We start from the raw sequence: 131,099 nt of genomic DNA, 5'->3' as shown, positions 1-131,099 counted from the left end.
CGTCCACCCTGCCCCGGCGTCCAGCAGGCATGTCCAGCTCTTCCTGGCTTCCTGTCTCTGGCATGGGGCCAGTCGGCTGGGCTGGGTTCTGCAGCTGGACCACAGCTGTGGTCTCCGCCTTGTCCTGGAGAATGTCCGACAGCACGCTGTGGAGCAACCTCCCTGCAGAGGGCCGTGTAGAAGGGTGTGTGTGTGTGTGTGTGTGTGTGTGTGTGTGTGTGTGTGTGCGAGTGGGGGGCTGCTGCTGGGTAGGGACTGAGAACCTCCAACTCCCTCACGACTCCCTCCCTGACAGGCACTAATCCCCCCTTCCTGAAGGAAAGACATGATGGGGTGAGGGGAGCTCTGAGCCCAGGCCCGAGCCTATCCCTCTCTTCTACTCCTGGAGATGGGGGTAACTGTGGCGGGTCGCATTTGGTAACTGGAGTTGGATATGTTCTATATGCCAGCCCTTTGCCAGATATTTCTAGATTTGTTGCTTCCTTTAATGCCCACACAGTTATTATCTCCATTTTATAGATGAGGAAACTGAGACAAAGTGAGGTGAAGTGACTTGCCCGGGGCCACACAACTAATAGTGGGTGCCCTGGGACTTGTACCACATTTTCTGAGGCCAAGTGCAGTATCCAGTCCCCCATACAGCCTTTCGCAGGTACAGAGCACGGTGCTATTCTTCCTCATGTGTCCCGCACCTCCAAGCTGGCTGCCGAAGATGGAGGCATGGCCCTCTGCTCCCCTCCTCTGTCTCCCTGGTAATTGGGGTACCAGGAGCTTGGCAGAGGACAGTGGAAAGAGTGGGGCTTGGTTTGGTGTCCTGGTGAGCCAATTTGCATCCTGGCTCAGTCACTTCCACCTAGCTGTGTGATTCTGGGCAAATCATTTGAACACTCTTTGCTCAGTTCTGTGTAAGCCTGGGAGGATAGTTCCCACCTCTCGGTTGGGGTTCAACTGAGTGAGAACCCGGTACAACATCAGGGGCTCTCTGGCCCAGCGCTTCCCTCCTGCCTGCTCACCCAGCAGCCAGTGAGCATCAGAGGGTGTGTCTGTTCCTGGGAACCTGATGTACAAACCCTTAGCCAGTGCTAGCTATGCGGCAGGCGCAGTTCACAGCCCTTCATATGAATTAACCTGTTTAATATTTACAACATTAAAAACCAATTAATATTAAATACCCATATTTCCCCGATTTCACAAAGGAGGAAATCGAAGCACAGAGAGGTCAAGCAACTTGCTCAAGCTCCACAGCTCTCCACAGGCTTCCCTGCAGCACCATCTTGCCTGGTGGGAGGGAGGTGATCCTCCACCCCAGGGTATCTCTTCCCCTTCCTCACCGACATAAGTTAGTGAAATCTGAGCTACTGATCACATATAAATGTCCTCATGCATATCTTCTGGGCGGGGGGGGGGGGGGGGGGAGGGGGAGGCGGGGGGCGGCACAATTCAACCCATAGCACTCCCTATTCCTCCCTCGCTGCAGCCTCTGCTAACCTCTAATCAACATTCTATTTCTGAATTTGCTTATTCTAGATATTCATGTCTGGAAGTGGAATACAGCATTTGTCCTTTTGTGTCTGGCTCATTTCACTCTGTATAATGTTTTCAAGGTTCATACATGTTGTAGCATGAATTGGAACTTCATTCCTTTTTAATCCTCACCTGGAGATATGTTTTTATTGATTTTAGAGAAAGAGGAAGGGAGAGAGAAACATCAATCAGTTGCCCCCTGTACATGACCTGACCTGGGGATCGAGCCCATCACCCTCTGTTGTATGGGTCAACAACTGAGCCATACTGGCCAGGGCCAACTTCATTTCTTTTTATGGTTGAACTAGAGGCCTGGTGCACAGATTCATGCACTGGCCTGCAGGGATTGGGCCGAAACCAGTTCTCCAACATCCCCCGAGGGCTCCCGGATTGCAAGAGGGTCAGCTGGTCAGCCAGTCGCTTAGGCTTTTATATATATACTAGAGGCCTGGTACATGAAATTTGCTGGGGGGGGGTGTCCCCTCAGCCCAGCCTACACCTGGGATTGGGCCAAAACCAGCAGTCGGACATCCCTCTCACAATCCGGGACCGCTGACTCCTAACTGCTCACCTGCCTGCCTGCCTGATCGCCCCTAACTGTGCCCCCTGCCTGGCTGATCACCCCTAACCGGCTCTGCCTGCCAGCCTGATCACCCCTAACTGCCCCCCCCCTGCTGGCCTGGTTGCCCCCAACTGGCCCCCCGTGCTGGCCTGGCCGCCCCTTAGTGGCCCCCTGCTGGCGTGGTTGCCTCCAACTGCCCCCCTCTGCTGGCCTGGTTACCCCTAACTATACCCCCTGCCAGCCTGGTTGCCTCCAACTGCCCCCCTCTGCTGGCCTGGTTACCCCTAACTATACCCCCTGCCAGCCTGGTTGCCTCCAACTGCCCCCCCCCACTGACCTGGTCACCCCCAACTGCCCCCCCTGCCAGACTGGTCACTCCCAACTACCCCCTGCCAGTCTGGTCGCCCCCAACTGCCCTTTTGCCTGGCCTGGTTGCCCCCAACTGCCCCACTGCTGGCCTGGTCGCCCCTCACTGCCCCCCTCTGCTGGCTTGTTCACCCCTCACTGCCCCAACTCCCGGCCTGGTCGCCCCCAACTGTCCCCCCTGCCAGCCTGGTCACCCCTCATGGCCCCCCCCTGCCCGCCTGGTCACCCCTCCTGGCCCCCCTCTGCCAGCCTGGTCGCCCCTCACTGCCCCCCCTACCAGCCTGGTTGCCCCTCACTTCCCCCCTCTGCCAGCCTGGTCGCCCCTCACTGCACCCCCTGCCGGCCTTGTTGCCACCAACTGCCCCCACTGCCGGCCTGGTCACTCCTCACTGTCCCCCTCTGCCTTACTGGTCACCCCTCACTGCCCTCCCTCCCCCCTCCCCGCCGGCCTGGTCGCCCCACACAGCCTGCTGTTCAGACATTTGGTCATCCCTCACTAACCCCCCTGCCAGCCTGGTTGTCCCATGCAGGCTGCTGTTCGGTTGTTACTGTGAGGGCATCATGACCAATTTGCATATTACCTTTTTATTAGTATAGATACTAGAAACCCAGTGCACAAATTCATGCATGGGTGGGGTCCCTCGGCCTGGCTGGCGATCGGGGCCGATCCGGGCCATCTTACCCAGTCCTGGTGGGGGGAGGGACTGTGGGAGGGACTAGAGGCCTGGTGCACAGATTCATGCACTGGTGGGGTCCCTCAGCCTGGCCTGCAGGGATTGGGCCGTCTCACCCAGTCCTGGCCGGGGGAGGGACTGTGAGAGGGACTAGAGGCCTGGTGCACAGATTCATGCACTAGTGGGGTCCCTCAGCCTGGCCTGCAGGGATTGGGCCGAAACCAGTTCTCTAACCAGTGGTTAGAGTATTGGCCTGAGCACCAAAAGGTCACAGGTTTAATTTCTGGTCAGGGCACCTACCTAGATTTCAGGTTCAATCCCCAGTTGGGGAGCATATGGGAGGCAACCGATCAATGTTTCTCTCTCACATCAATATTTCTCTCTCAAAAAAAAAAAAATCAATAAGAACATATTCTTGGGTGAGGATTTTTTAAAAATTGAACATCAATCCCAATATATGTCTATTTACTTATAAATTATATGCCTGTGCTATTGTGTTAAAATATGATGTACATAATAAATATACATCAATGTAAACACGTGAAAAGGTGAGACAAAAGTAAATATGAATAAATCCTACCCTATATAATAAAGAGCTAATACGCAAATGGTTGTCATACCCTCGCGCCCTTGCTCTGGCTGGGGCCAGGGGACCTGAGGCCGTGCCCCCTGCCCCAGCGTTAGGGCAGGGGGGACCTGAGGCCAGGCTGGGGGACCTGAGGCCATGCCCCCACCCTGCGGGGCTTGATGGGGGTGGGGGCCAGCCGGGTCTGGGTCTCGCACAATTTGAGGCGCACGCGGGTGGGCGGAGACTTGACTCTGGGTCCCATGGTGCACCCCAGACTCTGACAGGAGGGAGATTTTCATATACATTTTACTAATTTTCTTTCATCTCTGACACTTCTATTATAGAAAAAGGGCAAATAGCTATATTAAAATATTTGCTCTAATTAATTCCCTTTTAATGTGCACAAATTTCATGCATCGGGCCGCTAGTATAAATAGAAGTTCATATAAATTGGTGTTTCTTTCTTAGCCCCACACTGGAGGCAATGATGTACTGCTCTTCCTGGAGGAATATATATGACTAGAGGCCTGATGCATGAAATTCGTGCAAGAGTAGGTCTTCGCAGCCACGGTGGCTGCCTGGATCCCGCGGTGGATGTCCGGTCTAATCAGCATATTACACTTTTATTATTATAGATGGACAGACAGCTTTGCTTTAACCTACTGGTTATAGCCTTTCCTGGATCCCATATTTCTTTGACCATCTAATGGGAGAAATGATCACTTTCCCCAAACCCTCCCTCAAATAAACATAGTTTTTCCAATTCAAGTTTTGGAGATTTACGGACTGCCAGGAAGCCTCATTTAAGATTATTTGCCTTAATCTGAAATTCCAGGGGTGGAAGTTCAGGCATTTGCATGGAGTGGCATTTGGAGGTGGGGAGAGAGACTTTTATCCACCTCTGTGGCCCTGTTCTGAGTCTATAGGTGTGTGTGTTTTAAGTTTATGTGGGCATAACTAGCTGACTTTATTTGCTGAATCTACAGGGTGTTTTTTTTGCTGTTTGTTTTTTAAATATATATTTTTATTGATTTCAGAGAGGAAGGGAGAGGGAGAGAGAATAGAAACATCAATGATGAGAGAGAATCATTGGTTGGCTGCCTCCTGCACGCCCCCTACTGGGGACTGAGCCCACAACCTGGCATGTGCCCTTGACTGGAATCGAACCAGGGACCCTTTAGTCTGCAGGCTGACGCTCTATCCACTGAGCCAAACCAGCTAGGGCGAGTCTACAGGTTTTTTAGGACAATCTGACATTATTGAAGAGAACAAAGTTGGAAAGTACAGAGAGTGGAATTGAGTCGGATATTCAGAAAGTGCTTCTGAATTGCCAAGAGACTAAAACAGGACCGTGGGTGATGAAGATGAGAAGATGGTGGAAATGGGGGAGGATATTGGCTTGTGTGTGTGTGTGTGTGTGTGTGTGTGTGTGTGTGTGTCCTGGTCACTGAAGATGCCTGTGGATTCTTATTAGGATGACAGGTGCTCTGGCCTAAAGCAGTCTCGCTGATGGGTGGATGATGTTAGATTCCCACTGAGGGGGAAAACCACGAGAGCTGAGTTTGGGGTTTCCTTTCTGCTTTGGGTCTTGCAGTAATAAGAAGCGAAGTGGCCCTGGTCGGGTAGCTCAGTGGGTTAGAGCGTCGTCCTGACGAGCCAAGGCTGTGGGTTTGATCCCGGTCAGGGCATATACAAGAATCAACCAACGGCTGAAACCGGTTTGGCTCAGTGGATAGAGCGTCGGCCTGCGGACTCCAGGGTCCCAGGTTCGATTCCGGTCAAGGGCATGTACCTTGGTTGCGGGCACATCCCCAGTAAGGGGTGTGCAAGAGGCAGCTGATCGATGTTTCTCTCTCATCAATGTTTCTAACTCTCTATCCCTCTCTCTTCCTCTCTGTAAAAAATCAATAAAATATATTTTTTAAAAAAAGAATCAACCAACGAATGCATCACTCAGTGTAACAACAAATCGATGTTTCTGTCTCCTTTCCCCTCTCTAAAATTAAATAAGTTTTAGAAAAAGAAGCGAAGCATTTTCACATTTTTCACCTCATTTAATACCATCTGTATCAACTAGTATCCAATCAGGAAAACAGAAACTGTCCTCAGTGCTTCGAGTAGAAGAGGTCTAATACCGGGAACTGGTTACACATGCCTTCGGAGGGAGAAGGTGATGCTCAGAGGCGGGGCAGCAGCTGCCATCCCTGGGCTGGAACCCACAAGCCCACACTGGTGTTGGGCAGCTGGCACAGCTACCACTGAGCAGCAGCCGAGGAACCTGCGCCGCGCCCCCCCCCCCCCGCCCCCAGGCTGTGAAAGGACCTAGCCCAGGGGCAGGGGCCCACCGCTGCTGCTGCGGCCGCCGCTCAGAAGTCAGCTGCAGAAGCAGATAAAGCCCTTTGCTTCTTCCTCCCTCTTGCCTTCCCATCTCTCATCGGCTCCTCCCATTGGCAGGACCGAACTGGAGTTTGGGAAATGTAGTTTTCAGGCTTCCAGCACCTGCTGAACACACAAGGGACATGTGGCTGAGCCAGCAGGCAGAGGACCAGCCGGCCACAGGAGCCACCGCAGAGCCCACGAGAAACAGTCACTGTTGACCAGAGTATTTTCTGTCTCCTCTCACCAGCAGACAGGGTGCTGTCTGTCCAGCACCAGGAACCGGGGCCTGAGTCAGCACTCAATAAAAATGTTCTGACTGACTGCCTTGTCCTCTTGCAAATAGAGTGTTCTCTACGTTTGATGTACAAAGAAACCAAGGTCCAGAAAGCCCTGACTTGCCCGAAGGAGCCCAGCTGCCTTGACATGCCCATCTGGTAGCTTCAGGAAGGCTTTGGGCAAGGACAGGGCTGAGTCGGCAGCCGCCCGCCCCCTGCCACACCTCCCGGTCTGGCTGCCCCAGAGAAGCCACGAGCGTGATGTGGAGGGATGTCTCTTTCATGTCTCATCGCTCATGGAGCTGAGGCCAAGAAGGGATGACTCAGCTGTGACCTTCGCAGGGCTGGTGACTTTGCCTTTTTTTTTTTTTTTTAAAGATTTTTAAAAAAATATTTTTTTCTTAATTTCAGACAGGAAGAGGGAGAAAGAAAAATATCAATGATGAGAGAGAATCATTGATTGGCTGCCTTCTCCATGCTCCCTACTGGGGATAGAGCCCTTGACTGGAATCGAACCTGGGGACCCTTTAGTCTGCAGACTGATGCTCTATCCACTGAGCCACACTGGCTAGGGCAGGGCCGGTCACTGTCTTCTGCCCAGGACATAGGGCAGCCTAGTGGCTCTGCCAAAAGGTCGCAATGGGGGTCAGGTAGTCTAGGCGACCGAGGCAGGGCTGGAAGAGATAGGAGGGAGGCCGCCCTCCCTCCTCTGTTCCCTGGGGTGGAGTTTCCACCGCGGAGTCACTGCTATACTTATGGTGACCATAATTCCCAAACCCCAAATTGGTACACATGGCTAGACACACATGACTGTCCTCATGAGAAAAACGGGAGAGTGTTAGAAACAGGCTCTATCCCAGGGTTTCTCAACCTGGGCACGATTGGCATTTTGAGGGCCGGATCATTATTTGTTTGGGGGGCTTTCCTGAGCTTTGTAGGATGCCAGTAGCATCCCCCGAGTTGTGACAACCAAAAATGTCTCCAGACATTGCTGAGTGTCCCCTGGGTGGGTGAGTAGGGGAGGCAAAAGCCTCCTGGTTGGAAAGCGCGGATCCAGCCACAAAATGCAGAATATCTCTTTACACTGACCAGGGACCCGGAGACGGCGCCCAGTCTGGCAGAAAGTACAGCCCTTACCCCTCAAGGGAGAGAGACACAATCCGGCCCCCGGTCTGAGGGGGGGAGGCAGGTCCTGCCCGGGGGGCATTTGGACCTCCCTGGAGGAGAAAAAAGCGAGTTGGTGAAGAACATGGCCTTTCCGCCAGAGTCCTGGATTCAAGTCCTGCTCCACCATTTACAGGACAAGCTCCACCTTGTGCCTCGTTCCCTTGTCTGTGAAACGGAGAACGACAGCACCTATTTGTAGAGTTTTATTACATTGCTTATTATTTTATTTATTTTTATAATAGACTTTATTTCTTAGAAAGGTTTTGAATTTACAGAAAATTTGACAAGGTTTCCCATATATGTCATGACCAGTCTTCCCTATTATTAACATTTGTTGTAATCAGTGAACCAATATTGATCCATTATTACTAACTAAAGCCCACAGTTCATCCAGATTTCCTTGGTTTTTACCTAAGTTCGTTTTCTGTGCCAGAATCCCACCCAGGATAGCACATTACATTTAGTGCATGTCCCCTTAGTCTCCTCTTTTTTTCTTTTTTTTCCCCGTTAATCCTCACCAGAGGACATTTTTTCCATTGCTTTTCAGAGAGAGAGTGAGGGGGAGAGAAACATCAGTGTGAGAGAGACACATCGACTGGTTGCCTCCCGCACGTGCCCCAACCCGGGGGAGGGGAGTGAACTCACAACCCAGGTATGTGCCTTTGACCGGAAATCGAACCGCAATCCTTCCGTGCGCAGGCCGGTGCTCTAACCACTGAACCCACTGGCCAGAGCCTCTTAGTCTCCTCTCAATGACCTTGACAGTTCTGAGGAGTACTGGTCAGGTATATGGTAGGATGCCCCTTTGTTGGAATGTGTCTGATGTTTTCCTCAGGTTTGGACGGGGGTTATGGATTTTGGGGAGGAGGGTCATAGGGTAACGTGCCCTTCACAGCACATCCTGTCACTAGTACATCCCATCAACATGAGTTATGACTGTCGATGTTGACCTTGACCACCTGGCGGCATTTGCCAGGCTTCTCGAGTGTGAACTTACCCCCTCGTTCTGACTGTGCTCTTCGGAACGAGTGGGAGCCGCGCGCGGGTTTTGTGAAGACTGAATCCGTGAGAGACGTCACGTCCTTCACCAGTGCCCGGCACGGGGTCAGCCTCCTCCTGATGGTCTGCTGTGCTGATGATGATGGGGACACTCTGCAGGGACGCTGGGGGTCCCACACGGAAGACTTACCTGGTGTACCCTGGGGCAGGCAGGATAACAACGCCACCCCAGTGATGCCCGGCACCTCACGGATGTTCCCTTCCCTGGCAAGTGGGAGCGTGCAGAGGTGATCGAGGGTATGGCCCTGGAGAGCGAAGGTGACTCTGCACCATCCCGGTGGGCCCATCTAATCACGCACGTCCTTACAGGTGGAGGAACTTTCCTGGTTGAAGGCACAGGGAGAAGGTGCAACAGGGCGGACAGGAGAAGGTCAGGGAGATGGCAGCGTGAGGACGCCACCTGCCGGGCAGCTTTGAAGAGGGCGGGAGGGGCCGTGGGCTCCAGAAAGGCCCAGCCCTGCCAGCACCTTGAGGTTAGCCCCGTGAGACCCCTGTGGGACCCTGACCTGCAGAACTATGATCTCATACATTTGCGTTGCTTAAAGTTGCTGGTGGTGTGATTTGTTACAGCAGCCACGGGAAACTAATACATGTACCAGGGCTGGGGGTGGAAATATAGTCCTCAAGCAGAAATTACTGTTTACTAACTGGGGGTGGGGGGCTTACGAGGGTGGATTTAGTCCAGGGGAGGGGAACCTTTTTTCTGCCGAGGGCCATTTGGATATTTATAACATCATTCCAGGGCCATACACAATTATCTACTTAGAAATGAGCCTGCTGTATTTGGTCAAACAGTTAATTAACTCACGCCTAGTGCCTGAGCAGGGCCAGACCAGGTGACTCCCAGGGCCTTCTACGCCTGGGCGGGATGCTCCTCACCCCTGACGTGCACCATGAGAGCAGCGAGTGAGCTTCGCTCCTTCTGTCATTCAGCAGACATTGCTGGAGCCCCAGCGGGTGCCAGCTCTGTGCTCAGGAAACCAAGGGGACTGGGCGGCTCTCTCAGAGGGAGGTCAGAGGTCCTGCAGGTCAGGGGTCCAACGCAGGTCTCACGGGCTAGACTCAAGGTGCTGGTAGGGCTGGGCCTTTCTGGAACCCACGGCCCCTCCCTCCCTCTTCAAAGCTGCCATCTCCCTGGCCTTCTATCGCCATGTTGCACTTTCTCCCTGTGCCTTCAACCAGGGAAGTTTCTCCACGTGTAAGGACGTGCGTGATTGGATGGGCCCACCTGGATGGTCCAGAGTCACCTTCTCATCTCCGGGGCCATACCCGTCATCCCATCCAGAGCAGGAGGCGGATGCGCGGATGCTGCGCTTCCTCCCTGCAAACACAGTGAGTGTCCAGAGAGGCAGGCCCAGAGGAGGGAGGCCGAGCCTGGCTCCTGGGGAGCCTTCCTCAGGAGGAGGGGAGAGAGAGCCCTCCATGAATGAGAGGGAGCCGTCCGTGAAGGAGAAGGAGAAGTGGTCGGAGAGCTGGCAGGGGAGCCAAGAGGGCAGAATCCAGCTCATCATTCACACGCTCGGAGCCGGAAGGACACACCCACGCCCGCTCACAGCCTGCACTCTTGCTTTTCACACTCTCTTGGCTTGTCCTGCAGAGAGAGGAGGCTCCTACGAACGCGCATGCGCATCCCAACCACACGCCTGCGCTCTGTCCACTCTCTCCACCTGCTAACACTGCCCAGCCTGCCCTCGGCCCAGGGTGCACACACACCTCATGCTTCAGCCTCCAGTGCACAAACCAAGGGAAGAAGTCCTGCAGGCCCTGGAATATGCTGTGACTGCCCCGCCCTCAAAGATGGCAGCGCCCACAGCCAATAAGGAGGGAATATGCTAATTGACTGCCCCGCCCTCAAAGATGGCAGCACCCACAGCCAATAAGGAGGGAATATGCTAATTGACTGCCCTGCCCTCAAAGATGGCAGCGCCCACAGCCAATAAGGAGGGAATATGCTAATTGACTGCCCCGCCCTCAAAGATGGCAGCGCCCACAGCCAATAAGGAGGGAATATGCTAATTGCTGCTTGGGCAAAGGATTCCCAAATACTGGGTGCCTGGAGCTTGCTCTAGAAGACAGGCCACGTGCTCCGGGAGGGCGTATTTCTTTGGCCCCATGAGCGTCTGGTTCTGTCAGGGACGCTGCTTGTCCAGGTCTACAGCCCATTTTGGATAGAACCATCGAGGCCCCAACGAGAGGGTTCGTCCAACGTGAGGGACGTTGGGTAGAGCAAGGATTGAGAAGTGGCCCTGGATTTAGACGGTGGCCCCGTGTGAGGGAGCAGGGTGTGAGTGGGGCAGGGCGTGGAGAGGGTGAGCGTGAGGTGAGCGGCGGGAGGCAGAGCACAGAGCCCTCTTTCAGGAAATTTGGCAGGAGAAGGAAATGGAGCCGAGGAGAGGCGCTCCAAGGGGAGGCAGGGGAGAGGGAAGGCTGTGTTTGTTTGTGTTTAGAAGGCAGTAGACAGAAATATGTCTTAGTCTGAGAGGAAAGAGTCTGGGAAAGAGAGAGAAGCTGAAAAATCAGGGGGAAGAAGAGAATGAAGAGAAAATATGACCAAAAAAAAAAAAAAAAAGGAACTCTTTTTGCCTCATCAGCCAGGGGATAGGACAGCTTTAGAAAAAAGGAGACTCCTTCCCTAAGCAAAGGTGGGGAGAGGTTAAGGGAGCCGGAGTTGGGTGGCCTTGATGTGCCCTTTTTGAGCATTTACTGAACACGCACTTACTGTGTGCCGGGCACTGTTAAGTGCTAAGAGTGGTAAATCTTACCCATTTCTCATAGCACGCCTTAGGGTCAGTACTATTATTGTCCCCTCTGATTGACAGCAAGGAAAACAGAGGCAGAGGGGATTAGCAAGTGGCCCAGAGGAACAGGTCTCATTAGTACCGTTAGTACCGCTCTTAGACGTAGGCACAGGGGCCGCCGGCCTGGGGTCTGCATTTCAGAAGGCTCTGAGTGGCACAGCCACACAAAAGTACATTTATTAACAAAGCAAGACTTTAGTTTCTCTCCACAATCAAGTAATAGCGACTAGATGTACTCTGCTGCCTTAAAAAGCCAGGACTCCAGACAAAATATATGAAACAATGATTTTCAGACTTTGGACAAAGGCAGCTCTCGACTATGATCCTTAGAAAAGGGAAACAAATGAGGTGAGCCCTATAATTACCCCAGCTCACTGCCGGAGGCGGATTCCAGGCTTCGGAGCAGGGAGGGAGGAGCCAAACAGGGCTTGGATGTCTTGCTGATTGAGAAGACAGATTTGGAGTTCAAGAGGCCAAGGTGCTAGAATTTGCAGGGCAGAGTTCCAAGGGAGGGGGAGCTGAACATACATCCAGAGATCTGCAGACGCGTCTCCTCGCGCCTTTGGCCGAGCACTGATTTGCACACACATGAAAGGGAGGCGAGCCTGTGAAGCAGAGCAGCGCCTGGAGCTCACACAGGCCTGGGATTAGCTTGTGTTCCCAGCAGGCAGAGTGGAAAGACCTCATAATACATGGGGTATCGGGGACAGTCCCCAGAAGGCTACTGCCTTACGAGAGGTCTAAGTTAACCTTAGACTAACAGCTACTCTGTATCTGTTCTGAACAATCTTTAAAGCAAGCCTCAAAAATACATTTTATTCCAAGTATTTTAACTATGTGTCAGAACAAAGTCCAACACTACTTAAAGGAATGCAACCGACTCCAACACCAAACAATGGAAAATTCACAGTGTCTAGTCTCCCGTCAAACTACAGACCAATATCCCTCATGAACATAGATGCAAAAATTAGAAACGGGATCTTAGCAAATCAAACCCAAAAATTCTATCTAAGAAAGAGGGAATATGCTAAGTGACTGCCCTGCCCTCAAAGATGGCAGCGTCCACAGCCAATAAGGAGGGAATATGCTAATTGACTGCCACACCCTCAAAGATGGCAGCTCCCAGTCCCCTCATCCCCGCCGGGGCAGCAGGTGCGCAGCAAGGCTGGGCCTGCCACCAGGCTGGCCCGGCCACTCCGTGCGCCTGCCTCCGGAGTCCCCCAGTCCTCTCAGCCCCCCAGCCGCCCAGGGCCAGCCCGAGGCTCAGGTAACCAGGGCCAGCCGAGGCTTGTGCTGCTGGCAGTGGCAGCAGCAGAGGTGTCATGGGATGTCGAATTCCCTTGATTGCTGGGTCGCCTCCTTCCCCTGAGGGCTCCTGGACTGTGAGAGGGGGCAGGCTGGGCTGAGGGATCCACCCCTCCAGTGCACGAATTTTAATGCACCGGGCCTCTAGTATATAATAAGGATAATACAACCTGACCATGTGGGTTTTATCTGAGAAATGTAAAGTTGGTTTCATGTTTGAAAACCAATCAATTTAATTTGCCATGTGAACAAACTAAAAAAGAAAAACCATATAACCATTTCAACATGTATTCCTAATAAAAACTTTCACAAAACCAGGAATAGAAGGAAGTTCCTTAATGTGATGAAAAACATCTAAAAATAAATGAACAGCCCTGGCCCATTGCTCAATGGTTAGCACGTTGGCCCATGGACCAAAGGGTTTAGGATTCACTTCCCGGTCAAGGGCACATCCTTGGTTGCAGGTTCCCCAACCCCAGTAGGGTGCATGCAGGAGGCAACCAATCAATGTGTCTCTCTCACATTGATGTTTCTCTGTCTCTCCCCCTCCCATCTACTCTCTCTAAAAAATCAATGGAAAAAATATCATCGCAGTGAGGATTAACAACAAAAACAGAAACAGAACTGGAAATGAATAGATGAAGAAATTAACAGAGGACATTGAAAGGTAATATAAATGTACTCCATTTGCCTCATATATTTAAGAAGGTAGAGAAACACATGAACATTATGAGGAGAGAAATAGAATTTATAAAAAAATCCAAATGTGATTTCCAAAAGTGAAAACTACAACATCTCAAATAAAAAAAACACATGGGATATGATTAAGAGCAAATAAAACAATATAGAAGAAATGATCAGGGAATTTGAAGATATAGCAATAAAAACCATCCAAAATGAAGCCCAGCCCTAGCCAGCTTGGCTCAGTGGATAGAGCGTTGGCCTTCAGACTGAAGGGTCCCGGGTTCAATTCTGGTTAAGGGCACATGCCCAGGTTGCAGGCTCCATCCCCAGTAGAGGGCATGCTGGAGGCAGCTGATCAATGATTCTCTCTCATCATTGATGCTTCTATCTCTCTCTCCCTCTCCCTTCCTCTCTGAAATCAATAAAGATATATTTAAAAAGCAAGACAAAACAAAACAAACAAAATGAAGCCCAGACAGAAAATAAGATGAGGGATAATAAATAGAACATCAGTGACATATGAGATAATATCAAGCAATCTAACTAACAAAAGTAATCAGAGACTCAGGTTGGGGTAGGGGGATAAAAAATTAAATTGAAGAAATAATGGTAAAAATTTTTCCAAATTCAATGAAAGCTAAAAAACAACAGAGTCAGGCTAAATGAACCCAGGCATCAGAAACATAATGAAAACCACATAAAATCACATTATAACCAAATTGTTGAAAACCAGTAATAAAGGGAAAATTGTATAAGCAGCCAGAGAAAAAAGACACATCTCATACAGAGGAACAAATAAACAACAACAACAAAAAAAGTGACAGCATATTTCTCATGAGAAACTATGCAAGCCATCGGACAATGGAGAGGGGGAAAGTACTAAGAGGAAATGATGGAAACATTCAATAGAGGAAAAATTCAATATTTGCTGGAAATATCTTACAGAAAATGAAATCAACCTAGAGACTTCTTCAGACAGAAAAACTGGGATCTAGAATAGACAAAGTAAATTTGAAAAGACGTAGGAAGCAGAAACACTTATGCTACCTGATTTCAAGACTTACTATAAAATGAGCATGCTATTCATGTATAGACAAACAACCAATTGGTATTTATCAGTTATAATTTGTATTTTTACCTCTTAAATTTTAATAGATAATGTTGAGTATTTTAAAAAAGAAAATATAAATGAATCTAAATAATTTAATTCTTTTTTTACTTTACCTTAAAAATGCATTTATAATAAAATATACTAAAATTGTACACTTTTAGCATAATTACATATATTTTAAATATATTTTTTATTGATTTCAGAGAGGAAGGGAGAGAGAGATAGAAAATCAATGATGAGAGAAAAATCATTGATTGGCTGCCTCCTGCATGCTCCCTATTGGGGATGACCCCACAACCCAGGCATATGCCCTAACCAGGAATTGAACTGTGACCTCCTGGTTCATAGGTCCGTGCTCAACCACTGAGCCACGTCAGCCGGGCACATTTTATTTATTTATTTATTTAATTTAATAAATCTTTATTGTTCAGATTATTACTATTGTTCCTCTTTTTTCCCCCATAGCTCCACTCCACCAGGTTCCTACCCCACCCTCTGCTCTTACCTCCCCACCACTGTCTTCATCCATAGGTGTACGCTTTTTGTCCAGTCTCTTCCTGCACCCCCCACTCCCCTTTTCTCCTGAGGATTGTCAGTCCACTCCCTTTCTATGCCCTTGATTCTATTATATTCACCAGTTTATTCTGTTCATCAGATTTTTTTTATTCCCTTGGTTTTTAGATTCACTTTTTGATAGATACTTACTTGTTGTTCATAATTTTTATCTTTATCTTTTTCTTCTTCTTCCTCTTCTTAAAGAATACCTTTCAGCATTTCATATAATTCTGGTTTGGTGGTGATGAACTCCTTTAGCTTTTTCTTATCTGTGAAGCTCTTTATCTGACCTTCAATTCTGAATGATAGCTTTGCTGGGTAAAGTAATCTTGGTTGTAGGTTCTTGCTATTCATCACTTTAAATATTTCTTGCCATTCCCGTCTGGCCTGCATAGTTTCTGTTGAGAAATCAGCTGACAATCATATGGGTGCTCCCTTGTAGGTAACTAACTGTTTTTCTCTTGCTGCTTTTAATATTCTCTCTTTGTCTTTTGCTCTTGGCATTTTAATTATGATGTATCTTGGTGTGGTCCTCTTTGGATTCCTTTTGTTTGGAACGCTGTGTGCTTCCTGGACTTGTAAGTCTATTTCTTTCACCAGGTGGGGGAAGTTTTCAGTCACTATTTCTTCAAATAGATTTTCAGTATCTTGCTCTCTCTCTTCTTCTGGCACCCCCATAATTCTGATGTTGGTACGCTTGAAGTTGTCCCAGAGGCTCCTTACACTATCTTCATATTTTTGGAGTCTTTTTTCTTTTTGCTTTTCCAGAAGAGTGTTTTTTGCTTCTTTGTATTCAAATCTTTGACTTGATTCTTGCTATCCTCTAGTCTGCTTTTAGGTCTCTGTATAATATTTTTTTATTTCAGTCAGTGTATGCTTAATTTCTAGTTGATCTTTTTTCATATCCTTGAGGGTCTCGTTAAATTTATCGGCCTTTTCTAGGAAATTCTTGAAAAACCTTATAACCGTGGTTTTGAACTCTATATCCAGTCGCTTACTTTCCTCCATTTCCTTCATTTGTGACATGCCTTTTTGTCTCCGCATTTTAGCTGCTTCCCTGAGTTGATGGAGTGGCTTTGTGTGCTAGGTGTCCTAGCAGGGCCCAGTGGCTCAGCCTCCCCAGTTACCTGAGGTGGACACTCTTGGTGTGCCCCTTTGTGGGCTGTGTGTGCAGTCTTGTTGTAGTTAAGCCTAGATTGTTGTTAGTATCACTGGGGGAGTTGACCTCCAGGCCAATTGACTGTGAGGATCAGCTGTGTCTCCACTGGGAGGGCTTCTGTGCTCAGCTTGGATGGGGCGTAGTCTCAGGGTGGAGCAAACAGCCTTGGTTTCCCATCAGCCCCGCCCTACGAGGCCCCTGTGTCTCAGTGTCCCTCGGCAATGGCTGCATGCACCTCTGAGAGAAGGCTGCTCTCGAGTTTCGTCCACTGCCAGACAGTCCAGTTTCTCCCCGAATGAGTCTGGGTACCCAAAAGTTTCACCTGGAACTGGAGTTCAGTGCAGTCAGGAGGTTTTGTTTCCCTCCTGAACGAGAAAGCTAGCCGTGCGCTTGCTGCACACCCTGTCTGTGCACCGTGAGTAAGTCAGCCGCGTATTCAGCCACCCGCACTTTCCACATGTGGGTCTCCACACCGCTGTCCTCCACAGTTCCTCTGAGTCTCAGTGTCCTTTTCTCTTTCCTTCTAGTTGTAGAATTTCCACTCAGCCAGCTTCCCGGTGGTTCTGAACGATGTCCGCTCTGTCTTCCAGTTGCAGTTTTGAAATTGTTGTGTGAGGCAGCAGTATAAGTGTTTACCTATGCCGCCATCTTGGTTTCTCCTGGCACATTTTATTTTTAAGCTTTTATATCATTTATTTGTCAATAAGGCAATTACATGGAAATCTTGATTATAAGAACACTAGAGGCCCAGTGCATGGGTTTGTGCATGGGGGGAGGGGTGTCCCTCAGTGTGGCCTGTGCCCTCTCGCAATCCGGGACCCCTCGGAGGATGTTCGACTGCCAGTTTTGGCCCAATCCCTGGGGATCAGGCCTAAACCGGCAGTCGGACATCCCCTGAGGGATGCAGCAGTGTGCCAAGCAGCAGGTGGCCAGGGAGGAGCCTGAGCCAGTGCCCAGCTGGCTGTGCCTGCCTGCCACAGCTCAGTAACACTGCTGTGCTGCAGCAGCTGCACTCACCGGCTGTGACTCTGTCTTCTGGCTGAGTGGCGCTCCCGCTGTGGGAGCGCGCTGACACCAGAGGGCAGCTCATGTATTGAGCGTCTGCCCCCTGGTGGTCAGTGCACGTCATAGTGATTGGTCGAACAGTCGTTCTGGTCATTCCTGTCGTTCCGTTTGGTTGTAGTGGTCGCTTAGGCTTTTATATATAGAGATAGATAATTGGTGATTTTAATGAAATGAGAGCAAGAAAAAGAAATGCTGTAGGATAAATATATAATAATTCATGAATTGTGGATTTTTAAAGTATTTTTATTGGGTTCAGAGAGGAACGGAGAGGGAGAGATAGAAACATCAATGATGAGAGAGAGAATCATTGATTGGCTGCCACCAGCACGTTCCCCAATGGGTATCAAGCCTTCAACCTGGGTATGTGCCCTGACCGGGAATCGAAACTGTGACCTTCTGGTTCATAGATCAATGCTCAACCACGGAGCCACGCCAGTCTGGCAAATTCTGGATTTTTAAAATTAATTATTCATCCAGACATTGACAGACCATCAACAGAACCCCCATACATGTGCAATGTTTATTAAATCCAGTAGTTTTTATATTTTTCTCTTTCATCATAGAAATAGTGTAGCTCTGTGCACATACTCAGCATACACACATACACAAACACATTTTTATTTATTTATTTATTTATTTATTTATTTATTTATTTATTTATTTATTTATTTGTTGGTTATAAGGAAGGTACATTTGTCAGCCTTGGAAGCTGGAACTTACTTTAGGTGATGGTTTGTTAGCTTTATTTGTAACTTTTAACTATCAGGATATGGGATTTGGGGGCCTCCTTTGCACTCTTGCCCTGAGACACAAACAAGAAGCCTGGGGCTGTGTCTGGTAGGTGACAGACCCGAGTCCTACCCAGGTGGTCTGACCCAAGGCCCCAAGCGCTTCCCACTGCACCACACTGCCTGGTTGTAGACAGGGGAACGGTTTGGGGAAGAGTAAAGCACAGAGAAGCTTCTGAAAGAGGCCAGTGAAGATGCCAAGGAGCTCCTGTGGGGAGGGCGTTGGATGCTGAGGAGGAGAGTGGTGGTGAAGGAGGTAAGGAGCACAGATTAAGGGAGTGGGCGTGCTGGGGCACCCGCTTTGCCTCTGGGGCAGCAGACTCACTGAAGTGGGGTCATCAGGAGAGAGCTCGTGGCCTGGGGCTCGGAGTCCCTGGGTTCTGACCCCTCCGTTCAGCTGGCGGAGGGGTCAGCCCACGCCCTATTGCCCTCGGGAATGGAAAGCCAGGGTCACTTGGCAATCTTAAAAATAAATGCAGGGGAGACAAAGCTATCCACTCCATTCTAGCTGGACCTAGTAGGTGGCTAGCTACTTAACGTCATCGGTGGGTTATTGGAAACTGCGACTTTAAGTGAAACGATGTAAGAGGAAACGAGTTTTACCATAGTCCAGTTGATATAAACAAGAGTTAAGTTCCTATGGCATATTTCTGGTCACAAAAATATCACCAAACTTCTAAATAAAGACCCACAACAGTTTTAATATTAAATATTGAAGTAGATGTGAGTATGCATACATTTAAGAAACATTAATATAAACAAACGAGATAATGATTTTCCAACCCGCTTACTCCAGTTCAGGGTCCCAGGTGGCCGGAGCCTCTCCCGGCAGCTCAGGGGCGAGGTGGGGACCCACCCTGGACAGGACGCCCTCCCTCTCAGGGTGCACTCACACACCCACACTCACTCAGACGCGGACAATGTAGACACCCAATTCCCCTCAAATGCCTGTCTTACCCAGTCGGTGTGGCTCAGCGGTTGAGCATCGACCTATGAACCAGGAGGTCATGGTTCGATTCTGGGCCAGGGCACATGCCCAGGTTGCGAGCTTGATCCCCAGTGCGGGGCATGCTGGAGGCAGCCACTTAATGATGCTCTCTCATCATTGATGTTTCTCTCTCTCTCTCTTCCTCTCCCTGCCTCTCTGAATTCTCCCCAGTGCAGACCTGGGGGGAACGTGCCAAGTCCTCATAGATGGTGCCCCTGGCCAGGAATCGGTTCCCCCTCATCCATATGAAAACAAAAGGACCTTGAACAAAAGGCGTTATTTGAATGCCTGCTGCAGGGTTGCCTGCCAGACCCTGCTCGCTGCTGCCAGAGAGAGTGAGTATTAGAGGCAGGCTAGCACTATGACGCGCGCTCTCTATTTGATGATATCAAAGGATTGAAGAAGAATTCAAAACGCAGTTATTTTTTGCCCGAGGTCCATCCCAGGGATGCAGCAGCCTCCCTTGTCTGGGAAACACTGCTCTGGGCCTGACTCCAAGGCGGTCTGCCATTCTCCATCCACCGCTGACCTTCTCCCAGCCATGGGCCCTGTCGCTCCTCCCACCGGACATGGAGGTACTTCCCTGCCCGTGCTCTGGGCCGGCCTTGGACTCGCTTAGACTGGAGAACGCACAGCGGTGGTGCGCTGCCTGTTCCAGTCTCGGCGTTAACGGAGCGCTTCTGCCTGGACTCCCTCCGAGCCCCGGCCTACCGAGCAAGAGGCCCACCCTGCCAGCGCCCACCCCTTCCGGCACCCCAGCTGAACTGCCCGCTGAATGCCGCCAAACGTGTGACCTCAGCCACCGCTCAGGGAGCAGAGGATGCCCAGCGGAGCCCCCCAGAGCGGGGAGACATACTAAGTAGCTGTTGCTTTAAGTCACTAAGTTTTGGGGTGGTTTTTACACGGCCACAGACAACTGAAACACGTGTGAAACATTGCTAAGGGCTTTACACATGTTGTTTATTTAATCCTCACAACGTTCCTGGAAAGGCTACTTTTAGTTCCATTTTACAGATGAGAAAATCCAGGCTCAGAGGGTGACATCACCTTGCCCACCGTCTCACAGCTAGAAAGTCCTGGGGCCTGGATTTAGACCTAAGTCTGTCTGACTCCAAGATGGGTGGGACAAGGGCACCAGCACGTGACCCCGTGATAGGAGGGAGGGGAGAATGGTTCTGCCCACCTCATGCCCTCATGCCCCCAGAGGACCATCCCAGGAGCCTGGCAGGCCAGGAGGGCAAGTGCAAGATGCACGGGGGACCAGGGTCTGCACTGGGGGAGGCTCCAGGAGCAAAGGTCTTGCCGGCCAGGAGCTCTCTGTCCCGGGCAGACCCAGGCCCCACCCTGCCCGAGACTCCACCGGACTCCACGTGGTCCCGTTGGATAATAGGTCTGAAAAGGTCTCCTGGCTCGTCCGCTCGCCAACCTGGGGACCCATGTGGCCAGCCTGCTGCGGCTCAGTGCCCATGCGGTGGTGGTCACAGGGCTGCCCACGTTGGGCATTTATTTCCCTGGCACAGAGCTGGCGTCCGTGGGCTCAGGGGTCACATCAGACTCTCTCGGAGAGAACATCACCTGCTTCTTTCTCTTGAGCTCACTGCTCCCTCCTGCCTGTCCACGTCCGGCGGGGCCTCCGGCCCAACACTCTGCTCCCGGCCCAAGCTGAACCCGAGCTCTCCTCCCTCCGGGATGCTGGGTGCTTCCCCTGGTGGGTGTGAGGGGAGGTCAAGGTGGCCCATTAACAACACTCGTATCCCGCAGGCGTGTGGAGCCGGGCGTCCTTGCTAAGCCCACACTGGATGAGGCCCCTCCAGCCGTCTGCTGGCGTGAGTTTACTGACGCCCAGGTGGGCATTCCTTTGGAGGCCTGGAAAGAGAAGAGACGACCTGGCACAGTTGCCTCGGACAGAGAGAGATGAAATCGATGACGTGAGAATAGCAGAGGAGCCTGGCCACGTGTCACTCGGTGGTTGAGTGTCGACCCAGGAACCAGCAGGTCACCGGTTCGAAGAACCAGCAGGTCACCGGTTCGATTCCCAGTCAGAGCCTGTGCCCTGGTTGCAGGCTCCATCCTCATGGGGGGTGTGCAGGAGGCAGCTGATCGATGATTCTCTCTCATCATTGATGTTTCTATCCCTCTCTCCCTCCCTCTTCCTCTCTGAAATCAATAAAAACATTTTTTTAGAAAAGAAAAGAAAATAGCAGAGGAGTCTGTGGAGTGTCACTTCCGGTCCACCTTTCTTCTCTGGAGACGTCTGAGAGCCGGAAGCCATATTTCTCAAAACTCGCTGGCAATCGGGACCCAGCAGCGGATTAGTTTCCGCTGACTGTGGGCCACTGGCTGGTGTTTGGAAGGCAGCAGTGAGCACCCCTCTGACTGCTTTGCTCACAGACGGTGGTGGAAACGTGCCCCGGAGCGGCCTGTGGGGGGCAGCCCTGGGTGTGCTCTCGTCCTCTGAGCTCCAGTGGGGCCTCTGGTGGGTCCCGCGTGGCCACGTCCTCTCCGGGGAGACCCTATTCTCTCTGCTTGGGCAGCGCCACACCTACCTCTCCAACACCTTCTCCTTCTGAATGGGTTGTCTTGCCTCTGCTTGTTCCCTCTCTATTGTAGATCCTCTCCCCAAGACAGCTGCTCAGCTCCCGTAACTGTCCCTTCTATGCGGCTAAGAAGGCAGCCCGGTGTGCAGGCGCAATGGACAGAGCACCCAGAAGCTGACCGCATAGCCCTGGCGCCGCCACTCACCCCCTGGGCACAGGGAACGTGTCCTTTCTTCTCCGTGGCCTCCGTCTTCTAACCCCTAGAGCAGTGGTTCTCAACCTTCCTAATGCCGCGACCCTTTAATAGAGTTCCTCATGTTGTGGTGACCCCCAACCATAACATTATTTTCGTTGCTACTTCATAACTGTAATTTTGCTACTGTTAATGAATCGTAATGTAAATATCTGTGTTTTCCAATGGTCTTAGGCGACCCTGCTAGGGTTGCGACCCACAGGTTGAGAACCGCTGCTGTAGAGCCTAAGACCATCGGAAAACACAGATATTTACATTACGATTCATTAACAGTAGCAAAATTACAGTTATGAAGTAGCAACGAAAATAATGTTATGGTTGGGGGTCACCACAACATGAGGAACTGTATTAAAGGGTCGCGGCATTAGGAAGGTGGAGAACCACTGCCCTAGAGTGTTGGATGGAAGTTCCCTCCCAGCTTGAAGCTACGATTCAGTCCACAAACACGCAATTGAGGGCCGGCTGTCTGACAGGTGCTGGGCTAGGTGCTGGGGCAACGAGAGGAAAGGGACCGGGTCCCTGCCCTAGGAGTCAGGCGGACGGGTATGCACAGAGCCGTAGCACAGAGGGCTGCCTGCCTGTAGCTGAGGGAGTCACCAAGTTCTACCAGCCTCCGAGGCCCTGCTAGGCTGCCCATCCCCAGGCACAGACGCTCACAATTCTCCTAGATGATTCCTTTGGATGTGAGCGCCATATCTGCAGAAAAGCGACTCGCATCACTCCTTTATTGGGGTTTCAGCTTTATGTGCCATCAATTAAGTTCTCACCTGGTAAGACATAGGTTAAATTCTCTTTAACCTGCCCCCCATCATAACTTTTTCCCAAGCAACTCCTTTGCATCGCCCCAGTCTCCCAATATGGTTACATCATCCTCTTGGTTAGATGGGAATTCAATGTCTTCATTATTATGACTGAATGTTACCTATACTAAACCATGAATGTTTAGTCATTATTATGACTAAATGTTACCTATACTAAACCATATTATTTATTTTCTTTCAGCATTTTATTCTTTTTCCCTCTTTTTTGAATATATATATATATAAGATATATTTTTATTGATTTCAGAGAGGAATGGAAAATGAGAGAGAGAGATAGAAACACCAATGATGAGAGAGAATCATTGATTGGCTGCCTCCTGCACACCCCCTACTGGGGATTGAGCCCGCAACCCAGGAATGTGCCCTTGACCGGAATTGAACCCAGGACCCTTCTGTCTGTAGGCTGACGCTCTATCCACTGAGCCAAATCAGTTAGGGCTCAACATTTTATTCTTTATTTGCTTTTTTTATTTGCTTAGTTTTCCATTTACCCAGTAGTGATTCAACCCCCACATTTTAGTCATTCTACACATTTCATCTCCAGAAATCTCGCCCAGAGCCCTTGACTTCTCCGGGCAGACCTGGCTGCTCTCTACTTGCCGAGAACCAATTCCAGCATGTAATAATTATAAGAGTTTTACCAAAAGGTTGGTGAAGCTTGGGGAGCTCAACAGGGTTGAGTCACATGTAGTTTACCTGTTGGAAACGGCTAAAGGGCACTTCCCCCAAACCTGAATAGGATTGTTAACTACCAGACAGCTCAGGGCATTTTATTGCCTCCTGTTGGCCAAACACCTGAACAGCTGTAGGCTATTCCCCAAACTGACAATGCTTCTGTAAACCCTTTGATACCTTACCCTTTGAAGTGTATATTTCCACCTTGCCTTGGGACAAATTGTGTTTAATAAAAGCACGGGTCCTTGGTCAAGGAGAGAGTCTTCTAGCTCCTTCTGCTGAAGCTCCTCTGACCCCCAATGCCTCTCAAAACAATCTTCTTAATCATCTACTCGCAGCCCTTTCTCCAGAATGCTGAACCCTTTGTAAGGCTGGGAAAAAGAACCCCGACATCTACTCCTGGTGTGGGTCCCTAATCTCTCTCTTACATTGATCTTCTGCTTCCTTTTTCTTGTTTTGGGAGAACACATCTCCACTGTGAGAAATGGTGAATGGCAGTTGCGGTTTTTGGAAAAATTTCATGTCTTAATATGTTTTCATCCTACATGTAATTCATGGTTTGGTAGGGTATGGAATTTTAGTTTGGAAATAATTGTCTCTTAGAACTTCAAAGGCAATGCTCCATTATGTTCTACAATAGTGTTGAACAACCAATGCTATTTTGAGTTATGATCCTTTCCTGTGACTTGTTTTTCTTGCTAGAAGTTTGTAGAATCTTCTCTTTGTCTCCAGGGCTCTGACGTTCCAGGATGGTATGCTTTGGTGAGGGTATTTTTTATGGACTCTTTGGCCCATTCGGTTTGGAAACTTATGTCCATCAGTCCTGGAAAATGCTCTTGAATTACTTTTTTTCTCTTCTCTGCTTTCTCTCTTTCTAGGTCTCCTGTTATTCCGATGTTGGTCCTCCTGAACTGGTCTTCTAGTTCCATTGTCTTCTCAGTTTTCCCTTGTTGTTGCTTTGTTTGCTGTCATTTTGGGAAGATGTCTTTAATTTCCAGTCTTCCTGTTTAATTTTCACGTCTGTTTTATTTTTTATTTCTAAGACCTTATTTTGTTCTCTGAATGTTCACTTTTATAGCATCTTATTCTTATTTCATGGGTGCAATACCATATTTCTCTGTGTATAAATGATTGTTTTAAAGTTTTCTTCTACCTGCATAGCAGTGCCCTCCAAGTTGCTCTTGTCTGTTTGCTTTGATCTCTGTTTTTCATATTAGATGCTGTCGGTGTATGTCTGTCCCTGGCCTTTAGAAACCCTGATGTCAGCCGAAACCGGTTTGGCTCAGTGGATAGAGCGTCGGCCTGCGGACTCAAGGGGTCCCAGGTTCGATTCCGGTCAAGGGCATGTACCTTGGTTGCGGGCACATCCCCAGTAGGGGGTGTGCAAGAGGCAGCTGATCGATGTTTCTCTCTCATCGATGTTTCTAACTCTCTATCCCTCTCTCTTCCTCTCTGTAGAAAATCAATAAAATATATTTAAAAAAAAAAAGAAAAAAAAAGAAACCCTGATGTCAGAGTCTGTCCCCTAAGCCCCTGGGTGTCCCTGCCTCAACTACATCAGATCCCCCAGCCCTAAGTCCCTCTGGCTTACCCCTCCAGGGGAAGGGACCTGCCTGCACAGAGTGGGAGGGGATCTGGAGGGCTAACTGCTCTTTAAACTGACTTTTAGCCAATTTGCTTAAAAAAAACCACAATACTTTATTTTTTAAAGCAGTTTTAGGTTCACAGCAAAACTACAGAAGCAGAAAGTACAGAGTTCTCCTATGCACCCGCCCCCACCCTCACCCTCTCCCACTATCAGCACCCCCCACCAGAGTGTGCGTTGGCTACAGTCAATGAACCCACATTGATGTGCCATTGTCAGGGCTTTAGGAGGGAGATCCGTGAGCTCCACCCGCCACCTTTCATTAGAAGTTGCTCCAGTTGGATCTTCTGTTCCCTCAGATTCGACTTGATGGAGACCAACCCCTCATCTTCGCCCACCACACAGGCTCCTGCTCTTTCCGGCCTGATGCTCCCCTGGCTTCCGGACTCCGTTACTGACGGTGAAAACCAGGGGGTCCCCTGTGCACCTTTGTTTCCCTTGCCTCTGATTGTGGAACCAGCCTCCTTTCTTTCCGGCGCCCCTCCCATTTCCCTTCTCCGTCCTGTTCCCAGCCCCTTCTCACACCCAGGCCCGAGTGAATGGACTGTTAATGATCTGCCAGCTTCCCCCCTTCACTTCTAACCTACAAAACGTCTTGCGAAAAAGAAAACAAAACCGGCCATAGTCATGTCATTCGCTGCTCAAAATATTCTGTCTGGCGTGAAATGTCCAGCATTCTGAGCTGGCAGGCAAGTTTCCAGAGCATGGCTCCAGCCTGCCTCTCCCGTCATTCTCCTGCCACTGCTCCTGGGCACGGGCACTGGGCAACTGCCCTTCCCCACGGTTCCCCCTGCCACGCACCCCCTGCCCTGCTGCCTCTGATGGGAGCTTCCCCGTTACCCCAGGGACCTGCACACACCCTCATCGAATGCTGTGTTGTCACTTTTCTGAGTACATACTTGTCTCTCTTTGGGGTCCTCTGAGAGGAGGGACTGTGTCTTATCAATCTTGTACATTCAGGTGACTTGTATGCAGTGAGTTCTCAATAAATTTTGGGTGTATGAATGATTGACTTTATGCTTATACAGTTGACCCTTGAACAACACGGGCTTGAACTGAGCAGGTCTGGATTTTTTTCAATAAATAGACAGTTGGATCTCTGTATCCTCAGGTTTCACATCCGTGGATTCAACCAACTGCAGATGCAAAGGTCTGACTGTATGCATTGTTATGCCATATTTTATAACTAGAGGCCCAGTGCATGAAATTTGTGCACAGGTAGGGTCCCTAGGCCTGGCCGGCAATCAGGGCTGATCAGGTTCCCCGCCTCCCCGCCTCCTCTTTCCCTCACTCCCTCAGGTCCCTGCTGCTGCTGCTGCTGGTCGCCCCGCCATGTTCCACGCTGCCCCCTGGTGGTCAGCACACGTCATAGGGAGCAGTTGAATTCCTGGTCTCCTGGTCGAACTCCTGAGGGGACACTTTGCATATTAGCCTTTTATATATATAGACTAGAGGCCCGGTACATGAAATTCGTGCACTGGGGAGGGGGTGTCCCTCAGCCCAACCTGCACCCTCTCCAATCTGGGACCCCTCGAGGGATGTTTAGATCGGGATCGGGTCTAAACGGGCAGTCAGACATCCCTCTCACAATCCAGGACTGCTGGCTCCCAACTACTTGCTTGCCTGCCTTCCTGATTGCCCCTAACCGCTTCTGCCTGTCAGCCTGATCACCCCCTAACCACTCCCCTGCCAGCCTGATTGATGTCTAACTGCTCCCCTGCCAGCCTGTTTGCCCCCAACTTCCCTCCTCTGCCGGCCTGGTCACCCCTAACTGTCCTCTCCTGCAGGCTTGATCACCCCGAACTGCCCTCCCTTGCAGGCCTGGTCCCTCCCAAATGCCCTCCCCTGCTGGCCATCTTGTGGTGGCCATCTTGTGTCCACATGGGGGCAGGATCTTTGACCACATGGTGGCAACCATCTTGTGTTTTGGAGTGATGGTCAATATGCATATTACTCTTTTATTAGATAGAATAGAGGCCTGGTGCATGGGTGGGGGCCGGCTGGTTTGCCCTGCAGGGTGTCCCGGATCAGGGTGGGGGTTCCCTTGGGGTGTGGGGCTGCCTGGGCGAGGGGCCTGTGGTGGTTTGCAGGCCAGCCACACCCACCGGTGACCCAAGTGGAGGCCCTGGTATCTGGGATTTATTTATCTTCTACAATTGAAACTTTGTAGCCTGGAGTGGAGCCAAGCCTTCTGCTTGCTCCGCGGCAGCAGCCATTTCTGTTGGAATTTATTTATCTTCTATAATTGAAACTTGGTAGCCTTAAGTGGAGGCCTGGGCTGGCCAGGGTGTGCGGAAAGCTTGGCTTCCTCCATTGCCGGGGAAACCCAAGCCTCCCTCCTGCTCTTTCCATGGCCGCAGCCATCTTGGCTGGGTTAATTTGCATACTCACTCCTGATTGGCTAGTGGGTGTGGCTTGTGGGTTTAGCAGAGTGATGGTTATTTTGCATATTACTCTTTTATTAGATAGGATAGGAAGGGATGGGGCATCCTTAGATTTTGTGTTTGTGAGGGATCCTAGGACCATTCCCCCCACAGATACAGAGGGATGACTGGAGTTGGGTTCTAGGGAGAGTTAAAAGTTGTATGGAGATTTTCAACTGTTCAGAGGGTCAGTGTCCTTAATCCTTGCATTGTTCAAGGGTTGCCTGTACTTCACTATTTGTGGGTGTCTATCCCTTTCCATGCTGCTGCCTTCATGATCACTGTATGGACAAGTTTTATAGGAAGATCTTTTTAATAATTAAAAGCCCTGGGAGTGTCATAAGAGGGACACTGTATCAGGGTGCAGCTAAAGAAGGAGTGTGTTTTTTTGCATGTGGCCTTATCTTGATTTTTTTTTCTTTTTTTTTTACCCATCAGTGTTCTCACTAACTGTCCATATGCCCCTGAGGGCAGGGCCTGTGACTAGCAATTGCTTTCAGCATAATTCCCCATGGCACCCAGCACCAGCCTGGGTGTACAGTAGGTGCTCAATAAAGATTTGAGCTTGACCACATACACTCTGGGGCAGGGGAAGAGAAATGGGCTAGTTTGGGTGACTCTCTGTGATGGAAGCAACATCAGGAATTGCAGCTGGGCCTGGGGTCAGGCCAGGGTGACAATGGTGAAGGTGTGACAGCGAGGACCAGAGTGGCTGTGGGCCAGGGCCTCTGGGACAGCCAACCACAGCCAAGGATTCTTTGGGAAGCGGGAAGCGGGAAGCAGGAAGCAGGAGGAAGAGGACGAAGGAGTTAGACGGAGGGAGCCCATCCTCCGTCCCACTTCTGCCTCCCGCTCACCTCCTGGTCCACCTTGTTCCTGTTCGGAGCCACTGTCTGTGCTGCTGTGATCTGGCCTCCTCCTCCCTGAGGGTCTCTGTTCCTGGATGGGATTCCCACCCCCTCCCTCCTCACTTCCCCAGATGTGCGTTCCATGACCTTCTCCAGACTCCCCCTCCCAGAGGGGGTCCTCACCCCTCTTCCCAAGCAGCTGGGGCCTGAGTCCTGGGGTTGATAAAGAGGAAGAAGGGGTGTGAGAAATGCCTAGTCAGATGGAGGAGGCAGGACATGCTCCCACACATACACATGCCCAAGAGTTTACAGCTTGAGCCTCTTCTGCCCTCTCCCCACTCCCCCCCCCCCCCAATTTATATATTTTTTTTTTTTAAATATTTTTATTGAGGTATTATATGTGTACATATCTTACTATTACCCCCCCCACCCCCCACCCACACATGCCCTCCCCCCCCAGAGTTTTGCGTCCATTGTTTATGCTTATATGCATGCATACAAGTCCTTCGTTTGATTTCATAACTCCCCCACCTTTCCCAAACTTTCCCCCTGTACTTTGAAAGTCTGTTTGATGCTTTACTGTCTCTGTATCTGTCTTTTTGTTCACCACTTTATAATGTTCTTTACTATCCCTAAATGAGTGAGATCATGTGGTATTTTTCTTTCATTGACTGTCTTATTTCACTTAGCATAATGTTCTCCAATTCCATCCAGGTTGCTGCAAATGATGAGAATTCCTTCTTTTTTATGGCAGCATAGTATTCCATTGTGTAGATGTACCACAGTTTTCCGATCCAGTCATCTGCTGACGGGCACCTAGGCTGTTTCCAAATCTTAGCTATTGTAAATTGTGCTGCTATGAACATAGGGGTGCATATATCCTTTCTGATTGGTTTTTCTAGTTTCTTCGGATATATTCCCAGGAGTGGGATTACTGGGTCAAATGGGAGTTCCATTTTCAGTTTTTTGAGGAAACTCCATACTGTTCTCCACAGTGGCTGCACCAGTCTGCATTCCCACCAGCAGTGCACGAGGGTTCCTTTTTCTCCGCATCCTCGCCAACACTTGTTGTTTGTTGATTTGTTGATGATAGCCATTCTGACAGGTGTGAGATGGTACCTCATTGTTGTTTTGATTTGCATCTCTCGGATAATAAGTGACTTTGAACATGTTTTCATGTGTCTCTTGGCCTTCCTTCTGTCTTCTTTTGAAAATATTCTGTTTAGGTCTGTTGCCCATTTTTTTATTGGATCATTTATCTTCCTCTTATTGAGTTGCATAAGCTGCCTGTAGATGTTGGAGATTAAACCTTTATCAGTGATAGCATTTGCAAATATGTTTTCCCATGCAGTGGGCTTTCTTGTTGTTTTGTTGATGGTTTCTTTTGCTGTAAAAAAGCTTTTTATTTTGATGTAGTCCCATTTGTTAATTTTCTCTTTAGCTTCCATTGCCCTAGGGGCAGTGTCAGTGAAGAAGTTCTTGTGGCATATGTCTGAGATTTTGTTGCCTGTGGATTCCTCTAGTATTTTTATGGTTTCCCGTCTTATGTTTAAGTCCTGTATCCATTTTGAGTTTATTTTTGTGTATGGTGTAAGTTGGTGATCTAGTTTCATTTTTTTGCATGTATCTGTCCAGTTTTCCCAACACCATTTATTGAAGAGACTGTCTTGACTCCATTGTATGTTCATGCCTCCTTTGTCAAATATTAATTGAGCATAGTGGTTTGGGTCGATATCTGGGTTCTCTATTCTGTTCCATTGATCAATATGTCTGTTCTTGTGCCAGTACCAGGCTGTTTTGAGAACAGTGGCTTTGTAATACAGCTTGAAATCTGGTATTGAGATCCCACCTACTTTATTCTTCTTTCTGAGGATTGCTGAGGCTAGTCGGGGTCTTTTTTTATTCCAGATGAATTTTTGGAGAGTTCTTTCTAGGTCTGTGAAATATGCTGTTGGTATTTTGATGGGGAGTGCATTGAATCTGTAGATTGCTTTGGGTAGTATGGACATTTTAATGATGTTGATTCTACCAATCCAGGAACATGGTATGTTCTTCCATCTGTTTACGTCTTCCTCTATCTCTTTTTTCAGTGTCCTGTAGTTTTCTGCGTATAGGTCTTTTACCTCCTTAGTTAAGTTTATTCCTAGGTATCTTAATTTTTTTGGTGCGATGGTAAATGGGATTGCTTTTTTAGTCTCTCTTTCTGTAAGTTCATTATTGGTGTATAGAAAAGCCATAGATTTCTTGGCGTTAATTTTGTATCCCGCTACATTGCCGAATTCATTTATTAAGTCTATTAGTTTTTTGATGGAATCTTTTGGGTTTTTTATGTACAATATCATGTCATCTGCAAATAAGGACAGCTTCACTTCTTCTTTTCCAATTTGGATGCCTCTTATTTCTTCTTCTTGCCTAATTGCGATAGCTAATACTTCCAGTACTATGTCAAATAGAAGTGGTGAGAGTGGGCATCCCTGTCTTGTTCCTGTTCTTAGGGGAAATGGTTTTAGTTTTTGCCCATTGAGTATGATGTTTGCTGTGGGTTTATCATAAATAGCTTTTATTATGTTGAGGTATGAGCCTTCTAATCCCACCTTGTTGAGAGTTTTTATCAAGAAAGGGTGTTGGATTTTGTCAAATGCTTTTTCTGCATCTATTGATATGACTATGTGATTTTTATCTCTCAATTTGTTTATGTGATGTATCACGTTTATTGATTTGCGGATATTGTACCATCCTTGCATTCCTGGAATAAATCCTACTTGGTCATGGTGTATGATCTTTCTGATGTACTGCTGGAGCCGATTTGCTAGAATTTTGTTGAGGATTTTGGCATCAATGTTCATGAGGGATATTGGCCTGTAATTCTCTTTCATTGAGTTGTCTTTATCTGGTTTTGGTATTAGGGTGATGCTGGCTTCATAGAAGGAGCCTGGAAGTGTTCCTTCCTCTTGAATTTTTTGGAATAGTCTGAGGAGGATAGGTTTTAGTTCTTCCTTGAAAGTTTGATAAAACTCTCCTGTGAAGCCATCTGGCCCCGGGCTTTTGTTTGCCGGAAGCTTTTTGATGACTGCTTCAATTTCTTCCATAGTTACTGGCATGTTGAGCTGTTTAGAATCTTCCTGATTGAGTTTTGGAAGGTTGTATTTTTCTAGGAATATGTCGATTTCCTCTAGGTTGTCCAGTTTGTTGGAATAGAGTTGTTCGTAGTATTTTGTAACAATCCTTTGTATTTCGTCGGGGTCTGTTGTTATTTCACCTCTTTCATTTCTGATTTTGTTTATTTGGGTCCCCTCTCTTTGCTTCTTGGTGAGCCTGGCTAGAGGTCCATCAATCTTGTTTATCCTTTCAAAGAACCAGCTCTTGGTTTTGTTGATCTTTTGTATTGTTTCTTTGGTCTCTATGTCGTTTATCTCCGCTCTGATCTTTATTATTTCTTTCCTTCTGCTTACACTGGGCTTATCTTGTTGCTCTCTCTCTAACTCTTTGAGTTGTTGGGTTAGGTAATTTATTACCATTGTTTCTTGTTTTTTGAAGTAGGCTTGTAGAGCTATGAACTTCCCTCTCAGGACTGCTTTCATTGTGTCCCATAGATTTTGGATTGTTGTGTTTTCATTGTCGTTTGTTGCCATGATGTTTTTTATTTCTTCCTTGATGTCTTTGGTAACCCAGTCATGGTTTAATAACATGCTGTTTAGTCTCCAAGTGTTTGATTTCTTTGGGTTGTTTTTATTATAGTTGATTTCCAGTTTTATGCCACTGTGATCTGAGAAGATACTTGATATGATTTCTATCTTCTTGAATTTGGAGAGACTTTGCCTATGTCCTAACATATGGTCTATCTTTGAAAATGACCCATGTGCACTTGAGAAGAATGTATATTCTGTGGCTTTGGGGTGAAATGTTCTGAAGATGTCGATTAATTCCATCTGTTCTAGTGAGTCATTTAGGATTGATGTTTCTTTGCTGATTTTTTGTTTAGAGGATTTGTCCAATGGTGATAGTGGGGTATTGAAGTCTCCTACTATGATTGTATTACTGTCAATCTCTCCTTTGATATCTTCCAGGAGTTTTTTAATGTATCTTGGTGCTCCTGTATTGGGTGCATATATGTTTACCAGAGTTATTTCTTCTTGTTGGATTTCTCCCTTTAGTATTATGAAGTGGCCTTCATTATCTCTTGTTATGTCCTTCACTTTGAGATCTAATTTGTCAGATATAAGTATTGCAACCCCAGCTTTTTTTTCATTTCCATTTGCCTGGAAAACCTTTTTCCATCCCTTTACTCTCAGTCTGTATGCATCCTTTTTTTTGAGGTGGGTTTCCTGTAGACAGCAGATATCTGGGTTTTGTTTTCTTATCCAGTCTGTTACCCTGTGTCTTTTGATTGGGGCATTCAATCCATTTACATTTAAAGTTATTATTGATAGGTACTTATTTGACGCCATTTTTATTCTATACCCCTGTGTACCTTCTTTGCTTCCTATTTCTTTCTTTTTTTTATAGCAGACCCTTTAGCATTTCTTTCATTGCTGGTTTGGTGGTGATAAACTCCCTTAGTCCTTTTTTGTCTCTGAAGCTCCTGATTTCACCTTCAATTTTGATTGATAGCCTTGCTGGGTACAGTATTCTTGGATTTAGACCCTTCCTTTGCATGACTTGGTATATTTCATTCCATTCCCTTCTGGCCTGATGAGTTTCTGTTGAGAAATCAGTTGCTAGTCTGATGGGGGTTCCTTTGTATGTAACTGTCTGTCTCTCTCTGGCCGCTTGTAAGATTCTTACTTTGTCGTTGGTGTTTGCCAACTTAACTATAATGTGCCTTGGCGTCGGTCTTTTGGGGTTCATTTTGCTTGGAACTCTGTGAGCTTCTTGGATTTGTGTGGGTTTTTTCTTCCCTATATCAGGGAAGTTTTCTGTTATTATTTCTTCAAACAGGTTTTCTATTCCTTGCTCAGTTTCCTTTCCTTCTGGCACCCCTATTATCCTGATGTTGTTTTGTTTTGTATTATCCTGAAGTTCCCTTACGCTCTCCTCAATCTTTCTAATTTTTGTTTCTAGAAGCTGTTGTAATTGGGTATTTTTTTCCATCTTGTCTTCTAGCTCACTTATGCGGTCCTCTGCTTCATCTAGTCTACTCTTGATGCTTTCTATTGAGTTCTTTACAGCAGCGATGTCACTTTTCATTTCTTCTTGGTTCTTCTTCATTTCTTCTTGGTTCTTACTCATATTGTCGAATTTGTCTTCCATCCTTTTCAGCCACTTTATGACCATTTCTCTGAATTCTTTCTCTGATAGGTTGTTTGCCTCTAAATCGTTTACTTCCTTTTCTGGTGATGCCTGCTTCTCTTTCCTGTGGGGGCTGTTTCTTTGTCTCCCCATGGTCTCTCTTCTCCGGATGTCTGGTTATATAGATTTCTCTCTCTGGCGTTGATTTAAAGGTATAAAATACAACACAACCAGGCTCAACAGACAAGGCACTGAACAGAATTGTATTCACGATATTAATAACCTCCAATAGAGGTAACCACCAGAGAAAGACAAATTAGGGAATAGGAGTGGAAGAGGGAGAGTAAAAAGAAAGAACAACAACGAAGAAAAAAACAACAACAAAGAGTGTGAATCTTTCCGTGGTGCAGTGAAGAGTTTCTTTGAATCCAAATGTTTGCGCTGATAGGGGACCGGTGGTCTGGTGCTCCCAGCAGTTCAGTGTTAGCAGTTGTCGCGGAAAGTCAGGTTTCCTCTAAAATCCTCCTTTCCTTGCAAGATCAGCGGACACGCCTCACGCCAGGTCCGGCTGCCAGGGCGCTAGAGCCGGTCAGCTCCGCAAGGAGAACGCTCCTACACCCTCCACAGCTGACCCGCTGGGCCGGCCCCCCGCCGCTCGCCACCTCTGAGGCGCATGCGCCGCCCGGCCTGGACGGGCCCACTTTGGGGGGAATTGAAGGAGGAGCCAGCCCACAGAGGCACGGTGAAGCCTAACGAGCAAGCTGAGCCAACAAGTCAGATGTCGTGGCTGAGAGTAACTGCATTTAAACAATATTCTCTGCTGAGAAAAACGACGTGAGGGCTCGCCGAGTTTCACTTCTGCCGCTTCCCAATTTATATTAAAAGCACACAAAATCAGCCCTGGCTGGTTTGGCTCAGTGCATAGAGCGTCAGCCTGCGGACTGAAGGGTCCCAGGTTCGATTCCGGTCAAGGGCATGTACCTTGGTTGCAGGCACATCCCCAGTAGGGGGTGTGCAGGAGGCAGCTGATTGATGTTTCTCTCTCATCGATGTTTCTAACTCTATCCCTCTCCCTCCCTCTCTATAAAAAAATCAATAAAATATATATGTTTTTAAAAAGTACACAAAATCATCATAGCTGAGAAAACTAATAATAAAACCTTTCCTTAACATTCCATGGCTGTGTCCCCCTCCCCTCCTCTTCTGGGGTCCTTTCTCTCCCTTTGCTACTAAACTCATTGAAAGTGGGGTCACCGAGCTTCCATTTCCACTCCACACACTGACGCCTCAACTCATCACTCCTTCCCTCTCACTCTCCTTAGAAACCATTCAGTCCTGGGTGCCAGAGGCCTCCTGTTGTCCAGTCCCTGCTGCTGCTGGAGGGGTCTCCCAGGCCTTGAATTCTATGAACCTGCACCCCTGTCACCGCAGACCCCCAGCCTCGACCTTGGGACCATCCTGTCTGCCGGTTCTCCTTCCTCCCTGTCCACTGACCATCTCACAGCCATGGCTCTTGCCCCATGACCAGATGTGGGCCCAGATGTGCTCTCCAGCCCCTCTGCACAGAGAACCTTGATGTCTCCCCTGCAAGCCCAGTCTAACATATGACCTCTTCCTTGGCCCTGTCTTGAACCCCAAAGGACTAGAAGGGTCAGGATGCTTCCTGTGGCCCAGGACCCAAAACCTGGGATCATTCTTTTGTTTCTAAATGAAATATTCCAGCCCCAAACAAGTATAGGGTATAGAATGAACCCCTGTGTTCCCACCACCCGGCACGTGTTCCCACCACCCAGCTAGTGTTCCCACCACCCAGCTCAAGAATGAGCCATTATTGATACACTCAAAGCCCCTTACACTTCCCTATTGTATCTCCTCTTGCCCCAGAGGCAGCCACCATCCTGAGTTTGTTACTGACCACTCCTACAAATTCTTTCAACCTTTGCTACACGTGTTTGTGCCCTTACAAGATATGTGGCATCACTATGCAAGTTTTCAAGCATCATGTAAATGGCAACCCTTCCTATGTATCCTTCTTCCCTTAGCTTCCCCCAAGTTCACCTGCTGATACAAGTAGCTCCTGTGTATTCGTTTTCTCAGCAGTACAACACTCCATTGTAAAAAGGTGCTTCTTGGGGTGCAATTGCAATTGTAATGTAAATGTTTTTTGTAACTCTGTGTTCTCCCAGGAATAGGCATTTAGGATTCTCCAGTTGCTGTCATTCTGGACCCCTCTTCTCTCATGCAGCCACCTAGTCCCATTTTCCACTCAGTTATTCAAAAAAAGCTTCTGATATAATTCTCCAAAGCAAGTTCCCTACCTAGGATTTCATCGTCTGTCACCTGGACGACCCCAGTCGTCACCTAACTGTCCCCCGCAGGCCCAGTGTGCCACGGGGCCTATTCTCCCCACAGCCACCTTCTCTCCCACCCTGCACTCGGCCACTCCTGAGCCCAGGGAGCAGCTGGCGTGAAGGTTCCAGATCCGTGATCAGGAGGGGCACTGAGCCCTCCCGGGGAGGAGCCGTCTAGTCTGGTCCAGGAGATCCAGAGGACTCGCGCCCAGGCCACCTCTACGCGGTCCTGTGAACCCGGCCCATCTTCCAAAGGCTGCCGGCCAGCCCCCCACCCCCACCCCCACCCCACCCAGCCCCTCCGGCCTGGGACAGAGGGCCTTTCAGCCGTGGCTGCCACCAGGATCACCTTCTCAGGAGGGGCTGTTTTTCTAAACTTTTGATCCTGAGGTGGAGACAGACTGCAGGTGTGGAGGGGCCCGGGCCTGCGTGATGGGGTGCACTGTGGCTACGTGTGGTATGGGCCCCTGCCCTGGTGGACCTCTTGGCGTAAACACATCTGAGTAGCAGCCTGTGTGTGCCCGTGTGTCTGCCGGTGCTCAGGTGCATGTGTGTGTGTGTGTGTGTGTGTGCGCGTGCAGTCGCTGTTGAGTCCCCCTCACACAAGAGCCTCTTTGTCTTCCCTGCCCTGACTCCCTTTCCCATCAGCAGGCCCTGTTTGATTATTTTTATAGGGTGTCTCAGCCTTTTTTCTCCAGTTCCCTGTCCCCCACTGACTATCCTAAGCCCCAACTTACCTCCGTCTGCCTGGACAAGAAGGCAGCCGGGGACCTGAAGCCAGGGCCCGACTCCTGGCTCCGAGCCGCTCTGTGCCTCCGTTTCCCCATTGGGAGTCTCCAAAAAAGATGGGGGAAGGCCACAGCGGTGTCCGTAGGACGCTGAGGCTAAGCCACCGAGCCTCCCTCTTCCTTCCCACTGGACACCCATAGCTTCTCAACCTTAAGGCTTCATGGGTGAGCACTTTGATCCGGCCTGCTTCCTCTTCTGTAAAATGGGGATAATAACAGGATCTAACGCAGAGTTGTGAGGATCAGGTGAACTGTAACGCTTCCAGACGAGTGTCTGGTCCATCATAAACGCTCGCTCGTTAAGTGTAATTACTACCATCGCAGATCCTCAGGGGACCCCGCCCTCCTCTCCCCCTCCCCTTTCTGTGTAGGATGCTCCTCAGGTCACCAGGTGGAGAGGTCTGGGAAGCCCCGCCACAGGAGCCATTTCTGCCCTGGGATAGAGGCTGCTTTCTGGGACGTGGGGTCAAAGGACTGCTGTTCTCCAGGGAAGTTGAGCCCCTCCTCCCCCACCCCTACCCAAGGCCTTCCCTTGGGCAAGTTCGTCCAAAGGAGCAGCACTAGGTCGGCTTTGTCTAGAGCGCCCTCTGCTGGCCGTTGGCAGGCCTTGGGCAGGGGTGGGCACCAGTTAGGAGGGAAGAGCTTTCTGAAAGTGAGGGTAAGGGGACTTCTGCCCAATACAGAGCCCAGTGTGCTACCTTCTCACCCTCAGAATGTCGGCTTGGAGTACCCCCCCCCCTTTTTCCCCCCACCAATCTGAGGACAGTTTGTCCCTAAGATAGCTTCCCTCTCCCCGTCAGGGCAGAAATGTTACGGGCAGGACAAGCTGCCAGCCACAGCCTGTGTGCGCCCTGGTGTGTCCCGGTGCAGACTATCCCAATAGCTGCGGATAACAGTAGGAAGGAGGGAGGCTAGACAACATGCAGAACTTCCGGACAGCAAAGCATGAGTGGAGAGCGGGGGAAGTTCTTCTTTAGTAGGTAGTTTGGGGGCCGTGCCCCTCAGAATCTGTCAGATCAGTAAGAAAACTCTGCAGGCCCCCACGCTCAGAATGTGGTCCACAGCAGGCTCCTGTTTCTTATATTGCAAGACCCTCTCTTCTGCCAAAGCCCAGCTCAGACCTCCACCCATGTCCAAATGCACTGACCGGGCATTCGGGAGGAATAAAAAATCAAAACAAAAACTCTAGTTGAAGCAGGAGAAACTGCAGTTAGACTGCTGGGAGAACTGTCCCAAGTGAGGCTGAGGGGAGCCTCATCCCTTAGTCTCTGTGGCCAGCCTGTGGAGCGACCTTTTTCCTCCGGGGTGGAGTACGGGAGCGGGGAGCCTGGATGCTCTGGGGCTTGCCAGGGGGCTGGTGGGTCCAGAGGGGAGCAGCAGTCGAAGTGACATCGGGGTAATTGCTGTATTACATTGTAGAGGATGACCTGTCCAGACTGCACGCAGCCAGTGGTATGTACAGGGCCGCAGAGCACCGCACAGCGGTGCTGCCTTAGTGTTTGGGGGGTGATGGTGGCTGCAGCTCCTTTTAGCCCAGATGTGGGGATGTCAGAGATGTCCTCTCCAGGGAGGGCCAGGGGATTCACCCAGGCTCCAGCCAGTGTCCAGAGGGTCAGGGCTGGGTGGAGGCAGAGTGGATGGGGTGAGGCAGAGAAGAGGGGAGTGAGAGGGACTGGAGGAAGCGGAAGCTGGTGGGAAGGACACAACAGGCCTGGGACAGAGGTCACAGACTCACACTCCAGGCCCTACCTCCCCTTTCCTGCCCCACTGCTCCCTACTTGGACTTCTGGAAAGTTCCAGCAGTTTGGTGATCTGTGGGAAGGGCGAGTGATTCCAGTTCTGCTTTCTCAACACCCTCCCTCTGCCCTCCCCACCTCCCCACCCCCCCAGGCACGGCTGACCCCAGAGGAACACGGGTTTGAACTGGACTCATTCGTGTTTCAGCACCCAGGAGGCCCTCCTGTGCACGTGTGGACTCAGCCAAACCCGGGTGCAGAGGGCCGACTCCCCACTGTGCGCTGTTCTATGTCACCTTACACACGGGACATGAGCATCCATGGGCTTTAACACACGTGATGGTCCTGAACCAATACCTGTGGGCACCTGGGGATGACTGAGGTTTGGGGGTCAAGTCACACATGGATTTTCAACGGTGTGGGGGTCAGCGCCACGAACCCCCACATTTCCCAAGGGTCAGCTGCACACTCCTTCCTGGGCGCTGCTTAAGGAGAGAGGTGCGGGGACCCTACCTTGGGGTGTCAGTACTCACCTTTGGTTTCAGCAGCTTGGACCCAGCTGCCCAGGGTCCCCTTTCCATGGTCAGAATAACCCCTTTTCCGACCCTGCGCCCACCAGCACTGACTCTGCACACACGGGCACGCATGCACCCAACAGCCCCACCCCGCAGCTCAGTGCCACCCCCACACGATGCAGGCAGCCTCCGCGAAGACATGGCTGAAGGGCCCAGGGCACGGGCGGATGGCTCCAGGGCGGTGCCCAGGGGAGGGTGCCGCAGCGGGACTCCCTGCTGAGAACACCTGGCAGTAACCTGGGAAGCCACTGGGGCGAGCGTGACTTTGGGAGAGAAGGAAGGGGAGCATCTGGCTTGAAAGAAAACACTAGGGACGGCCGATGGTGCGTGGAGGGGGCAGGAGGGGCAGGGGAAGGCCCTGCGGTAAGGTGGCTGGCTGGTGCCCGCGCCTGCGCCCCCTCTAGGCCCCTGTTGTCGGCTGGTGCCCTCTGCCCCCCGGAGCAGACACTTCCCACTTCGATGCCCCCCTCACCTGGCGACACACAAGGGCCCGGTGTATAGAGGACGTTTAATATTTCTGTGCTGGTCAAACGAAACACAGGTGGGGAGTACACGGGGCGGGGGCGGCGGGCCCCTGCCTCTCGGGAGGGGTGCTTGTGAAGGGGTGTATGTGGGGGTTTCTTGGGAAATAGTCCAAGGAGTCTTCTTCTCAGCAAAGGGCCTGGCCTGGCTGCTGCGAGCGTCCAGCACGCCCAGTCCTCGGCCTCAGTCGGGGCCCCCATAGGGGGTCTGTGGAGAGTGTCGCTTTTTCCAGCTCCTCGGCTGGAATCCACTCCCAGCGTGACGGGGACTTGGTCCTAAAGAGGGGTCTGGAGAGCCCCAGGAAGCAGTCCAGGGGCGGACCAGGGCTCTGTGCCCGCTGCCCGAGGGGATGCGGGGCTGAGGGCGGCCCTCTCCTCCCGCCCTTTCCTTCTCCCAGGCTGGGCACGAGCAGAGCAGAGGGAGGGGAGCAGGGCCCCAGCCCCTCCCGGGCCCCAGGGTCCTCAGGGGGGTGGGGAAGGGGTGGAGGGAGAGGGTCTTGGCCACCAACAGACACTGTAAACTTTGGTTTAAAACAATAACTTAAGTGGAGGGAGGCTTCCAGCCTGGGGCCGGTGGGTGCAGAGGAGCAGGGGGTGGAGGAGGCGACAAAGGAAAAAGCCAACAAAAAGTTTTGGTTTTTGCTTCTGGCATAAGAAAGGTCTTTGGTCATCCGTTTAACTGGGGGGAGGGAAGGGGTGCGGAGGGCGGGGAGGGAGGGCTGCAGTGGGGCCCTGAGGCTGGGGCGGGGTGACCTGCTGGGTCACAGCAGCTGCCAAACTAACCCCACCAGTCAGTCCCGTGACAGGCGGGCGGCACCCCCTGTGCCCCGACGCCGGCCTCCAGGATGGCTGGGCTCCCTTCCTGGGCCCCGCGTCCAGAAGCCCGCCTGGCACGGACTCTCCGGAGGCGGCACGGGCACGGGGCCTCTTCCTGTGCTCCCTGGATGGCGGGTGGGCGGGCGGCCAGCAAACGGGCGGAGGCCCCGTCAGCCGGGGTCCCAGCTCAGGTCGGGAGGAGGGGTACGGCCAGTGGCCCTGCTCCCAGGGCCCCGCAGGGCCCACCGCCCGTGCTGCCCCAGCTGGGGCTCTGGGTGGGTGCGCGAGGGGCTGGCTTCTCCTGGGGGCGGTTGGCAACTTCGGTTCCTCTGCCCAGGCCAGGGCGGGGTGGGCACGGGGTGGAGAATTCTTTCTTCACAGTATGGAGAAGGTGGGAGGGAGCACAGATGAGGGAAGTGGGGGCCTCTGGCTAGAAAAACACCGCCAGAGCCAGGTGCGAGGGGCCCTGGGTCTGGGGGTGGCTCGCCCCGCCTGCGGGTCTCCGTGGCGCTGCGGCCCCGTCAGGAGAGCTGGTGGGGGGCGGGGAGGGCCCTGCTGCTGCTGCTGGTGGCGGGGAGGGTGTGAGGAGGGGCCTGGGCCCTCCGTGTCCTCTGCGGTCCCAGACCAGGGCTTCTGTTTCCCCTTGGGGGGGGGCGGGACATCCCTGCCCTTTGCGTCTGTCAGTCAGGCCGCATTGGGAGTTGCTGGCCCAGCCCCCATCTGAGTCCTGGAAGTGCCTTGCGGTTTGGGGGGGCTGTGGAGTGGGGGTGAGAGGGGCCTGGGTTCCAGGAGGGGTCTCACCCCGTCCTGCCTGCCCCTCGAGGCCCTTAGGAGAGTTCCTCTCCAGGCAGCTCCTCCTCCAGGTCCCTGTCTTCGGCAGGCCCTGCAGCGCTGGGGTTGGGGGGCCCCAGCGGGGGTCCGGGCCTCCTGTCCTCCTCGGCCTCCGCAGGCTCCTCTTTCACCTGCACCTGGTGGCTGTGGCAGAGGGGCCGTGTGGGCACGTGGTGGCCTCCCCTCCGCCCCCTGAACACTCACCCAGAAGCTCAGGGCACAGCAGGCTGTCCGCAGCTCTTCCCCACCCTTGAGCCATGGGGGTGGATGTCAAGGAAAGGGAAGGAAGAGAGTGAGGAGGAGAGGGGGCGGAGAGAGAGGATGCAGGAGAAGGGGGTAAGGGCAGGAGGAGCGAGGAGGGGAAGGAGAGGCCCAGTGGGGAGAAGACCTGGTCCCACCTGCAGGGAGAAGGCTCCCTCCCTGACATCCATGGGCACTGGGGTGGGGTCCAGGCTGTGTGCTCACCTGTACTGGGGTGGGGAAAGGCGAGGTGGGGTGCTGCTGCCATTGCTGGGGAGCGGCTCCCCGGGGGCACCCACGTCGTCATGGCTGAGGGGCAGGAGGCTGCTGGCGGAGCCGGGGTTCAGCATGCCAGGGCTGTTGAGGAGGGGGAAGCTGCTCTCGGCCAGGGCAGCCTGCAGGGCACAGGGCGGCCCTGTCAGTGGTTTTGTCACTTCCTCACCCCTACGGAGCCTCCTCAGCCTCCGGGTCAGAGCTGGCCCCGCTGGCAGATCTACCCTGGCAGCATCCCGGCCCTCCCCCACCAACCTGTCGAATGCCACATACCGCCCATGGCCGAGCCCTGACCCTGCCCTCCTCCCTCCCAGCTTCCCTGTGGTCTGGGCCTGGCTTGGCCCCTTTCAGGGAGACAGAGGACCTCCTGATTGACAAGCTATGGAGGGAGACCCTGGCGACGCCCCCCACCCTCCCTGCTCTCCCAGGCCCCGTCCTAAAAGCAGAACCCCACCCCCATGCAGCTGAGGGGGGTGGGCAGAGGGTCTGGGTTTTAGCCACTCAGGTGGTCTTCCCCCCTCTCTTCCTCCTCCCCTCCTCCTACAGAGGCCCCTGCAGGGAGGGTGGAGGGAGGTCTCCCTCCAGGCCAGTGTGAGTGGGAGGGAAACCGAGGGGGCAGGAGGGTACAGGGGAGCAGCAGGTGGGCTCTGGGAAGGCCCAGTCACCTGGTAGCTGGCATTAAGTGCTCCGTAACTGAGGCCGGAGATCATGTTCTTCACCAGGGTGGGGCTCCTGCGGAGGGAGAGCAGGGTTTGGTGCCTTCATTCGCCGGCTCCGCCCTCACACCTTGACCCTGACTGAGGTCTATTCACTCTCCTGCAGCGCGGTCTATGGAGCCCGCCCGTGCGCGCCCCATCAGCGTCGTCCTCACGCTGACCTGGCCCGGCAGGTGCCTGCAGCCCCCGCCGCGGGGCGGGCTGGGCTGGGCTTCAGAGGCCTGGAACACGCCCCTGAGCGGGTGAGCGGGAACGGGGACCCCTCCCAGTCCCCATCTTCACACCGTGCCGCCCCGGCCCCTTTTCTCTCTGGTCTAGATGTTCCCGTGTCCGGCAAGATCCAAGCTGTAGCCCCGACAGGCCTGTATTTGTGAAATCCACACCCTCCTGCCACCCCGAGTCTCGGCACATCTCGTCCGGCATGTGCCCAGCCAGGCGCCACACGCTCCAAACCGAAGGCTCTCTGCCCAGCACGGAGCTCGGGAGTTGGTGAGGGAAAGCAACGCCTCGGCCTCGGCGCGGGGCCTCTCCCACGAGGACCACCCCCGTTTACAGAGCGCCTCCGAGAGGTTAGGGACGTGGCCCAGGGTCACAGCCGTGAGAAGTCCTTCGAACCCAGGTCTCCCGACTCCGAGTGGGTACTGAGACACGTGGGGCGCTCCGGAGGGTCTGGCTTCCTTCCCTGTTCCAGGTCCCGACCCTGCCCCAGCCCCCACCACTGCCTGGGGGAGGAGAGGCTCTTGTCCCGGGAGAAGGATTCTTTGAGGGGAACAGGACCCGCGCAGAGACCCATCTAACTTGCCTCAGACTTCTCCCCCTCCCCACCCTGGTCTTGGGGCCAAGAGGCACAGGCAGAAGGGGCCCCTGTGGGGGTGTTTGGGTGGGGAGAAGGCCTCTGGTGCTGGAAGGGAAGCCCAAAGAGGAGTGTGGACCCCCACCTCCCAGGTGCCTGTTTCACTGAAAACGCTGTGCAGTGGAGAAGACCAAAGATGGGCGGTCAGAGACTCGGCTCTGCCATGGATCTGCTGTGTGACCTCCCCCCAGCCCCTTGCCCTCTCTGGGCCCCCTTTCCTGTCAAATGAAGAGGTGGGGCCTGGGGACCTCTGTTGGCTCCTCCTGTCATAAGATGGGGGAGAGTGGCTCCGGGGATGGCAGCCGCCACACCAATGGCCACAGTGACTGGCATCTGCCCATGTCCCAGCTCCGGCCATGCCTCCTGGGCGTCTCTGTCTCCTTCTAGTGCCAGATGCCCCTCGGGTCCCTCTCTCGGTCAGAAGTAAGGGTACAGTAAGACATAAACGTCCTCTTCCTACTCATCAGTCATTTCCAGATTCCGGCCTCCCCTGAGCTCCTGCACCCCTTTCCTCCCCCTCACCCCCTAGGTGGGAAGGATCTGGTGCACTGGGGAGGCAAGGGGGGTGACCACACCCTGGTGGGTGCACCCTGCCCAGGCCCGGCCCACGTACCCCGTCATCTTTGGCGGTCTCCGCTTCTGGTATTCCCGCTCGTCCACGGTCCACACGGCGCCCTTGACGTTCTCCACACGCACGAAGCACTTGTGCAGGCTGAGGTTGTGCCGCACGGCGTTCTGGGGGTGCAGCGACAAGGGGCGGGTGCTCAGGCGGCCTGCTGGGCCCCGCCTCTGCTCCGGTGAGCGCACACAGGCAAGTCCTTGTCCCCCCGGCCCTCGCCCAGGGACCAGCAGGGGAGGGGCGGGCGAGGGGAGACCTGGCCACAGGGGAGGGAAGGCCCCTGTCCTTCGAGCCAGGGGCTCCCAGTGTCTTCCCTGCCCACGGCCCCTTTCAGTATCTGCCGCCCTTCTTCCCGCCAAGTTCTGGAAAACTCTGTCTACCGACTGCAGGCGAGGTAGTCAGTAACACTTTGTTCTCCCGTCATCCGGAACCAGACGCGTGGCTGTTACTGGGGGCTCTGACTGTCCAGAGGATGTGCTCTGGCCTCGGCTCCTCAGAGAGCCCGGACACCTCACCTCAGGTGCCCGCGGAACTCCCATTACGCTGTTACAAGTTTTGGGGATAACCCGGGAACTGTCGCTGCAGCCGCTCCCCGCCTCTGGGCAGGTGGGAGCCAAGGCGTGGGGCTGTATGCACGAGGCATACCGCAGAGGCCTAATCCACACTCGCTGACACAAACAGGGAGAAAGGCGAGTGTGGGCTTAGCTGCTGGGAGGCAGGAGGAGGAGAGAAAAGAGGAAGAGTCACCTTGTCACTCCCACCTCCTCCTGCAGGAATAACTTCTGGAATTGAGGTCATCTGGTTTGTAGGGCATTTGGGTGAAGCTGGGGGTGCTTGGCCCAATTCCCTGTCTCCTCCCCACCCCCCACCCCCGCCGGCCTGGGAGCCTGGGCTAGGGCCCTCATCCACACCCTCCCCAACCCACATCCCTCAGTCCTGTCCCTGCACTCTTCTGTCTCAGCTTCACACCTCGCCCCCTCAGCCGTCCCAGTCCCTGTTACCTGTCCCCCCCCCCCCCCCCCCCCCCCCCGTCCCCATCCTGTCTCCTCTTTACATTTCTAAACGGGGAAGAGCGCAGGCAGGGCGGGCAGCCGTGCCCCTGGAGAGCCCCGCTCCCTCTCTCCCTTCCAACTCTTGCCACTTGCAACTGGCCCGATTTCATTACCAATTTTAATTTGCCTCTAATTAAATCCTGTGTATTTTTCCGACTCGCTTGCTAATCCACGAGGGAGGCGGGCGGCTGGAGTGGAATCTCTTGGAGCGATAATTACAAAGGGCCTAATCACGCCGGGGCTCCTGCCTTGGAATAAATTTGCCCGCATTACGGGGCTCCGATCCTCCGCTTTGCAAATGAGAATGACCCCAATTTCCGAGGATGGCCTCACCGGGGCTTTTTTCCCTCATTTCGAAGCCTGATTCGTGATGAGAGACTAATTCGTTACGCTGAAACATTAACGGCAATTTAAGGGGTCTGGCGGGGGCTGCGTAAACAAAAGGACCAGTCCACAACACGGGCCCTGGAAGGGGACGGACACGGGGGGAGGGCTGGAGGGGACCATCAGCTTGGCAGATGGCAGCTCTGTCCCCGATGGACGGCAGCTGGCCTGGCCAACGCCGGCTCCCGACCCTCCTGCCCTGGTCTGAAGTGGACAGCATCTCAGGAGGGGGCCGGCGGGGGGCAGGAGGAAGGAGGAAAGGAGGCTGAAATAGTTGAGACGAGGAGGGACCTGCAGGGGAGAGAATGGGTGGACGGTGGAGGTGGGAGGGAAAGAGCTGGGTGTAGCAGGGTGCGTTTCCCAGGTAACACGAATGAAGCGGAAGGTCAAAGTGGACCTCACGCGGAGATGAAGTCCGCTGCGCCACGAGGAGGGCACCGGCAGTGCCCAGGCGGCAGGAGCAGCCGCAGAGCCCGGCTAACTGGGAGGGTCACCCAGCCAGCCAGCTCTCTACTGGGACCTGGGCGGGGTGAGGGGAGAAGGAGATGAAGACTCTGGCGAGAGACACGCCACTGAGACGGCCAAGGCCGGGTAACGGGTGGAAGGTGGCATGAAAGGCCAAGGGAGTTGGGGCGTGGGGGAAGGTGGCTGCACGACAATCATCAAGTGGTTTAAGGAAGTCACCTGAACCAGTTCCTCCCGAGCTCCAGAAAGGAGAGTAAAAACTGCAGTGAGGAGGTTCAGTTAAGAGAGAACAGGAAAAGGAGGGGCGGGGTGAGTGGCACTCTGTCCCCAAGGAAGAGACTGTCCCATGGAAGTGAGGCCCTACACTGCGTCACCCCTAAAGGCATAAGGTCAATACGCAGTATTAAAGTAAGCACTAGTGATAATTGTAATGAATCGTATAGGACTCTATCACGGACAAAACCCAATATCCAACCGGCCTGGAGGCTGGAGACTGCCCTGGGAGGGCCCCAGGAAGGCCCTGCTGGCTGAGAGAGAGGGCAGGACTGTGGTTGGCAGGAAATGACATCACTCGCAGCCAATCACAGCCTCATAGCGTCTCACCCAGGCTTTGGGAACTGGGCATGGGGACACGGAAGATCAGTATCTCCTGTGGCACTTAGCACACTCCCAGAGCAGAGAAGGCTGGGCCCGGTGCAGACCCCACCCAGTCCTGGGCACTGGGCGGGAGGGGGCTCAGTGGCACTTGTTGAAACCCGGTGGGATAGGGGGAGGTAACCTGTTTAACTGCAGTTTCTGCACTGGCCAGCAGGGGGACCCAAGAGCCAGGGATCCAAGTAAGGTTATGAGAGGGACTCCTCAGGTGTCTCAACTTCCCCATAGGACCCAACACTCCCCATTCCTTCCTCCCACCCCTCCCACCTCTCTGCTGCAAAGACCTGAATCTTCTCACCCATCAGACACAGACACACAGACACACACACACACACACGGGCTCACAGACACACAGACCACCTTGGCTATAGAGAAACAAATAGCTTAGCAGCTCAGCACACATCCCAGTGTCCTATTTTCCTAGGGTCCCTCCCTTGCCTGCCTCTGGTCCCTCAGGAAAACTCTCATGAGGTGAAGGTGTTGAAATGACTAATTGGATGGAGACAATTATCTCCCCGCAGCTGATGGCAGAGCTGGGGAGAGTGTGTGACTGCCTGTGTTTGTGCCCCAGTGTATATAGCCCACGGGTCTCACTCCACCCACGTGTCCGGGCCAGGCTGGCACCCCTCTCACCCCCACTTCATCCTGAGCTGAAGAGCATGTGCCTTTAGCCACGGTATCCGGACCCTTAGGGTCTCCTGTGAATGTAACCCAGGCCTCCCTACGAGGCTCAGGCACTACCGACTCCTGGGGGCCCCACAGCATGGGCCACGGGGAAGCACTCGAAAGAGGAGGGTTTCTCCCCAGAAAGAAGGCGGCACAAGGCTAGAAGGGAGGCGTCATTAGGAGGCAGTTAAAGAGCATCCATGGCCCTGAAGGGGCGGGTGGAGGGGCACATGGCCCAGCGGAGCCCCTCTCCAACGGGACTGACTGACAGGCAGCCTTAGTCCCAAAGGGTGTGATGTCCAGGGTGACTGGGGCCCCGGGCCAGTGAGGGGCATGGCTCACCTTCCAGGTGGCAGTGTTTCTTCGGAAATAGGCGAACATCCTGGTGAACCAGTTATAGATCTCGTTCAGGGTCAGCTGCCTGTCGGGGGTCTCCAGAATGGCCTGTGGCAAGGAAGGAGCAAAGGGACCCTCAGTCTGGGCTGCTAAGGGTCCCCGGCTGTGTTCTCCGCCCCCAGGATCTCTCTCTCTGCCTGGCCGCTGACTCACTGAGAGGGGAGACTCGCTGCGAAGCCTGTGGGTGGGACGGTGATACTCCTGGGGCCTGAGCAGGGCTGGCTGGTTACAGCCCAGCCACAAAGGGGCACAAGCCTCAAGAGCTATGTAGGCCCTGGTGCGAGGGGCACGTGGGTTTCTCTGCAGGGAAATGGCTGCTAGGCCCCTGCTGGAGGGGGAACGAGAGCAGTATTCTCGGGAGAGACATCTAGGGGTGGGGGCTGTTTGGGATTTATCCGAATTTGGGCAAAGGGCACTCTCTGAGATGGTGTGTGTGTGTGAGAGAGAGAGAGAGAGAGAGAGAGAGAGAAGACAGGAAGCCGGCTAAGAGTGACCATAGTCTATGAGGAATCAGTCTCATGGAGTGTGTGTACATGGAAATGAGAGAATGAACACAGTGAGCATCAGCAGCAAAAAAACACACGTGTGTGCTCCCAGAGAGATGGTCACGTGACCAGCATATATGTGAGACCTGCAGCTGAGAAGGGAAATGTGGGCGAGCAGGAGGGGACAGCCCTGAGGGAGAGTTACGTCCCTGGCCCAGGATCCTCCTGGAGGCTGGGACCCGAGGCCCGGGTGCTGCCTGTGAGCCATTCCCCACCCCCTCTGGCCACCTTCCCTGCTCACCTGGCGGATGAGGGAGGCGTAGGTGAAGGGGGGCCGGACGTCTGCGTTCTTGTAGAACTCATGATTCTGGGCCAGCTCTGGGGGAGACAGGCAGAAGATGAGGTAGCCATTTGGGGGGGGGCCCAGCTTGGAGGAGAATGCTACTCCCACAGCCCTTACCTGAGGAGATGGGGGAGCAGAACTTGTCGCTGCTCCTCCGGCGGGCGGGGCCCCCGCTGTGCAGGGAGGCAGAACCCAGGCCTGGAGGCCTCAGGGGGGTGACAGGGGCAGCAGCTGAGGTGGGGGGGTGCACGAGGCCATCTGGGAACGAGTCCGCTGCAGAGACGGTCACCTTGGAGAATGAGGAGGAGCCGGACACTGGGTTCAGCTGTGAGCAATGGGGCAGGTGCTGAGACCGGCTTGGAGGGTGGGGGTCCAGAGGGCCGGGGGGGGGAGGGCTGGAGGGCTCCGGGGGGCGCGGTAAGGGGGGGGCACTCACTGGTTGACTGAAGGGCTTGGGCTCGGAGGGCCGCATGTGCAGGTGGGCCATCATGGCCTGCAGCCGCTCGCTCTCCTTGGCAAGCTGTGGAGGGTGCAGAGGCCGGGGGTGAGCAGCCAGGCCCTTTTCCGCCTCCATATTCCACCGGACTTCCCAGGAAGCCCCTATTCCCACCTCCACTCGCCTCCCAGCCTCAGCACCCCAGCTCCCTCTGGCCCCTGCCTCTCTGGCCCCTCACACCCTCGAGGCCAGGACAGGGACCGCCTGCTCCACGAAGCCCTCCTCGCGTCTCCTCCAGAGCGCGTGTCCCGGGCTCCGGCTCACCGCCAGGCAGGGGCCCCCTGCCTAACTGCACACGCCTTTTCTCCCCAGCAAGGGCAGAGGCTGTGGCTGAACAACACCCAAGTCCTGTGGCACTTGTGTGTGAGAGGGTCCTCGTGCACTGAATGGAGACACAGGGGTGGATGAATGATTCATTCACCCCCATTCATAAGTTCAATAGATCTTTCGCAACCGCATCTCACGGCAGGGCCCTCTGCTCTGTGCCCGAGGGAGACGGTAAATATTGATCGGCTGCCTGACGGCCGGGCCGGAGGAGCCTCCCCTACTACGGAGCTTAGGCCCGGGAGCCAGGCGGCCTGCCGCGCTGCCGATCCCGGCCGTGCCGCCTGCTGCTGCGTGGCCAGGGGCAAGCTGCTTCCCCTCTCTGCGCCTGCTCCCTGTACAGTGCGGAAAATAATGGTCCCCACCACACAAGGTTGTTTAGGGGACTCCCTGAGTTATACAGGCAACACACTTAGGACCGCACAACGTACGTGCGCAGTGTGCTAGCCAGGAACGTGATTTCCGTTTTCACTAGCACGAGTCTCTTTTCTGGACCTCCCAGCAGAGAGGTCCCTGCCTGACCCTGGTTTACCCCTCAGAATCCAGCTGCCCTCACCTCAGAACCATGGTAACTAGGACCTAGAAAACAAAAGATGCTGACTTGGACCACGTGACCCTTCCCTAAGACTCCCCACACCCCTCCTGGAAAGCCAGTGCTGTGGGTGGGGCGGGGCAGGAGCCCCGCGTCCGTCCGCGTCCCTCGCGGCCTCGGCCACACCTGGATCTCCAGCTGCTGCACCACCTGCATCTGCACCCGGCACTGGGCCGTGCTCCGGTCGTCCAGGGCGTGCTCCGTGTTGAGGTGTCTTCAGGGGGAGGAGGGGGGCGGAGAAGAGAGCGTTGGCCCTGGGCTTCCGGCTATCACCACCCTCCCATCCCATCCTCTAAGCCCGCCCACAGCCTGGAAAGCAGACAGACCCAGAGATACAAAGAAGGGAAAGGGGTGGGGGAAAACGGGGCAGAGGAGGAAGCCGCCTTCTCATCACCCTCCTTTGATGTCTTTGCTAAAATCCCAGCTACAGAGAGATCTAATTGCAAATGAACTAATTAAGTAAACCTCTGACGAAGCGTGAAAACAATTTGTTTGACCCTGATGCTGCAAGGGTCTGGGAGACAGTGGAGTTAATCAGTCAGTGACAGAGCCTGGCACGGCTGTGGCAGCTGGCCGCCTGCTGCCAGCCGCCTGTCTGCCTCCTGCCCTGCCTGTCCACCGGCCAGGCCTGTCACTGGGCCATCACTCTTGGGGGCTGAAGCTGGGGGAGGTAGTGGGGGGAGTCCTCTCCTCCCCCCGCCCCCCTGCTGGGCTGTGCAGCCTGGGACAAGGTGGGGAGGCTGGGGAATTCAGGCTGGGCAGGCAGGCAGGAGAGAAGGAAAGATACGTGATGAGGGCAGAGGAACTAGGTCCCCCTGGGGGAGCACACAGGACAGCTGGTGGCTGAAGGCTGGGGGCAGGGACCCTGTGGAAAGGCTCCTTGGGAGGGGGAGGGCTGGGGGGAAGGAGAGCAGGGTGACAACACCTACTTGATAAACTGGCCCAGGTCTTCACACAGGGTCTCACAGCCAGGCCACTTGCACTCTCCGTGTCCATACAGAGGGTGGGAACCAGGGGTCTCCTCATGGGAGGAGCTAGGGGAGGGGACAAAGGTGGCGGTCAGGGACCCTGAAGACCCCAGCAGCCCAGCCCCAGCTCCCCTGCTGGTGGCGTGTCTATCCTTAACACAGATTCCCCAGAAACCTAGATACACTCCCAGGTCCCCGAGCGCCCCCTCCCTCCCGGCTCCCACAACGTATGCCATCCCCGGGGGCCCGGGTGTGTCCCAGTCTGCAGCACCCCTCCCTAACGTCCCAATACCTGTCTCTCCGAGGTGTGAGCACAGTGGGCTGTCCATTGGGCAAGGTGTGGTGGGAGAGCGGGGGTGAGACTTTGGGGGGGGCGGCAAACGAGGTAGCGGTGGTGGCCGTGCCAGTGAGGTCCAGCCCCTCCTGCTTGACACTGTCCTCAGCGGGCTGCCCGGGGGCACCCTCACCCTTCCACAGCTGCGGCAGGTCTGTGGGGCACACGGCTGCTGTGGGGGAGAGTGGGGAGGGGGCAGGGCCTCAGGGACACAGGAGCCTTCCCATCTCACCCCCGGGAGGAGCAGGTGACGCCAGCCCTCGGGTGCGCTGAGGGCTGTGGGCAGGGCTGGGGGAGGGGGGTGGCCACTCACCTTGTGGAAGGGTCTGGAGGGGCCCCGAGGCTTGGCTGGGCTGCAGGCTGACCAGCCCCTGTCTCTGCAGGTTGAGCAGGTGCTGCTGCTGCAGCTGTTGCATTTGCAGGAGCTGCTGCTGGAAGGCCAGCTGCTTGTTCCCCAGTGCCTGGTGGGGGGCCCGAGGGGGTGTGCAGAGAGGGGCGCCATCAGCCTCTGGTGCACCGTCTGGCCCCCACCCTGCGGTCACCCCCTCCCAGGGCCTCTCAGCCCCTGGGGCTGTGGGTGCAGTGTCCGAGGCCGCGGCGTCTCTGCTCCCGGCCCAGCTTCCATAGGGCTGCATGCCTGCTCGCAGTAAACACACGCATGCACGCACGCACGCAGGCGCGCAAACACAGCCAGACTCAGACGCGCAGCACGACGCCTCCCTGCTCCCGCCTCCCTCCTTCTGCTGCTTAGCGCCTGCTCTAGCTCCCGCACCGCAGCTGTGCGCGCCTGGGGGGGGGGGGGCGCTCTCATCACAATGATCGATGAGCCTGTCAGACTCCAGGGGCCACTCCTGCCTGGCAGGCACCCTTCACACATGCCCGGGGTGCCCCCCTTCTGATCACGAGGAGGGGCCTTCTCCCCTCCACCTCCTCTCTTGCTTCTTAGATACAGAGAATCACAGAGTCTGACGGGACTTGGAAAGATCAGCATCAGCTGGTCAGTAGGACCCAGGCTCAGGGACGTCATATCCCTGCTGCCGGGGGCACACGCAAGTGCTCTCTCGCTCTCTTCCCCCTCAGATTCAGTTTTCACACAGGCACTGACAAGCCAGGCTGTCAGCAAGTGTTCCAAGCCCATCCTGGGTGCTTGGGAGGCAGGGACCTCTCCGCCTGCCTGCCCCCCTGCCCTGGGGTGGGGGCTGGCGGGGCAATAAACCAGCCTGGAGATAATGCAGAGGATGCAGCAATGACAAGACCCCTGAGGGGGAGCTGAAGCCTGGGGGGATGACTGGAGTCAGCAGGGCAGCCTTCCGGGAAGAGGCAGCTCAGAACCTGATTGGGGTGTGGACAGCAAGAGGGAGGCACATGTCTGGGACAGGGAGGACAGGGCAGCAGGGCCCGGTATGGAGGCTCAGAAGGCACTGGGGCCCAGACGGGGCAGGGGTGTAGGCTGGAGAGCTCCAAGGAGAGAGCAGTGCCGGATATTACAAGAAGGAACAGAAGTTGGGGTGGGGTTGGGGGGCAGGGGCAAGTGGTTTGCTGAGCAACTAAAAGATTCTCAGGACCAGAGAGGAGGACTCAGGTTCTGGGTCAAGAAGAGACAAGTGGGCAGGAAGAGGGCATGACAGCCAGGCAACTGGTCATGCGTATGGACCATGTGACACTCTTACACGGGTCTACATGCATGTGCAGAGATGACCCAGGGCTCTGACTTCCTGCTCTGATTAACCAACAACACAAGGCAAGGAGAGGACCCAGTGGGGATGAGGGGCGATGGAGAAATATGAGCCCCCTTCCTTGTCTCCCCCAGGCTTTTCCATTGCGCCCACCAGGCACTTCTCCCGGACCACCTGGGGACTCCCGGCCTCCGGCCAGGAGAGGCGGGGCTGCAGGTGATGGGCAGGCCCTGCCCGAGCCCCTTACCTCTTTGGGTTGCTGCTTCCCAGCCTGCTGTTGGGTGAGGAGCTGCAGGTGAAGCTGCTCTTGCTGCTTCTTGTAATATTCCTGCAGCTGGGGGTGGGGGGGCAGAGTGCGTTAGCCGGGCAGCGGGATGCTGACCCCAGAGCAACCCCAGCCCGGTGGTGGCCCGGCTCCTGCAGGCAGGAGTGGGGAGCCTGCCTGGGGCCATGGGACACGGGGCCTGGCAGGGAGACTTCTGCTGAGAGAGGCTCCGTGAGTGGAGAAGGGAGAGGGGGAGCTTCATCCCGCACCGCCCAGCCCGCCCTGCCTCTGGGTGGGTCCCCTGAAGAGGTCAGGGTGCTAGTAGCCAGGATGTGCCAGCAGTTGGCCCTTCCCAGGGGTTCTGGGGGCAGGTGGGCCAAGGCGCTGCTCGCCGAGAGGCCTGACCTCTGACCCCCCCCCACTGCCCCGGAGGAATGCAGATCAGTCCGGCCTGAGCAGTCTCTCTGGTTTCTGCCACTCCGTGATGTTGGTAGTAAACAGACCTGGGGGGAGGCGTGGCTTCCACTTCTCAGCTGCCCGGGGGCTACACTCACCTGCTGGAGCATGAGCGCCTGCTGCTGCTGGAGCAAGGCCTGCAGCTGTGGGGGCGACAGGATCTGCTGCATCTGTTGGGGGGTGAGCATCTGCGGCGACATCATGGCCACCGACACGGGCACCTGCGGGATTCGGCCCCGTCAGCCTGCTCACCTCCACCCCATCCAGGGAGGACAGGCACCCAAGGCCCCGCCCACAGCACGGCAGAGTGGCTCAGGGGGAGATGGCCTGGGTTCGAACTCTGCCTCTGCCACCTACTGGCTGGGCATCTTCGGACAAGGGACTGGCTCCGTTTCCTCGTTGGTGCGACAGAGGCGGCAGCAGTGCCTGCCCCTTAAGGTTGTCGCCGGCCTAACGCGTTAACACTCAGAGGAAAGCCTGGCGCCCAGACGTGCTGACCAAGGCTGCCGGTTAAGTGCGCTCACTCCGGTGCAGGAAGATGCCACCTGTGACATGGTGGGTAGAACCCACGTGCGGAAGGCCCAGCTTGCCACGCCCGACTCTGCTCTCTCTCCTGCGACACTAGGAGGTGGGCCTGGCCAGGAGGGCAGCTGCAGCCACGGGGTGGATTCAAAAGGTGGCCCGCGTGGCAGGAGCCCTGGGCTCGGGCTCTGGCACATACGTGTCACATCCTCCAGCACACGTGTGCAGAGGGCACACACAGAGTGTGTAGGAGCAGTTTTGTCTTCAGCGGGTGGAAGAACCCCAGGCAGTGGTCAGGAGGCAGCCTCCTCCTCCCAGCTCTGCACTGAACTTGCTGTGTGACCCCCAACAAGCTCCTGGCCCTAAGTTTCCTCAAATGTCAAACAGGGACTGGATTCTAACAGGTGGCTCCCTCCCACTGGAATGTGTCGGATTCTCAGAGTGGAGCAGCTTCCTGTCCCCCACCCTGGGTTTGGCCTCCGGGAAGCCCAGAGGATCTAGCCACAGAGAAAGGTCCAGGGAAAAGCAGTAACGACATTCTCTTCCCGGCCCTACCTGCCCTGCGCCCCCGAGGCTGGCGGAGTCACAGCCACGGAGGCCCAAGTTGTAGCAGCGCCTTCAAGCCTTTCAGCAGGACAGGTGCCCGCCGGGCGACCTGCCACCCCCTCCCTCTGAAAGTGCCAAGACTCTTCCCTATCTCCCACCCCCAGGCCCTAGCAGAGGGCCCAGCACACAGCAGGTCCTCCCTAGGGGTCTGCTCCCTGAGCTGAAATACCTTTCCTGGCAGACTGGGGCCCCTCTGTCAGCCTGTAGCGGGAAGGGAGGGGTACAGGGTGGCCCCGTCAGGGAGAGTCCTTCAGGGACCTGTCTTGGCCCCTGTCACCTCCCCCTAGTCCCATGGGGGGGGGGTCAGGGGAGGAGGAGTCAGCTCCTTTTGGGATCCCTGGGGCAGGGGTAGGACTCAGCCTAAGCCACCTATTAGGGAATCCCCCAGCAGGGGAGCAACCAGGGGGTGCAGTGCATCAGGGGACACGGGAAGTCCCACTGCCCCCAGCTCAAGTGGCTGAGCCCGGCCCTGGGCTTTCCCCCTTCCCCCAGCCATCTCTGCAGACATCCCCAGAGAGGCACCACCTGGCTCTTTGGCCAGGGCCATCCTGTGGGAAGGAAGGCTCCATGGGGCCCCACAAAGGAGCCTTAAGGGGCAGGACGGGATGCAAGCCCAGGTCCGTGCACTCCATGGCTCCCGGGCCCTCCACATCCACACTGCCTGCCCCGCCCCGGAGCAGGGCTTGATCGGCACTGCAGAGACAGTGTGGAAACCGGTGTGGAAACCGAGCGTCCAGGAGCTGAAGGCGGACGGGGCTGAGACGGGGCTGAGATCCCCGAGGCCCGCCTCCATCTTCACACTGTATCACAGGAGACGCCACTGCCAGGCTGCGGGGGTGTCCTGGTCCTCACTCTCAGAGGGGCCTAGGGAGGGGCGGACGGTGGCCCAGGCCCACCCCCTGCAGAGCCAGGCCCTGTGTAACCCCGCGGCAGCCGTGTAACCCCGCGGCAGCTGGCTGCTCACCTGGCCTGTCTTCCCTCCTCCCCTGGGACACGGCGGTATTGGGCTCAGAGCCCGAGAGCTGTGCGTCAGGTGACCTCGGCAGGTTCTTGTCCGACACTGACTGCTCTTTGAAATCGCCAAGCCTCGCCTGCTCCGTCCTCTCCCTGGGATTGGGAACACCTGCCTGCCCGGCCTCACAGGACTGCACAGGAGGCTGTGGTTGACTGTGGATTAGGGGCCAGGCACTTGGCTAAACCCTTAATGAGTGTGATCTCCCTGAATCTTCACAGCAACCCTGCCTGGGAGGAGGGTGTCACTGTCATTACCATTTTACAGATGAGAAAGCTGGGGCCTGGGGAAGTTAAACCACCCGCCCTGCCGCCAGGGACAAGGGCAGAAGGGGTGGGTAAAAGGGGTTTGTATGTCATTAAACTCTATACAACTGCAAAAACAACTACTTAAAGAAAACATTCTGAATTGTCCTTTCCCCTCCTTTCTGGTCTCCTTTACCCCTCCCTTCTCCACTATTGCACCCTAGGCACTCAAGGGGCCCCAGAGGGCACTGGGTGGCCGGGGTCACTTAGGACCAAAGCAGTGAGCCTCCCATTCTCATCGCGGCGAGAGCTGCACCGCAGCAGGGGAGACTGAGAGCAGACACCCGGACCTCTCCGGGCACCAGGAGTGAGTCACGGCGAGCAGCACCCAAGAAGGGATGTGGCCTTTCCCGCCTCGGGGCTTTCCTACACGGAGGCGGGGGAGGGGAAGAGAGACCTCGGAAGGCCTCCCCAGCCCCTGCCGTCCTGCCACGTGGCTGAGCTGCAGCTGGAGAGGTGGCTGCAGAGATAGATCAGGATGGATTACCTTCTGCGTACGTGTCTCTAAGGTGGCCCGAGAGGGCCAAGAAAGGTCAGCAAGGCGGCTGCCACATACGGGCCTCCTGAACTGGCTGACCCATCCACCTCCCGTCACGCCCCTTGGGGCTCTGAGCACTGAGTTGGAGCTCCCCCGGGTCCCCACGGACCACTCACCAGGCGAGGATGTGTCAGATGGCCACTGTGGGCTAGTCAGCTCAGCAAAGCCGTGAGTCACAGGCTGGAGAGTGGCCAGGGTGGCTGCATGCTCACTAAAGCCTGGCAGTGGGACTCCGGGCTGGGCTGACTGCTGACAGCTGCCTCCAGCCCCGCCCCCAGGGGCCTGCTCCCGCCATGATTACAGTGTGCTGGGCTGGACGCGTGATGGAGACACAGGGAAGTGCCTTTGGGGGCTGGGGGTTGGGATGGATGCAGTTTGGTGCCAATCAAGGACCCAAACTCAACCTTTGAAGTATGGGATCTGGGGTCCCTGGGTGATTTCGGAGACTAGGCCAGAGCTTAGTCTAGGCCAGTGGTCGGCAAACTCATTAGGCAACAGAGCCAAATATCAACAGTACAACGATTGAAATTTCTTTTGAGAGCCAAATTTTTTAAACTTAAACTTCTTCTAACGCCACTTCTTCAAAATAGAATTGCCCAGGCAGTGGTATTTTGTGGAAGAGCCACGCTCAAGGGGCCAAAGAGCCGCATGTGGCTCGCGAGCCGCAGTTTGCCGACCACGGGTCTAGGTTAAATTCCCCTGCGTCTGACCAGAAGGAAGCCCTCAGACTAGCTCTGGGCTGCATTGCAACAAAAAAGATCAGATCAGGGTGGGACAGGGGAACTTCTAGAAATGGCAGGAGGGCGAGCCTTAGGGGGGCTGGTGAGCCAAGGCTGGCAGAGCTAGGGGACCTGGCCTTGGCCGCCCGTCTGCCCAAACTCCCAGCTCCCTGTGCTGCCCCCCGAGACTGACCTCTCCCTGCCTGGCGCCCAGGCCCGGGCACACGCTGGAGCTGGAGAACTAAGATGGTTTTGGAAACGTGTCTGAAGCTGGCCTGGGAGAGGGCTGGTGGACGTGGCTGGGAGGGGAGGTGCGCGGGGGCCCCACCTTGAGTTGGGGAGCAGGACAGTGTCGGGTGGGGCTGCCATGGACCTTCCTTCATTCCCCTTCATTTCAGTCAAGCTCCAAATCAGCAAAAGGCATGTTTCTACTCACTCTCCCCTAAACCCCCACAGAAAAGCTATTTCTAGGCCCTGGGCCCCTCGGGGAACAGAAGCCGCACCTCCTTAGAGATTGTAAACCTGAAAGGCCAGGAAGGCATCAGGGTTGGCGGCGGAGGAGGATCAACAGCCAGGGCTGGAGGCTCCCGGGGAAGTTCAGACATGGCCCAAGAACTGCCGCCGCCCTGAGCCCCGGGAATCCTCGGGCAAAGGCTTTGTTCCTGAGGACTGTTGGTGTCACACTGTGCTAAGCACATGACAGTGCCACCGCGCAGGCACTGAAGTGTGAGTTCTGGAGCTAGTGGTTTGGGTTCAAGCCCTGGCTCTGCCCCTTATTAGCTGCGTGACTTTGGACAAGTTACTTAACTTCTCTGGGCCCCGGCTTCCTCATCTGCAAGATGAGGCTAATGCAACATCGACCTCATGGGAGTGTGAGGATAAACGAGATGATACTTATAAAGCTCGTTGGGTCTGCCCCCGGGTAAGCCTCTGTAAATATCAGTTGCCAGTGTAGGAAGTACTACGTACTTGCTGAATGAGTGAATTGATCGATCACTGGGAGTAAGGAGGCAAGAGAGGAGGCCCAAGAATCAGTTTACCTGTCCCTCTGACCAAAACCTCCGCTTCTCATTCTAGGGCATCCAGGGACCTCTCTCGTTTTAGGGAAGGGGGGTCTCCCAAGGAAAACCCCATAGCCTCCCTTTCTCACTATTTCAGCTCTCCTACTCCTCACCCCGCAGAGTCCTCCCTGTGCCCGACCTCAGTCCCGCCCACTCCCAGGAAGCTCCTCCTTTCTCAGCCGGCCCTTCGGGGTCGGGGGAGCGTTCCTTTTCTCCAGCCTACCTTTCCTTGTTCTTAGAAGGGGTACTAGCTGGGCCCAAGGCGGGGCGGATTAAGAACAACCACTTCAGACCCCGGCAGGCAGTCGGGGAGGGGAACCCCTGATTCAAAGAGACCTAGTCCTGACACCACCCGGGCCTGAGAGCTTTTCTTCCCAATACTGGCTTTCCAGGTGGTGGCCCCAGCAACCCAGGCCAGAACCCCTCTTTGCCCAACTCCTCCCCCTTGAGGGCAGTCTCATCAGGTTCCAGGCTTTTAAAACAGGGCCCAGCTAAGGCCCCACAACTGTCAGGCACACTGAACTTCTTCAAAGCACTCTCTGAACATTAACTTGTTTTACATGAAACCCAGTCCTGGGTCCTTCTCCCCGCACCCTGCACCCCATCCTCCATCCTGCCCCCCTCGCTTCCCTCCTTCCCTCAGCACCCCACCCCCCAGACTCCAGAGCTGCGTGCTTAGGATGGAGTTCAGCCTTCCTCCCTTAGATAAACTTCCTTTCAAAGCCCCGCTTAATCCTCTCCCCAATTCCAAGCCTCCCCCGCTGCTGTGGGGAGGGGTGGGGGGAGCGAAAAAGCTTGGTTGCTGGGAGGTGGGGTAGGGGTGGGGGGGTAGAGACGGGGCTGCCCGAGCAGTGACCCACCCCGGAATCGGACGGGCGATTCTCCCAAGTTCTTTGTGACACAAAAGGTAAACAGAAGGCCCGGCTAACCCCCGCCCACCCCCGACAGACCTCCCCTCCCCCACCCAGCCAGATGGGCCAGCAGGTTGGGGGAAGGGAGAGAGGGAAAAAGGGCAGATTGTGCAAAGGAAAACAAAAGAGACAGAGAGTCATCAAGAGACAGGAAACACGGGGCGACAGAGAGAACTGGTGGGTGAGAGATTAGGGGGGAGATGTGGTGACCTCAGCAACTGAGAGCCTGGGAAGGGAGTAGCAAGGGACAGGCCGGGTGACCACACCGAGATGGAGAAAACAGAAACCTGAGCAGTGACCCTGAGGCCAAGGAAGAGGAAGCCTCACAGAGCGACAGAGACAGATCTGGGCGCAGGCTCACTCGCAGACAGAGGCCAAGCAGAGGCAGGCCTGGGATCAGGTGGAGGTGAGACAGAAAGTGCAAGTTTCTTCACGCTGCCCAGCAGTTCCCTCCGGGCAGCTGCCACTTGCTGGCCTTGTTTGCCAAACCCACCCTCTGACCTGGCCCCAGCCCAGCCCAGCCCAGAGGGACGCCCTCCTCCTCACCTGCACGGCAGAGGCTGACTGCTTGCTGTCATTGTTCGCGGGGGAGCTCAGGCCCGAGGCTTGCTGCAGCAGGAACTGCCGGGCTACCTGGAGAGCCTGCAAGACAGGGCGAGGCAGTGTGCCTGAGCTGCGCTGCGGGCTGCAGGTCCTGCGGGCTGCAGGTCCGTGCGGGCCGTGGGACCCAGGATTCAGGGAGAGTGCGGGGTAGTAAAGGGGAGGAGGTCAGGGTGAGGTCAGGGTCTTGGGGGTGAAAGAGAGGAACGAGGGGTCCACTTGGGCTTGGGGGTAAGTGTACAGACAGGAGTCACCGAGGGGTCAGAGCCTGCAGGGACTCACTCTGGAAGCTGGTGAGGTTTGCCGCCCTCGTGGTCAAACACGGGGGCAGAGTCAGGGCCTGCACCATAGGAACTATTTGTTAAGCATCTACTATGCGTCAGGCACCTCACAGGTGTCTGGGAGGTAAGACTCTTCCCTTCAGGTTCTTCTGGCTAGACTAATAACCAAATTAACACCAGGCAGATTAGCAGGAGAAAAACATTACAGTCCAATAACACGTATGCTTCCTGTACACAGGGGAGAGACCCAGAAACACCGCCATCAGCTTCAACACCTCCTTCGGCTAAGGACAAAAGATGATGTTGGGGGTGGAGTCAGTTAGGAGGTTACCAGGAAAAGCACGGTGAACGGGGAAGGTGGCCGTGGCTGCGCAGACGGAAGCCCAGGCCTTCTCCACTGACAGCGAGGGCAGGCCTGGTGCAACGGGGGAAGCATCCTCGCTAGGGGAAGTCTCCCTCAGGTGCACACGTCCCTACATACTGGACTTGGTTTTCAGAGCTTCTCCCGGGGCTGCTGCTTCTTAAAACGAACCAGCCTCAATAATCAGTATGCCAAAGTGGCATATTCTGGGGCGGCGCACTCCACTCCTCTTCACAGGCAAGCCTGCATCTAACGCTCTCCTGCGAGGCTGTGAGGTAGGGAGGATCGGCCCTATTTTGCAGATGAGGCAACAGTCTCCAGGAGGTTAAGTGACCTGCCCAAGTTCACACAGCTAGGAGGTGTCCCACAGGACTGGGGGCCCGGAGGCCTGGCTGCAAGGCCAACCGCCTTCCTGTGTGCTGGATCCAGGGGGTAGCATCCACTTGGGTCAGAACCCCCAGCTGGGGGGTGAGGGTGGAGGCGCAGGGTCTGCATTTGGTGGCTTTCTGAGTCCAGGGGGTCTAGGTGCAGGGCCTCGTGGCACCGAGGGAATTCAAGGCCTGCAGTGGCTGTGACGTGCCAGTGAGGTACACTGACGGTGCTCAGCTCTTGGAGGCCATGGTGGCTTGTGGACTCTGAGCCAGCAGAGTCACGGGCGTGGGAAGTGCGTGGCATTTACAGGAGGAGCAGCTCGGCCAGCAGTGGGCCTGGGTCGTGGGCAGATGGGCCCTGAGAAGTCGGGAGGCACAGCGAGGGGTCAGGCAGAAGTTCTTCGTAAGGTCAGCGAGGCCCTGCACCCCCCCACTCTCGGGTCAGTGGGGTCTCAGAGGCAAGGGATGTGGGGACCTGCCCCAAATCCACATGCCAGGAGCACAAAGCCCGTCTGCTCCCGGTTTCTCAGAGGCCTCCTGGGGAGCCAGAGCCGCTGTGTCCAGGCCCCTGACTGGGGGGGGGGGGGGGGTGGCCTCCGGCATCAGGCAGACCTGGGTTAGAATCCCAGTGTGATTAGCAGTGGTGTGACCTTGGACAAGTTGTTCCATTTCTGCGTTTCAGTCTCCTGCTCTGCAAAACTGGGACACTGCCCAGCTCGGAAGTACGAGGGGAATTAAAGGACTGCTTTCCTTTGTTGGCATTCGCGAAGCGTCTGCCCCTTCCCTTCTCCTGAATCTCTCTGTTCCCTCCCTCACCTCCTTCAGCCTCTCCCACACAGGCTCGTGCCCATCGCACCTCTTCACTGACTCGTGCCCACCTGTGGCTCACTGTCCACACACACACACACACACACACACACACACACCGGTCTGTCCTCACTCTCCTACCCCAGCACCAGCACCAGCAGATAAGACCCTGAGGGGGACAGGGACACAGGCGTACGCACTGGTCCCTCCACAAACACTGCCCTATCGGCCGCTGTGTACCAAGCACATGTGCACCCCCTCGCAGCCCTTTCATCCCGCAGCCAGCAGCAGCCAGCACGGAGCCTCCCCCGAGGCTGAACCCAGCTTACCTTAGGATGGCATCTAAACACACTGGTGTATCTATGGGAACGTGTCCCCCAGCAAATCTGGGGTTCAGACAGGCGTGCTCCTCAACAGCCCCCCAGACCCGGCCTCCCGCACCTGTCTCTTCCCTGGACCTCACACCAGGGCTCGTGGCCTGGGGTTTCTCCTCCTCAAGAGTCACTTCTTAAAGTCTGACCTTCCCGAGGCATCGGCCCCATGAGGCTGTGGAAAGGGGGTGCGGGCAGGGTGGGGAGAGGAAGGGAGAGGCCAAGGATCGTCAGGAAGGAGCCCCTGCCGGCCTTGCTGTTAGACCCCTCCAACCCTAATGACATAGGTTGGACAATGCTCTTTGTCCTCCAAAGGTGGAGGGTCGAGGGGTCCAGGGACAAGGTGGGGGAAGAGGATGGCTCAGAGGAGCTCCCGGGCAAGCCCGGGCACCCTGGTCCAGAGGGGTGGGGGGATTCCAGGGGAAGTTGGGGGGAGACTCACGCAGTCTCCTGGTAGGGGAAGTGGCCAGGGCGTTGGATTTACTCCCCCCTGACTCTCTTACTCTGTGGTCCCCTGGAGCATGAAATTACAAGATTTACAGGGGAAAATGGCATGGGCTGCGATCTCATTCCTGGAGCCAGCCCTGTGACAGGCCCTGCACTCCCCCTCCGGCCCCTCGCACTCTGGGCCTTTCCTCCCCAGCGCCTCCCATTTAGACCAGATCGAAGAGCCAGGTAAGACCTAGGCCTGGCCAAGGCGGTCCCTCTTGACTTCTCCCTCTTCCTTCCCGTTTACGGAGCGCCTGCTGTGTGCCGGGGACCATGCTAGACGCCGGAGACACTGCACATGGCCGAGCCCAGGGCTCCCCGCTGGGTGCCGTGACGACAGCTGCCTGTCAGGGACTGAAGTGGAGGTGGCCCCGGGACCAGAGCCCAGAGCAGGCCTCTCTCTGCCTGGGGAAGCCAGGGTCCTGGAGGGTGTTCCGAGCACAGTGACCCGCACTCCGCAGAGTGAAACGACCCTGCGCGTCGGGGGACCTAGCCATTCCCAGGGGCAGAATGTCGAGTTGTGTTGGGGGCAGTAGTAGGAGAGGCCCTCAGATCATCAGGGCAGGAACTCCTCCAGACACTTCACTCATTCATTCTCTCCTTCCTTCACTCGTGTGCACGGCCGCCCTGCGATTGGAGGTGGCGAGGCGATGGTGACCTACACAAGGTCATGTGTGTAATTTGCCCTGACCCAGTTTAGGGTGTGTGGATACCACCTAAACATCACCTGCAGGCACCCAGGCAGGCGTGGGGGGGGGGGGGGCGGGTAATGGGCAGACCCTGGGCGTGGGTCCGAGCTGCCCTCCCTGGGTGGCCTGGGCATGTCACCGCCGGCTCAGGGCACCACACTGCTGCTCCGCTCCTGCACTGTCCTCAGCGCACGCCCAGACCTCCACAGGAAGCCCTCCTCCAGGGAGCCACCCGGGGATCAGCAGGACTGAGACTCTGTAGAACCCCACCCGAGGCACACGCACCCTGATACACAGGCGTCGGCGTCTACACTGGCTGCTGGCACTGGGGTCTGATTCGTCACTGGCCTGCCCACCTCCCCGGGATGTGGGAAATGAAGGCCCCCTCACCCCCCGCAACAGATCCAGCCCCACTTTCTCTACCTTTTTTAAAAATCCTCCCTCGAGGATATTTTCCCATTGATTTTTAGAGAGAGTGGAAAAGAGAGGGAAAGACAGAGAGAAACATCGATGAAACACATCAATTGGTTGCTTCCCGCACGTTCCCTGACCAAGGCCAGGGCTGGGCCGGGGAGGAGCCTGCAACCAAGGTACGTGCCCTTGACTGTAACCAAACCTGGGACCCTTCGGTCTGCAGGCCAACACTCTATCCACGGGGTCAAACCGGCTAGGGCCAGCCCCGACTTTCTCTGATGATGCCAACCAGGTTGCAGCCTCCTTGAAGCAGAGGTGTCAGCTGTATCTGAGCCCCAGCCTCCAGCACACGGCGGAAACGCCGGTGAAAGTCACTTCAGTCCAGGCTGAACGTGGGAGGCAGGCACAGGCTGACACGGAGCTTAGGAGCTGGCATTTGGACAGTGCCTGGTGGTTTTCAAAGCCCTTCTGCGAACATTTAGCTGAAGCTTCACAACCTTGAGCTGGGCAGGGCAGGTGTCACTGTCTCCCCTGCAGACAAGGAAACTGAAACCCAAGGTCCCACCGCCAGGAAGCAGAGTCCAAACACCTCTGCCTGCCCAGCCCCCCACCCAGAGGGGCCCTGGGATCTCATGCAGTCGGGTGAGGCCTGAGAATCTGCCTCCCATCCCCCAGCCGTCTAGTGTTTCAGCGGTCTGCCTGCGTGTGACGGGGAGGAGAAGCTGGTTGAGGTGGCGAGGGAAGACCAAGAAAAGAATCTCTAGGAGAAGGGGGGGGGGGCTCAGTTTCCCTTCCCTGGGGCCATGGATACCCAAACACGGCCTTGGGCGGGAAAAGGCATTTAGAATGCCACACGAGGGAGAAGCCATCATGGAAAATCCGGGGAAAAGGAGGAAGAGGGGGCTCAGGGCAGAAACTGGGAGCCATGGCCCTGGCAAGGTAGTTCAGTTGGTTAGAGCATTATCCCCATATGTCAAGGTTATGGGTTCAATCCCTGGTCAGGGCACATACAGGCATCAACCAATGAATGCATAAATAAGTGGAGCAACACATTTATGTTTCTCTCTCTAAAGTCAATAAATAAAAAAGAAAAAGAAAAGAAACTGGGAGGGGAGAAACCAAGATGGCAGCATAGGCAAACACCTGAACTTGCTGCCGTGCACAACAATTTCAAAACTACAACTAAAAGACAAAACGGACATCATCCAGAACCACAGGAAGGCTGGCTGAGTGGAAATTCTACAACTAGAAGGAAAGAGAAAAGCACACCGAGACTCACAGGAGCTGCGGAAGTAAAGGCAGAGGTACGGAGGCGCACGCGGAGAGGGCTGGCAACTGAGTACGCGGCTGGCTTTCTCAATTGAGAGGGAGACAAAAGCTCCCAATTGCTCTGAACTCCAGTTCTGGGCGAGACTCTGGGGACCCAGATTCATACGGAGAGAAATTGGACTGTCTGGCAGTGGGTGAAACTCGAGGGCGGCTTTCTCTCAGAGGTGCTTGCAGCAATTACCGAGGGACACTGAGAACCAGGGGACTCTTAGGGCAGGGCTGACGGGAAGCCATTGCTGTTTGCTCCGCCCTGAGACTCAGCCCCATCCAAGCTGAGCGCAGAGGCTTTTGCATATGAATGGCCTGGTCCTTTGAATTCTAAACTTACCTAACAAACTGTAGCTGAGCCAGTGAGACCCAGAACATCCAAAAGAAGGCCCAAGGCCCCACAGCAGCTTGTATTGCTTCACAGCTGGGCCTCATCTGGACACCTCCAAAACCCAAACAAAGAAGAGGAATCTGCAGATCTCTCCGTAGCTCCTGCTGGGTGGCCTCAGGCAGAGGCTAAATTAGCACCTCCTTGGAGATCCAAGAGCCAGTGGACCCAGGGGTCAGAGTGGGACCATCCAGATTACAACTCCTCAGATCCATAAGGGACACACGCTGGGGGCAGACTCAGTGAGCACCAAAGCCCCACTGAAGCAATTCTTGTCTCATAAGGGTGTCTCCAGCACAGAAGTTCTCCCATCGTAGACACAGCTGATCCTCACAGACAATTGGCCTGGATGTCAATTCCCCCCAGTGATACCAACAACAATCAAGGCTTAACTACAACAAGACTGTGCACACAGCCCACAAAGGGGTGCACCAAGAGTGTCCACCTCAGGTAACTGGGGAGGCTGAGCCACTGGGTCCTATAGGACACCTAGCACACAAAGCCACTCTATCAACTCAGGGAAGCAGCCAAAATGCGGAGACAAAGAAACAGGTCACAAATGAAAGAAATGGAGGAAAGCAAATGACTGGATATAGAGTTCAAAACCACGGTTATAAGGTTTTTCAAGAATTTTCTAGAAAAAGCCGATAAATTTAGCGAGACCCTCGAGGATATGAAAAAGGACCAACTAGAAATTAAGTATACACTGACTGAAATAAAAAATAATATACAGAGATCCAACAGCAGACTAGAGGATCGCAAGAATCAAGTCAAAGATTTGAAAATACAAAGAAGCAAAAAACACCCAACCGGAAAAGCAAAAAGAAAAAAGAATCCAAAAATATGAAGATAGTGTAAGGAGTCTCTGGGACAACTTCAAGCATACCAATACCCGGATTATGGGGGTGCCAGAAGAATAGAGAGAACAAGATACTGAAAACCTATTTGAAGAAATACTGACTGAAAACTTCCCCCACCTGGTGAAAGAAAGACTTACAAGTCCAGGAAGCACACAGAACCCCAAACAAAAGGAATCCAAAGAGGACCACACCAAGACACATCATAATTAAAATGCCAAGAGCAAAAGACAAAGAGAGAATATTAAAAGCAGCAAGAGAAAAACAGTTACCTAAAAGGGAGCACCCATACGATTGTCAGCTGATTTCTCAACAGAAACTATGCAGGCCAGACGGGAGTGGCAAGAAATATTCAAAGTGATGAATAGCAAGAACGTACAACCAAGATTACTCTACCCAGCAAAGCTATCATTCAGAATTGAAGGTCAGATAAAGAGCTTCACAGATAAGAAAAAGCTAAAGGAGTTCATCAACACCAAACCAGTATTATATGAAATGCTGAAAGGTATTCTTTAAGAGGAAGAAGAAGAAGAAAAAGGTAAAGATAAAAATTATGAACAACAAATACATATCTATCAACAAGTGAATCTAAAAATCAAGTGAATAAAAAATCTGATGAACATAATAAACTGGTGAATATAATAGAATCAAGGGCATAGAAAGGGAGTGGACTGACAATTCTCAGGGGGCAAGGGGTGTGGGGGGAGGCAGGAAGAGACTGGACAAAAATCGTACACCTATGGATGAGGACAGTGGGGGGGTAAGGGCAGAGGGTGGGGTGGGAACCGGGTGGAGGGGAGCTATGGGGGAAAAAAGAGGAATAATTGTAATAATCTGAACAATAAAGATTTATTTAAAAAAATAAAAAATATAAAAAAGAAACTGGGAGCCATTTGGCTTCTTAAACCTCATTTTTCTCCTCCCTCCACCCGCTGGACTGAAAACCAAATGCCCAGTTCTGTGGTTTGGGGAGTAAGGTCTAGTGTTCCCCTAGGGAGGCAGGATGGTCTATCGGGTGCATGGACCCTGGTCAGAGATCTGTATCCAGATCCTGGCTCCACCATATACTAAGTGACCTTGGGTAAGTCACTTGTCCTCTCTGAGCCCCCATTCTTGCTCTGCAACATAGGGATAATCCTGTACTTAGCTCACAGGGTTGCTGTGAAGAGTATATGAGACAATGTACATGGAGTACTTAGCACAGTGCCTGGCACCCAGCGGGTCCTGAACGGACATTAACTATTGTCACTTAATTTATCTTTTGCCTTCCCAGGCAGCTCCTGGTCATTTGTCCTCTGCCACCCAGAAGGACTAGCTAACCAAACCCTCTTCCAGGCTACGCCACCCCCATTTCCCCTCAAGCTAAGAACTCCGTCTCGCTAATGAAGCTGAACTCTCCTCCCCCCATCACCCATTCAGAAGTCATTAGCAGGATCTCCACAATTAGGAACAAATGGCTTATAACGGATGGCATCCAGGGAGGGCGGCTGGGATGGAAGGGAGTGAAGCTAGAGCTTTGAGGGCCACAGGGAGCTGCTATGAAAAGAAAAACAAGTCTTGAGACAGGAGGGTCTGTCATCTCCAGTAGGAGACCACCCCCTCATTTCTGCCTCTGAGAATTCGAGCGGAGGGAGGCGGGGGGGAGGCAGCTCTCTGCGGAAGCCAGGTGCAGGGCTGTTCTCGAGGCTGAAGGATTCCGGCTCTGTGCTTCTGTGCTGGGTCCCAGTCCCACCACGCGTGTGTTTAGGAGGGTGGGATGCGCTGGTGCTCACGGAGACAGCCTGAAGGGCTGAGCTCTGAGAATGGAGAGGCAGAAGCACAAACCGCAGCTGGAGAGCTGGAAGCGTTAGAGGGAATCCGGGCCAGTGTTGCCCAAAAGGCTGGTCATGATTGATTGGTGGGTCATTATATCAATTTAGTGGGTCAAAAAATGAGGAAAAAATACACATACACATATACTTTTTAAACATTAGAGTTACTGGGTGAGCATAAACATTGTTTCATGACACTGTGTGTGCTGGGCGTCCGAGTAAAATGTAGCTCTCACTGTAGATCTCAAGCAAAGAGATCTTTATGAAGCGCTGATCTAGCTCCCGTTACAGACGAGGAAATGGGTAGCCAGGGCAGTGACAGGCCCGGACCGGAGTCACACGGTGGCAGAAACAGACCCTGGATCCCCCGGGTCCGGCATGGGGCTCTGCAGCCATGAGCTGGCCAGACAGGATGGAGGACCCCCTAACGAATTCTGGTTTAATTTGGATTGTGGTGAGGGGTAGCCAAAATAAACAAACCCCAAACACTTCTTTTGTCTGCACCCAGCTAACTTTGGCAAAACTGGGATCTAAATTATCTTGATAATTTCAACTGGGGTCTGGCTAGATTTAGGGGAGGGGCATCGGGAAGGTGTTTGGGGTACTGGCCCATCCCAAACCTGTCCCCCCAGGGCCACAGTATAACATTCTATTCACTTATCAGTCATTCAGCAAATATTTATGAAGCCCCATGGGGCACTGGCCCTACACACTGTGGGCTCATGGTGTTTGCTTTAACGGGGCTCCATTCTCATGGGGTGAGACAGACACTAACACGGAAGCAAGCGAGCCATGAGATGGTGGTGAGCGTTACAGAGGCTGGCTGGCTACCTGGGTTGTGTGGCCAGGGAAGGCCTCTCTGAGGAGCCATTTAGAATGAGGAGGCAACTCTCGCAGGACAGTGTGCACGGCGCAGGAAGGAGCCGGTGCAAGGCCTGAGGTGGAATGAGCTTGGCGGTGCCTCATGCATGGTCAGTGTGGCTGAGCCAATGGCCTGAGAGAGAGTCCCAGAGATGATCAGGGGCCAGATCACACAGGGACAATGGTGTGTGTTGTTTTTTTTTAAATCCTCACCCAAGGACATGCCTACAGAGAGGAAGGAAGGGAAGAAGAGAGAGAAAGAAACATCGGCTGCCCTCCACAAGTGCCCCGACTGACTGGGGATCGAACCCGAAACCCAGGTATGTGCCCTGACCAGGAATAGAACTGGCGACCTTTCGGTGCACAGGACGACGCTCGACTGACTGAGCTACTCTGGCCAGGCAGGGACAATGTTTTTTTATTTAATTCTACACGCCAGGAAAAACTGCTGGAGGACTTTAAGCAAGTGAATATAAGGAATTACGGAAGTGATAATAGAATTTCCTAACCTGCAGCTAGTAAACAGTCGGTGCCTAATAAGTACGTGTTGATTTGAATTAAGCAAAAAACATCTCTCCGTTCACTCACCGAAACAGAGAGTGGAGGGAACCAGAGTAGAGGAAAGGGGTGCAGAGAGAAAGGTCAGAGGTCAGCAGTCCCAACCAGGAAGGGTGCTGACCATGGGGAGACCCAGGTCTCCACCAGCCAGGCTTTGTCCTCCAGCAGAGACATAAAAATGAAACTGCAGAGGAGGGGGGCAAAGAGAGAGGGGCAGTGCAGACCATAAAACCCCCGAAGTGATTCTACACCTTTTTCCCTTGGAAAAAAAAAAAAGCTTTTTGGAAAAGGCTGTAAATTTTTTTTACACCAACCTCGTAAAAATGACATTGGCGCATTCTCAAATTAGAACCATTAAAATGAAAACCAGCGACGCACCGATACCGACAGGCCCACGTGGGTGGGAGAGGCAGGCCTGGCGCAGCCTGCTCTCAGGGCCCGTCCCCGCAGGCCTCGGGGACGCCTCCCGGGCAGGGCCGCGCCCCTGCCACCAGCAGATGAGAGCAGACCCTGGGCCCGCAGCCCTGAAAGGGGAAGGGCGCTCCTCCAAGAGGCCCCCTTTCCCTCTCCCTGCCCTGCGCCCCCAGTGGGGGCCTCAGCACCCGGGGCGACCCCGGGCGGCCCAGGCGGCTCCTCTGGGCCCAGACCAGCGGGTGTGGGTGCTGGAAGAGGCAGGGCCTGAGTGTGGGCGGTGGTGGCAGGGAGTCCTGTACCCCCCGATGGTGGTCCTGTCTGTGGAGTCCTCAGGAAGCGGGGTGTAAGGAAGTCTGGGTTCAGAGCCACCATGAGCCCGGCTACTGCCCTCACACTAGCCACTTCTGCAGGGGTGGGGTTTGGAGTGGGGCTGTGGGGGCACGCCATTCCCTTCTCAGAACAGAGGTGCTTCCCTGGGAGAAAACTAGCTACCCACTGGGAGGTGCTTTGAGTGCGGTCCTCCCCAGGTCAACCTTCACCCTCAGAAGGGGAAACATTCCACCCCCCTTCCGCGGCCCCAACTCCTGACCAGTAGGATAAAAACGCTGGCGTCCAAGGGGGTAAGGGAGGAGAGAAAAGTCACACTGGAAGGGAGGCTGCTAGAGCGGGTTGACTCTTTTCTGGTCCCCAAAGAGCAGGGGCCTGGAGCCCTTTCCCAGCCGTGGGCCCTCTCTCCTGCCCGCCCCCTGACTGGAGCTCCCTCCCCTAGGGGGACCTCCCTTTTCCTTGGAGGGGAGGCAGACCGGAAACAGTGGTCTTTGGCTGAGTAACCCAGGATGGGTACAAGAAGTGTGTGTGTGTGGGGGGGGGTTTACAGCTCTCTCCCCTGCTGGTCCTCGAAACCCAGCCCCTCACTCACCTGCCCCCTCCCTATTCCAGGGCAGGGCAGGGAGGAGCACTTTCTAAGCATGACCCTGCAGCTGCTGAGAGTAGGGGACTTCACTGACATGAAGTTTCTAATCTCCCTCTGGGGTGTCTGGGCCCCAACAATCCCTCCAGCACCTCCTGGGGAAGGGACTCGTTCTACGGAAAGGAAAGGAGGTGTAGGACCACCCGGCATGAGGGTGGGAGTCCCACAAACTGAAAAAGTGGGCCCCAGACCTGAAAGTAAAGACAACAGTAGACAGTGTGTGTGAGGTGGGGAGTGCTAATTCACCCCTGAGGCCTCCCCTTCCCGCCCCACCCCCCCAAGCAGCTTGGGCAGAGGAGAGCCAGATGGAGAAGAACAGAAATCTCTTCCATTCTTCGTTCCCCTGCCCAATTCCCTGACACCCCCATTCCTGTGGAGGGGGGTGAGTTAAAAGCCCATTAAAGTGCAGCTCCCCCCCCAACCCTTTTGAATCTCCCCACAGGATGTGCGCAGGGTGGGATTTGGCCCCGGTTGCCACAGCAACTGCAGTGGGAGTTCCCAGACGCTAAGCAACCCTCCTGTGACCCTCGCTGACCTGTCACCCCCACAACCTGAGGACAATAGGAGTGCGGCTCTGGAGGCCCAGGACGCCTTTCAGTGCAGCGGCCAGCAGCTCCGCCGGCCCCCACTGGGCCTGCTCAGCCCTCCTGCCCCAAGTCCTGCTCGCCTGGGCCAGAGTGCCCAGTCGGGCCCCCAAGACCTCCCCAGGCCCTCCACCTCCCGAAAGCTGGCACACATTTTCCCAGCTCTTCCTAAGCCCCTAACAGAGGTATCTGTGCAGTCCCCATATGAACATTTATTAACTCGTCCATGCAGGTGAATCAGATTAGGATAAAATACAAGGGCAACCTGCAAGAAAAAAGCCATGCAAGGGGAACCACGGGGGCGGCGGGGGTGTGTGTGTGTGTGTGTGGGGGGGGGGGGGGTGGTGAGGAAGGACTCTGCCTAGGTGAAGGAAGAGGACTGATGGGCAGCTGGCACGTCTGCTGGGTCCAGAGTATTCTTTAACAGCAGCTGGGGAATCACCAACTCCAGCGGCCAGCAGGGTCCCCCGTGCAAACTCAGGTGCAATGCATGTCTGCTGAAGGAATGCGTGCACCAGGCCCACGACACTCCCCACGCCCTCTTCTCACAAGAGTGAGGAGGTTGGAGACTAAGGGCAGAGTGGACGTGGCATGGCTCTGTCACTCACCAATAAGGGTGTTGGGAGAGGGGAGAGGGAGGGGGAAGGGGAGGGGGAAGCGGGGGCCTTGACTGCTGCAATGGGGCAGCCAGCCAGGGACCCTCTCTCCATCCGAGGGGCCTGGCAGCCAAGCTATGTCCCCCCTCCACCCCGGCCTCTGTTTAAACAAGCTCCGGCCTGCTGTTGCATGGAAACAGGCGCCTGCTCTTATTCCAAAGTGACGTGGCTGCCCTCCTCAGCACTGTTTGTTTCAGCCTGAAGTCCTGTCACCAGTCTGACTTCTGACTCGCCCTGTTTATCTCTCTCTCTCTCCTCTGTCAACTCATTATTCCCAAAGGCCAAGCTTGCATTTCCAGGGTTTGTTTACCCAGAGCGGAGGGACAGGGACCAACAGACAGAAGGACAGAGGGAGCGGGGACAGACCAGTGCAATGCTCACAGACACCCCTCCTCCCAACCTCCTTCTTCTGAAGTGGCTACTTAGGGCCAGTGGACAGTGTTGCTTCTGTTTGTTTGTTTTAAGAGACCTTTTAGGTGGAGAATGGAGTGCTCTCAATCATGCATCAATAGACATTTATTTAGCACCTACTATGTTGCAGGCCTTGCTCCCTCCATTTCCTACAGGGGACTGTGTGAGTGGCAGGAGCAAAAAGGACGCTGAACTAGGAACTGGGAGACCCCTCTTGCTGCCCTCTCACCTGTGATACGGGAATAATAATATCCACTCCTCCCCGCCCCCCAGATGACAAATGACACAACCCATGTGAGAGACACAGGTATTTGTTTGTCCTTGAAGGACTTCCTGGTTGGGACTGAGCGGGAGGAGGAGCCCACTGGGCCAGGCTCTCTTTCCTATGGTTTGTTTAGCCCACAAATCGGAACACTGGTTGTTGGGGGGCCCGAAAGTGTTACCCCTGAAACTTCCCCCACACCTCACTCATATATTGGGGGGTGGGAGCAGGGCCTACAGACGGATCTTATTTAATTGCACATTTTGGATTTTTAATTTTGCAGGTCTCTTTTCATAGTTTGGAGCCAACAGAACCTTTTTAAGTCTCAAATATTTTCCTTGGCCCCAGGCACTACGCCCATAGAGCCCAAATGGATAAAACAGCCCTCCGCCTGCCTCCAGATCTCCACCCCAGTTTATTTGTGAAACAGATATAGGATTTTCCAGGACTTTGGGATATTCCCCAAAACAAACAGGAATAGCTGGAACATGGAACACAGAGGGTAAAACATGCGTGTGCAGAGCGGAGAAACCTGATCAGCACACACAGTGCCTCCCCACCCCACGCATCTCCCCCGCCACCCAGTTTCTGTGCTCACGCTTCACTTTAAACACGTTTTAAAAGACATTCCCAGTTTCGGTATTTCTCCTGCCCACGCCTCACCCCCCATTCCGCGTAGAAGTGCGGGAGGGGGAGCTGGCCATACAAAATGGGTGGTGGGGTGTGCTTGTCATTATTTTGGGAGAGGGTAGGATTTTGCCCTTTGACCTCTGTCCCCAGTAGACGGCACAGGCACTGAGTCTCTCCCCCCCGGATCCTGCTTAGGAAGGCTTTCGAGATGCCAGGAAACTCCCAAGGCCCACCTCCCCGGGGAACGGAGACCGGCCCTTCCACTCCAGCCCCCACTGCTTGTAAGAGGAAGTGATTTTTAAAGCCCCTAGTTCTGTTCCCATCCACGCAGCCCCTGGGGACAGGGGTTTCACACCTGAACTGTATCGGATCCTAACCACCCACGGACGCCAAGGCTCGGGAGGCCCAGGATTTGGCAAAGGTCACACGAAGGGGCAGGCTCGGCCTTAACCCGGGTTTGTTCCGTTCGTGTGTCAGTGCTGGCTGACCAGCTAGCTCAGTGCAGGGTGCCCAGCTTCTGACCATGCTGCTCCAGGCTGACCTCCGGCTCCCAGGCATGTGGCGGGAGGGTAGGATTTTGCCCTTTGACCTCTCCCACTCCCTAGGGGCTGTGGAGTGGGAGGAGGAGCCCCGGGGTGAACCTGGGAGACAGCGTGAGGGCAATGTACACACATCCCAGCAGGCACGCACCTAAGGCCATAAGGCAGGGTGGGATCCCGGTGGGGAGGGGCAGGCAGGACCTGAATGTTCCTTATTCCCAGCAGAGCCCCTAAGGGCCAGTGCCACCAGCAGCGATTCGAGAAGCAGCGAGTCAAATAAGAGGAGACTCCCCAGCCGGGCTGGCTGGGCCGGTTCTCCTGAACTTGTCCAGCAGATTCTCCCTGTTTCCCGGGTGGGGCTGGGACCTGGGCCCCTGTTCTGTCATCACCCAACCAGGCTCCCCACCCTAGGGCCTCTCTAGCCACAGAAAGCCTGGTCTTGAACTCCTGAACTCTGCGGTTCAGAGCGGGAATGGTGGAGGGCAAGAGGGAAAGTGGATACAGACAGGGGTGCCCAGTCTGAGCCCTAAAAATGGAGGCGTGCCTTTGCCTCTGGCTCTTGGCCTTTTCCCAGCTGCTTTGGCCTCTGGTGTCTGGAAGTCTGATCTCTTCACAGCTTGAGTCAGGGGCCCAAGCAGACATGGAGCGGGAGGGGGGGGGGGTGCGGGCCTTATTTTACAACACAAATAAAGTGGAGATACCCTGTGTGCCCAGCCCCCTTCCCCAGTGGACACACTTCTAAAGGGAGGGTCTTCTCTCCACCCTGTTAGCGTAGCCAGTGTGCAGGAGCCCAGACGCCCGCCCCCGGGATGTACCCCTCGGGCCTGCTGCCCTGGTCCGTCTGTCCCGGCGGGCATTTCTGAGACTGTCCGAAGCGCCGTGATCTCAGGACCCCGAGTCCCACTTCTTCCTCCGGAAAGCTCAGCTCTCCCTTGGTGAAGGTGGCCACTAGCACGGAGGGCACAGCGGGGGTCCCTGGGAGCTGGACCTTCCCGAGATGGTTAAAGGGAAGCTGCCTGGCCCGGAGCAGGGGCGCCATGGCCAGGATGGAGTGGGAAGAGGCCTGGCGCGCCCCCTCCCTGTCCCCGTGGCCGCGGAGGGGCGCCCGCTCCTACCTGTTGCTGCTGGAAGTGCAGCAGATCCGCAGGGCTCATCTCGCCGTTGCTGTCCGCGCCCGCAGCCGCGTCCCTGCCCGCACCGCCTCCAGCAGCGCCCGCAGCCCCGGCACCGCCGCCGCCATCGGCCTGCCCGGAGAGGCTGCCCACGCCGTTCTGACCAGAGGGAGCTGACCTGATTGTCTCCGAGGCAGATTCCACCATCATGTCGCTCTAGCGGGACCTGGAGGGGGAGAAGAGGCGGGGGAGGGGCTGAGTGGGCAGGGCAGGTGCGGGTTCTACCCTGGGTTCAACCATGTCCCTCAACACCCCCACTTTACACGCCACCCCGGGCCTGGGCCATCTCCTCAACCTTCTGGGGGCTGCTCCTGGGACCGCTTTTGGGGTGCAACCTCTCCCAATGTCACCCTTCCCCTAGGCTCCGATAAGGGGCAGCTCCAGACTGCAGCTGCCCCCTCTCCGAACTTTTCCTCAACGTGACTTCCAGAAGACCTCTACATGGCAGGGGGCGATGCTGCCCGCCCCATACCTGTTCTGGCCTCTCCCTCCAGGCCAGGGCATGGGGGGAGGGGAGGGGAGGGGCGAGGGTTCTGCAAGAACTTAAAAGCAGATGAGCTATTCACTGGGACTCACTATGCTCCTTCCTCCTGTGGCACAAACACCTGGAATGGCCATTGTGCTTGTAGATAGGGAGCTCCCCAGGGCAGGGGCCTCCCGAGTCTTTTCCTGAGGGCACTGCGGGTCTAATCAAGATTTGCTCCACAGCAAAAAGGCTCCATTTGCCCAGCACCTACTGGGAGCCAGACTCAGCTTGGAGCTGTGCAGTGGAGGCAGCCGCGGCCACTTCTCCGCCTTCCCTTCTAAGGCTGGCAGGCGAGGGTCTGGCCAGAAGCAGACACTCAATAACGTTGTCTCCACGGGCACCACGATGCCTAATCACAAGACTGAGAGTGTTTATCATCCCGACCCGACAGATGGGAAAGCGGAGGGACCAGAGTTTGGGGATTTACAGAGGCAAAGGGTCAAGGCCTGAATTCCATACCCTCTTTTCCCCACTCCAATTGCCTCCCAGAAAGAGAGAGGGACAAGGGCAGTGAGGAGGAGGAGGCCTGGACTTCCTTCTACAACTTGTGAAGGTCCCACTACCTCGGGGGCTTGTACCCACACTGTGATGGGGGAACCTGAACGTGCACAGCTGTTCTCAAAGTCTGGGATGTATCCAACTACCCCCCAAAATCGCTGGAGAGGCACATGGATTTTAGTGAAACAGGAGATGGCTGGTATCCACCACTGATCTTCAACATGTCCTTTTATATATATATTATTATATAATTATTATTATTGATTTCAGAGAGGAAGGGAGAAGGAGAGATAGAAACATCAGTGATGAGAAAGAATCATTGATCGGCTGCCTCCTGCAGGCCCCCTACTGGGGATGGAGCCCACAACCCCGGGCATGTGCCCTTGACCAGAATCGAACCTGGGACCCTTGGGTCCACAGGCCAATGCTCTATCCACTGAGCCAAACTGGCTAGGGCTTCAACACGTCTTTTTTTTTTTTAAGATGTTTTTATTGATTTCAGAGAGAGAGGAAGGGAGGAGAGAGAAAGGAAGGGAAAAGGAGAAAGAGAGAAACATCAATGTGAGAGAGGAGCAGTAATCAACTGCCTCCTGCATGAACCCTGATCGGGGGACTGAACCCACAATGTGGGCATGTGCCCTGACCAGAAATGGAACTGGTGATCTTACGGTGCACAGGACGACACTCAACCAACGGAGCCACACCAACCAGGGCTTCCACACATGCCTTAAACTCCCTAAAACTCTGTTTCCTAGAGTCCTGGAAGGAGTAAATAAAACAGCACATACAAACCACCTAGCAGAGTAAGCTCCCATCAACCCCTTCTTCGCCTGCCCTATCTGTGAGGGGGAAGACCCTGAGGCTCAGAGAGGTCACACGCTTGGCCCAGGTCACGCAGAAGCCACAGGAGCAGCGAGTGGGGTCTGTCAAAGTCAGCAGTGTTCTCCCCTCCCTTCTTGATTCCCTTTTGGCCTAAGCAGACCCCACAACCACATGGTTTCCCTAACCCAAGAGGCCTTGCAGGTAGCAAATTAGAGAAACTACTGGAAAAGATTGGATTATTTCCCTAATTCCTCCTCAAGATGGCAGCTCCCAGGAGCATCTCTCTCCTGCCCCCAAATTCTCTCCTTGCGCCCCTCACTCTACTGGGCCACGTGCTCCGTTTTATCCCTGCTGGAAGCAAAACCAATGGAAGTGAGGGTCCTGGGGGGCAGGACAGAGAGCTGTAAGGGTCCATGGGGAGCCCACCAGTTGACATGTGCCACATCACTGCTCTTAAGGCCCCTCTCCCTCTGTGACTCTAGGTGTCTCCGTGTGGCTTCCTATGGGAACCTGTGCTGCTGGAGTGTCCTGTGTCTGTGTTTCTCTGTGTGTTCCCAAGGAACATTTCTCTGTGTGTTCCCCCACCCCAGCTGCTGCTCCCACTCTTGGGGCCAGAGGAGCTGGGCCAGGGGCGAGGGAGAGGGCGAGGTTGGGGGCGATGGTTCGGAAGAGATTGAGCACTCGGTCTCAGGCCTTAATGGCCGTGTCAGCCAGAGGGCCAGTGGCTGCCAAATGATGGATGGGGTGGGCGCCATCCTCCACCCGCCAGAGCACAGGGCTCCAGCCCCCCCCTCCCCCCAACCACCCACCCTGATCCCTCCCAGCAGCCTACAGAGCACCTTCCCCCACTCGGGCCTGGGCCCCAGCTACAAGAGGGGGGTGGGGAGAGAGCAGGGGCATACTCCAGTCTCCCTCTCCCCCAACACTGGCCCTGCTGGAGGTGGAGAGCAGCTGCCTGCCCTGATTCCAAGCTTAGCTTCTCTGAGATCTGAGAACTCCTGGGCCCCAGGGGACAAAGACCAGAGCCTCAGGGGTGTGTGTGCACAGGAGAAAGGAAAGAGAATCCAGCAGTTACTTTCCTGGGGTAAGAATGAGTGCCCCCCTTTTAATACACACACACACACACACACACACACACACACACACACACACACCATCAAGTTGTAGACCAGACAGCAAGTTTGGAGAAAGGGAGAAAAAGTAAAGAGGATACAAACAGAGGTGTCCCTTTCTTTTCTCCTTTTTTTTTTTTTTAATGGGGGGGGGGGGGGGGGAGATAGCGACACCCAGTGAACAACATAATTGCTGCAATGTGGCGTGTAATAATAGCTATTCAAGGGCCAATCATTCATATTAAACAGGGTGAAGCAAGCCTCTCATTTGCATGCTTGAGATTATATGCATTTGAAAAGTCATTTCCGCAGGGTATATGAATGGCATTAATTCCCACGGGGCACGCTCTGCCCCCTCCTGGGAACGTCACCTCTTTCCACGCTCCAGCTGGCCCACCTACACCCACGGAAACCTGCCAGGCTGGTGCTCCCAGGCGCCGGAACCCTCACCTCTGCCCTGGGACGCCCGCCCTCTGAGAATGAGCACACCATCGGCCTCATGCCTCCAGTTCACCTCTCCACGGGGTGTTGCAATAGCACTGGGGTGTTCCCTGCACTGTGGGTGAGCAGGCTCTGGGTGCCTGGGGCCCAGCCTGCTAGGGTTGGGATGGGGTGGGGTGCTGGAGGTGAGACTCGATATCCATGCCCTGTAACTACAAGAATGTGGGGTGTAGCGGAGGAGGCGCGTCCTTGAGGACCTGGACCCTGGCTAGAGGAGAAGGCAGGGGCCTGGGTGCCAGGCAGCCTGAGCTCAGCCACAGCCAGCTGTGAACACTCTGCCTTCCTCCTTCCCTGGGCCTCAACTTCCCCAGCTCCACAGGGAGAGGTGGTCTTGAAGGTCTCTTCTGACTTGGAAGCTCCAGGAGTAAAACTCCCTGGCCCAGCAGGTGGACACGAAGCCAGACTGTTGTAGTGGCTGGAAGGAGCCTGGGAGGGCTCATCTGAGTCACAGCTGTGGTCTCTTTCCCAAAAGGCTAGAGCTTCCTGCTCTGGTAAGGGGGGCACCCTCCAGGAGTCCCCTCCTCCCTTCACTCCGCTCTTCCACCTCAGTCCAGTCCCCCATCTCCCCAGCAAACATTAGCTGAACACCCACGGAAAGGAGAGAAGCCCTGGGAATCAGACCACCTGGTTTCAGGGGCCTGATGTAGGACTCTGGGCAAGTCACTGCCTTTCCCAAGTTAACGGCTGTTCTTTCTCCCTTTACACAACGCGTATACGGGGGATCAGGAGGTCTTTCTAGGACTCAATACACTGAAGCCCTCACTCCCCACCCCAGCCTTCCCAGACCCCCCCTTGCAACCACGCTTGGGGCAGAGAAGAGTGGCCGCAGGGGAGTTATTTCAGGTGATTTAGGATTTCCGTCTGGGGCTCTGATCCTGCCCTTAGGCAGGTCCTAGTCTCCCATCTCTCGGGGTTCCCCTTCGGGAGCCAGGGTACCCCAGGGCCTTGGGCCCGGCCTTCAGAAGGAAGGAAGCTGGGTCAAAGCCGCAGCCGCCTCTTCCGCTCTGGGGGAGTCTGCGGGCCACTAGAGGCTCCCATTTCCCCAGAGGCTACTGGCCCTTCTAAGAACCCCGTAAGGTGCACAGTGGGGGATGCCTGGGAACTCCTCCGGTCGCCCAGTCCCCTCCCTGGCGGAAGTGACGAGCTCCACCTACCTTGGGACCAAAGGGAGGACCCAAGGGCCAGGGTGCTTTGGGGGGAGGGGAAAAAGGATGTGGAGTCCTACACGTAGAGAAATCGTTGTGCCTTTTCCGCGGGCCCATATGGTGTAAGAGAGTATTAATTACCGTAGCTTTTTAATTAACAATCGCTTAGTCTGAGCCCTAACATTTGCCACGACACCCGGCGCCTCGCTGCGAACCCGCGCTGCCGGCCCAGCCAACTCATCAATTAATTTTTATTGACGGTTTCTTCCCCAAACAGGCACAATACCAGGGTTTCCCAATTAACACCTCCGCGATCTCTAATTAGTGCAATTAACAGACTGATGGATGCCCGGAGTTTACCGCGAAGGAGGGAGGGGGAGGGGGCGGGGCAGCCCCCAGCGCTGCCCTGGGGGCTGAGCCTAGCAGGGCGCACGTGCCTGCGCGCCGCTGGAGGGGGCGCACCCCCAGTTCTTTGGGAAGGATGGAGGGTGAGGGTGCGACTACAGGGTACCCGTCCGGGGAGCAGGGATGGTGGTTTGAGTTGAAGTAAGGAGACACTGTGTCCAGCCCTCAGAGCCTAGGATCTCTGTGAAGCTCCCTGAAAGCCTGGGTGAGACTAGGAGTTGGAAACCCGGGCATCTGGTCCCAGCTCTGTCTCCTACTTGCTGAGTGACTTGGGCCAAGTTAACTGCCCGCTTTTCTCCTCTGGATATTGGGGAAAACTCGACTAGATGTAGCTATTTATAATGTATACCCCTATCAACTTCTCAAAAAAGACTGGGCAGCAGCCTGCCATGAAAGACAGATAAAGATTCTTAAAATATATTATCATGGGGTGGTAGGAAGGGAGAATAAATGGATTAAGACCTTCAGGCTGAGAACGTCAAACCTGAGCAAATCAGAATCGCCTTGGAGAGCTTGTTCAAACACAGGCGGCTGGGGCCCGGGCCTGGAGCTTCTGACTCAATAGGTCTCAGTGAGCCTGAGAACAGTCATTTTTTAAGAAAAGTTCCCAAGGCAATAGGGCTCCGAGGAGGAGTCCTGACTAGTTCTGAGCCTCCTGGTGGCGGAAACCAGATGAGCCATCTCATCTCCAGGGCCACTCATTCATTCAACGTGGACCGAGTGCCTAAGTGAGGCGGGCCCTGAAGATCTGTCTACAGGAAACTGAAGCGGGACCCCTGCCCTATACAGGCTTACAAACCTCAAAGAAGCCAGTGCAGCCCTGGCCAGGCAGCTCAGCTGGTCAGAGTGTGGTCCTCGTATGCCAAGGTTGCAGGTTCGATCCCTGGTCAGGGGGCACATACAAGAATCAACCAATGACTGCATAAGTAAGTGGACAACAAATCAATGTTTCTCTCTCTCTCTCCCCCTCCCTTCCTCTCTCTCTCTTTCTCTCTCTCTCTCTCAAATCAGTTTTTATTTTATTTTTATTTTAAGCCAGTGCAGTAGTGTCCTAAATGCTCTGAGGGCAAGTGGTAATCATGAGGTCTTATTCCCTCTCCCTTTTTTTTTTTTGTCTGAGTAAATCTAGCATTTGTCTTTTTGAAAGTTTAGCCACTAATAGAGTTTGGGCTGTGAACAAACTCATTCTTCTCTCTTCTCCAATGGCTGGCCAGGAGCATATTTCACCAGCAATGACCCTTCCTCCATTCACTGGTTCCACACATCTTCAAGCGCCTACAGTGTGCCGGGCGCTGTGTGTATAGAGACCTGAACAGAACAGGACCCAGGCCCTGCCGTCCTGGAGCTTATGTTTCAATGGGGCGGGGGGGGGGGGAGAGGGGGGAGGCAGGTGACAAATAAGGACACCAGTAAGTAGATAAGCTCAAATAAAATAAATTGTATCAAACATGAGTACAGAGAATAAACAGAGGGTTCTAATTTAAATGGGGGAGGAGAGCAGGACAGGCCTTCTTTTGAGGAAATAGCATTTACGCTTAGAAATGAAGGGTAAGAAGGTATTGGCCAGGCAGAGAGTCCACTGAATGCAGGGGAAACAGCATATGCAAACGCCCTTCTTTTTCACACGAGGTCACCAGTTTCAAGACTTTTTCAGGGCACACATGTGGGTACCACAGAGAACAGAGCATGAATTTGCCATACATTTTCTTTCTCTTTTCCTTTCTTTCTCGCTAGCCTGCGATCAGATCTTACTTGTGTCAAGGGACATACAGCCGAGGGCTTTTCAGACCAATAACGAAGGATGCCTCCCAATCAGTCATCCTAAGGCCCAGAGACACCCCTTCTCTCCGCCCCCCCCCCAACCCCCCCAGCTCCTCAGCTCAGGCCCAAAGGCCCACTGGCTTCAGGCTGCCAGATGAGGGGCGGGCTCAGGCAGGAGCCTCTTGGCCGTGGCCTTCCGTAGCCAGCCACTCCTTTGCCATCCTACCTGCTGACCCTTCTCTGGTCTCTTACTCCCTCTGTGATGAGCGCGCCGAGCAGTGAGGTCACCGGTTGGATTATGGGGCTAATGCCAATAAACCTTCCTTTCAGGGGCGCTGCGGTGACCAATAAAACACACCGTGTGAAGGTGTCCAGAGAAGGGTAGTCACTCTAATTACGGGGGCCCGGGAGATCCTGTTCAACCCAATTCTGAGTGGGCTATGGTGTAAAAACTGACCCCAGCCCCTGGTTCAGCACTCGAGGGAAATGAAGCAGGACCCCAAAGGTTAAAATGCCTCTACAGCTCCACAATGGGACCCCAAACCAGAGCAGGGTCATGAGTCACAGGACTACTTGCTCTCTGAGCAGGCCAGCGGCATCTCTCCCCAAACAGAGGGGGCTCCCTGAGTTCCCAAGAAGCTTCATCCCCCTCCAACCCCTGCCCTCCTTGGTACTTTGGGACGCTCCCTTGGGTGGGGGCGGGTCAGAGGCTCACACCCTAAGCTTCCTCTATACTCCCACTGCTTCCTGTCATTCTCCCTAAATGACCCCCTAGGAGCCACCTGCCCCAGACCTAGGGACCACCTAAGGCCTCTTCTCAGCACAAAACCTCAGGGCCTCGGAGCTCAGTGCGAGCGGCAGGGCGAGGACAGCCTCTCCAAGAGGCTACAACAAGCGGCGATGGAAGGTGGGCCACATCCTGCGAGGTCTGTTCCGGGTTCTCTCCCAAGTTCCAAACAACTAGTTTTTAAACCATAAAAGTAAAAAAAAGCTCTTGGTAGAAATTTTTGAAGAAAAGCATAAAAGAAAAAAACAATTAGTGCCCATAATTCCACCACCCAGGGAGCCAGCCCTGTGGCCCCGCCCCTTCCAGTCAGTCCACTCTCACTCTCTTGGCATATAAACACTGAAAAAGTGAAACTGGGGTCAGAATCGGTACGTGGTTTGAATTTTCCTATTTTTCCACTCACCACTTACTATCATAACCATTTCCACATGACATCAAATATTTTAAGCAACAGTTTTTAGTGGCCACATAGTTGCTCGAATGGGCCGCATGTTCCAGAACTTACTTAGCCACCCCCCTGGAGTGGGACCTCCAGACCGTTACCTATGTTTTTGCTATGACTCTACAATAAACACCCTTATGCGAACAGAATACATTACATTTCTATTTACTTAGCCTATGTTTGAAAGGCAGAATTGCATATTGTTAAGGCTCTTGATACAGTTATTCCCTAATTGATGTCATAAAATTTGTACCAATTTTGCCCTCCCTTCAGCAATATGCCACATCCCAGAAGACTCACGAGCCACTCGGCTTTTTAGAGATTTAATTCCATTCTCATCTCCTTCAGAAGATTCTCAGATCCTGCGTAAGGCACTCAAAGGCTAACACTACAAACCCTGTCAAATCTAGATGCGTTTACAAGGCACACAGCTGGGGGATGGGGGACCTTTGCCTGCAACTGATACTGAGTACTGGGGCCTGGGGCACAGAAAGGTGAATAAAATCCAGCCCTTACTTTGGGGGGCTTTACAATTTGGTGGAGGGGCGAGATACACAGGCAAACAAAGCATTAACAAAAACACCCATACCTGTGCTCCAACCTGGGTCAATTAATTGGACTGTTTGGAGATTGGGACCCAGGAGTGGACAATTTAAAAAGCTTTCCAAGAATCCTAAACTTCAAGCGCAGCTAGGGTTGAGAACCTCTGCCCTGCACAACATACAAACTTCATACATATTACGTTAAATAGACACTGGGGGTCTATGGGTGCCTAGAGGGAAAGGGAATACTCTGGGAAGGCTTCCTGTAGGAGGTGACGTCTGAGCTGTCATTAGGAAGTGAAGCCTGAGCACACAATTTGTGAATATATGTTATTCCTAATAATAATCTTTCCACTCAGAGTCCTAGATAGTCCTTTCCCATACCCTGTCCCTTCCCTCCTCGCCTCTCCACACAACCTGGAACTCACATCCCAGATGAAGAAGGAACCACACTTTGAAGATGTCTTGACAAGGCCACCTGGCTGCTAAGAGGCTGAGCCAAACGGAAACCTGCGCTCTTCCAACTCCCAGACCAGTGCTCTCCTCACCCCTCAGAGGTGGCAAAGCCCCGAGGGGGGGTCACTCTGGAATTTCCCTGGAATCTGAACCTTTCCTTACCACCTCTGGCACTCAGCTCACTTTTCACTGGCCCCAGCCCCAAAACGCTCCTACCAGGCCCTAGCAAGGTGGCCTTCCTCACACTCCTTCCCAGTACAATGACCAAAAGGGAAAATTAACAATAAGAAAAAAAAAAAAAAAAAAGAACCAAAGATCCCACCACTCCATCTCATTAAGAAAGTAAACATAAGAGCCATCTAAGTGTCTAATTAAGCTTCTAATTAGTCCCTGCTTGTTACTAATGCAAATTAGATTACTCCGCTTAACTACAGCATGTCCACAACACCCTTGTTAATTGCGGCCTTTTGAAATTAAATTACTCCCTAATTAGCATATCAAAGCCATTGATTCGGAGCTGGGAAAGATGAGGGCAAGAGGAGTCGAATGCCAAGTTTGGTTAATCAGAGATGGCTAATTAAATAGTGACGTCTTTTGTGGGGGGCCTGCTGGTTAAGGGACGGGGGTTACTCACCCATGGCTTGAGTGGCCATCTGGAGCCTGGTTCTGATAGTGCCCTTGGCACCAGGGGGCTCCTGTGGACACGGGAGGGGCTCCAGCCAGCCTGGGCCAGATCACACCGCCTGGCCCTCCCTGGGGCCCTGGCTGCTCGGCTCAGCCCAAAGGTGCTCTGGCCCAACCCTTTGTCTCCGAAATGACAGATCTAGGTGTGGCTTTCACAGGGATCCTGGGCACCAAGAATGTGCAAGCGGCAGCCTCCTTCCCCATCTCTCTCTGTTCCAAGCTGAGTTCTGGAAGGGTGACTTCTGCCCGGTTCTTCCCCAGTCCCAACCTGCGATTCTATCCTTAGAACAAAGTCTCCCTCGCCCCCAGCAAGAAGTACATAAGTTTGGGGGCAGACTAGAGGAGTTCACTTGGGCAGGGATGGGCTGGTTTCAGCTTGGAAAGGCCCCTCGAGACACAAGGCCCTAAAATTCTTTCCGTGGTAAAAAGCAGGAAAAACAACTATAGAACGCCATCAGTTCTTAAGAAGCTGTGTGAGAATCAGACTGGGCCAGGGACATCCTTAAAGGTGTCCTCCGAGCTCCTGTACAGACCCCACATTCGACGGGCGACATCTCCATGGCGGAGTTGCTAGCCATAATGCCCACGGGGCGAGGCTGGTCACCTAGGAGGCCTCGGGAGAAGTGGGGGGGCACTCATCCCAGTCTACCCTTAACCACCCAGAAATGTGGGCTCGGTGTTGGCAGTGTTTGGGTTTTTAAAAGAGAGCCAAGCGGGGATATTTGTGTGAAATTCACCGTTGTAAACGCACAAGGGGTGAACTCAGTCAATCTGTGACCTCAGCCCTTACGGCCAGCATTCCAGAGGCTGGGGGACCCTGGACAAGGCAGGTCACCTCTTTGGGCCTGGCTCCTTCACCTGTCAAATGAGAGTCAGTGTCACTATTGGAACCGGGAGCTATGTGAACTGGCAAGACACGGTTCCTCACTCAGGGTCTGGTGACCACCTAGTTCTACTCTGTACCTGCCACCATCTCTTCCCAGATTGGAATGTCTTCTAGAACCTTCCTCCTCCATCTTCCATGCGGGAGGCAGAGAGTCTAGGTTCCAAGTGGCCTTGGAAATGCTGAGGGCTTGTTTCGGCAGACGACTGAGCTGGCTGCTAGGTAGCTAGGAGGCACCACACATCTGCACCTCCCCCCCCACCCACACACACACACTGAACGGATCAGCCCTGGTAGGGGCAACAGCTCCTAAATGTCTCCTTTAGAAAAGACAGAACTTTCACAAAAATCCTGGTGGCTAACAGGTCCCTAGCCTGTCCTCCAGTGCCCCCTTCCCGGGGTGTATTATGTGAAGGGGCGGCGGGGGGGGGGAGGGCTCTGGAGTCTGTCCCCAGACTTGCCTCCCCCAATCCTGCTCTCCAGGTTTCTCACCAGCACCCCCTGCAGCACACAGGGTCAGGGTCAGGGCCACATTCCCAAAGGGTGAGGCTTTGTTGATTTAAGGAAGGATCAAACAGGCCCAGGGGACAGGAGGGGGCCCCCCACGCTCAGAAGAGGGTGAAGGGAAGGCAGTGCCCAGTCCATAGGTCTTCGTCCAAGCCGACCGGGAAAAGGGGCCCACAGCAGTGGCTTTTATATTAGGAAATATGTAAAATTAAAAGCAAGGCAGAAAATGAGAAATGGGGAGGGGGCGCAGCGAGGCTGTCCTGGTTGCAAGGGGGAGGGCGAACAGCGGCACACCAGGGCCGAGCCGAAGCCGCCTGGCGGAGCTCTCTCTCCCAACGAGATTCAATTAATTGATAACAAGAGGCATCAAATTAATTTCTGGAGGATGTGAGATTCTGATGAAGGGAAATCTCTTCGATGGGGATCGGGAGGGAGGGGTCGGGTAGCGCCCCTTTAATCAGGCCGCGCTGCCTAATTGGGAAGGAGGAGACTTGCGTGGGCCTGGGGTCACGCACCCGCGCCCTCTGGGGACAGAGGGAGGGCTCCGGCCGCGGGCGGGGCGGTGAGACAAAGGGGAAGTGCGCCGAGACTTCGGGTCTCTCCTCGCCCGAAGCCCCACCTTCGCTGCGGGAGGGGAGGCCAGGGCGGGGCGAGCGGCGGCTCCCTCACCGATTGTACAGCTAGGAAAAGCGAGGCCCAGAGAGAAGCCGGTCATGCCCACGGTCGCAGAGGGAATGAGGAAGTTGGGACCCAGCGCTCTGGTCCTCACCGGTGAGTCCCAGACCCGAAACCCACACCCCCGAGAAGTTACCCCGCAGCGAGGAGGGCAGCACGCGGGTGGGAACCCTCCATGTGGCTACAAGGCAGAGGCCAGGCCCACCGAGCCGCCCCTCTTCCAGCGGCCCTGGACCCCGGCACTGGGCGGAGTCCGCCTGCGAGGACACGTCCTCCTGGCAGCCGGGGGCTCAGGTGTCAGAGATCCAGGAGCTCCTGCCAATCGCCCTGATGTGCAGGGAAACGCTGGCCCGTTGGCAGCCCGGAGCCAGTGCCCGCAGCTGGAGAGAACAGGTCCGGGAATCCAGAGGTTTCAGAAAGGAGGGATTCTCCCGTGTGGACCGACTGCGCCCTCATCACCTCCGCGACCTTCAGACTCCCATCCTGCGGCGATTCCCAACTAGAGAGGCGCCAGCCTCTGGAAGCTAGGGAGGTCTCCACGCCCCTCCCCAAGCGCTCACAGCAGCCGCCACCTGCCCCTCCCTCCGCGTCCTGCAAATCTGCAAAGGCTGACATCCCCATCTCCAACCCCACCAACCCCCTCCCCCCCCCCCGCCCTAGCCGAAAGCGCCCTTTCCTTCCAGGGTGCAGATAAACATCTGCCCCAGGAACCCTTGAAGGAAGTACACTGCTACCCTCTTTTGGACCAACTTCTCCGGGCCTGGGTGTCCTGGAAATGTGGGCTTGGCTGGGGAACCTGCCAGTGAAGGAAACAAGAACAGAAGCCCCCTCGCCCACCCCTCCTCCAGTGTCCCTTCACGCGGCCCAGCCCTCCGGAGGGCTCTCCAGGGGCCATCACAGGCATCCTGTCCAGCTGGGGTGGGGTGGGGTGGGGTGTCAGGACCAGAGCCTGCCTCGTCTCCGAAAGATGCGTGCCGGGGCACTCGATCCATTTCCAACTCCCCAAGCTCAAGCCAGCCACCATCACAGGGCCACGGCACACACTAAGCTCCACCATGTTTGTGGGATGAAGCGGAGTCCTTGTCTCCATTCCCTGAGCCACCCTGCCATCAAGTCTCATCACCTGTCCCTCCCGCACTCTGGTGGGAATTCTGGGTAACCCTGCCTGCCTTGAACAAATGCCAGAGGGTCACTATTCTACACACTCCACTTGGTTACTGTCTGAGCGAAACACACCATCTCGCCCCCTCCCCCCTCCATCCTGCCTTTTTTTTGTTTTAAATATATTTTATTGATTTTTTTACAGAGAGGAAGGGAGAGGGAGAGAGAGTTAGAAACATCGATGAGAGAGAAACATCGATTCAGCTGCCTCCTGCACACCCCCTAATGGGGATGTGCCCACAACCAAGGTACATGCCCTTGACCGGAATTGAACCTGGGACCCTTCAATCCGCAGGCCGACGCTCTACCCACTGAGCCAAACCGGCTAGGGCTCCATCCTGCCTTTGCATGACAGCCCAGGTGCCATGAGAAACTCCAAGTGGGAGAGGAAATACCACTCAGCCTGTCCTGCATGACCCACGGTCCCACGCGCCCTCAGGTCCAGCGTGGCAGGCTCCAAAGGGGCCTGGGAAGGTGGGCAGAGCTGCTGGGATTGGGGGCACAGGTCACGTGGCAATGGCTACAGCCAGGGCTAGGGAAGGAAAGATGCAAGGCTGCACTGGAGAGAGGGAAGTCCAGCAAAGGCAAAAACCCCACAGAGGGTCAGTGGGAGTCCTGGGATACGGAGCAAGGGGAGGGAGGGCATGGCCAGGCCCAGGCGGGGATGGCTCCCTGGAGGCACCGAAGCTTTGACTCCATGGTCGTGCCCCTGCGGCCCTTTCCCAACGTGCACCTTTTGTGCTAAGAGCTCTCGATTTCCAGCTCAGGTGTGCCCTGAGTCCAGGCTCCACTTGGGGCCCGCTCAGCGCCAGCCACTGCATCACCACCGCAAGGCAAGCCACAGGTTTGGAGTCAAGACGCTTCCTGCTCTGATCCCAGCACGGGGCGGGCAGTAGGGAAGCTGCGCGTTTTCCTTTCTGCAGAGAATCCAGGAAGGCGACGCTGAAAGAGCCAGCAACTTCAGGCTCAAGGGAAGTTTCTTTTTGCTTTTTCGAGATGATCCATCCAAGGGTAGGTACCGAATTGATCTGAGACTGGCTGCCAGGCGCGTATTCCGTGAGGCTCTGAAGCTAGCGTTTCAAACCATCGAAGGCTCTCTTTTTGGAGAGGTGATGCTACCAGCTATTTTTCCTCCTCTGTGTTCTGGGGAACTATCCCTCCCATTCCTGTTTGTCTCCACCAGCATCTTAGGAGGCCAGGGAAAGGAGAAAACGGCACATTCCAAGGTCAAGGGCAGAGGGGTGGCCCACACCTGAGCTTGTGAAGGAGGGAGGAGGAAATTAGCAGGACCTCCCCTACCCTTCTCCTCCCCCACCCTCCACCTCCCCCCAACAGCAGAGGCTCAAGCCCCACTCTTACACTGGGAGTTAGAGGTGCCAAATTGTAGTCCCTGCCCTAACCCTGACTAGCTGTGCACCCTCGGTCAGGTTGCTTCTTCTCTCGGGACTACTTCTTCCCACTCCATAAAATGGAGGGTGGCACTCGAGCATTTCCAGTATTCGGTCCATCGTGTGGCCTGGCACTGCTGGGACTCTAGTAAGAAAAGCCACCTCTTGGTCAGTGCTACCGTGTGCCAGGCACTGTGCTAGGTACTTTACATCTGCTCTCCCGTTCAACTCCCAAAAGGGCTCTAAACGGGTATTACTGACCTACTTTAGACGTAAGAAAACTGAGGCTCCGAGAGCTTAATTAAGTCCCCCCCGAGTCCCATCACTACCGGCAAGTCCCCAAGCCTTTCTCACTCCGACCCACGATCTGCCCTGGGAGGCCGAGTTCCTTGCCCTGGGTTCCTGAGTGAGTTCTGGAACCCAGTGGCAGGAAGGCATTCCAGCCAAAGGAGCCCCGGAACCCTGTCACAAACGGTACCTGCCCTGCCTTGGTCTGGGAAGCCGGGAGAGTTGTAAGATCATGACGGGAAACGGCCCGGCTCCTTGGATGGGAGAAATGCCCGTTTTGCAGTTTGGGCTATTAGAAGAGTAGACATGGCGCCTGCTTGGGGACAGAGTGGAGGGGCTTGCGTTTCGGCTGGAGAGACAGAAAAGCCACCAAGGCCGTGGGGGCAGCGATGGGTTAGGATGCAGGTAAGGCAAGTCCAGCTCCAGGTAAGGCAAGTCCAGCTCCAGGTGAGGCAGAGCAGGGAGGCCTGGGGGAGAAGACCTTCCCTCCCCTTGCACCTCACACCTCTCTTCTAAAGCAGACACCCCGCTCCCACCCCCCTCTCCCTGGGTGATATCTTATCGGTCTCTCCCACCCTGCAACGTGAGGTCAGAGAGCAAACCCCAGCCTTCCCTGCTTGGGCACTCCAGTGCCCAGCCTGGTACCTGCCCAGACAGAGTAGGGGCTCAGCAAACATCTGGGGAATTACTGGATCAAAGGAAGCCCCCCAAGTCCCCCTGCTTTCCTCCCCCCTAAGGAAGAGGTGTGTCTGGAGTAGGGGCCCGGCAGGATATGCACATTCCTGGCAAGAAGGGACCTACCTGCCAGCAGCCAGAAAGGAAGTTTCCGGCCAGAGGCGGAGGGAAGGGGTGGTGGGGTGTCTAGGGGTAAGAAAGGCACCTACACAGAAAAAAAAAAAAAAAAAAAAAAAACAGGGGCAGGTCCTTTTGCAAGCTGGGCCCAGCCTGCCCTGCCCTGGCATTCCCCAGCATTGCTGTCAGGCCTCTCTCCCCAGGGCTCAGGGGTTCCCCAACTCCATAACTCCTGGGAAACCTGCCCAGGGCCGGGAGGACAGAAAACCCCACCCAGGGGCCCAGCACTCAGTGCCAGAGGTTCCCATGGTCTCCCACAACTCAGTGCCAAGCCTGGGGCCCGAGTAAGGCAGTGACTGAAGGGTCCAGAAGCAGTGAGTCAGATCTTGGTGGGGTCCTGAGTGTGTGTGTGTGTGGGGGGGGGCACCCACAGTGCCACTTCCTCCCCATGCCACCCTGCCCCACTGGCAAGAGCGGGAGTCACGCCAGATGGGGGCCCCCCTACCCCCAAGGCACAGGCCTGGTTTTGGAAGGCTCAGATCTACTGGTGCCCAGGTGCTCACAGCAGTTCTCAGCTCGCCCTCCAGCCCGCCAGGTGACAAAGAGCCCCGGAACCCAGGCCGAGACAAAGTTTCTCAAGTTTAAAACAAACAAACAAAAAGCAACAAGCAGCCTGCAGACTTGCCCTTCCCAGGGAAGGAGTTGGGCAGGGGTTGCCTGAGGCAAGTGACTCTCCTTCCCCGGCTGGGCCGGCACAGCCCAGCATTCCGCCCTTTGGGGCCCCTAAACCCACTGGATGGCTCGAGAGGAACGTCAGGGGCTTGCAATGCCCAACATCCACAGGGTTCGGTCCCCAGTCTCCAAAGAAAGTGCGTTTCTGGGTTCACATTCTCAGGGCGGTGGTCTCCATTACCGAGTTCTGTGGGGTTGGTTAGACCCTCCCGAGGCTACAGGCCTTCGAGAGCACCCCGCGCCTCTTTCTGTGTGGGGGCGGGCAGCGGGCCCAACCTCCGGCTCCAACCTTACTTGCCCCTCCAGCTTCACGGCCATGGCCCTCAGTCCCAGACCCCACACAGTTCACTGTGGGACGACCCAGGTGGGGCTCTGGACGGCGGTATGAAGATGCTGACGTGCAAGTAAAAACCCGCATTGGCCAAAGCGCTCCTGGGCTTTTGTGGGAACCGTGGGGAGGGCAGCTTCAGACCCGGGCTCACTCCTCCACACACACCCCAACTCCAGCTCCAGGCTCCGAGGTCAACCTGCAGGGCGGCCCGGAGCTGGGGTGCCAGGCACACGGCGATCTCCAGCCGCCTTAAACCCCAGGCGCCCAGCGAGGGCGGAAGTCGGCCAAGCGGGGTTGGAAGAGGGATGGGGTGCAGAGGGACCGGGTGCAGAGGGACGAGCCAGGTGCTCTATGAGCTCGGGTTTTCCGCGATCGCACATCCTCTTCTCCCAACCTAGAGAGTCCGAGCGGGTGCCGGTGTGTTCGCGAGGTCCCCCCAGTTGGAGGAAAGGAATGTGCCGCCCTTACGGCCGCGGCCTCAGAATCCGCGTCCCACGAAATCACACGGTCCCTTGCCGGGGAGGCCGGGACCCCATGTCGCTCAGGGCGCCCCAGCGTCACAGGCTCTGCCGGGGGTTAAGTTTGTTTGACGTTGGTGGGGGGCGCAAGGCTGGAGCGGGGGTGACCGTGGGGGGCCGTCCAAAGGAGGCACTGGTCCCCCCAGTCTGAGGGAGGGTCCCGCTGGCATCGGGGCAATTTCCGGGTGGCCTCCGAACCCTGCCCCCCCCCCCGACACACACACACACACACACACACACACACGCACGCACACGGTGAGGCAAGAGCTCTCCTCGAACGGGGTGAATGAAGGGATGGGGCCAGGTCAGCCCCCGCTCCACACGAGCGCACAAAATCACAGGACCCGCTCCCAGCGCACTCAAGTCCCCAGAAGTTTTCCGCTCCACCTCCGAGCTGACCGAGGGGTGGGGAGAGACGGACTGGCCCCGGGACCTCCCAGGTGCGACCCCGGCAACACGAGTCCCCCTCCAGACCCGAGGCGACGCGGAGGTGGGACCGCGGCCCCCCGTCTGCCTCGGCCAGTCGTGGGGAGTCCTGGGCAGAATGAGGTTGGGGGAACTCACTTCCCCACTTCCCTCCCCAGCTCAGGAGAGTCGGGGCCGGGAAGTATTCTTTGTCTGACTCCGGGCGGGCGGGGGTGTCGCGCCCCCTTACACCCCATTCCCAGCGGTCAGGCCGGGAGGGGGCGGAGCCCGGATTCTTGGGGAAGGGCGGGCCTCGGTAGCCTTTCCAGCCCCCCCTCCGGCCGACTCCGGCTGCCCCCCCCCCATCTCCGCCGCCGCCGCGCCGGAGCCCCCACCTGTTCCCCACGCAGCTTGGGGCCGCGAGGGCCCGGCCCGGGGCGGGTGTCGCGGCCGCGCGGGGTCAGGGCGCAGCAGCCGGCCCTGGCTGGAACAAAGTGTGCCGGCCTGGGCCCGGCTCCTCCCGGCGCGGCTCCGGCGGGCAGTTTGCAAACACAAAGTGAGCCAGGGAGCGGGCGAGAGAGTGCGCGAGCTCGGGAGTTGGTCTGGTCGCCGGCCCAGCCCCCACTCCTCGTCCCCGGGCTCGTCCCGCCACCTACCTGTCCGGCCCGGCCGCTCCGTGCGGGCTCCGGCCCGTCAGCCCGCGCGGGGCATGGGGCTCGCTCGGGTCGCAGCCCGGGCCCGCCGCCGCCCGCTGGGGCTGCCCCTCCGCGCCGCCCAGCGCCGCGCAGCTCCGGAGCGTCCTCCCTCCGCGCCGCGCCTGCCGCCGCGCGCCCTAGCCCCGCCGGGGCATCGCACTTTGCGGGCAGCTCGGCTGGCTCCGGCGGCGCTCCTCCTTCCCGGTCCTCCCGCGACGCTGGTTCGCTGCTCCGGCTCCGCGGCTCCGGGACCCCGGCGTCCCCGCCCCCGGCCCAGCCCTGGTTCCGGCCCGGGCTCCTCCCCGCCGCGCCGCCGCCGCCTGCGCCGCGCCCTCCTCGCTGGATGGGGGCTCCCTCCCGGCCGCCGGGCGCACGGTCCGGTCCGCAGGGGCGACCGGCTCCGGACTCCGAGGGGCTGCGACTGAGCCCGGCTGCGAGTGGCTGCGAGCGGGCGGTGCGCAGGCGGGGCGGGCGGAGGCGGGGAGGCGGGCGGAGGGGGAAGGAGGGAGCGCGCCGAGAGCCTGGGCGGAGGGAGGGAGCGAGCGAGCAGGCGGCGGAGGGAGGGAGGGGAGACCAACTTCTAGCGCTACCATAATTCGCCTAAAGCAGGTGCAGCAACTTTCTCCAGGCCAGGCTGCCGGCCGGGAGCGAGAGAAGACCACGTGGACCAAACTTTAGGGGAAGAAAAGTGGGGACACCGGGATAAGACGTGGGACTGTGGACCTGAAAAGGGCGGCGGGGGGGGGGGGGGGAGATGGAGAGACCCCAGGAATTCACCTGGCCTCTTGAATTCTATGACGTGCTTTGCAAACCCCAGCCCTTCTCTGGAGTCTGGAGGTACGGCAAGCCCTGCTCCCACACGGTTCACCGGTTCCCGGCGGGCTGCGCTCGACGCGGGGAGTGGTCGGGGCCGGAGCCGGTGTCCGGTCTGTGCCCCTCCTCGCCTCGCTCCCGCTCCCCACGGTGTGGGGGTCGGGGTGGGTTTTTGAGCCGGGGCGGGGGTGTGGGGAGGCTTCTTCTGGGCTTTGTGCACGGCCACCCTGCGCGATCGCTGCCTCCCTCCTCGGAAGGGGAATTTCCCTTACAGTGCTCTGCGAACCGGGGAAGAAGGGGCCCCACGCCGGATCCACGCGGCCTAGAGAAATGCAAAGTAGACTCAATTCTTCGGAGATATTAGACTGTAAACAAAACTCAATGTTTTGCCCCGGAGGACTGAGGGGATTGAGGTGGTGGCAGTGGTGTGTGTTTGGGTTGGGAGGGGGAAGTCCGGGTGAGGAAAGGCCCAAGATCCCAGGGGGAGGGCTGCGCTGGTAACAGATGCCCCACTCAGAGACCCGTGCCAGTCTGAAGTCCTCCCTCCCACCCTCCACCGCCCAAACATTTCCCATCTGGCCCTGTGTGTTGGGGTGGGGAGAGGTGAGGGATGGTGGGGGAGTGCCCAGGACCAAGGGAGGACCCTGCTGTGGGTGGAGGCCAGAAGGCAGTGGCTCCTGAAGGCTCTCCTGGCCCTGATCACCTGAGGCAGGTGAGGATGGGCAGACACTTGTTGCTTCTGGGGACCGTGAGCTGGGGGTGCTTCAGGGATTGGTGCTCAGCGTGTGTCAGTGCTGTGGCCCGGGGAGAAGATTTCTTGTTCTAGAAGGCCTTCCGTGGGGGCTTGGAAGAAAAGGGTCTTCAGAGAGGAGGCTCCCTCCCTCGTGGGTTGTTCTGTATCACTTACTCCATTTCTTTTCTGTGAGTGCAGATGGTAGTTGTCAATGTTAGTGAGACCTGTCCAGGCCCAGGTCCTGTGTATTTGTCCTCTTGGGTGGATGTCACAAGCCCACTAGGGTCCTGCTGGAACCTCTCAGGTATCTCGCTGAGAAATTGTTGGGGGGAGGACTCTAAGGGCCATTTATTTGGATACTGTTATTGGAAAGTGTCCTTTCCCATGTAGCAATAGCAGCCGCAATAAGAACAAAATAACACATCTTACTTAGGAGTCATAGCACATCCCAGGCATAGGACTCATTTCATTCCCACAATAACCCTACGAGGTGGATAGGACTATTCTCTCCACTTACAAAGGCAGAAACTGAGGCACAGAAGATGAAGTCACGTTCCCAGGCTTACACAGCTGGTAAGTGACGAGGCAGGACTCCCACCAGAGCCACTTCAGTGAGGACAGGAAAGAGCTCCTGGTCTTTAAAGCAGTACAGCCTGCTTGGGGGTTACCTAGGAGTACAGTTTTGGGGAAAGGAAGTCCTTGCTCATGTGATCTGATTTATCTCCTATGGAGAGCCAGCTCCCATGGGAGTCAGCTTGTGTGGACTGGGGTGGGGTGGGGGGGTGGAGGGGCGCAGGGCAGGCCTGGAGTTGGCAGGTCCTTGTGTGACCCCCTCCCCATCCTTCCTGCAGAGGCTTGAGGTGGGTTTCTAATGGGGGGATGAAGAAGGTGACCTCCACGGGGCTTCTCCACCTCTTTTCTGGCTGGCTCTCCTGGCCAGTCCTTTCCCACCCTCTTCCTGCGGCAGCTCCCTCACCTCACACGTAGGCCTACTTGCCCAAAGAGATTTCCTGGGAATTCTTTGGCTCTCATTTCCGTCTACCCCTCATCTCCAGGCCAGCTCACTTCCCAGCACCCAGTGAGTCACAGTGGGTGGGGGTGGGGGAGCCCAAGGGAGGCAAAAGACCCTGTCTTGTCTTCACCTAAAGGGCATTTTAGTGAGAAAACAAGGCCTCGCTAAAGAAAGGTACAGAACAAACACCCCCAAATCAAAGCAGCCATTCCAAAGGTCTTCCTTCTGGTGCAGGAGCTCTGTATGAGGGTTCAAAAGAGTAGCCCCTGGCTCCCCAGGCGGAGGGACTGGGATCAGGCAGGGTTGGAAGGGGTGTCCCTTTCTGTCCTTGTTCCTTCAGAGGGGCCAGGGCCAGGGGCTTTGGCTGTGGCAGGAACCGGGGCCCTGCTAAGAGGCCGGGGTTAAGAGCACAGGGTAGAGTGAGGCGGCCTGGGGTTGGACTTCCGCCTCTGTCACTTCCCAGCTGTGTGACTTGGACAAGTTACATGACATCGGAGCCTCAGTTTCCTCATCTGCAAAAATGGGGAGGGTGCTGCCCAGAGTGGCGGGAAGATCGCGTGAACAAGTGTGGGCAAGGCCCAGCTCCGTAGCCTCAAAGTGCTTTCCACAGACACTCATCTCCCTTTTGTGAGCCCCGTTTCCTCGCCTTCAATGAGGAATGTAGGCCTCACAAAACTCCAAATTATGCGTATAGCGAGTTTATACTTATTACATGCCTGCTGTGTGCCGGGCACTTCGTGTGCTGCTCAGCATGGTGGTTCTGCTCATTTTATAGGTGAGGAACTTGAGGCTCAGAGAGGTCAAGCAACTCACCCGGGGTCACACAGCTAAGAGGTGGTGCAGACCACCTCTCGTTCCCAGGTCTTCCTTCTCTGAAGCAGATGCCCTTTGCCAGGGGAAGTGGGCTAGTGGGTGAGCTTGTTCGGCGTACCAGGCCTGGCACTCAGGGCTGTGCATATTCGGAAACATCTATCTCCTCGTTCCCACAGTCCCTACACATCTGCACCCAGATATTTTGTTTCCATCCATCTGACTGTTTGACTCTTACCTTTCTCCCCCGCCAAAGCCTTTTTTCAGTTGTTAAGGAATAAAACTTTATCAGCATAGCATAGCAGCTCCACTCCTAAGTACACAGCAACAGAAACGCACGCATGTGTGTGCTCACCGAAAGACATCCACTAGCATGTGCTTAGCAGCACTATTCCCGGTGGCCATCCACAGTGGAATGAAGTGAATAAATCTTGGAATTCGCATACATGAGCTAGTACTTGGCAATGAGAATGAGCAAGCGATTGCCACACGCAGCAACATGGAGAAATCTCACAACCAGAACACTGAGCATGAAAGCCAGACGCCTGAGAAAATGCACAGCATGATTCCATTTATCTGAAATGCAAAAATCAGTCAGACTAATTGATGGTGTTACAACTCAGGAGAGTGGCTACTCTGGGTGGGGGAGGGGCACGGGGGGGTTTCCTGGGTGTCTGGAAACGTTCTTGTGTGTCTTTTTCATTTGGTTACGTGGGTGTGCACACTTTGTGGAAATTAATTGGGCTGTATGTACACTTATGCTTTATACATCTTCCTTTATGCCTAAAAATAAAAAGCTTAAGCATGGTTGCTGGTCTGGTTGAGGTCCTTTCCTGTCCCTCCCTCTCGTCCTCCATCCTCCCCTGCCCAAGGTGGCCTGTTTCCTGAAGTTGGTAGTTCGCCTTCCCAGCCAAGCTGCGTACTCCTTGAGCACTGCGTGGGCATCTTGAAACGTGAAGTGAAAGGTGGCCTTCTGCTCCTTGCTTTTACTTTTTGTTGCTTCGTACTCAACTTCAGGTTGCTGAGATGAAGTCGGGTGTGCTGCAGGAATCTCCAGGGCGTTCATTGAAAAGGCTTCTGGAGCCTTCCACGGGTCACCGTGTGCCCGGTCTCTTTGCCCGGCCTCCCGTGATGGACAGTTGGGTTGCTTCCGATGTGTGGCCATTGTGGCCACACTGCAGCGGGTTTCCCTTAGGGGAGGGCTCCAGGGCTTTCTGCTGCCTCCTGCTCCGTCCTTGTCCCCCCTTTCTCCTGTGGTTCCCCCATTCTGGAATCTCCTCCCCTCCCCGCATTTCCCAGCTGTTCCTCCCACCCTGCTTCCCAATCTCTCTGACTCAGAAAGACCCAGGGTCCGTGCTGGGGGAGGTGGGGGAGGGGGAGAAAGGGGCAGCCTTTCCCTTTGCCACAAAGGCCCCTGTTCCCCAAGATAAATGACGATTTAGACAAAGAAATATTTCATTAAGGGCTGATATCTTAATGAACTGTGCCAGGAACCTTCAAGGCACTCTCCAGACTCCCCCTTTTTAAGGGGGGCTCATACTCCTGGGGGGGAAGGCTTATCAGCTTACCACATTGCCCTGAGTAGAGGACCACGCAGTGGGGGGGATCTGTCCCACGGGGCGGGGGAGGGGAGGGCACCGGGACTGGGGGATGGGTCAGCTGCCCTTCCTGGTGCCCCAGCCCTGGTTGCATGCCCCTCTGTAGTCACTTTTAGGGGCCCGGACCTTGTCCTCAGGGCTGTAGGCACGGGACTCAGGGCTGATTGGTGGAAAATCGGTCATTAAGGATCAGGAAATGAACAATAACCTGACAAGCAGCGGACAATTTTCCATTAATTAGAACACTTTGGGTCAAACAGGACCCCCTCTGTGGAGGGATTTCCGTGCAGGGACAGAGCAGGATACACACAGCAGACCCAGCGCCCAGCCATGCACTGAGGAAGGGGCGGCCTGGGGCAGGGAGAGGCCAAGGATGCAGCAGGCTCAGAGGGAAGAACCCTCCTCCCTCCCAGAGGTCTTCATCCTTGGCGAGTTACCCCACGTCTTCCTCCCTCGTGAAGATGCTTGGATTTAAGTCCCCATTCTGCCACTCTCAAGCCTGCAATCCTGAAGCAAGGGGCTTAATCTCAGTTTCTTCAACTACAGAAGGGGGAGAAAGATGAGGGTCTGGCAGGGGCCGCGAGGAAGAGGAAGGCGCATGCGGGTTCTCAGCAGAGGCGCTGGGTAGGTCAGAGCAGCTGTCATTCTTTCTTGGTGACCTCCCCCCGATTCCCACCTCTTTCTGTCTCCCCTTTAGCACACATATTGACGCTACAATGTTTGGTTAGCTGACTTTTATTTAATAAGCACCTCCTAACTTTATATACATTGTATTGTTTAACTGTTAACCCCTCCGACCAGATAACGAACGGAGACAGGGCCCCCCAAGTTGATGCACTTCGGGGCTTTCTGTGGCACCCAGCATCGTGTGGTTTGCATAGTAGGTGCACAGTAAATGCATGCTGAGTTTGTTTTATGATTTGATCATCTAGAGCAACATTTTTAAAAAAATCAAAAAAAATCGTGACACCTCAGGACAAGTTGGTGCCCTGCAGGGATCAGCTGGGGGTCTTAAACTTCCTTATGTAATACCCATGTCTTCAGTGGTTGGAGGGAAAGAGTTGGAGGTCAAAGTGGGGGGATGTGGATAGAACATGGAACAAGGCAGCACCCTTCCTCCCTAGGGCCCTCTCCTCCTCCCAGAGGGCCATGCTCCCCACTCTTCCCACGCCTCCCTGTTCCCTTGCCGCCTGTTGTGGGGATGCTTTAGAGCTTTTAGCCGGAGGAGTGTTCCTTCCGCATGGACGCCTGAGGCCGGGGGTTCACAGCCCCAACCAGCGCTCAGGGTGAGGTGCAGCGTGAAGGAGGAAGGTCAAAGCGGAGGAAGCCTCACGCCGGACAGAGCCCCGTGAATTGAGCACATGCCAGGCACTCCTGTGTGTGTCTCTGATTCCCACGGTGGTCCCCATGTGGTGATGCTGCCGTGATGGTTTGGGGAGGAGGCAGTGCCCCGGGTGGAGAGGCAATGGATGTAGTGTGGCTGTGCGGAGAGATGAGAGCGTGTCTAAGTTCCTGATGGCACGGGACGTCTGGCTGGGCCCGTGGAGTGGGGCTCAGACTTTTTGCTGGGGTGCCCAGACACGGATCCGAGTCACATTCCCTGCCTGGCCTGGGCCCCGGGCCCACCTCCTTCCCGGTTCTCCGGCACCCTCTCTTCTTCCTGGCCTCTCTTCTCTAGTTCCCTCTGCTCTTGACCCCTCCAGCTCCCAAGACCTCCTTCATGGTCCTTAGGGCAGGAAGTGCCTAAGCCCGCCCCTCAGGGCTGGCGAGAGGCTGGGTCTTGATTAGAGAGAACCCCGTGCACCAGGCACTGTGCTAACCACGCTTCACGCGTGACCTCATTTCACCTCCAGCTGCCCTCTGAGCTGATATGCCCTCACCCTGGCCGCTTACACCTCTGAGGCTTCCGCTCCCCAGTGCCTGCCTGGCCTTGCCCGAGGGCGGCCTCTGGGCTCTGGAGCCCACTCTGCCCCTGCGTGGGAGGCCAGAAGTGTCAGGGAATTAATGCCTTTCAGAAGGCCCCCCACCCATGACGCTGGGAACTGGCGTACAACTACCCCACTCCCTGGGCCCTCTGCGGGCATAACTCAGGTGTGTATTCTCCGGCTCTCCTAGGGTCCCCCCCCCCCCCCTACCCAGACTGAGCCACTCAGGGAGCTGGCTGGCTAACACACGATTGCCTTCCCTCTCCTCCTTGTCTCAGTCTCTGCCTTCTCTCCTGGGGTTTCCTACATCAACCCTGTGGTCTGAGCTGCTTCTGGGGGAACCCAGCCTAAGTCGGGGGGGGGGGGGCTGTTATTATCTTCATTTAACAAATTTCAAGTCCTCGGCTCCGAGAGGTTGAAACTCACGCAGTCCCATTACATAGGGGAAGGGCAGAGCCTGTGCTCCAGGGGACACTCCACTCCCCTACATGGCTCTACCAGGTGGCTTCCCCCGGGCCCTGCCCCTGCGCGCCCCCCCCCCTCCGCGCCCCCAGGCCTGGCTCAGCCCCACTCTCTGGTTTGTCGCCTTGAGAGGCTGGGGGTGAGGAGCAGGGTGGGTCAGCATCACTGACTGGGAGAGGGGAGTGTCTCCAGGCCCTCCCTGCCCCCCTGTGAGTCACCAGCCTGCAGACAGAGCCAGCCCCTGGGTCACAGACAGAAAGAGAGCGATGGACACCTCCAGGGCTGGGCATATAACAAGTGGAAAGAAGTGGGAGCCATTTGGAGTGCTGGCAAAGGAGAGGACTACGCCAGGGTACAAGGGGTGGGCGGGCTCGGAGCTGAGCAATCTTTCCAACACTTTGTGTTATTCAAGGGACCGTGATCAGACTTCCCGGGACACGGCAGCCCCTATAAAAGCAGGAGGAACCAAGGTGACAAATAGGAAAGGATTTCCTCACCTGAGGATATTTTTCCATTGATTTTTAGAGAGAGTGGAAGAGAGAGGGAAAGACAGACAGAAACATCGATGTGTGAGAAACACATCAATTGGTTGCCTCCTGCACGTGCCCTGACCAGGGCCTGGGCCGGGGAGGAGTCTGCAACCGAGGTACATGCCCTTGCCCGTAATTGAACCCAGGACCCTTCAGTCTGCAGGCCAATGCTCTGATTTCTTTCTTTCTTTTTTAAAAAATATGTTTTTATAGATTTTTTTTTTTAGAGAGAGGGAGAGAGAGAGAAACATCCATCCATCAGTTACCTCCTGCACAGTCCGGTGACCTTACAGTGCCCCGATGATGCTCAGATGAAGCAACAGAGCCACTCCAGCCAGGGCAGGAAGGGATTGATAGTGAGGTGTGCTCAGCCCGGGAATGTGGAAAGTCCCTGCTGAGAATCTCCAGGTGGGGGAGGAATTGGCCTGCCTCCTTTAAGACGGTGGAGGTGGGCATGGGGCATGGGGCAGGGTGGACGTGATGCCCCGAAGGCGAAAGTTACATGGAGAGAACATCTCACAGTTTTCTACTTGTTTGGCTTTCCTGACACCTGCTTCTTAGTCCAGGTTCTCCCAGACGCAGACTCGGAGACGAGGATTCCAGTGCAAGTAGTTTATTTGGGAAACAGTCCCAGGAAATACCAGTAGGGGAGTGGGAAGGAGCGAGGGAAGGGCAGGAAGCCAGCACAGGGAGTGTCTTCTTGCAGGTTATGCTACCACGTGAGCAAGAGGGACACAGTCCGGCTGGGGCTCCGGAAGACGTGTGAGACGCCGAGGGCTGCTTCCAGGCACGTTAACTCTCCAGCACTTCCGGCTTGCCCGGAGCTGGTACAAGCGTGTGTCACGGCCAGGAAAAAAACCCTCAGGCAAAGAGCAGGTGTTGGCAGCAAGCAACCTTCTCCTCCAGGGGTAAGTGCTGAGATACGGGCAGGGCGCCAGCACCTGCCACCCTCGGCCTTCCCTTCTTCTCCTTGACTTTCCCTTTCCATGCGCCTTTGCGGGTTCGCCTCATTTCCCCATGTCCCCTCTTAAATGCCTGGTGTTCCCAAGGCTTCAGCCTGGACCCATTGCTCCCCAAAGCAACATGTGCTCTTGGACAATTCCATCTACTCGCGTGGTTTTAACTACCATCTGTGAGTAGGTGACTCCAAGCCCTGTCCCTGACTTGGATCTTGCTCCCACCCCCATGTCTGTGAACCTCCAATGATGGCCTAATCAACATACCCCAGACCCATCATCGTCTGCATCCACACCCACGCCCTACCTCTGCGTTTCCTCCCCAGGGGTGGCGTCTTTTAAGAGTGTGGAGGTGGGCCTGGTACCTGATCCAGCCAGTCACTTTAGAAACCAGGACCACCCTTTGGTTCCCCCAATTCCTTCTCTTCACATCCAGTCACCAAGCTCTGTGGATGTGGTTTCCAAACTAGTTCTCAGAGTCATTTCCTCCTCTCCACCCCAACTCCCACTCTAGACCCTCTTGATCTCTACCCGGGTATTCCCCTAGCCCAGTGGTCGGCAAACTCATTAGTCATCAGAGCCAAATATCAACAGTACAACGATTGAAATTTCTTTTGAGAGCCAAAATGTTTTAAACTTAAACAATATAGGTAGGCACATTGTTATTAACTTAATTAGAGTACTCCTAAGCTGGCCTTTGCTAAAAACTCAAGGGGCCAAAGAGCCGCATGTGGCTCGCGAGCCGCAGTTTGCCGACCACTGCCCTAGCCTCCTAGCTGCTGGCCCTCTTCCAACTTGATCTACTCCTAACACCTCCCTCCTAACACCTTTCTCCAGCCCATCCTCCACAGAGATCAAATAGTGCTATCTAAAGTGCCAACGTTGGGATTGTGAATTGGTGCAGCCACTATTGAAAAGAGTATGGCGATTTCTCAAAACATTAAAGGTCGAACTACCTTATGACCCAGCAATTCCACTTCGGTATATTTGTGTGAAGAAATCCAAAACACTAATTCAAAAGAAGATATGCACCCCTATGGTCATTGAAGTGTTATTTACAATAACCAAGATATGGAAGCAACCCAAGTACCCATCGATAGATGAGTGGATAAAAAAAGCGGTTGTACATATACGCAGTGGAATATTACTTGGCTATAAAAAAAGAATAAAATCTTAGCATTTGCGACAGCATGGATGAACCTAGAGGATATTATGCTAAGTGAAATAAGTCAGACAGAGGAAGACAAACAAATGCCAGATGATTTCACTTATCTGTGGAATCTGAAAAATAATATAAATGAACAAACAAAACAGACTCATAGGTACAGAAAACAAACTGATGGTTGCCAGATGGCAGAGGAATGGAGCCCTGGGTGAGGAAAGGTGAAGAGATTAAGAAGTATAAATTGGCAATTACAAAGCAGTCACAGGGATGTGAAGTACAGCATAGGGAATATAGCCAATTATACTGTAATAACTGTGTGTGGTGCTCGGTGGGTCCTAGACTTATCGGGAGGACCACTCTGTAAGTTTATGTATAACTACTAGGCCATACACCTGGAACTAATATAATATTGAATGTCAACTATAATTGACAAAAAATGTTTAATTAAAAAAAAAATTGCCAACCTGAACCTGTCATGCCTTGCTCAAGATCTGTTCCCCCAGGGCCAAATTCAAGTACCTTGGCCTGGTGTTTAGGCACAAGGTGTCCTTTCTTCATAAATTTTTTTTTAATCCTCACCTGAGGATATGTTTTTATTGATTTTTAGAGAGAGAGGAAGGGAGAGAGAGAAACATCGAGAGAGAGAGAGAGAGAGAGAGAGAGAGAGAGAGAGAGAGAGAGAGAGAGAGAGAAGAGAGAGAGAGAGAGATTGGTTGCCTCCCTTATGAACCCTGAGCAGGAATCCAACCTGAAACCTTTTGTTGTATGGGATGATGCTCCAACCAACTGAGCCACCCGGGCAGGGCCAGGCGTCCTTTGTTAACCTCTGATCCCTTCCCTGGCTATTGCCGGTGCCGCCTCTTTAAACCAGTGGTGGGTGCTGCGTTCTCTCCTCTCCCATCATCTGCTTGGAATACCTTCCCTTCTGCTTGCTTTCAGGGCTGACTCCAAGACTCAGCTTAGATGACACTTCCTCTTGGAAGTGTTCCTGGGATGCCCAGATTTGGATTAGGCACTCATGTTTTATGCTTTTGTTTTCTGTGCAAGTGTTAGAACATTCACTTCCAGCGGCTTAAACAACAAAGGCACTTGACTGGCTTGTGTAACTGAATAGTCAGGGGCAGCGCTTGCTGCAGGTGCTGTGTGATCCAGGGGCTCACCTCGCTGCTGCCGGGCTCTCACGTTGCTCACTTTGACTCATTCTCGGAGTCCTTGGAGGGAGTCCCATCGGCTTCACACTCACATTCTGCCTAGTTCAGTCCACTGAGCTGATCAAGCAAATGCTGGCTTGTTGGGACCTGAGGAGAGATTTGCTTGCCCTTCCCCAAACCAACCGAAATGGCCAAGGGCTTCGAGTGTTCTACTTCTGGGGTTGGCAAACTATGGCCAGCTTGTTTCTGTAGTGGCAGCACTGCAGAGGAGGCAGACACCAGCCAGCTTTTCCTGTAATGGGACAAAAAGTAAACATTTTAGGCTCTGTAAGCCAAGGCCAAATTGAGGATGTTATGTGGGGACTTATATAACAAGGGAGGAAATAGATTCCCCCAATTTTTATTGATGGCATTACAGTTACAATAATAACTGAGTCCAATTTGTAATACTGGTCTACTAATGAGAAGAATTGGATGGGGGGGTGGGATATATTTTTAATTGGGGTCCAAAGTTCATGCTCCCTTCATCAACTTGATGGCATATGCTCATCTATAAAATCATTCTTAGCTCACAGAGCATACAAGAACAGCCGGACATGGCTCAGGGGCCACAGTTTTCAGACCCCTGATGAAATCAAACCGTTACAGAGCTAAGGGAAGAAACTGTGGGAAGCTGGAAAAGGAGACAGCAGACCACTCCCATGGTGGAGATGCCATACCTAGGTCTTCCCGTGTAGGGCTACCTTAGTGATGCACCATTCAGAGTTGGGCTGTGGGGTATTTTGTAAGGCAATTCTTTATAAGACAAGTTCATGCACATCAGGTCCCTTAATCCTGACACCATTCTTATAAAGTACACTAGTGGCCTGGTGCACAAAATTGGTGCATGGGGGGTGGGGTGCTCCCTCAGGCCAGCCTGCACCCTCTCCAATCGGACATCCCTCTTGCAATCTGGGAATGCTGGCTCCTAACTGCTCACCTGCCTGCCTGCCTGACCGCCCCTAACTGCCTCTGCCTGCCTGCCTGATTGCCCCTAACCTCTCTGCCTGCCTGCCTGATCACCCCTAACTGCCCTTTCCTGCTGGCCTGATTGCCCCTAACTGCCTCTGCCTCAGCCCTCACCACCATGGCTTTGTTCAGAAGGAAGTTGGATGTCTGGAAGATGGCTGGTCGACCCAGTCTAATTAGCATTTACCCTTTTAGTAGTATAGATAGATTATATAGGATAGGATTGCTTAAATGGGGGTGGGAGGGGAAGCCTTTTTCAACAGGAGGAGATGCTCTTGGCAGACAAAAAATACATAATCCCTATATCTGGACTGATAGCCAGCCATGTGCACTATTCCAGCAAACCCATCATTAAAAAATTGAACCACTTTCTTACACCTTACACCAAACAGCTGTTGCCCTTAAAACCCCTCCTCAGCCGCCCCCGCTTAGGTTTTGCCTTTGCAGTTCACCCAGATTAGGTTCTAATTAGTCAGTTTCTATGCCAGTCAGCATCTAAAGCTCCGCCTCCTAGGCAGCCATTGGCTCCTCACAGTTCACCCAGATTTGGTTCTGATTGGTCGATTTCTATGCCAGTCAGTGTCAAAAGCTCCGACTCCTAGGCAGCCATCTTGTGAGGGCATGAGGGTTAACTTGCATATTACCTCTGTATTATATAGGATAGTGTCTTTTTCACAGAGGGGAAACTGAGGCTCAGAGAGATGTAGCTGTCTGGGTTTTCACAGCAAGGCCCCTCTGGGACAACTCTGAGGATTCTAAGACAAGGGCCTGGGACCTGTGCTTTGTAATTGAACAACTGTGCTGTCCCCTGGTTGGGGGCAGAGGCTGGGCCAGCAGGAGAACAGGTGGCCTGGAGGCTGGGCTCCAGCTGGCTTCGTGACATCCAGTGTCCAACTGGGATGGGCCTGGTTAACACAGGTGCTCAGTTCTGTCTCAAAAATCTCTGGGGTTCCCCTGAATTCTTTATAACTCCCCACATAGGAGTTATAACTAGCCTCAAACTAGAGAAAAATCAGGCTTCAGGTGAGCATGCCCAGGACCACAAACAAAGAAGCTGACCCCTCCTCTTCCTCCAGTCTCTGGGCCTGGCCTTATGAGGTCACTGATGAGCACTCTGGGTCTTGCAAGCCTTGATGTTGGGAAGACCATGGGGTGGGGCAGGCTGTGGGCAGCCCTTGGCAGGACAGTCTTAACCCTCCTCCAGGGCTGACTGGCCTCAGGCAGGGCCACCAAGGTCAGGGCAGGGTCTACAGCATGCAAAGGCAGCCAGAGGTGAAGGAAGGTTGCTGGGTTCCTTTCCAGGATAATGATATTTATTTTAAAAATATTTTTATTGATTTCAGAGGTGAAGGGAGAGAGAGAGAGAGAGAGAGAGAGAGAGAGAGAGAGAGAGAGAGAAACGTCAATGATGAGAGAGAGTCATTGATTGGTTGCCTCCTGCATGCTCCCTACTAGCCAGCAACCGGGCATGTTCCCTGACCGGGAATCGAACTGTGACCTCCTGGTTCATAGGTCTATGCTCAACCACTGAGCAACACTAGTTGGGGCCAGAATAATGATATTTAGAAACTAAGAGTGTGTGTGTGTTAGTACCTACAAGCACACATTCACACATCCTCTGATCTCATACTTGTATGTACACACTCCCATAGTCAGACAGTCACACCCACAACCATCTTCACTACCAGCATCTCACACACACACATTCCTATGGTTTCCCACACTGATTCACATACTCCTGAGCTCATCCCACATGTTTATACACACCAGGGATAGTTTCTTAGGACGGCCATCGCGAAGTACCACACACCGGGTGGTTGAAAACAACAGAACTTGATAGTCTCACACTTGCAGTGGAGTCCAAAATCTAGGTGCCTCGGAACCTGTAGGGAGGATCCTTCCTTGCCTCTTGCTAGCTTCCTGCAAGCGTCGGATAGCCCCAGGTGTTCTTGGCCTGCAGATGCGCCACTCCAATCTCTGCTTCCATCTCCACAGGGACACGTGTCTGTGTGTCTTCACAGGGACATCTTTCATTAGGACACTAGTCCTATTGCGTTAGGGGCCACCCTACTTCAGTATGATCTCAATTTAACTGATTACATCTGTTATGACCCTATTTCCAAATGAGCTCACATTCTGAGGTGCTGGGGTTAGGACTTCAGCATATCTTGTTTTGGCGGACACAATTCAACCCATAACAACACCTTATGGCCGTAAAACCTCATGCACTTAGCACACTCCCATAGTCACACACAGCTGTATACACTATTTAAAAAAATTTCCCCCATTGATTTTTAGAGAGAGAGGAAGGGGAAGAGAAAGAGAGAGAAACATTGATGTGAGAGTGAAACATCGGTGAGCTGCCTCCTGCACGCACCCCACTCAGAATGGAGCCCATAACCGGGGCATGTGCCCTGACCAGGAATCGAACTGGCAACCCTTCGGTGCATGGGATGATGCCCAACCAACTGAGCCACACTGGCCAAGGCACAGCTGAATATACTTTTTTTTTTAATTTTATTTTTATTTATTTCAGAGAGGAAGGGAGAGGGAGAAAGAGAGAGAAACATCAGAGAGAAAATCATCAGTTGGCTGCCTCCTGCATGCCCCATACTGGGGATGGAGGCCACAGCCCAGGCATGTGCCCTGACCTGGAACTGAACCGTGACCTCCTGGTATATAGGTTAATGCTCAACCATTGAGCCACAGTGGCCAGGGCTCAGCTGTATACACTATTGAAGTCCACAGATGTGCACACGCATACGTTCCCACATTCCCACAGTCACAAAATCACACATATCCATATATATCCCCAGGATCTCACGCACACATTCACACACACATGCACACATACACTCACATGCATGCACTGTCCCCCAGACTCCCGGTCTTACATCCAGCCCCCACATGCCTTACAATCACTCTCCCTCACATGCCTTCCCGCCCCCACCCCCACCCCACTCCCACACATCCCCTTGGCCACACTCCGAGGCCACCCCTGGGGTCATGCTCTGAGACCTGGCACATTCGCAGCCTCACACTTGGCTCATACCTCTCACATCCTCTCCCACCCACACAGTCTCTCCCCTTCTGACTCCTCCATCCAGCGCGCCGTCCCCTACCAACCCTCAGGGCTGGGAGGCACAGCCGGCCACGGCGTCCACCCGGCCAGGGCACCAGGCAGACAGAGCTTGCTGTCCGGAACCAGTGTCCCCACAGCCTCCTCCATCGCAGACTCCCACTCTTCCCTCTCAGGAGCAGACAGACAGACAGACAGACACATGTGCACACTCTCGCCCTCTGGCCCCGCCCCCGCCCCACGGCAGCACTGTTCCTCATTACAGGCCAATGCGCCTGTTTGCTCGCCCAGCTGGAGATGGTTAGAGAGTGATAAATAATGAAAGAGAAAACAGGCTTTTCCCCTCTGCGGCTTCTATTTATGTAACATGTGTCACAGCTCACTCACAGACTTTGTTTCGGAGCTGGTTGCAGGAAATAGTTTATTTTTTCCGGACGGTGGCTTGGGGGGCGGGGCGGGGGGCCTGGGGTTGGGGTTTCTGGTCTCACGCCCCTGGGAGTTTCGGGATCCGGCCCCCAAAGTCCCCCCTCCCCCCCTCCATCCTTTCCCTCCCTGCCTTCCCCGACACCCTGGGTTAGACATCAAAGCTCAAGGCTGCCAGAGACTGGGGTTCTCTGACTCCACCCATTGGGAAGGAGTTGGGTGGGTGAGGTCCCCTCCCAGCTGCTTCTGAAACCCCCCAAACAGATGGGCTTATATTAGAGCTGGGCAGCTTGAGGCCAGGACTCCCGAGGGGAGGCCAGACAAGGGGATTCCTGGGTAGCCTGCACCTGCTAGGGGGGAGGGTCCAGAAGGATTCCTTCCGCCAAGATCCAGGCCTTGTATGACGTAGCGCTCTATATCCGTGTCTCTCTGAGGCCTCCCGGTTTTCAACTGCTGCTGCTCAGGTGAGGTCATGAGGGGCAGGGACCCGGAGGGACTGGCCATGGTCTGCTCAACTGGCTGTGAGAGCCAGGACTTCCAACTCACCCCCCCCCCGCCCCTTCTGCCAGGGGCACCCCCCTTGGTAGAATTCTTTTATTATTATTATTATATTTTATTGATTTTTTACAGAGAGGAAGGAGAGGGACAGAGAGCTAGAAACATCGATGAGAGAGAGACATCGACCAGCTGCCTCCTGCACACCCCCCACCGGGGATGTGCCCACAACCAAGGTACATGCCCTTGACCGGAATCGAACCTGGGACCCTTCAGTCCACAGGCCGACGCTCTATCCACTGAGCCAAACCGGTTTCGGCCCCTTGGTAGAATTCTGCTCAGGCAGGTGGGGTAGTTACAAGGCTGTGGGGGCCTGGAATGTGGGGGAATGTGAGATGTCAGAAATCTGCGATGTGCCCCTCAGTCCTTTCCCAAATGCTAAGGAGCTCTCTTTGGGGTGATGCTCCAAGGAGGGAAGAGGCAACAGGGAGCCGCCCTGCTCCCCCAACGCCGTTTGGTGCCTGGGAAGGTTGAAGGGAACCCTGCCTGAGCCTGTCTCTTGGAGCGCCAGGGCAGGGGCCCCAGGCCTTGCCTGACATGAAGGCACAGTGGTGTCGCAGGCCCCCTCCCGGGAGACCCAGAGGGACTGACCCCAGGAATGTGAGTCCACCGTGGAAGGTGGACCGGGAAGCCCCAACTCCTGCCGACTGGAAGAGAGGTGGGTGTACAGGCACCGGTTCTGCCCAGTGACCTCCGGGGTTCTCCCGGGCCTGTCCGCAGGGTCCTGGCTGGTAGGAGAAGTGGCCACGTTTCCAAGGCAAGGACTTGAGTGCTGAGCACCGGGGGTCTTGGGTGCTCCCTTCCTATTTAGTCCTGGGAGCCCTGTGCCCGGAGGGGGTCCCAGGAGAGGGGGGCTGCAGCAGCGCCCCTCCCTGGTGTCAGGGGCCTTGGCAGGCAGGAGTGTGGGGAAGGGGTCTCGCTGTCCTGGGCATCTGTTCAGGCTGCGGCCCAGGAGCCCCGCCCAGGACACCCCGCCCCCAGCAGACACTGGCCTGCACCCACGCTCTCAGGGGGCTCCCTGCACGCAGGCCCCCTCTCAGGAAGACCCAAAGCTCTGGACTCTCACGTCTCCTGCAGATGTCGGATAGTAAAATCACCCTAAATCCCGGGAGCTCTGCACACTTGTCCCTTAACTTCACACGGATCCTACAAGGAAGCTTTTATGAACCCCCCAGCCTTGTGGAAGAGAAAAATGGGGCTCAGAAAAGCAGTGATTGGGCCGAGGCCACCCAGCTACTCCGTGGCAGAGCTGGGCCGGGATCTGGACCCATCCCCTGCCCGGCTCACACTGCACCCCTTCGTGGCCGCCTTCCCCTTTCTCTGAGCGCCGAGCAGGGCGCAGAAAGTCCCTGGCTAGCGGGTGCGCACACAGGGGCTGTCTTTCAGACACACTGCGCAGGCCCCGCGGCCCTTCTCCAAACCCACCGGGCTGTGATTTCCCGCGGACTCCGACACCTCTGCTTTCTCCACATCCTGAACCCGCCCGGCCTGAATTCCCGGCTCCAGCCTCAGCTTCCCCTCTGTCCTTCAGGCCCAAGCATCTGAGCGAGGCTCCCCTGGCTCTGAGGAGGCCAACAGCACTGGCCGGGCTCCTTCCTGCCCCAGGTCTGACCCTCACTCTGGCAGCCTCTGGGATCCAGCCACCTCCATCCTCCCCTCTCCCTCCGAAATGTCAGGCCTGGCACTGCCCCCTGCAGCCCCCTCTCCCCACGGCCCCCCCGGGAGCCCAGGCTTTGCTGGAGGGCAGCGAGTGAAGCCGGCTGTAACAGAGAAACCTCGGGCTCCTCTTTAGAAGTCCCGGAGGAGGCAGATCTGAGGAAAGGCTGCCGAGAAGGCGCCTGCAGCAATGTCAGCTTGAGAACAGCCTGGCTGACAGGATGCTGAGCGGGGATTAAGGTCGGGATCAGGGAAGCTGGGGGAATGAAGGCAAGTTCCCCGCGCCCCTCGCTGCTGCCACCGCTGCCGCCTCCGCGCCGCCGCTGGCTGCTGAGTTTGTCTTCTTGTTTGTTCTCGCTCTGGGGAAGTGGGCAGGGAGGGCAGTGGACAGGGTGAGGCAGGGCGGTGGGGGGAGGGCAGGAGAGCTGGAGAAGGCAGGCAGCAGGGCGGAGGGCAGTGCAGAGGAGAGGGTGCCAGGCCTCTGGCTCTCAGGGCTCCTCCAGGGCAGACCCTCGCCTGGGACCGTTCCCTGGTGACAGGCGACTGTCCCTAGTCAGCCCTGGGCAGCCAGCCGGACCCCTGTTACCCTTCTCCTATGTGCAGAGCCTGTCCTGCGTGCTGGTGGCAGGACCAGTGGCGGCGACAGGATTGATGAGGCCCACATACCTCCCGATGTGAAGGCAGCTGTTTCCACCTGCCTTCCGGTGCAGGCTCCCTCGTTCTGGGAAAAGGTCACCACCCAGACCTGTCTCATCATTGAAATGTCACCGGAGCCCAGCCAAACGGGCTACAGAGTTCCAGGGCATCCAGGGCAACAGAATTCCCGTGACACCGCAGTCCCTTGCGTTGTCACTGGCGTGGTGGCTACCGGCATGGCCTCTGGTCTCGGACCGCCTGGGTTCACATTCTGACTCCGCCACTGGTTTGCTGTGTGACCTTGGGCAAGGCCGCTAACCTCTCTCTGCCTCGGTGGGAGAAAACAGTGGCGCCTCCTTCTAAGGCTGAGGAGAGGGTGAGGGGAGCGAACACGTGAGCAGAACTAGGAGCAGGCCTGCCAGAGGCCTGTGCAGCGAGGGTGGTCTTCCTCAGCAGCGCGGGCAGAGGGAAGGAATAACAGTGGCAACGTGAAGTTAATCACCGGGAAGCTTCGGGGGGAGGGAGTGTGGGATGGGATTTGGGAGGCTGAGGCTTGGCAGGGGTGAAGGAGGAGACTGGGGGTGAGAGGCAAGCTCCCACGTGCCAGGTGAGTGTGGGGCCTGCGAGGGGCAGGCATGAAGGCTTGTCTGGTGAGAGGAGGAGAGGACGCCTTTCCGGGAGCCCCAGCCAGCCGGTCTTCCTCAGAGGCCCTGCTCCCACGAGGGGCAACACGACTCCCTCCCAGTCCTGCCAAGGGCAAGCCAAGGGTGCAAAGACCAGGAAAAGACACGCTTATCATGGGGACCGCCCGGAATGGGGCTGACTCCAGAAATTCAAGCAATTGACAGAGGCTTCCAGAACTCCCGGGTTCTCTGGACCTGGTGAGGGACAAGGCAGCAGGGAAAGGGGCAGAGACTACACACCTGGCAGCCCCTGGGCCACCCACCAGCTGTGTGCTTTGGAGCAAATCCATTAGCATCTCTGAGCCTCAGTTGCCTGGTCTGTAAAATGGGGTAAAGATTGAAACCGGACGGGGTTCCTGGCCTCCAGGGCCGCCTGCTGCAGGGCCTGCTCTCCCTGCAGCTCCTCCTGGGGGTCCTCCTCCTGTCCCCTATCTCTGGACACCTGCCACAGGCTGGGGGTGGGAGAGGGGCTGGGTGGGGTTCTGGTAATGGAGGAAAGGGTCTGCTGAGTGTCTGTGGGGGAACGCCCCCGGCCAGGGCGTCTAGTCTCAGGTGTGGGGGGAGCTCCTGGCTGGGGATGTTACATCGAGGGGACTAGTTTCTGGAGAAGCTAGTTTCAAAAACACGCCCCCCGCCCCGCCCCTGTCAATAAAAATTATGTATATTTATTATAGAAAATTTGGAAAATACAGAAAAACATAGAAAAGAAGATAAAATGCATATACAGATAATACCACCACTCAGAGGTAACCATGGTAAGATTGTCCTGTATATTTTTTAGTTTTTAAAAATATATCTACTCAGAATAGGCACAGGGATGTAACTGACAATCTAGGGAACATGGTCAATTATATTGTAATAACTGTGTGGTGCCAGGTACTTGAAATATCGGGGGACCACTTTGTAAAGTACATGATTATCTAACTGCTATGCTGTACACCTGAAACTAATACAAGTATTAGTTTGAATGTATACTGTAATTGAAAAAAACATTTTTCCAAGAGCAAAAATATTTACATACATACACACCTATTCACAATACTCACACATACTCACACACATTTACACACATACAGGTAACATTTTGTTACAGCATAACACACTTAATGTCCATATATCTCCAAAAATTTAGAAACAGAATCATGAAATCATAAATGCATTATCGGTTTTAAAAAATTATTTTGTTTCATTAGACAAAACACCGAGAACCTTCCCCCAGGTTATTAAATATTCTTCTCCGGTGTAATTTGACACGACTGTGGCGTCCTCCATCTTTTGGGTATAAAGTAAGGCATATCATGTATCAGTTCTCCATTGCTGGTCATCCGGGTTGTCTCTAGATGCTTGCTGTTATAAACAACACTGTGACGAACATCCTCGAAGGAAAAGCCCCGAGAGGCAGCTAACTTTGCGATTGTTTGTCTACACGTCTGTCTACTCCCAGTGGAGGGTGAGGCGCTCTGGGGCAGGCTCCTCGGCCGATTCACTAGCTGGGCTCCTGGTTCACTGGAGACAGCCGGTAGCTGCTGGTTGCATTGCATTTCTGGAGCCTGTGCTCTGGGCTGAGGCGCTGAAGTGGTGGCTGATCAGGAAGGAGCCCGCCTTCCAGCTAGAACACTCAGGGTCCCCACTGCCTCTCAGTGGGGCTGACCAAGTTCTAGGAAAAAACATTCCCAAGCCCAGAGCCACTGGCCTTCCTGAGTCCCAGGGAACTGCTGCTTTCTCTCTTCTCTTCCTGGGCAAAGGAAAGGGTGCCTCCCCCGCCAGGACCGCCCCCTTAGACCCTCATCTCTGACTCATTTGAGTTCTTTTGTTGTGTCTTCCAGCTGAAGGCCCAGCCACAGAGCCCTTTACCTGCTCCGGAGGCTGGAGCCGTGTTGGGGCAGCCCCCGCCCTGTCCCATTTCTGACTGCACAGCCCATGGGCCCTGGGAGGTGCCTGCTGCACACCTCAGCCCTGCCCTGCTCTGCCCGCCACCTCCCGGGGCACCGGGAGCCTTTGTCTCTTCCTCCGGGAGCTCTGGGCGGATGCTGTCACTCTTCCTGACAGATTTTAGAATCTTGTATTTCGGAGCTGAGCCCCCAGCTCGCAGCTTTTCAATGGGTCTTAGAAACAGAGAGAGAGAGAGAGAGAGAGAGAGAGAGAGAGAGAGAGAGAGAGAGAGAGAGAGAGAAGGGAGACAAAAATTGAGAGGTAAAACTTACTAATTTAATTTAATTTCTCTCCTCAAGCATTCAGCCTCCTGCAAATTTTCTGGTTTTAAATTTTTATCCTTTTTTTCCCCTTCTCTCTCTCTCTTTCTCTCCCTCTCTCTCCCTTCCTCCCTCTTCCCTCCCTCCCCCCCTCCTGTCTTCAGCTCCCACACTCTCCCACCCTCCTGTCCTCATTTCCCCTCCTCTCCCCTTCTTTTTTAAGTTTTTTTTTTTTCTTTTAACTTTCAAGGTCATTCCGGACTCCTAAAGCCGCCAGTCCCTCAGTGAGACATGAGCGCCACTGGCGTCCGTGGCCTCTGTTTCCGTGGCAACCCAGTAACCATTAATTTTCAATTAAAGGAGACAAAAAGCTGGATGACAGCGCTAGGTCTGCTGAAGATGTCAAGAATCTGTATTAATATACAGCAAGAGAGCATAATTGTGTGTCCATCTTCCCGAGCAGCGAAAAATGGAGGGATAATTACCAGCTCGAAAGCCACTCTGTAATTTAGTTCTTACTGTCACCACAGCCCTACACATTAGCATAAATTAAAAGCAGAGTTTATTGTTATCAAAGTGCATTGATATCGCCAGACCCGCTTTCTTCCTTTTAACTGTTTGTCGTGGGTGAGTGACTCCCCAACTCTCGCCGGGGTCTCCCTGGGGTGGGAGGAGTGTGGGTGCAGGGGCTGCTGGGCGCTGGGCATTGGAGCTGGAAGGTCTTGGCCATTTCTCCCATCTTCCCAGGGGCGGATGGGGACCAGGGTCAGGGCGTTGCCCCCTGAAGGGGCCTGGGGATGGAGGGGCTTTGATACTAAGCCACCTCTCGGTGCCAGCGCTTTGTTTAGCTCCAGCCCTCCGGCTCCTTCCAGAGGGGGCTGCTGCCCTTGGTGGGGCCCCCCTTCAGTGCCCGGCACAGTGCAGGGCAGGTGATGGGTGCTCAAGGCCAACCTGTTAAACAAAGCAATGCGTGAATGCGCCAGGGGCTCCTCTCACCTGCTTTCCCAATGCAGGGCCGGCCAGCTCAGAATGAAGGTGCTCCCAGGATGGCCCCCCTGACCCCCCCTTGCTGTGGGACCATCCCCCACTGCACCCAGCCCCCCCCCCCACACACACACCCCTGGGTCCTGCCACCCTGGAGACTCACCTCTGAGCAGAGTAGCTGGAGCTCCTTGATGTGTCGCCTGCTGCCAGGGAGCCCGTGACAACGACAGGAATCACAGATTCCCGCGAATGGGGGCTGCGGCTTTCTCGCATTCTATCCAGAGAGAGCTGTCCTTCAGGAGGGAATTTAGTGTAATTACCCTAAGGGAGCGATCCTTAAACAGTCAGTCACAACACTGACCTCCTGGCTGAGATCTGACAGCAAAATTACAGGCTGTGTACTCAACAGAAGGGGCATCCTCCTTTTGGGGATGGGGGGGGGGGGCGAGGAGGGAGGGGAGATGCAGAAGCTTTGGAAGAAGAGCGTGGCTCCCAGCTGCCAGGCGAGCGGGTTCTCCTTGGCAAGGCGTGTGTGGGGCAGGGAGAAGGGGCTCAGGGTCCCCCGGTACTTCCGCGTGTTCATGGGGACAGGTTGAGCTGGGCAGCTGGGCTCTTTAAGTCTCTGAGCCACGGTCTGTGATCTTGGCTACATTTACTCTTGTTGTGGGTGGGGTTTGGAGGGCACTGGGAACTAGCTGATAAGCCACTCGGGCGTATTTCCCCAAACGGATCTGTCGCTGGGTCTCTCTCCCAGTGCCTGATGTCACTGGTGCTCCGACTTCCCAGCTAACACATCCTAGTCCCCATCACACTGCCCCTGGTTGCCTGGCAGGGCTGACATGCTCATCGGGGACCACTGCAAACCTAGCACGGACTCGTCTGTCAGACCGGCTGTGTCACATGGCAGAACCCTGGGCACACAGGCCAGGCCAGTGTGCACGAGGAGCTAGAGGAAGTCTGGTGTGGGGACACATGGCCGCGGACTGTGGAGCCTGGGGAGGAATGCAAGTGTGGAGCCCCACATCTCACAGCTGGGAGGGACCCCCAAGCCAGCAGGTCCAACTCCTCCCAGAGCAGGGGTCCCCTCTGCTCAACCTCTACCGCAAACCCAGCGCCTCTGCTCACGTGGCCATCGGCAGGAGCTCGCACCTCTAAAGAGGTCCGTTTCGCCCCTGGTTCCGGAGCGGCTCCTCCTGGGCAGAGTGAACAGCTGTCCCCCTGAAACGCCCACCTTCCCCTCGGAGCCCAGGAACCAGTCTGCACGGTCGCCGGTGAAACTGCCGTTCAGCTACATGAAGACGACGCTCAGCTGCCCGGCATCTTCCATTCCGGGACCCGGTGGGCCTGCCACCATCCCATCCACCCTCTCACGGAAGAGCCAGGCAGAGTCTGAAAGGACGAGGGAGGGCCCGAAACACAAAGCCAACGTTTATTGAGCATCTGCTGTGCTCCAGAGAGAGGGAAACATCGAGTTGCGGTTCCAGTTATTTATGCATCCATTGGGTGATTCTTGCATGTGCCCCGGCCGGGGATGGAACCCACAACCTTGGACCCCGTCTCACTTTCCTCTTCCCAGCATGCAGCGAGGGCAGGCTGTATCGTTCCCATGTTACTGTAGGGGGAAGAGCGGCCCAGGAAGCTGCACTCACTTGTCCCGATGACTCCAGCTGAGGCCTTTCCTTGAGAACCCAGCTGCCTTTGCCCCCAGGCCCCTCGGGCACCGTGAGCTCCGTCCTTGGTCTGCCTGTCTCCTCACCTTCAAGGGGCTTCGCTCCGGGGACACCATCTCCCCTCTCTCCCTGGCAGGGGAAGGAATTCCGGGGGAAAACCCAGCTCAAGTCCCGCTTCCTCCGGGAAGCCCTCCTGCCCTCGGTAATTGCTTCCACAACAACGTCAGCTCCTGTTTCTGACCGCAGGCCCAGGCTCCAGGGCTCGCTGTGTGGGTGATAGAGGGCGTGGCACTCAGTTCCCCAGGCCTTGCCCTGGCCCAGAGCCCCCCGGGACCCCTCTATCCTCAGAGATCTGGATCTGCTTCAGAGACCAGCTTCTTTTCCCAGTTCCTTTACCCTTTCTGCTTCTTTCCACAGCTCTAACCCCTCCTAAGGTAGACTTTACCCATTCCTAGGTTCATTGTCTAGTTCCCTCACTTTAGGCTCCCCAAGGGCAGACTTTGCTGGCTTTGTTTTCTGTCGCCCCCCCCCCAAGCACTCAGACCAGTGTCTGATACGCAGCAGGTGCTCCATGCATGTTTGTCCAGTGGAGGAAAGAGTACTTAAAGCCCTTTGAGGCGGCATGGTATTTGCACAACAGAGAGGACCTGGGGCTCTAGCGATGGGTTAGGTGGCTTGTCCCAGCTCATGGAGCAGGTCCTACCGACTCAAGCTCTCATTCATGTCGGGCTGCTGAGTACAGAGCCACGTCAGGCCCGGAGCCCGGCCCTTGTTCTGAATTTTGAGTTGGGGGCGTGAGGCAGCTGGCTTCCTGGGGGTTTTCTGCTTGCAGACCAACCAGCAGATCCTTCTGGGGCCCCTTCCCTCCTAACAGGGTAAGGAAGGCTCCTTCCCCTTCCAGCAGCAACTTTCACCCCCTCTCCACCCCCACCCCAGCCTGGGAGGGGCCCACAGGTGCAGTCCAGCTCCCTTCCCTTCCCCCCGCCCCCCCCAGGACTGGGTTCCTGCCGGGGCTGGAGTCCACACCCAGGGCCCCGGGAGCCCCTGGGAGGCCCGCACCCCAGACTCTGAGAGGCTCTTCTCCCTTAGATGTGAGTCCGGGCCCCAGAGTGCCCACACAGAACATACATCTTAAACAAACACTTCTCCTTGCTGTTTATCTCCCTGGCCTTTAAACAAACTCTTTCAAAGGTTTCTGCTGATAGGAGAGATTTACTGAAAACCATTCCTTGCTTAAAAGCCCTGGGTTTACGCTGCTGGGGTGGGGGCAGCCAGGGGCCTTCGAGCCTGGGCTTTCTCTGCCTCGGGACCACATGTTTATCCTCCGGGCCTTGATAGAGGAGCAACACAGACTAATCTTTATGGAAAAGAAAATAAGGAAAGCAGAACAGGGGAGGGGTGGGGGCGGGGGGAGAAGTTTGGTTCTCGTCATTGACTCCCTGAGGTCTTGGCAGGGCCATCCCGGCAGCGCCCACCCCACCGAGGCCAGCCTGGGGGTGGGGTGCAGTGCTGGGGAAGGGTGGGGCTTCCTTGAACTTTGGACCCAAGGCTCTCGGGCAGGTGAGCCTCTTCTTGGGCCCCCACACCCTGGCCAGAGGCCAGAGTGGGCCTCTCCCAGCGGGTGGGGGGAGGGCAGGGCAGCAGCCATGTGACAATGTATTTACTCCTGCTTTTGACCAACGTTTAGGAAACACCTAGCATATGCCAGGACCTGGGGTACAGGGTTGAGTAATCATTAACGCGGATTTCAGCATTTCTGTGGGCCTGGCACCGTTCTCAATCACTTACACGGATCAGCTCATTCAACCCAACAGCCCTGGAAGCAGATTCTAGAATTATCCCAGTTTTGCAGATGGGGCAACCAAGGCGCAGATTCATTACTGGGCTCCCCCTGCCCCAGAGGTTTTGGGTTAAGTGGGATGCAGTCTGGGCGTCGGATTCTGAAATGCATCCTGAGTGGAGAGCTGTCCCCTCCTCGTCCTCCCAACAATAAAGTATCTCATCGGTACTGAGGCGCACCCATCTCCGGAGTCTGAGATGTATCTCACAACCCATTCTTAGCGGGGCGGAGTCATGCGCACCTTATCACCTTAGGTTCGAGGGAATATAGTAGTAGTCCCCCCGCTTATCCTCAGGTATACGTTGCAAGACCCCCCTCCCGCCCCCTGTGGATACGTGAAACCACAGGTAGTACCAAACCCTATACATCCTGTGTGTTTTCCAATATATGCCTATGATACAGTTTAGTTTTTAAAGTAGGCACACGGTAAGAGATGAACAACAATAACTACCAATAAAGCAGGACATTCTAACAGTACACTGCAGTAAGTTATGCGAATGTGGTCTCTCTCTCTCCAATAACGGAGACGGCTGCTGAGTGACTAATGGCGGGCAGTGTATACGGTGTGGAGATGCCGGACACAGGGATGATTCATGTCCCGGTGGGACAGAGCGAGACATCTCGAGATTTCATCACACCGCTCAGAACAGCGAGGAATTGAAAACGTACGAATTGTTTATTTCTGGAATTTTCCACTTGATATTTCAGACCTCGTTAGACCACGGGCAGCTGAAACGGTGGGAAGCGAAACAGCAGACGAGGGGGAGCTACTGTACAGGAACAGAACTAACCTCGGCCGCCGGCGGGGCCTGGGCGCGGTGGTTCGCAGACATTGTCTCCTTTAATCCACCTGCTAAGGCGCTGAGGTGGGTCACGGGAGCACTTCCGATGAGAAAACCATGGCGCTGAGAACTCGGTGACTTGCCCGAGACCATCCAGGTGGTGGGAGGAGGCGGCGGGACGGGAGCCCACGCGGAATGGCCGAATGTTTATTCGTGACCCTGGGAGGGTGCGCGGCCCTTGCCCCGCTGTCTTCACACTTGTTTGGTCCGTTGCGGAGGACACTGAAGTCCAGAAAGCTTAATGATCTGTTCTAAGTCACACACTTGACTTCTCAACCTAGGGATGTGAAGGCCCAGGAGTGGCTCTATTTTGGCTTTTTCTAAACGTACCTGGGCTTTTGTAGATAGAAAAAGCTGCTCCCAAAAGGAGATTGGGGCCAGGGCAGAGGCCTCTGAGAGTGGGGCCTCCTGGGGTCCAGGCCTGAAGGCTGGAGCCATGGCCTGTCCTGGGGCCTCCTAAGGGCAGGGGCCCTGGGCAGGGGTGGGTGTCACTGCCAAGTCTCTCCTGACTGCAGTCTGTGCTTCTGGGTGACGTGGAGGGGCTGCGGGGCAGGTGGGGAAGGGAGCAAACTGGCAGGTAGGAATTCCCACTCCTTCCTGCCGTACCTCAGGCCGGAAGCCGAGGCCCCTCCTCTGTGTTTACCCTCAGCGGCCACCACCCTCACAGTGGCACAGGCTGACACCCTCCCTCTCCCGCCTTCCCCCACCCCCTTGCTCTGGGCCAAATACCTTTCCCCTCACCCTGAAAGCACCTTTCAGCACCTGGGCCCTGAGTTGGGCCCAGCTTCCAGGGAAGAAAAGGGGAGAGTGTGAGGAAGGGGGTGGGGGGAGGTGGCAGGGTGGGGGGAGGGGGGTAGAGGCAGGAGGTAGTCCAGGCTAGGGCAAAGCTATGTGAATGGTCTGCTTGCACTCGTCACCTTTCTTTTCCGTATTATTTTTTATGACACCCAGTTTTGAAAACCTTTCCTTCCCCCCTAGCAACGCGGCACTAAGATACTTCATTCACACCAAGGTAAACATGACTGATAACAGCTTCTAAAGTGACCCTTCCAAGAGAGAAGTGCGATTTGGCAGTGGCCTCTTTGTTTGTCCATTCATTCTTTGATTTACTCAACAATTTCCTTTGGCATTCCCGAGGACCCTCCATCCCATCCGAAGGCCTCAGCCAGCACATCTCCACGCTGTTTGGTGGGCTGCTGTCCAAGCTTCGGCCTTTGCCGGCAATGACACCTCCACCCTCTTACACAACATGTAGATACAGTGGCAGCAATCCAAACCCTTTTTCACAATTCGGTGAAGGGAAAGGTAATTCATCCTCATGAAAAAAGTTGGGGGGACTTTGCTTGACATGAAAAGGGAGGTGCTCTGATGGTGGATCTTCAGTTCATTCTATTTGGCCATGGGGCTGAGCTCCTCGGACAGCTGGGCAGGAACCCTTGGGGGCATCAGGCCTTGGGTGGAATTTCCAAGGGGGGCCATTGGCATTCAGGGCTCTGGATTCCTTTCTCTCTGGGTCCTTCTCAGTGGGGAAGGGCTAACTGTGAACTGTTAGGGGAAGACTGAGCTCGGAGCTGGAAGGGACTCAAGGAATCACCTACTCCAGTCGTTTACAAAGGATAGAGTGGCTTCAAAGGGCACAGCCTTTTCTTAAACTTAATTTACACTGAAATGCAAAACAGAAAACAGCGATGCGTTGTGGCTCTGGTTGAGGTGAGGAGGGTGGCTGGGCCCTGCACACCCATCCCCCTCACTCCCTGAAAGGGTGCAAAGCTCCCCCGGGGAACTCTGAAGTGAGTCCAGGGATCCATTCTACAGACAAGGAAACAGTCAGAACACAATGGGGAGGATGGTGGTCCTCAGGGTCCTCCACCCTCCCGTGATCTGCTCTTGGTTCATGCTCATTCCCTAGACGCGTGATGAACTTGATCTGCAAAATCCTACCCAGCCTTCAGGGTCAGCTCAAATGCCACCTCCTCTGTGGAGCCTTTTCCAGTTCTCTTATCCAGTTCTGGGCCCACCTCTCCCTCCATCCCCAGAGCTCCCCGCGTTTGCACCTCTCTTAGGCTTCACTTCCCTTGCATCTCTGCTCTCCTGAAGCCGGTCTCCTCTCCCTCCCAGGACAGTTGGGCTCTCTGAGGTCAGGTGTGCAGTCACAGGGAGCTGCTGGCATGTTTGCTGGGGTGTAGGGAGATGCTTTGCCCGTGGCGAGGGGGTCTGACTACTGGACAGCCCTAGATCTCATCACCTCAGCTAGGGGAGGGGGAGCATTGAATTTGATTGACAGCTTCTTGGAGACCTGAAGTAGGCTTGGGGAGAGCAACAGCCTTTAGAGCCTGGGGGAGGGCGCTTCTGCCCTGAACGGGCCCCTCCCTCCACCCTGAGAGGATGGATAGCAGAACTGCCGCGGGTTGGGGAAGCGAAGCCAGAGCGTCTACACCTCCCACATCACTGTTTCCCTCTTCTCAGGCATTTTAAGAGCTCAGACTCAAACCCTTCAAGGGCTTTTGAAACAATTAGATTTGCAAGTGCCCGGCGCTCAGTCTAATTGCTTAAAAGCCACTTCAGGCTCCAACTGACCCAGAGTAAAGCCTGTTGAGGGGAACAGGAGGAGAGGAGACCCGAGACACTCTGTCGCCCTATTTCCCAAGCTTTCCTGGGTGACTAGGGCCTGGGCCAGAGGTGATGCCAGAAAGAGGCCTTCGACTGTCCCCAGCTGGCAGAGCCAGTGTCATCCCCCTGTCCCTTACCCCTTGCCCCTAGGAAGTCCCTTACATATAATCCTTCTCTCATAGACCCTCTCCTGTAATGCCCAGCATCCTCACGAACAGTGTTCAGGTTAGAAAGTGACTAACCCCAGCTAAGCAGGTCCAGGCGCCGCAGAAGGCAAACCCCGAGGTGCCCGACTCAAAGATGATGCCGTTCCCCTGGGACAGTGGTCGGCAAACTCATGAGTCCACAGAGCCGAATATCAACAGTACAACGATTGACATTTCTTTTGAGAGCCAAATTTTTTAAACTTAAACTTCTTCTAACGCCACTTCTTCAAAATAGACTCGCCCAGGCCGTGGTATTTTGTGGAAGAGCCACACTCAAGGGGCCAAAGAGCCGCATGTGGCTCGCGAGCCGCAGTTTGCCGACCACTGGGATCTTCTGCAATGGGGGCACCGGGAGCTCTCGCACTCTCCAAGTCAGTCCCATCTCCCCGTGCCTTCCTCATTGCTCTTTCCTCAAACCCCGGTTCCTGTTTAAAATTCTCTCTGGCCCAAGACCTTGTACTGCTGCATATCAGATACAGTCACCTCTTCCCTGCAGCCTTCCAGGGCCTCCATAATCCAACCCCACCTCACCCAGCCCAGCCCTCCTCGGTGCCTTCTTGTGTGTGTGCACTTGCCCTCCACTCTCACCATCCAAACGCAGCCCCTGTTTATGGGCCCAGCACTAGGCTTGGGGTGTTGGGGGCGGGGGGAGGGGGAGGGTAGACAATGGGGTTGATGAGCCAAGGATCCTGCTCTCAGAATGACATGCTTTTGTTGGAACATGGAAACATAAACAGAGTTATTAATTTCTTTGCCAAATATTTGTTGAGCACCTATTATGTGCCAGCTGCTGTTCCAGGATATTGAGGTGAACAAAACAGATAAAGTCCCCGGTTCGTGGAGCTTACCTCGTTGGAGGAGAAGCAGGCGGCGATGCCCAAGCAAAGTGGTGGATGGTCTGGCAGGGCGAGATGTGTGGAGGGAAACAAAGCGGCGGCGGAGGAGGGTCTTGGAGGTGGGACCTTTTAGCAGAGACCTGAGTGAAGGAGGGAAGAGCCTGCACCCAGGCCCCAGGCAGAGATGCCCTTGTGCTCAAGGAGGAACAGGAGGCCGTGTGACTGGAGGAGAATGAGCGACGGGGAGAGATGGGGAAAAGAGGCAGAGGGACCAGGGGCCCCGTGATGATGGGGCTGCAGTCGGATTTTAGGGTGAGATGGGAGCCAGGGGGATATTGAGCAGGGGTGACAGGAGCAAACATATGCTTTAGAAGGCTCGCTTTGGACAGCCTGGACTGAGGGCAGGAGGGGAAGCATGGAGACCGGTTAGGAGGCTATTGCCATAGACCAGGGAGAGGTGGAGATGGTTTGGGCTGGGGCACCGGGAAGGGATCATTATAATACAGTGCAGACACTCTATTATGAAAGCACAAGTTAGGGACCCCTGGTGGACCTGGAGACAGGGCTGGGCTATTGACAAGAAAGGATTGCTGGAGGTTTGATCACAGACTGAATCTTAATGACGAAGAATTGGCCCAGAGAGGAGACGGGAGATGGGCCAGTGGGGACAGCAGGAGCTGAGGCGGGAGCCTCCCTGCTGCAGGGGCCAGGGAGCAGTGCAGATGAGCCAGGGCGCCTTTAGAGACAGGGCACGGTGTGGGTGGGGCTGGAGGGGCGGGCGGTGAACACCAAGGGCCAGGAGCCACATTGTCGAAGGGTTAGGGCAGCAGGGAGCCACAGAGGGTGTCAGGCCTGCCCCTGGATGGTCCAGTTTGTACTGGAGAAAGATCGTTCTGGCTGTGGAGAAGGGGAGGGCAGGACTGAGGGCTGCTGTGGGACCCCATGGCCGATGAGAGTGGCCTGAACCGCAGGAGCTGTGATGGGGCTCAGAGGCGTGTTTAGAAAAGGAAGTCACCGAAATGGTCAGATGTTGGCTGATTGGATAAAGGGAGCAGCAGGAGGCAGAACCGAAGAGGGACCCATGCTCAGCTCCAGTGCCGCTAGCCTGGGTGTGCGGGGCCTCCCCACTTAGGACCCTCCTCTGGGCCTCCTCACAGGGCAAGGAGTCTGTAGAGCCCACTGGGAGCCCCGTCCTTCCAGATCATTCTTCTGAGACCCAGGGCCCCGGAATTCTCATGTGCAATCTGTGCAGGCCGCCTCCCCAGGTCCGGCCTGTGCCTCCTCTCCCCGAGCTGAACGCAGGGGATGTGCAAAGAGCTTGTGCATGCAGACTGGGCGTCACGCGTGTGCTCCTCCAGCTCTTCACGGCTGAAGGTGGAGCTGGGGATGGGAGGAAAAGGCAGGCCGCCTGGGGGCAGGGGCAGGGGCAGGGGCTGGGCGGCGAGGGGCAGTTCCTCCCTGTGCTGCCCTGTGCGCACTCCAGGAAGCCTGAGAAATGGACATTTGAACGCGGCCTCCTAGATCTTTAGAAGGTATATGTGTCCGCATGGGAGAATAGAACGTATTTTATTTAACAGTTTGTTAACTTGATTTATAACTTTTAAATATTTAGACCTATGGAATGTGGGTCTCCATATTTTTTTTTTTGTACTTTTACCCGGTCCCGGTCCAGGAGGGGTGAGTGGAAAACTCCCCAGGCCAGGCTCCTGTCTTATTTGCCAATTCACTCTCCCTCCCGCACCCCCATCCCTGGGCCCCCGGGCCTTGGTAATTTCCACCGAGCTGGAGAGAGAATCAGATCCCAGCCTGATAGTGAGAAATGTGGACTTCGTGTGGCCGCAGGGAAAGGGCTGGTCAGGCAACTGCGGGGGCCTTTGGCTGGTGAGGCCTGGGCAGGGGCTGGGGGCTGGGAGCCAGACCCCAGGCTGACTCTTCAGGATTGAGTGGCCTGGGCTGGTTATTCAGCCCTCAGGGCTCCAGGCCCTTTCTTGTGGGACTGGACAGTGATAATAACCCCAATGACCCCTACCTCCCAGGTACTGGGGAACGTTGCAGTGAGTGTCTGCCCTGTCAGTGCTGTAACACATTTGTCATCACCATCACGTAAAATGGCCCTGGGAGGGGCTTTTACGCCAAGCTAAGGGTCAGCTCCTGGCAGGAAGAGTCCAAGTTGGTTTTGGTGCCAGATCTTTCTCTTCCCACTTTCAGAGCTCCCCCTGGGCCCCCTCCCGACTCTCCACCAGGGATGTCTGATGTTTGGGCACCTCCCCTGTTCTCTGTCTCTTCAACTCCACCGTCTACATCCTCTCCTTCCTTGGAAGCTTTGCCAAGCAGCTCACTTGCATATTCTTGAGGCCCCTGCTCCCAGGAAAGCATCTGTGGGCGAGAATGGCCCTCACACATGATCTCATTCGATCCTAGTGTAAGCCCAGGCGGGGGCCAGGCGCTGCGATCCCTCTTTTGCACGTGAAGACACTGGAGCAGAGACAGGTTAAGTCACTTGCCCAGGATGTCTCAGCGGGTAAGTTACTGAGCCGGGACCAGAATCCTTCCCGCCAGGGATCCAGCCTTATTCAGAGTTCCCGTGACGCTCCTGTTTGACGGAGTGGAGACCTAGAGACAGGCCCCGTCCCCAAGGATGCCTTCCATGGGGCACTGCAGCCACTGAGGGTGAGGGTGGGTTGATGTTCCGGTTTGTGGGGGAGAGGAAGTTCTTTTGGTTTCCTTCAGATTATAGCTGAGGGCCTTCCAGGCAAAAGCAAACAAACCAGGAACCAGCTCTGTTCCCGGGGCCTGGGCGATGCGGGGTCTGGAGAGGAAGGCGCGTTGTGTGCTGGAAATTCCGAGGGGAGCGTCTTTGGCGGTGCAGGTTCCAGTTCGAGGGGACCCCTTCAGGTTAGGCAGCTGCCCGTTCCCCACCCCACCCCTCTCTCAGCCCCCAGCCTTCTCAAATGGGGACAACAGGCATGGCAACGTGGGCTCCCTGGAAAGCTGCCCAACTTGGGGGCGAAAGCCCATGAAATGGTACTCGGTCATTTTCTCGTTGGTGGAGACAGAAACATTTGGATCTGGCCCCTGCCCCCTGGCGCTCACAATCTCATAGGAAGAAGGACACACACACACACACACACACACACACACACACACAGAACATCACGGAATGAGCATCCATGGCACACAGTAGGCGTACAATCATTATTTGCCTTTGGCCTGTGCTGACCTCACGGTGTGACCCCGGGCAAGTTAAGTCACTCACCCTCTCTGATTCTGGTTTCTCATCCATAAGATGAGGAAGTGGGGATTGATCACTGGGTGAAATCTTGATTTTCCTCCTGACAATGGGATCTGCATTTCTAATGAAATCCAAGCCAGGACTCGTAGGGCCGCTCAGCTTCTGAGAGGTGGGAGCCGCTGGCCTGTCCCTCTTCTTGTCAGATGCTTCCCCAGGGCACCTACGTGTCTCTGGTTGTGAGGCCTGAGCCACATGGAAGGAGCTCAGGACCGGCCTCATGGAGAAGTCATGATGAAATTGAAGGCCAGAGGATTTTCACGTGTGGGGAGGACGGATCGGGCGGACGTGAGGAAAGATGCAGAGACTGGGGCGGGCAAAGTCCATGTTGGCACAGAGCCAGCCTGGCTGGAATGGCGAGTCCTGTCTGAGAGGAGGGGGAAAGTTACTGAGGCTCCATCAGCGCGGGCAAGGCCCTCCCCGAGGCCTCGGCCCCGGGTCCGCCCTCTGAGCTGCTTAGGGTGGGGTCCAAGGGGGGAAACAGAGGGGCGTGGGGAGGGGGAAAGAAAGAGAGAGACAGGACCTACGTCAGGGGATCCCAGGAACATCTAGGGGTGAGGATCATTTCTGCAATAGCTGGGAACGTAAGTCTGGGCTCCTTCCTACAGAAGGAGGTGGAGGCTGCTGTGAGGGGCAGCGAAGGAACTGGCATCGAGGGCACAGGAACATTCACTGTGTCCACAGTGCCGGAGCGCCGTGTGCAGCGTGAGGGGAGGTCCTGTGCAGAAAGCCCAGGGAGTATCCCCACGTGCGGAACGCCGTGTGAGCCCTGAGCAGGCCCGAGCGGACCCGGATTGCCAAGGCTGTGCGTCCCTCCTGGCTTCTGCCCTAGCCTGGGCAGTGGCGGCCTCGCATGCCACCACCCCTATGCTCAACAGTTAGGGTGACTGTGAGCTGTGTGTGTGGGTGTGTGGGGAGTGTTGTTGCAGGTGTCTTTCAACCACTCCCTAACACACACACACACACACACACACACACACACACACACACACACACACAATGTCCCTCAGTCCTGTCTCTGTTGCTGGATCATGCCTGGCCATCCCACCCCCTGCTCCAAGCCCACACCTTGCTCTAGCCTCCTCCCTTCCCTCTCCCTGAGCCCCCAGCCCTCCCACTCCCCGTAAATCTGCAGTGTCTGTAGGGTGGGGGTGGGGAGGGGCTGTGGTGGAAGAGCAGCACACGAACCAACCCCAGCTAATTTAAACGGTGATAAATCTCCGTCTATCAGGTTTGTTGTGAGCACAAACATTGCCAAACAAGGGCCCAGATGGCCTGCAGGCCCTCCTCCCCTCGGTCTGCAGAGCTTTAAATGGAAATGGTTGCTCTACACATCTATTTACCGATTGGGAACGCCTGAGTCCAGGGGTGCTTGACCAGGAAACAGGGGACCGGCCAGGTGGGAACCCTCTGCAGCCCACACCTGAGCAGGACTTTTCTGGCGGGTCCCTAACCTCCGCCTGCCCCGGGGCCTGCAGACAGCTCAAGGTGAGGCCTCTCTGACACAGGCTGCCTGGGGGAGGGGAAGGGAAGAGGCCACCCCCCTGGGCTGATGTTCAGGCCTCAACCTGCTGAGTTCCCAGACACACAGCCCTGGGCAGCCAGACCCAGCTCCTCCCTGTTGTTTTCAAACTTCTTCACCCTCTGCCCAGAACTTTCCCTTCTTCCCTCTGGCCAGCGAGAGCCTACCCAGGCCTTCAAGTCCAAGCCAGGCCCCACCCCCTCCAGGAAATCTCCCCACCCCTGGCCCTCGTGGACCTCTCTGGGCTCCATGCCGTCCACACGGGCCCCGGGAGCCCAGCACGGTCAGCGTGAGACAGCGGCTGCACGGTGGACAGGTCTGAGCGCACAGTCTGGCTCTACAGGGGCACAGAGGGACCTGGGGCAGGTGGATCTGCCAGCCTCAGTCTCTTACCCTGAACGATCGGTATCCCTATGGGGTGGCTGTGGAGTGGAAGGAAGCGAGTGCAGAACGTGCTCAGCAAAGTGAGGGGCACAGTCTCAGCCCCATGCTCGTCAGCGTTTGCTATGGGTGCCACCCAGACATGACTGGGGAGCACGCTTCTCTATGCCATGCCTTTTCAGAGAGACATGTGTGTGCATGAGTGCGTGTGCGCGTTTGGGGGGGTGGGATGGGAGAGGGTTGGTCTAGTTTGGGTTTCCTGAAAACATTTTGAGACCAGAACTTGCGTGCATGTAGTTTATTTGGAAGGTGGTCCCTGGAAGCTGGGGGGGGGGGTGGGGGGGGGGGCATGAACAAATGAGCTGGGCAGGGAAGGAAGACAGGTAATGAAGGGTGGCTAATGAGAGAGTTCAACTCTGGGCGATGGGACTTGCTGGAGAACTGTGAGGACACATCATAGAATTGCCCCGCCCACTGAGACAGCCAGGGCATTTATCCACCCACTCCCGCCCCTCTTTAGTTGAGTGCTGTCCCTGGGACTGTATATCCCTGGCACTTCTGAGCTGCCCCGCGGGCTGAGTACAGCTCCCACAGGCCCAGCACTAGAGGAACTGTGGAGGCGAGAAGCGGAAAGGCTACTTGGGGTGGGCAATTCCAGGCTCACCGTCCCCTGGCCATCACAGCAGCAGATGAACTGAGAGGCTGGCCTAGGGGGTGTGAGGTGAGGCAGCAGTCGCCTCCTCCGCTGAATCCTGCCCTTGCCTATCTCCCAGCCTCCAGCACAGTTTTGCACGCAGTAGGCAAACCATCATTACTTGTGGCCAAAGGAGGTTTGGACTTAGAGCCGGGAAAACCTGGACTCTCCTCACTGCTCAGTTTTGAACTCATTGTGTGATGCTGAGCAAGAACGTGACCACTCCGGCCCGGCCGGCCTGGCTCAGTGGCTGAGCGGCGACCTATGAACCAGGAGGTCACGGTTCGATTCCCGGTCAGGGCACATGCCCGGGTGTGGGCTCAATCTCCAATGTGGGGAGTGCAGGAGGCAGCACATCGATGATTGTCTCATCACTGGTGTTTCTCTCTATCTCTCCCTTCCTCTCTGAAATCAATAAAAACATATTTAAAATAAGAACATGGCCACTCTGGGCCTCATCTGCTCCTTCTGTAGAAGTGGGACGTTGCCACCTTCTCTGCTATCTCTTAGGCCTCTTGTGATAAGTTGGAGCAGCCACTTTGAGGTGCTCAGAGCAGGTAAGGTGTGGCTTGTGATGATGGGGTTGGGGGGAGGTTTCCCAATCCAGGTGTCATCTAAGTGAGAGGAGCCCAGTGGCACCCCAGTTACACACCCTCTGTGGTCAGAACACACGAGCATGTGCCCCTTGCCCTGCTGGGATGCCTCCCACTCCTTCCTGTCCCCTGACAACTCCGAAGGTAAAGAAAGCGTCGAGAAAGAAAGGAGACCGAGGGCTTCAAACTGCTGACTCCTCAGTGGAAAGAATCCCAGAGGGATCCAGGGCATCCAGAGGGATGCACTGCGGTTCCTTATTTCTAAGTCAGCAGTGGGGTTTCCAAGGGCTGGTGGGTATAGAAACCACTTAGGACAGAAATTCTTAACTCGGCGGTCTTGGAATCCCCAGGATGCCCACGGATCAGCTTGAGGAGTCCCTAAATCTCTTGAAGATACTCATAAAAGTGAGGGTGTGGGTTTATGTGGGCATGTGAACTGTTCTAAGGTGGTGAGCTGGAGCTTCCAGCAAATTCCCAAAGCAGCCTCCCACCCAAGAGAAGTCCATTTGCTCAGCCTCCATCTCAGAAGGGAGGCTACTGAGGCCAAGAGAAGGCAGGATGCAGTCACTGTTCCCTGGGGGTGAGGGTGGTGCTGAGGTCCGTGTCCAGGGAAAAGAAAACAAGGGGGAAAAAAATCAGACCAAACTTGAAAAGAAAAGGAACTCCCTGTTCCAGAGAAGGTTGGGGGCCTTGGCCGGCCTCCGTGTCCAGATGAGGAAGTGGAAATGATACTGATGCTTACATCTCCAAGGCGTGGTGAAGATGGAAGGTGGCCGAACTGATATAAAGGAAGCCGCACACAAATGCTGGTAATGATCACTCCAGCAGAGGCCGGTGAATGCTTGTTTTGTTGCCGGGAGGAAACTGTCTACCTCTCGGATGCTCTTACCCGATGGGGAATAACCATGACATTCTCCTGCGGGCCCTTGGACCCCAATGCCGGAGGGAAAGATCCGCGTTTGGGGTCAAATCTGGATCTGCACCTCAGCTCCACCACCTGTGGATATGCGTGACCTTGGACAAATTACTTAACCTCTCTGGGCCTCGGACTGTCCATCTGCAAAGGGTCCAGCCTGCCTAGGTAGGGGACATTATGAGGATTTGATGAGTTAGTGCAAACGAAAATACCTAAAGGTGACTGGCTTATAGTAAGTGCTCAATAAACATGAACTCTGTTGTCCCTGCTCCTTGGTACTCTGCACAGTGTACTTGTTCACCATGGAGCCTCCCTCTCCCTCCCCGCTCTGTTTTCCCCACTCCGATATAAATTCTGAGCCTAAGCACATGACTGCCTTGTTTACAAGGCCTGAACATCAGCCCAGGGGGGTGGCCTCTTCCCTTCCCCTCCCCTAGCCTGGCACCCTGTGTG

The 131,099-nt window shown here is 55.0% G+C and overlaps 1 protein-coding gene across 5 annotated transcripts; it reads right to left on the bottom strand.

The window, feature by feature from the left end:
• Positions 1–39,404: 39,404 nt before the first annotated feature.
• FOXP4 (forkhead box P4) lies at positions 39,405–93,370 on the bottom strand. 5 transcript variants are annotated; one of them, XM_028135716.2, is made up of 17 exons: positions 92,838–93,370; positions 74,764–74,986; positions 59,554–59,649; positions 53,432–53,554; positions 52,860–52,946; positions 51,250–51,397; positions 50,895–51,105; positions 50,564–50,668; positions 49,761–49,848; positions 48,659–48,742; positions 48,340–48,547; positions 48,181–48,257; positions 47,341–47,442; positions 43,772–43,893; positions 42,255–42,321; positions 41,542–41,711; positions 39,405–41,220 (listed from the first exon to the last, which is right to left on the bottom strand). In XM_028135716.2, the coding sequence occupies exons 2-17, from the start codon at positions 74,968–74,970 to the stop codon at positions 41,073–41,075; spliced, it is 2,043 nt and encodes a 680-aa protein (XP_027991517.1). In that variant the 5' UTR covers positions 74,971–74,986; positions 92,838–93,370; the 3' UTR covers positions 39,405–41,072. The 5 variants fall into 5 exon arrangements, with proteins under 5 accessions (XP_027991517.1, XP_054577682.1, XP_054577681.1 ...); XM_054721707.1 differs by having other exon boundaries at positions 50,895–51,090; XM_054721706.1 differs by having other exon boundaries at positions 50,895–51,108; positions 92,838–93,369.
• Positions 93,371–131,099: the final 37,729 nt, after the last annotated feature.

The sequence above is a fragment of the Eptesicus fuscus genome, chromosome 10 (genome assembly GCF_027574615.1).
Source record: "Eptesicus fuscus isolate TK198812 chromosome 10, DD_ASM_mEF_20220401, whole genome shotgun sequence".
Classification (NCBI taxonomy): Eukaryota; Metazoa; Chordata; class Mammalia; order Chiroptera; family Vespertilionidae; genus Eptesicus; species Eptesicus fuscus.
The sequence above is the reverse complement of the archived record's forward strand: the minus strand, read 5'-3'. Positions and strand labels throughout refer to the sequence as shown.

What these genes read in the sequence shown, in the direction of transcription:
- FOXP4 (XM_054721706.1), bottom strand. Translation starts at nt 74,970, where the DNA reads ATGATGGTGGAATCTGCCTCGGAGACAATCAGGTCAGCTCCCTCTGGT. An exon ending in AGGCGCTCATGCTCCAGCAG is followed by an intron (nt 52,947 to 53,431) that starts GTGAGTGTAGCC and finishes CCCCACCCCCAG; the next exon opens with CTGCAGGAATATTACAAGAA. An exon ending in TGCAGCAGCTGGAGATCCAG is followed by an intron (nt 48,743 to 49,760) that starts GTGTGGCCGAGG and finishes CACCCTCCACAG; the next exon opens with CTTGCCAAGGAGAGCGAGCG.